We start from the raw sequence: 144,179 nt of genomic DNA on the forward strand, positions 1-144,179 counted from the left end.
CTTTTAATGCAGTGTGGTAAGATGTATTGCGAGTGCAACACCATGATGATCTATCCTAAGGATAGGTTATCATTATCAATTCCTGAATTACCCCTTTATCATGGTACCCACCACTTGGCAACAAATTATTTATAGTTTACAAATATTGTATGGCCTAGCACCCTGCAACAATGTCCTCCTAGATGAGCCGCCTCTGTGGTCCACACAGCTTGGAAGAGATGGCGCACATGTGGTCCACATAGCCTGGAGGAGATGGAGCCTGCTCTCTCACTCCTCACTTACTATATTTCAAACTTCAAATGACTCTAAATAGCTCTGTCCCTCCATGGGAAGGAAGTCGGACCAGCCCTCTCCAACCAAGAGGGGAGGAATGAGATGGCAAGTTTCATTCCTGTTGCCAAACACCACCAACCATGTTCCATCTGCTGGTGTACAAAGTGTATTGCATGAAAGGTGACTTAACATGACTATTACAAAACATTACTTCACAAAACAACGGTAGTACCACCAGGTCTGGGGTAATACTCTAAAATTAGACGCTTTTTGCACATTTTTGGTCAACATAGTGACCCATCTACTAGCATCAAGATGGCTTCCGAAGATGGGAAGGAGTACTCACATGAGAGCACTCAGGCACTAAGATGTGGCTCAAGTGACATATATTACACGTGTAGAAGAAAATCTTTTATCCTCCCTTCTCCCAATTTTCCAGTTGGATGGCCTTCTGTAGGATTCTCAGGCGTTCTGTAACATGCATGCACCGCATAATGACTGGTGTGGATGGGTATTTATCCTTCCATGCAGAGTTTAGCACTTGGCACTTGATGTATTGACTGTAGATTAATTTATGTCTCTGAATATTGCCTTATATCTACTGCGAGGGCTAATTATTACCCGGTATGTGCTCTTACCAACATCAGTTTTTAATACTGGTTTAAGAATTTTTTAACCATTTGATAATAAAGGTATTTATTAACTTCTATCCGGTCTAGCCTGTTTGTGTAATTGTTTGGGAGAAAGTCTGAATGTGGATATTTACTCCCGATATGTGTTTGAGCGTACCCTTTTATAGCAAATATTATAGTTTCCGTAAAATATCGAAGTGATGCTCTTAAATAATAAGTACAATAGACAGGTGGGAGGTTGCGCTTATTTTCTTTTTTTGGACATCTCAGGGAAACCCATCACATTTCTGTTTAACACAGCAACAGGTGTATTATTCCACTAAATATTTCTACCAGAGTATTCACCAAAGACAAACAGGCCACAGCATTGTAAAGGTTAACAGAAAACAGTTTTATTAAAATAGGTACAATGCATCCTTTACAGAAGTGCGACATTTCGGCACTATAAACTACCTTTACCAATCAACAGCCCACCATGTGGTTAGGAATAGAGTTACAAAATTTGACAAATTAGGGTACGACCACACAGTCTGTTCGTGATTCGTTCGGGTCACAGCCAGCTGCGATCAAGCATCGTGCGGCTAATTAGGCCATAGGTGCCTTATGTTTAATTAATAAAGACAGCACTGTATAGGCCGTCTGAATCCTTAATAGCCGTGCAGCACCTTCAATACCATGCAGCCATTAATAATTCAGACCGCCTATACAGTACAGTCCTAATTAGTTAAATAGCAGGCAGCTGCGGCCTAATTGGCCGCCTGGTCCTTAGCCGCAGCTGACCATGACCAGACTGGATTACGACCGTACCGTGTGGTCGCACCCTCACTGTCACAATAAAATGGGGAAAAAAAGCTCCTGAAAGTGTCACTTGTGGATTATATGTCCATATAAATGTAGTTGGTGCACCGCTCTGCTCACTTAAAGCGGTTATGCCAGGATAAATATTCTACATTTTTGATAAACACCTGCATCTGAATATTTTTATAATTCCATGTAATTAAACGTAGTATAACCACTGAGCTATTCAATAAAATGTATCTGTATCGCGCCACCTGATGTTTGTACTTTTCTTTATTTCCTGTCAACCTCACTGTGGTGGTCACACTCAGTTTAAATCTTCAATTTTCACCAATCATATCCTATCTTAGAAAATGTAGTAGTTACAGGGAGAGCTGCAACGGAAAGGAAACATGCCCTGAGCTGCTAACCTGAAATAAATCTAGTAGAACAATGGATGCAATGAATGTGGAGATCTCTGGATCCATGTGAGGTACGCATAAATATGGTAAGTAGACACCAAATTTCATCGTAAAATTCTTCCCTATGCCTTAAAGTTTTTGGGCAAGAAGACAGAAAACAATTTTACAATCAAATACCTCCTCTGGAATATCAAACTCTTTAAACATTTGAAACTCTTCAATTTTGCACCCGCTCTCCACCACTGCTTCCCTGACAACGTGTTCATCAATTGACAAAAGTGGAAGCTTTGCCTCTCCTACCCAGTAATATGAAGCTCCTAAGTAATCACTAAGAATCAGATGTCCTCCTGGTTTCAGCAGAGATACAACGTTCTTAAGAACAATTTTAAAGTCTGTAAAAGTTTTGCAAGCACTTGAAAGGCAACTGGAAACCATTACACAGTCTGTTAAAGGCAGGGAACTGGGATGTAGTGGGTTGTTCATGGTGACATCAGACTTCATTAGAGAGACCATTCTTCTTATCTTCTCTTCCTTCCCACTAGGGATTGATCTAGGAAGAAAAGTAGGAGTACATTTAAGCAGTGGGAAGATAAAATTTGTTGAATCAGCTTAAAATGGTTGTCTGACCCCCTTCCCATCCCCCAAAGCAATTTTAATTTAGGTATTAAACATGGTTAGCATAAAGAGAAAAAGGCACTCCCCATGTGGACTGAAAGTGTGACGTCCTGCCAGTCGTCATGTGCAACGCTGCAGATATTCACTGGCCTAAGTGGCTGTTCTGCTTGGTGATACATCACCGCTGAGGCCAGTGAATGGCTGCAATGGTGCACATGGCAATAGATGGGATGTCACATTTTCTGTCCGATAATTGGGTGAGTGCCTGTTTTTCTTTATGCTAAACACTTTCAAGGCCAGAATTAAAATTGCTTAGGGGTTTCAACCAACACCCTTAGGCCTCATGCACACGATCGTATGTATTTTGTGGTCCGCAAAAAAATACGGATGACGACCGTGTGAAGTCCGTAGAACGGAACAGTTGGCCCCTTATAGAACAGTGCTATCCTTGTCTGTAATGCGGAACGGAAATATGGACATACGGAAATGGAATGCACACGGAGTAACTTCAGGTTTTTTTTTGCGGACCCATTGAAATAAATAGTTCTGTATACATACAGTCTGCAAAGAAAGAAATAGAATGGATAAGGAAAGAAAATACGTTTGTGTGCATGAGGCCTTAAAGGAAATATGTCACAAAAATGTTATCTGCCAGTTAAAACCACGTAGCAACACACATCTTTTTCCCTAATTTTATGATTGCACATTTTTTGTTCTGTTTCTGAACATGATTATGGCGACTGCCTTCAGGGCCGGCATTCGTGATCTGTAACCTGTGAAACCACACAGGACACATCACCCTTCATTTCTAAAGAGGCGCTAGACAGTCCTATCTTCTGAGCACCCTGTCACCGGATCGATTTACCCAGTTTCTGGGCGACCCGCGTTCAATTGTATCTGTGTCCACAGGAGGCAGATACAAATAAGCATCCACTTCAGCGCTGGCAGGACGGGTGAACCATTGGTTCCCTGCCCTGCCATTCAGCGATTTGCTGTTGCGCGATGTTCTGCCGATGCTAGCATGGCCTGAAAAGGCCTGAACTGTATTGCTGATTAATGTGTGTGGTTGGCTTAAAGGTAAGTATAAGGTTGCACAGAGCAGGGGGAAACTGTACTTGCGGGCACAGTATAAAGAGTCACAGAGGAAGGGGGCACAGAACTTTGCATAGTACAATAAGGCAAAGAAAAAGGGGGCACAAAGCATAGGGCCACAGTACATAGAGACACAGCATTGGAGCAAAAAACATGGAGGTGCAGAGCAAGGGGGTACAGTAAGTGGCACAGAGCACATGTAGTGCCCTGGAGTCGGGGTACTGTGAAGTCTGGACATATCTGGACATTTGCCCCTGTTTCCCCTATGCAAAGTTATAAACTTCTTACGGTATTTCACTTGAAAGGGTTAACTTGCACTGTTTAATACTGTTTAACTGTATTTTATATGTATGCTGTGATATATTTCCTGTTCATAGATGAGACAATCGAAGTTGACAAAGTGGAATTCGATCCGAATTTCAGGAAAAATTTGATTCGTCCCGAAGTTGAATTTCCTCACGCTTTGTGGTAATGAATCACTTTTTTTCTAAAATGGCTGCTGCACGTGTTAGGACATGGAGCAAAGAACTCTGGGAACGAGGGATCACCCACAATGTCATGCATGCAGCCAATCAGCAGCCAGCCCTGTGATGTCACATCCCTATAAATAGCCTCAGCCATCTAGGATTCTGCTATTTTCCAGTGCACTTAGTGCAGGGAGAGACGTGAAAGGCACTAGGGACAGTGTTGGGAAACAATTTATTAACCAAAAAACTATTGAGCAGTTCAGGGAAAGATTATTCATAGTGTAGGGAAAGGATATGGAGGCATCATCCAAACTATAGGGAGAGAGCAGGGACTAATAGGGGAGTGTAAAGCCTAGGTAATAGGAGCGATTCTATTACACCTTGCTGCGCTAATTGAGGTTACTAAAAGTGATCTATTACTACAGATTTTAGATCAGTAATTTTTACATCAGTAATTCAAGTAATACTTAATACTGTTAGGCCTCATGCACACGACCGTTGTTGTGTTCCGTTCCGCAAAATGGGGTTTCGTTGTTCCGTGATCCGTTTTTGTTTCCGTGTGTCTTCCTTTATTTTTGGAGGATTGCCAGACATGAAGCAAAGTAAAAAAAAGTCTAAGTCAAGTTTGCCATGCAAATGATAGGAAAAAAACGGACACGGATGACAATATTGTGTTCCTCCACATTTTTTCACGGTCCCATTGACTTAAATGGTTCCAAAAACCATTTTCCGTGAAAAAAATAGGACAGGTTATATTTTTTTGATGGACTGGAACCACATATCACGGACGCAGATGACAAACGGTGCATTAGCCGAGTTTTCAACGGACCTATTGAAAGTCAATGGGTCCACAGAAAAACTTGAAAAATGGAACAACGGACACGGAATGAAACAGTCGTGTGCATGAGGCCTTATTGTGGTGAAACTGCAGTCTAATATAGTTTTGGGGTGTATTTAGCTGATGTAAAATTACATCAATTCCTCCTTGATTCTGGGGTGAAAGTGCGGTCTGGCATACTGCATGGGTGAAGAAAGCATGCTCCTCGAGCTTTAAAAAAAAAAAAAAAAAAAAAAGGATACTGCAGGTGATCCACACCATAAAGGCCGAGAACAGAGAGAACAGATAACCCAAAAAGGGTTAGCTGCAGAGGCCACTGTTCGCTGAAGCAGAACACTTCTCTACACACTTTTAGGGTGGTCAAAATCTTTTACACTTAAATTGATGCGTCGATCAGGAGTTGTTGTGAAATAGCAGCCAGATACTACACACTTTAGGGTGAGTTCACAGTTCAGTTACTTGGTCAGTTATTTTCATCATTTTTTTGTGAGCCAAAACCAGTAGTGAAGCCTACTCAGATATAAGGTGTAAGGGCTCATGCACACGGCCGTTGTGTGCCCATGGCAGTATTGTGGCCCGCATACAGCGGGTCCGCAATACACGGGCACCGGCCCGTGTGCACTCCGCATCACGGATGCGGACACATTCACTTGAATGGGTCCGCAATCACAGAGATGCGGAACGGAAGCACGTTTCGGAGCCCCACGGAAGCACTACAGAGTGCTTCCATGATTTTTCTGGCCGTGCCTCTGCACCGCAACAAAATAGACCGTTCTATTTTTTTTTGCGGTGCGGACAGATCACGGACCCATTCAAGTTGAATGGGTCTGGATCCGTCCCGTCAGCCGCACAGATGTTGCCCGTGCATTAGGGACTGCAAATTGCGGTCCCCAATGCACAGAACGGCCACACAATGGCCGTGTGCATGAGCCCTAATGGAAATATCTGCACCTGTTCTGTGTTTTTGGACTACACACATTTAGGGTGGTCAAATTCTTTTACACTTAATTTGATGCGTCAATCAGGAGTTGGTGCAAAATTGCGGCCTGACACGATTGCTCTTGTACCCTTGCAGTTGATGTTATGTAGTGTTATGTGCGTGTCACGCGCAATGTAGAGGGGATAACACCAGAATACACACAGAAGGGAATAGACCAGAGTCTAGGCCTCAAACCTAAGGAAGAGGGATAGTGACCTCTTAGCAATCCCTAGACCTCTCCCTGACTCCTGCCAGTATGAGTAAACCCAGAAGGTGGAAATACTCATATACCGGAACCTTAGCCCTGGAATCCCTAGAAACGGTGGCAGGGAATGAGACTACTGGTTCCTTCCCAGATGAAGGAACCAGTGTCTCCCTGAGGAATAGAAAACAACACACAAGCAAACAACAAAAGACAAAACTAAATGCACTTATCTTTAAAAAAGAATGGAGGAGCAGGAGATCCAAAGGAACAACACTCCAGCTCAACCAACACCAAGCAGGAAATATCAACCGCATGGTAAGTGTGAGTCAGGACTAAATAGAGCCTCATGACCACAAGCTGTTGCTCAAAATATGGTCCCAAGGGGACTCAGGATGTATAAGGATGTGTCCCAATTTAATGATCCTGTTTTTGTGGAGCAATGGCAATCCATTTATCTTGAGTACTCTTCTAAATTGATGCAACTTTGTGTTGGCACGTATGGAAAAAGAATATGATAATGTGTTGATGGAATTAAACAAAGTTAAAAGTGATTTGAAAATGAGACGCACAGAAAATCAATACAAAACATCTAATACCTATACAAGCTGCCATCAAAGAGCAGAAAAAAAGATAATTTTTTACGAGATAAAGATGATTTTGACAACTACCATGTTTTTAAAAAAAATGATAATTTTTTACGAGATAAAGATGATTTTGACAACAACCATGTTTTTGATTGGAAACCTGTTAGAAGACGCTACAATGGGAGGGGCTGACGCAGGAGGAAAAAGCGATCACAAGATTACTGGACATCTGAGTCTGACTCGAGTACATCGGAAGAATTTAACAGCGCTAGAACAAAATGTATGATGTGCGCACAGAGAATCAGGACACAGTGAGACAGTACCCCCCTTTAGCAGAGGAACTAGAAGGGGGAGAACAAGACGCAGGATCCCGCAAGAGCGGATACAAGAGGAAGCAGGTGGCGTGGAGGCGATGCTAGATGTGGGTGAGATACTCTATCCCCCATTGGGACATAATGTGGTGAACTTGACTGATATTACTTTGAACAGTGACTGCCTTTCACTACTATCAAAGGGCTTGAATTATAGATTGGTATCTGAATTTGATGTGGTGAATTTTGAAGTACAAACCGGATTCCCAAAAAGTTGGGACACTAAACAAATTGTGAATAAAATCTGAATGCAATGATGTGGAGATGGAAAATGTCAATATTTTATTTGTAATAGAACGTAGATGACAGATCAAACGTTTAATCCGAGTAAATGTATCATTTTAAAGGAAAAATACGTTGATTTAAATTTTCACGGTGTCAACAAATCCCCAAAAAGTTGGGACAAGTAGCAATAAGAGGCTGGAAAAAGTAAATTTGAGCATAACGAAGAGCTGGAAGACCAATTAACACTAATTAGGTCAATTGGTAACATAATTGGGTATAAAAAGAGCTTCTCAGAGTGGCAGTGTCTCTCAGAAGCCAAGATGGGTAGAGGATCACCAATTCCCACAATGTTGCGCAGAAAGATGTTACCCAGCGAAAAATTGCAAAGACTTTGCATCTATCATCATCAACTGTGCATAACATCATCCGAAGATTCAGAGAATCTGGAACAATCTCTGTGTGTAAGGGTCAAGGCCGTAAAACCATACTGGATGCCCGTGATCTCCGGGCCCTTAAACGACACTGCACCACAAACAGGAATGCTACTGTAAAGGAAATCACAGAATGGGCTCTGAAATACATCCAGAAACCATTGTCAGTGAACACAATCCACGTGCCATCCGCCGTTGCCAGCTGAAACTCTACAGTGCAAAGAAGAAGCCATTTCTAAGCAAGATCCACAAGCTCAGGCGTTTTCACTGGGCCAGGGATCATTTAAAATGGAGTGTGGCAAAATGGAAGACTGTTCTGTGGTCAGACGAGTCACAATTCGAAGTTCTTTTTGGAAATCTGGGAACCATGTCATCCGGACCAAAGAGGACAAGGACAACCCAAGTTGTTATCAACGCTCAGTTCAGAAGCCTGCATCTCTGATGGTATGGGGTTGCATGAGTGCGTGTGGCATGGGCAGCTTGCATGTCTGGAAAGGCACCATCAATGCAGAAAAATATATTCAGGTTCTAGAACAACATATGCTCCCATCCAGACGTCATCTCTTTCAGGGAAGACCCTGCATTTTTCAACAAGATAATGCCAGACGACATTCTGCATCAATCACAACATCATGGCTGCGTAGGAGAAGGATCCGGGTACTGAAATGGCCAGTCTGCAGTCCAGATCTTTCACCTATAGAGAACATTTGGCGCATCATAAAGAGTAAGGTGCAACAAAGAAGGCCCAAGACGATTGAACAGTTAGAGGCCTGTATTAGACCAGAATGGGAGAGCATTCCTATTTCTAAACTTGAGAAACTGGTCTCCTCGGTCCCCAGACGTCTGTTGAGTGTTGTAAGAAGAAGGGGAGATGCCACACATTGTGAAAATGGCCTTGTCCCAACTTTTTTGGGATTTGTTGACACCATGAAATTCTGATTTAACATATTTTTCCCTTTAAAATGGTACATTTTCTCAGTTTAAACTTTTGTTCCGTGATTTATGTTCTATTCTGAATAAAATATTAGAAGTTGACACCTCCACATCATTGCATTCAGTTTTTATTCACGATTTGTATAGTGTCCCAACTTTTTTGGAATCCGGTTTGTAGATGTGTTTAAAGCCATAAGGAAACTGAACCTGTTTAGACACTTCCAGGTAAACAAGTTTAACACGGTAGATCATGCACAAGTAGCACCACCCCTATATGTAGGACCCTTGGGTTTTCATTTAGGGGATGGGGTGGAGAAACAAGATAGACAGGTGGTTCTCACATTATTGTATTTACACAGCAGTGAGGATTTTAAGACACCGGAAAGTATAGAGGAATCTAAGCCCTTCACACAAGGGATCAAATCCACATTCAATCCCCCCTTGTCGGCTGGAGGCATTTTGGAATTTCAAAAGCCGGTTCTTAAAGAAACCAAAGCTCTGATATATCCACAAATAAAATAAAATCTCAGTGATGGTGAGAAAAGAGCATTAGAATGGCTTGCAAATTGCAAGGAAATAATTGTCAAACCAGCCGACAAGGGGGGCAATGTGGTTGTTATGTATAAAACCCAATATATGAGAGAAGCCGATAGGCAACTTAGGGATGTTAATATCTATACTCCCCTTGGCGCAGACCCCACCATCAAAATTGTATCAACATCAAATTAGAACACTGTTGTGGAAATATGTAGACAGTTTTTTTTTTAACCAAACGTGTTGCGGAGAGACTCTACCCCCAGTTCCCCACCAAACCAGTATGGTATATAGTACCCAAGATCCACAAGTCGGTGATGCATCCACCCAGACGCCCCATAGTGTTGGAGAACGGCTCTTTAACCGAACCTCTTTCCCAATATTTGGATTGGATGTTGCGCCCGGTGTTAAAAGGAGTTCCCTCTTATTTGGAGGACACCACTGACTTTTTGGAGGCCTTGGGGGACATTACATGGCAGGACGGCTTTTATTTAGCTGCAGTGGATGTTGATAGTCTGTATACTAGAATTCCACAGGAGCTGGGGTAGAGTCTATCCGCAACATTCTACACAAAGTGAGAAGCAGTAAACAACATAAAGAATTTGTGACAGAATCCCTGTCATTTATTCTGACTCATAATGTGTTTACCTTTAATCAGGAATGGTTTAAACAATTATCAGGAACAGCTATGGGGACACCTGTCTCATGTACTTTTGCGGATTTATATTTAGCGATGTTTGAAGAAAGATATATTTACACTGTTCAGAATCCATTTGTATGGTACATCAGAGTCTTTTTAAGGTACATAGATGATATATTTATTGTCTGGACGGGGGAGAAGGAAATGTTCTTCGCATTCGTGGATTATTTAAATAACATTAATGACATGAATATGCGGTTCACCAGCACTTTAAGTGAAGATGAGCTGGACTTTCTTGATGTGAAAGTTAGAGTGAGAGATGGGCAACTATGTCCCACTATCCATAGGAAATCAACATCCACGAATGCATTGTTGCATTACATGAGTTACCATCCGCCACACATTAAAACTGCTATCCCATATGGTCAATTTATGCGCCTGGCTAGAATTATTAAAGTGTGTTGACTTGAAAAAGCGTTTTCTCCAAAGAGGTTACCATGAGCACATTGTGGATAAGGCATATATTAAAATTATACAAAAAAGACAGGTATTAGGGAAAAACATATGCATAAAAAAGAAAAAGAGGAGACAATACAACAAGGGTGAAGCGGGTAGAGCCGTGTTCACATTCGACTATACCCCAATGGCTCCCACAATCAAAAAAGTAATTTTAAATATTTGCCAGATGTTACAAAGGGATGCGACTTTGTCAGCCAAAGTGGAGAGTCATCCTATTATTAGTTTTCGCAGGAGTAGGACTATAGGGGATGCTATCGTTAGGAACAATCTTCCCCGTCCAGTGGACAACTGGCTGGGCAGGAGTGCCCCTAAAGGGAATTACGCATGTGGACACTGCTCTATGTGCGATCATGTGTATAAACAGAGATATTTGCAGATAGGAAGTGTGGGGCATGTTGTCAAACAATTCATACACTGCAAAACACAATACGTGGTATATGTGATTTTTTGCCCATGTGGAAGATACTATATCGGAAAAACGCATAGATGCCTATACATACGCTTCAGGGAACATAAAAAAATCAATAATGAATAAAAATGGGGCAACTAGGCTAATTGAGCACATACATGCTGAACATGGAGGGAGGAGTGAGACTTTAAGGTGTGCAGGGATAGAGAAAGTCCAGACCCCAATAAGTGGGGGCGATAGGAAACGCATCCTCCTCCAGCGAGAAGCCACATGGATAATTAGAAGACAAGCTATGGGACCTTTAGGGTTAAATGATAAAAGTGTTTTAAAAGTTTGTATATGTTTTTATATATTCATGCACACGCATAGCAGTGACGTATATGGGAAGGAGGTATTTAATCCCCCTCCCCTTCACGTCACAGGAGGCTTGACAAAGCGCGGATCAGCGCGAAACAGCTGTTACTGATTCACACACCTGTGCATTGTTCTATGTCCACCACCTTTTTGTTACTATGAAACTAGGAAATAAACTGCAATTCAAGATTGATGGTGACTATAAGGACTATCATAAGGACTATATAACCAGCAGAGCACCACCTTGGTAACACTGAGTCAGTGCGATACGATATGTGATTATTGAGACACCTGTAGCAGTGCCGGCTGCGATCTTTCTTATTTTTCTCATGACCACAAGCTGCACCTGACGAGAGGTGTGGTCATTACTAAACAACAACACTACAAGGTGAGAACAGAGAGACTGTCAGATAACCTCAATTGCCGCCAGTCTCTCAGATCTTCTCACCTCTGTCATAGGTGGGACCGTGACAGTCCGACAGACAGGTGAGGAGGTAAGATATGCTGTTTCCTCTGGTAGGTGAACAAGTAGCAATGATGAGAGTCGCATGGGAGCTGGTGTTGCGAGCGGTCAGACATGTGGCCATGAGACCGGTGAGGGTGACATCAATGATGTGCAGACAGTAGTGGATGATAATGATGTATCCGATCACACGTGGTAGCCGGGTGAAGAGGGGGCTTCATCATCATCAGGAGAAGAGGGTGACAGCTTGCGCGTGAGGCAGCATATGAGTCAAAAGGGTGGCAGCAGTGTGACATCTGTAGCCAAAAGTGCCCGGGGTAGACCACTTACTACACAGTAGCCTACCTGTCTGGAAAGAAGTAGCAGTGCATGGGTTCATGGAGGCAGCGGTAGCAGGCACGCAGCACGGAGTGGTGGGGGGTAAATGCCGCACTCAGCGGTGGGAATTTTTCATCAAGCCGTCGGAGAATGTCAGCATGGCCCACTCTGTGACTGGGCCACTGTGTTGACTCCTCCTGCTGTTGCCACCCTCACCACTCTGTGACTGGGCCACTGTGTTGACTCCTCTTGCTGTTGCCACCCTCACCACTCTGTGACTGGGCTACTGTGATGATTCCTTATGCTGTTGCCACCCTCACCACTCTGTGACTGGGCCACTGTGTTGACTCCTCATGCTGTTGTCACCTCCCCACTCTCTAACTGGGCCACTGTGTTGACTCCTCATGCTGTTGCTATTGATTCTATGGGAGAGTTTTCTGGGCATACTCTGTGACCTGTGCAGAGCTCATTGTACAAGGAAAGAATAGATAAGCTTTCACAATCGCCTACTGTGAATGGTGGATCCTGTCTTATCTATACACAGAGGTGACATATTTACAGACAGGATTAAAATTACAGATAAGCAGGTAACTGCAGTAAAGTGATCTGTACAGACCAAGAAGTGGCGCCTATTATTAGACCTAATGGCCAGTGCGAAAACTGTAGGAGTTTATGATTAATTGCTTCATGATTGCCATCTGTGTATGTACATGCTAACTGCCTATGCCCCGTGCAGTTAACACGTACAGTTGTGTTCAAAATAATAGCAGTCAGACATCACTAACCTGATCAATCACTGTTTTTGGTAGAAATTATATTTCTACATGGCAAACAATTTACTAACAGGTGCAGTAGAGTAATAGAAACCCAACAGTCATGACATGCATGCTGCTGATTCTGTGTAATTAATTCACTAATTGAAAGTGGCATGTTCAAAATAATAGCAGTGTGGAGTTCAATTGGTGAGGTCATTCATTTTTTGAAAAACTTAAGGAAGGAAGTAAGCAAATGGAATACTTATTTAAGGAAGGAAGGCAGCAAATGTTGTACATGCTGGTTACAGTGCATTTCTCTCTGAAATTCTGAGGAAAGTGGGTCATTCCAGACATTGTTCAGAAGAACAGCGTACCTTGATTAAAAAGTTGATTGGAGAGGGGGAAACATATAAAGAAGTGCAGAAAATGATAAGCTGCTCAGCTAAAATGATCGCAAATGCTTTAAAATGTCAACCAAAACCTGAAAGACGTCGAAGAAAGCGAAAAACTACCATTCGAATGGATAGAAGAATAGCCAAAATGGCAAGGATTCCGCCAACAATCAGCTCCAGGAAGATCAAAGAAGGTCTAAAGTTACCTGTGAGTACTGTTACAATTAGAAGACACCTATGTGAAGCCAAGGTACCTGCAAAGTCTCACTGTTGAAAAAAAACATGTGCTAAAAAAATAGGTTACAATTTGCCAAAAGACCACATTGACTGGCCTTAAGCTAAATGGCGCAACATTTTGTGGACTGATCAAAGTAAGAATGTTCTTTTTGGGTCTACTGGCCGGAGACAGTTTGTCAGATGACCCCCAAACACTGAATTCAAGCCACAGTACACTGTGAAGACAGTGAAGCATGGTGGCGCAAGCATCATGATATGGGGATGTTTCTCATACTATGGTGTTGGGCCTATTTATCGCATACCAGGGATCATGGATCAGTTTGAATACATCAGAATACTTGAAGAGGTCATGCTGCCTTATGCTTAGGAGGAAATGCCCATGAAATGGCTGTTCCAACAGGACAACGACCCCAAACACACCAGTAAATGTGCATCATCTTGGTTCCAGACCAACAAGATTGACGTTATGGAGCGGCCAGCCCAATCCCCGGATCTTAATCCAATAGAAAACTTGTGGGGTGACATCAAAAATGCAGTTTCTGAGGCAAAACCAGTAAATAGAGAAGAACTGTGGAATGTAGTCCAATCATCCTGGGCCGGAATACCTGTTCACAGGGGCCAGAAGTTGGTTGACTCCATGAAACACAGAGGTACAGCAGTTCTCAGAAACAGCGGTTATACAACTAAATATTAGTGATTCGAAGGAAAGCAAAATCTTCAAACATTTTTCAGTTTATATAGTGAATGTTTAGTTTGTAAAGAAGAATACAAACACTGCTATTTTTTTGAACAGTCTAATTTTCACTTTGATATATTTTTCTTCATGTTTTGATTTGCAATAGAATGTGTAGTGTTCCCAATGCATTTGTGTGTATGGAAATAAAAGCTATTAGAAGGATTTTGAGCTTTATTCACTTTTTTAAACCCACTGCTATTATTTTGAACACAACTGTATATATACGCGCCAGCCGGTCTTTAAATCTAGCACTGTAAAGCAATTGGATTAAAAATCCTGCAATCTAGCAGGAGCAGGTCGGGTCCCCAGCTGTCAGCAGGGATCCTGAGGATTAGATAGAAGGAGCAGTTTATTACCACTTCTGCCCTCTACTGTTCTGGGTGCATAACACTCAATTAGCGCTATTCAGGGAATACAGGAAGTGGCCGAACCACTTCCTCTATTGGAGCCGTAGGTCGTGTGACTGCTGGGAGTCACAGAGCAGAGTAGCAGGGTCTTGGCAGACCCTGATCAGCTCTAATAGTGTGCTATGCTGTGGATGCCCCAGTTACAGTGAAAATAGTGCAAAAAAAAAAAAAAAGTGTCACTGTCCCCCAGAGGGGTTTTTATGATCTCTTGGTGGACAATCATTAGTACTGGAGGACTGGGAAGCAGTGAATGCAGAGCTCCCCAGGCTCTGTACTCACTGCTTTCTGGTCCTCTGTGTTGGCTCTGCTGTGACTGTGCACAGCGTGAGAACATAAGCGCTGACCTCACGCTGTGCGCGTTGGGTCACAGCAGAGCGCACGGCAGGAAGAGAAGAGAGCTGGATTCTGCGAGCGGAGGCATCGGCAGATGCAGCCTAGGAGAAGGAACGCCCATGGAGAAACAGGGCAGACTCCTCCCAGTATAACCAAGTCAGCGAAAATACCGGGAGACATAGCGGGAGAACGGAGCGGCACCCCGGAATAATAGTAAGTGCAGTGAGATCCCGGGGCACCACTCTACACAGCCTGATAATTATCTTACAATGTTTGGACCGATGAAAGGTCCTCTTTAAACTCCCTAATTGTATAACCACACGTGGGCACCTTGCTTTTGACACTAGCCACATAGTACCCTGTATGTAGCCATATTATCACTACAACCTTTGTCAGTACCAGGATTCATTTTCCAATATTGCATTTAAGGGACTAGTGAATTAATTGCCTGTACTTGGGTGCCGCCCCTATTTAAGGCTACTTTCACACTAGCGTTCGATCGGATCCGTTCTGAACGGATCCGATCATAATAATGCAGACGGAGGCTCCGTTCAGAACGGATCCGTCTGCATTATTTTAGCATATAACAGCTAAGTGTGAAAATAGCCTCGGACGGATCCGTCCAGACTTTCAATGTAAAGTCAATGGGGGACGGATCCGCCTGAAGATTGAGCCATATTGTGGCATCTTCAAACGGATCCGTCCCCATTGACTTACATTGTAAGTCTGGACGGATCCGCACGGATCCGCACGCCTCCGCACGGCCAGGCGGACACCCGAACGCTGCAAGCAGCGTTCAGCTGTCCGCCTGTCCGTGCGGAGGCGAGCGGAGCGGAGGCTGAACGCCGCCAGACTGATGCAGTCTGAGCGGATCCGCTCCATTCAGACTGCATCAGGGCTGGACGGCTGCGTTCGGGTCCGCCCGTGAGCCCCTTCAAACGGAGCTCACGAGCGGACCGACGAACGCTAGTGTGAAAGTAGCCTAACAAGATTTATTATTGTGTAAAGATAAAAATGTGATTTAAACAATATGCGGCACATTTATTAACTCTTATGCAGCACTTTTTGGCATATTCAAGTCCCAGATTTTGTTGCACAACATTGTAGCGACTTTTCCCTACTCAGCATGCTGCGGTATTATCTCCATCCTGAAAAGTAAAAAAGACTGAACTGAAGACATCCTGATGCATCCTGAATGGATTACTCTCCATTCAGAATGCATGGGGATATAACTGATCAGTTCTTTTCCGGTATTGAGCCCTTTTGACTGAACTCAATGCTGGAAAAGAAAAACGCTAGTGTGAAAGTGCCCTCAAAGGGGTTGTCTGGGTTCAGCTCTGAACCAGGACTACTTCTTTAAGACTGGCATGTAAAATGCTGGTCTTAAAGAGGACCTTTCGCCACTCCTGACATGCATGTTTTAATAGCTACATGCATTCCCCATGTAAAACCGATTCTGGAGCATCTATTCTTATGACTCTGTGTTGTGCAGGGGCGTTGCGCTAGTTTCACACTATTCTTATAAAAAAACTGATGTGTAAAGATACTTAAAGGTCATATGCAAGTGAAAACCGAAGAAACAATTTTTTTTTTTTTAGAGAATGACCCCTTAAAAACGTACTATTTATTAAATCCTTTTGTAAAAAACCTGAAAACGCAGGCTAACTATACAACGACTCACAGGGTAAGTGAACAATAAGTGTATTTACCAGATAGCTAGTGGGCCGCCAGTGATTATAAAGGTCCAAATGAGGGGGGGCAAGGACAAATAACAGAGGGGCACAGAAATGACCCTAGTGTAGCCCGGGCTGAGGACTTAGCAGAGCTACACTAGGGTAATTTCTGTGCCCCTCTTATTTTTCCTTGCCCCCTCCTTTTGATCTTTGACTGGCGGCCCACTAGCTATTCGGTAAATAAACTGATTAGTTTCACACTAGCGGCAAGGAACTTCGGCAGGCTGTTCCGGTGGGTGAACAGCCTGTAGGATCTGTGCTGCCGCTAGTGCACGCGTGTCCCTGGACTACCGTGGCAAGGAACTTCGGCAGGCTGTTTCGGCAGGTGAACAGCCTGTCGGATCTGTGCTTCTCTAGTGCACGTGTGTCCCCGGACTACCGTTCCGACATGTCATACTTTTACTACGGCCGCCTCTCGGCATGCGTTGCCGTCGGAACTCTGCTCTGCCCCATTATAGTCAATAGAGTCGGAGCACTAGTCCGGGGGCACGTGTGCACTAGCGGCAGCACGGATCCGGCAGGCTGTTCACCCGCTAGAGTTCCTTGCCGCTAGTGTGAAACTAGCCTTAAAACATTCGGGACCTAGGCCCCTGATGTTTTGTCCCAGGCCCCGATTGTACTGCCTGCCAGATAGATCCAACTCTATTGCCATCCTCAGGAGGGCAATAAAATTGAATCTAATGCCCTGCAAGAGCTGAAGGACCTGTGGTGACATCACAGTCCATGTGATCAGTTCTAAATGCAGTAGCTGAAAAGGAGCTAGGATGATGTCACTGTCATGTGGCCAGTGCAGGAGAGGACGGCTCAGCAGTGAAGAGAAGTCCTGAGAAGAAGCTGTGGTGAGGTCTGCTACATAAGGAGAGATAAGTCAAGGGGTAGATTACTCAGTGTGAGAGGCAAGGCAATGTTGGGAGTTGTAGTTATTTAACTGGGACTGTATGTTAGGGCAGAAGGCAGGGAAGTTATTTACATGGGACAGTGGGGTGGAGTGATGTTTACATGGGAATGAAAGTTGAGGGGGTGATGTTATTTACATGGGAATGCATGTTGGAGGTGGCTGGGGCAGGGTGATGTTATGTACATGGGACTATATGTTGAAGGTGGCTGTGGTAGGGAGTGATATTATTTACATAGGACTGAATGTTGAGGGGTACTGTTATTTACATGGGACTGCATGTTGAAGGTGTCTGTGGAGAGGGAGTGATGTTATTTACATGGGAGTGAATATTGAGGGGGGGGGGTGCTCTTTACGTGGGACGTTATGTTGAAGGCAGCTGGGGAGGGGTGTGATGTTATTTAAATGGGACTGTATTTTGTAGGGGCTGAGGAACTATAATTTCTGAGGACAGTAAACAGAGGAATATAACTACAGGGGGCATTATAAATACTGGGGGCGCTTCAGGGTGAGCATTATAACAGTAAGGGGAATTATAAATACTGGGGGCGCTTCAGGGCGAGCATTATAACAGTAGGGGGCAATATAAATACTGGTGGCACTTCAGGGAGAGCATTGTAACAGTAGGGGGCAATATAAGTACTGGGGGCACTTCAGCGTGAGCATTATAAAAGTAGGAGGCAATATAAATACTGGGGACACTTCAGGGTGAGCATTATAAATTCTGTGGGCAATGTGGGAGCATTTTAAATCCAGGGGACATTATAGGCATTTTTATTACTACTGGGGGCTTTATAGGAGGGACTTCTAGATCTGCATTATTTCTACTAAGAGCACTGTGGTGGTCTTATTACTACTGAGGGGTCTGTAGAAAGCTTTATTACCACTGGAGGAACAATAGGGGGCCTTATTTCTACTGGGGGCTCTGTAAGGGTATTATTAATACTGGAGGGCTCTTCTACTAATGGGGGCACTTGTGAGGAGCATTATCACGATTGGGGGCACTGTAGAAGGCAGTATTACTATAAAAGGCATTCTAGAAGGGAATTACTAATGGTGGGCACTCATTTTTCTTCAAAATAGTATTTTGGGGGTACAGAAAAGTGAGGAAGCTAAGATGTCTGTGTGTCACACTCTGCAGAGACGAGGCACGGCTGAGAGAAGTTGTCTGGACCGAATGTAGAAGATGATGATGACAGATAAGATCTACACCGGATGAGACATCACCTAGGAGGCACTGGATGTGTCAGGTATGTGCTGCTGTATAGCAAGTGCAGTAAAATGTCTTCAATGCTAGTGTTTCCGGGGGAAGGGGTGTTGGGGGGGGGGGGGGGCGGGAGGAATTGGGCCATATACATTGGGGCTTATGTCCCGGATCTTTTGATTTGAGACCCTAGCAACGCCCCTGGTGTTGTGCTATTCCTTTATTATTTCTACTAGAAGTTATGAGTGAATTGGTAGCAGTCTGCAGTAAGGGTACAGAGGGGAGGTAACCAGTTGGGGGGGTGTACCTACACAGTCTAAAAATGGCAGTACTGATTAGATAAAGTAAATCTGTGCAGGTACACGCCCCCAACTTGTTACCTCCCCTCTGTACCTTACTGCAGACTGCTAGCAATGTATTCATTCATAACTTCTAGTAGAAATAATAAAGGAATGGCACAACATAGAGACATAAGAATAGATGTTCCAGAATTGTTAGTATGTGGGGAATGCATGAGGCTATTAAAATAGGAATGTCAGAAATGGTGGAAGGTCCTCTTTAGGAATTGTCCCTCTAGGTTTTTTTTTATGACAGATGACCAAAAATGTCAAAACGTATTAAAGACAACTGGTTAAAAGGTTAGAAATATCTTCCCTCAGTCAGTGTCAATCAAACTTAGGCAAGGTACAGAGGAATGCAGTAAAGTCACATAACGCTGCATCCCCCAATGGTCTGAGCCTGACCAACAGAGTTAACACCTTCTTGACACCACCTACTAGTGCATTACTACTAAAAGTATGAAGTAGTGTAGGTAAATTCAGTGGGGTAGATTTATCAAAAGTGATGTAAAGGAAAACTGGCTTAGCTGCCCATAACAACCAATCAGATTCCACCTATCATTTTTCAGAGCTCCTCTGGTTGCTATGGACAACTAAGCCAGTTCTACTTTACACCAGTTTGATAACTCTTCCCCACTGTGTTAAGGGTTAGGAGTCCTACAGCTCAACTCACTCCTGCTTCAACACAACTGTGAAGCATAAAAATGCCTGGCTTGTATCAGTGTGAATTCAGGCTTAATGGGTTTTTCTCATCTCAATATTTGTGGCATATTGCTAGGATATACCACAAATTTCAGATAGGACCAGGTACCACCTCTGAGACCCACACCTATCTCCATAACCCCCAAAGTAAATAAGAGCACACTGCACACGCCAGGGGTGAACTGGCAACCTAAAGTGGCCCTGGAAAAAAACAAAAAGTGGCCCCGATATTGTAGGTGGGTCCAAAGTGGCAGAAGGTAAGGTAAGACAAGTAGATGGGGCTAATAGAAGTTTGCAAGGTCAGCAATACCACAGTGCCACACAGAATACCATACCACAGAACTAAATACCACAATGCAGCACAAAATACCTCCCTAGAAACTTGTCCCTCTGTGGTGACCATCAATAGCTGCCACGTTTTGTCCACCTTCCCTAATTGTCTCTAATTAAGATATGGAGCCCTGCTTAGGAGGTGAGATACAGCCACAGCACCAAACCAGCCTTACCTTTAACAGGCTGCTTGGGCTTCCTCTAACACTGACCCCTATGGTGCCCCCAGTAGTATGTACCCACCCAGTGGCAGTGAGGAGGGCTTTGGTGGCCCTATAAGCATAGGACCACCAGGAAAATTCCCTATAAGGTCTATGGCCAGTCCACCTCTGGCGCATGCCCTTACAAAAAAGTGCCCTTGGCTATTTTCAGAAGTTCATAGCAGTAAATGAAGCACAAGCTGCGTAAGCATGGTCACCTCTCTCTTAACTGCTATGGTACTGCTGGAAATAGCCGAGACAGTTATTGTCTATTTTTGGAAATCCCATAGCTTTGATTGGAGGGTGGCCACGCATACACTGCTGCTTTCCCTTCAGTTTATGGGCCCTTTTGTGGTGATAGGTGCCGACCCCACCTGTGAGACTCGCTCCCATCTGATATTTGTGGCGTATCCTAGCAATGTGCTACAATCATGAGTAAAGTGCTGAGGAATGCAGCATAGCCACATAGAGCTGCAGCCCTCGACAGTATAAACCTAACCAACAGGTTTCACACTTTCTATGCACAACCTCCCAGTATATAGCTATTAACAGCGTTAGGAGCAGGACTGAGTGGTGCACAGGGACGGCTTAAATATATCATAGGCCCAGGGCTGTTTACCTGTCTTGGGCCCCCTTCCTCCATTTTCCCAGACCATCCCCCTTTCGTGTTCCTTCTCTTTTTTTTTCTTTTTTTCTGGTAAATATTAAAGACAACTATACCACATATACAGTATAACATTCCCAGCCTTTCATAGTGTATAGTGTACAACACCCCACAGTATATAGTACCTCGATCGCAGACATTAGCCTCAGGCCTCTGCTGTTTGAAACTGTAGAAACCCATCTGCTATGGGGCATTCTGCACGCCATATTTAAATATATTTTACTATATTTACGGTGCTGATCTTCGGATCATAAATCATCTATGATCTGAAGCTTGCTTCGCTCATCCCTACTGGTAGTGTAGGGGTTAAATAAAAGGATAGGGTGGGTTCACATCACGTGTTTGCCAACCGTTTAACGCAGGGGTGCACAACCTTTTTTGGTCTTGGGGCCGCGTTGTCACATCGCTCTATTTCAAGGGGCCGCAAATAAAATAAAAAATGTCGTCGGCGCTCATTTGCGTTGGCCTTTTACACAAACCACTGCAAAGTGACTGTGGAAGAATGATCACTATCACAGTCATTCCTCCTTCATTTAGTTATATTGATTATTGGTAGTCCATTCCTGATTACACAGGGAGATGTGCTGCAGATAATCATCGTTCATCCTGATAAAATATGCAAATCAGCCGACAAACGCGCAATTCCTTGTCGACTGATCAGCTGCACGATTATACTGGACAGATATGAGCGTAATTGTCCCGAATATCGTGCTGCAGTATAGCCCCTGAAACCAAAGAGTTATTCTTACCTGCTCCCCCCAACTGCCCCGCTGCCTCCATCTTCTGGTCCCCGCGATGTTTACACCTGGCAGTGCATGGACATGGTCATACACTACTCCAGCTAATGACTGGCTTCAGCAGTAATGTGGCCACAAGCAGCATGTCACCACTGAAGCCAATCATTGACTGGAGTTGTGTATGTGACCATGGCCATGCACTGCCAGGTGTAAACAGCATGGGAACCAGAAAATGGAGGCAGCGGGGGCAGCGCAGAGGACTGGAGCGCCACGGAGCAGGTAATTATGAATCTTCTATTTCAGGGGCCATGCTGCAGGAAATTGTTTAAAAAAATCGCAAAGTGGCAAAATTTCCTCCCACCCTGCCTCCTATTCATAAAACAGTGCTTCCCTCCACTGCAGACGACAGAGCTCATTGGTTATTACCACCTCCTGCCCCCAGTTACAGGTGCCCTGCAATAACCAGTAAGCACTTTCCTTCACTGCAGAGGACGGGGCTGACTAGTTATTACCGACTCCTGCCCCAGTTATAGGTACCCTGCAGTAACCAGTAAGCGCTTTTCTTCACTGCAGAGGACGGGGCTCACTAGTTATTACCGACTCCTGCCCCAGTTATAGGTGCCCTGCAGTAACCAGTAAGCGCTTTCCTTCACTGCAGAGGACGGGGCTCACTGGTTATTACTGCGTCCTGCCCCCAGTTATAGGGGCCCTGCAATAACCAGTACGCACTTTCCTTCACTGCAGAGGATGGCGCTCACTGGTTATTACCACTTCCTCTCCACAGTTATAGGGGCCCTGCAATAACCAGTAAGCACTTTCCTTCAGGGGCGGACTGAGAACTTAAAGTAGCTCTGGAAAAATACTAAAAGTGGCCCTTTTTGTAGTTGCGTCCAAACTTATGGAAGGCAGGGCCATATTGTGGCACATTATACCACCCCAACAAAGCCAATAACCACAGTCCATCACAAAATACTGCCAGCAGCACAAAACACATCCCCAAAAAACTTCCACTGGCTGTCCCCCTGGGCATCGGCCCACCGGGAAATTGCCCTGAGAGGTCTATGGCCAATCCACCCCTGCTCATTAGTTATTACCTCCTCCTGCCCCCAGTTATAGGTGCCCTGCAATAACCAGTAAGCACTTTCCTTCACTGCAGAGGACAGGGCTCACTGGTTATTACCGCCTCCTGCCCCCAGTTAAAGGAGCCCTGCAATAACCAGTTAGCACTTTCCTTCACTGCAGAGGACGGCATTCACTAGTTATTACCGCCTCTTGCCCCAGTTATAGGTGCACTGCAATAACCAGTAAGCACTTTCCTTCATTGCAGAGGACGGCGCTTACTGGTTATTATCCCCTCCTGCCCCCAGTTATAGGGGCCTTGCAATAACTAGTAAGCACTTTCCTTCACTGCAGAGGACGGGGCTCACTGGTTATTACCGCCTCCTGCCCCCAGTTAAAGGAACCCTGTAATAACCAGTAAGCACTTTCCTTCACTGCAGAGGACGGCATTCACTAGTTATTACCGCCTCTTGCCCCCAGTTATAGGTGCACTGCAATAACCAGTAAGCACTTTCCTTCATTGCAGAGGACGGCGCTCATTGGTTATTACCGCCTCCTGCCCCCAGTTACAGGTGCCCTGCAATAACCAGTAAGCACTTTCCTTCACTGCAGAGGACGGGGCTGACTAGTTATTACCGACTCCTGCCCCAGTTATAGGTACCCTGCAGTAACCAGTAAGCGCTTTTCTTCACTGCAGAGGACGGGGCTCACTGGTTATTACCGCCTCCTGCCCCCAGTTATAGGTGCCCTGCAATAACCAGTAAGCACTTTCCTTCATTGCAGAGGACGGGGCGGACTAGTTATTACCGACTCCTGCCCCAGTTATAGGTGCCCTGCAGTAACCATTAAGCTCTTTCCTTCACTGCAGAGGACGGGGCTCACTGGTTATTACTGCGTCCTGCCCCCAGTTATAGGGGCCCTGCAATAACCAGTACGCACTTTCCTTCACTGCAGAGGATGGCGCTCACTGGTTATTACCACTTCCTCTCCACAGTTATAGGGGCCCTGCAATAACCAGTAAGCACTTTCCTTCAGGGGCGGACTGAGAACTTAAAGTAGCTCTGGAAAAAATACTAAAAGTGGCCCTTTTTGTAGTTGCGTCCAAACTTATGGAAGGCAGGGCCATATTGTGACACATTATACCACCCCAACAAAGCCAAAAACCACAGTCCATCACAAAATACTGCCAGCAGCACAAAACACATCCCCAAAAAACTTCCACTGGCTGTCCCCCTGGGCATCGGCCCACCGGGAAATTGCCCTGAGAGGTCTATGGCCAATCCACCCCTGCTCATTAGTTATTACCTCCTCCTGCCCCCAGTTATAGGTGCCCTGCAATAACCAGTAAGCACTTTCCTTCACTGCAGAGGACGGCATTCACTAGTTATTACCGCCTCTTGCCCCAGTTATAGGTGCACTGCAATAACCAGTAAGCACTTTCCTTCATTGCAGAGGACGGCGCTTACTGGTTATTATCCCCTCTTGCCCCCAGTTATAGGGGCCTTGCAATAACTAGTAAGCACTTTCCTTCACTGCAGAGGACGGGGCTCACTGGTTATTACCGCCTCCTGCCCCCAGTTAAAGGAACCCTGTAATAACCAGTAAGCACTTTCCTTCACTGCAGAGGACGGCATTCACTAGTTATTACCGCCTCTTGCCCCCAGTTATAGGTGCACTGCAATAACCAGTAAGCACTTTCCTTCATTGCAGAGGACGGCGCTCACTGGTTATTACCGCCTCCTGCCCCCAGTTATAGGGGCCCTGCAATAACCAGTAAGCACTTTCCTTCACTGCAGAGGACAGAGTTCACTGGTTATTACTGCCTCCTGTGCCCAGTTATAGGGGCCCTGCAATAACCAGTAAGCGCTTTCCTTCACTGCAGAGGACGGGGCTTACTGGTTATTACAGCCTCCTGCCCCCAGTTGTAGGGGCCCTGCAATAACCAGTAAGCACTTTCCTTCACTGCAGAGGACGGGGCTCACTGGTTATTACCGCCTCCTGCCCCCAGTTATAGGGGCCCTGCAATAACCAGTATGTGCTTTCCCTTACTATTGGGGAAAACACTCATTGGTTAACGCTTTAATGACTAGGCCTGAAAAGGCTCAATGACCACTTTTTTATGATTTAGCTCCTGTGGTGTTTCAAACGGTTGTAACCATCTTATTTGTTGGACTACCAAAATCATTTTTGCAACAATTTTTTACGTGACACATAGGGCTTCATAATTTAATTTTGAGTAGGGGGAAACTATTTGGGGGAAACTATACAAAATTTATATTTTTTCAAACTATAGCTCCTTATTCTTTAAATATGCAAACTGACACTAAAATAAATTATTATAACTAGTTCCCTATGTTGTGTAGGCCGTTTTGTTTTATATACTATGTATAGTTTCACGTGAATTGGGTGGTAACAGTCACGGTTTTGGTAGTTGTGGGTGTTTTTTCTTTTATGTACTTTATTTTTTTTAACTGAATTTTTAATATATTTTTGCTACATAATATGTCCCACGAAGAGGTCATAAAAAGACCTTTGGGGGACAACACTTTTTTTTTTTTTGCACTTTTTCCTTTTATTTGCATTCTATTAATATTTTTTTTTATAATTGGTTTATTACATATTGTTTTTAAATATATTTTTGCAACATAATATGTCCCACAAGAGGTCATAAAAAGACTGTTGGAGGACAATGAACACTATTATTTTGCATGTTTTCCTTTATTTGTATTTTATTTTAATTTTTTTCCATTATTTGTTGCTTGTTTTTTTTACATTTTTCTATTATTTTTTTTTATATATTTTTTCCACATAATATGTCCCCTATGGGGTTATAAAAAGACTGTTGGCAGACAGTGAACACTCTTTTATTTAGCACTTTTTCCTTTTGTATTTTTTTTTATTTTTTTCTATTTTCAAATTATTTTTTTTGCTACATAATATTCTCTTTTCTTTTCTTTGTATTTTATATGTTTATTTAGTTTTTAAAAAATTCTTCTTCATTTTTCAACTAATTTTTTTAAATATATTTTGGGAGACAATAAGTGACTTTTTTTGTACTATTTCCACTGTAACTGGAGAGTTACAGGGAAACCAGCCTGCTGGGAGTGCTTTGTACAGGGCAGAGCTGATCAGGGTCTACTGACCGTGCAGATCTGCACTCCTCTGCCCCCGAGACACCCAGAGATCATGTGATCGCCAGGTCCACACTGCATAACACTAATAGAAAGAGAAGGCAGAAGTGCTGATAAAGTGCTTCTGTCTTCTCCTCAGCTTCCCCACTCTCACTAACAGCTGGGGACCATATCCGCTCCTGCTACAGTGTGGCACTCTGAGTAGAAACACAGCTGATCGCAGGATCAGCTGTGTTTCTGACCAGCAGGACGGGGTCCACAAATCATAGCTCTGGGGGCCGCGGGTTGTGCACCCCTGGTTTAACATATACGTTAGGGAAAGAAAGGATTACAAAAGTCTAGCACACCACACTTCTATCCAGCAGAGTCTGGTAAAAAAAATAATTATATGTAACGTATACATTTTTTTTTTTTTACAATGAACTCTTTTACGTTTTATTTACTTTTAGATACTGTAGGTTTAAAGCAGAGGAGAGCATATAGGGTTAATCACTGGTCAGTGTGACCCCTGTGATAGATCTTCTGCAGGTCCTGTAGTAGATCTCTGTCTCACAGCTTAAGGCCTCTTTCACACTACAGTTTTTTGCGTTCCGTATACGGTCCGTTTTTTGCGTTCCGTATACGGTCCGTATACGGAACCATTCATTTCAATGGTTCCGCAAAAAAACGGAATGTGTTCCGTATGCATTCCGTTTCCGTATTTCCGTTTTTCCGTTCCGTTGAAAAGATAGAACATGTCCTATATTTGGCCGAGAATCACAGTCCGTGGCTCCATTCAAGTCAATGGGGCCGCAAAAAAAACGGAACACATACGGAAATGCATCCGTATGTCTTCCGTATCCGTTCCGTTTTTTGCGGAACCATCAATTGAAAATGTTATGCCCAGCCCAATTTTTAATATGAAATTACTGTATACTGTATTTGCCATACGGAAAAACGGAACGGAACAACGGAACGGAAACGGAACCACAACGGAAGCAAAAAACGGAACAACGGATCCGTGAAAAACGGAACGCAAAACACTGAATGCAACATACTGTAGTGTGAAAGAGGCCTAAGTCCCTTTGTTATTTACAGGGAGCAGAGCTGAGGATTTTCCACCATATCCCATCCATGAGGAAGGTTAGCTGTTCTGACACTGTATCCATCAGCACATACCTCAGGTCCCATATCAAAGAATATATATGCACTAGAGTAGCAGAGCCTATGCACCTATCTGACCTGACCCCAACAGCTGTACATTCTGATTTCCTGCTGTGGCAAACAGACAGTTCTCCTGTCATCAACTCTAACCTCACCCTGAGCTCCATCACTCAGTCACAGAGTCACAACATGAGCTCTAGAACATGTACGTGATGCTGACCACACTTGATGGTGTTTGACAGCAAAGCCACTGGCATTGTAACATGTCTATGCCAGCAGCACAAAAGCCAGAGATTCTTAACAGGGATGCTTCTTCCTTCTCCCATCAGTCTAGGTACAGATTAGCATACGTTGGGGCATAGAGACTCCCCTCATCTGGTGGAAGATCAAATATAAAAGTGTTGTGTTCCAGAATGAAACTGATAAGCTGTACCACAAACGCATTGTGCTAAGAGAAGTGTTTACCTCTCTCCAGCAGTAAGTAACCTACTGTATGTCTTTGCAGCCCTGGGTTTTGAGCTGTACAATACTTCCATATCCATACTAGTTAGCCAGGCCCCTGGGTTACAATATGCATATCTAGCCTGTTCAAAGACTCCTTTGTGTCTCTAACATAGGATGGCAGTCCCACAACTAAAAGCCAAATAATGCAATCCACAAAAACGCTGATGTTCTGCGATTGACTACCAAAGCTGGACACCTTTTATAGGGTTAAAATTACCCTTGTGTACTTTAGGAAGGCTGTAAAAAGATGCCATCACTGAGTGTAACGGTATAAGAAGGAAAGTTATTTCTTAATAATTAAGTTTGTAGAAAAGAATGGTACTTAGTTGTCCCAAAGACATAGCAGTCAGATCAGATTCCAGCATCTTGTAACAAGAACTGCATCCCAGAATAATTTGGCACATACCAACATATTGCATTATTTCACCCACCTAATTTGAAGTATCGATGACAATAGATGTTCTAATTTCCCCCCTCATGAGATATTGCTGAGTCGGTAGTCTGTTCTCCAAAGTCAGCTTTTTGGCCACTTCCTTCAGAAATGTGTCAAGGGGGATACTATAATCCAGGCATGTCCAAACTGCGGCCCTCCAGCTGTTGCAAAACTACAACTCCCAGCATGCCCTAATAGCTGTAAGCTATCTAGGCATGCTGGGAGTTGTAGTTTTGCAACAGCTGGAGGGACGCAGTTTGGACATGCCTGCTATAATCCATGGGTGGAGATTGTTAGAGGGTAACTTAAGGTCAGTAAATGGATCCTCCCCCAAACCTCTGGCCCCTCTTCTAACAGGTATGTGAGTACTATGACACCTGGGAGGTCCTGAAAACTTAAGTGGGAAAACTTTTTCCACTTAATCTTATGAACAAAAAGATTAAGACCTTTAACCTAAGTGAACAAGTCAAATTTGAATGTGCGAACAAAAGAGGGGTCCCTTTTCTGTAAGCTCATTTCTGCTAATTGCAGTATAAATTGTGAAATGTTAATGCAGTGGCCGGGTTTGGGATGGCCCCAACGCTACGCTAGGTCCCCCGGACACCGTTGAGGTGTCACCATATGTTGCTACTCTCCGGAAAGGATGGTAAGGCGTGGTGCACCCCAATGGGAAATAAGTCTAGAGAGTCAGGGTCTGCAGTAAACCAGTGTGCTTCTTTATTGGAGGAATTCAGGTACAAAACAATACAGGTGAGGCATAGGCCTGGCTTCTCAGGTCTCCTCCCTGGCAGAAGAGGGGTTTGATGCTGAGGAAAGGCCTGAGCTAGCTGTTCCTCTCTCTCCCAGAAGGCTGGTACCCTGGTCCAGGGCTGGTGATCCAGGGTCTGTGGCAGCATATCACTGGCAGTGTCTTCTTCTGGTAACTCAGTAGTCTGGCAGAGTCTCCTCCCTGGCAGAAGAAGGGTTTGATGCTGAGGAAAGGCCTGAGCTAACTGTCCCTCTCTCTCTCTCTCAGAAGGCTGACATCCTGGTCAAGGGCCCACTGTCTGTAGCTCAGTAGTCCGAGTGGCTCCTTGGTCACAGGGCTAGTGACCCATGGTCTGTGGATCAGCATCCCCATCTCAGCATCTTCTTCTGGTCACTCATGCAGGCTGGCATAAGTCTCCCCCTCCAAGCACTGATCCCTAACTGCAGCACAGTAGGGTCTCTGACTGCTCTCCTTATAAACAATTTCTAGTTAGACTGGAACCTTTTATTGGGAGGGGTGGAGTGGAGAAACTCAGCACAAACAGATACTTTGTAAAACGTTCTGTCTGGTATAGACTTACATTAGAGCTTCAATTATACTCAAAGGCAATGACAGAGAAGTTTTTTCCAGAGAAAAGCAAGTTTCCAGACATAACCACAGAGCTAAAACCAGAAATTTAAAAGGTCAGTCTGTCTGCTTTTGGTGGTAAACAAGTCTGGGTTTTTACCTCCAAAACAGGGTGGTAAACAAGTCTGGTTTTTCCCTCCAAAAAATGGTCTTCTTTAACCCTATAAGGACCCTGCCATTTTTCACCTTAAGGGCCATTTTTAGCAAATCTGACATATGTCACTTTATGTGGTAATAACTTTAAAACTCTTTTACTTATCTAGGCAATTCTGAGATTGTTTTCTTGTCACATATTGTACTTCATGGCAGAGTCAAAATATTTCATTTTTATTTATAAAAAATACCAAATTTACAGAAAATTAGGAAAAATTAGCAAATTTCAATTTCTCTACTTTTATAATAGCAATACCTATTTTTTTTTTATTATTTTACATTCCCCATATGTATAATTTATGTTTGGATCATTTTGAAAATGACATTTAATTTTTTTTGGAAGTTTTTAAGCAAATCTTAAAATTTTTAAGAAAATTTCCAAAACCCAATTTTTTCAGGACCTGTTCAGTTACGAAGTCACTTTCTGGGGCTTACATATTCGAAACCACTCATTAATCACCCCATTTTAGAAACTACACCCCTCAAGGTATTCCAAACTGATTTAAAGGAAAATCCATTTTTTCCAGTAACAAAGCAAGGGTTAACAGCCAAACAAAACGCAATATTTATTGCCCTGATTCTGTAGTTTACAGAAACACCCCATATATGGTCATAAACTTTTGTACGTGCACATGGCAGGGCGCAAAAGGAAAGGAACGCCATATGGTTTTTGGAAGGCAGATTTCACTGGAATAATTTTAAGTTGCCTGATGCACCGATAGTGTAGAAACTCCAAAAAAGTGACCCCATTTTGGAAACTATGGGATAAGGTGGCAGTTTTGTTGGTACTATTTTGGTGTACATATGATTTTTGGTTGCTCTACATTACACTTTTTGTGAGGCAAGGTAACCAAAAATAGCTGTTTTGGCACCATTTTTATTTTCTGTTATTTGCAATGTTCATCTGACAGGTTATATCATGTGGTATTTTTATAGAGCAGGTTGTTATGGACGCGACAATACCAAAGCATTTTACATAATTTTTGAAAAAAAAAAAATTTTGTGTCTACATATTCTGAAAGCCATATATTTTTTTTTGGGGCGACTGTCTTATGTAAGGGCTCATTTTTAGGTTAGATTATGTGATATTTTTTATAGAGCATGTCCTTATGGACATGGCAATACCTACTATGTATACTTTTTATTTATTTATTTGAGTTTTAGTGTCTCCATAGTCTGAAAGCCATAGTTTTTTATATTTTTTGGGCAATTGTCTTAGGTAGTGTATAATTTTTGCAGGATGAGATGACAGTTTCATTGGCATTTTTTTGGCATGCATATGACTTTTTTAACGCTTGCTATTATACTTTTGTGATGTAAGGTGACAAAAAGTAATTTTTTTTACACAGTTTTTATTTGATCTTTTTTACGGTGTTCACCTGAATGGTTAGGTCATGTAGTATTTTATAGAGCAGGTTGTTACGGACACCGCGATACCTAATATGTCTACTTTTTTTTATTTATTTTTACATTTAACAATAAAAGCATTTTTAAAACAAACAATAAATCATGTTTTAGTGTCTCCATAGTCTGAGAGCCATAGTTTTAGATTTTTTTTTGGCGATTGTCTTATGTAAGGGCTCATTTTTTGCAGATGAGATGATGGTTAGATTTGTACTATTTTACGGGGCATACGCCTTTTTCGCTTGGTGTTGCACTTTTAATGATGTAAGGTGACAAAAACAATAGCTTTTTTAGCACAGTTTTTTTTTTTTCTGGAGGGGTTAGTTCATGTGATATTTTTATAGAGCCGTTCGATATGGACGCGGCGATGCCTAATATGTCTACAATTTTTTTTACTTTATTTTGGGAAAAGGGATCTTTTTTTTATTGAAACTTTTTTTAACTTCTTTTTTTGTAACTTCTTTTTTCACTTAACTTTTTGTCCCACTCCGGGACTTCAACTTTTGGTGGTCTGATACCCTTTACAATGCATTACAATACTTCAGTATTGTAATGCATTGGCTGTAAGTGTATCACACACTGTAATACACTTACAGCTTCCTTCCTGTGAGATCCAGGGGGCTGGATCTCGAAGGCTGTCAGGGAAGGCAGCTACGATCCCTAAGGAAGGCATTGGGCTGCCTTCCCTGCATCGGGACCCCGTCACAGCAGCGCAGGGACCTGATGGCAGCTCCCTCCCTCCCCAAACATTGCATGTGCCGTGGTCAGCGCTGACTGCGGCCATGCAAGGGCTAATGCGCCGACATCTGTGTTTTTATTGATGCCGGTGCATACGGCAGGGGTTCGGCAATCTGTGACTGCCGGACCCCTGCTGCTGATCGGGCAGGCGCAGCTCCTGCACCCGCCCGATCACCATGAAGTACATGTACATCACTGGTCTTTAAGTCCCGGCCAGATATGACATACATGTACGTCATGGGTCCTTATGGGGTAAACCCTGTGGCTGCTGTGGAAAATTACCACCTTCTCAATCAAAGTCCTAACAGTCTCTCAGTATTCATTAACCCTTTCCACAGAGCCATGTAAATACAGTGACAATGAACAGGATATAGATCACTACATATATATATATATAAAATGCAATAACACAGTGATAGACTGAATTTTGAATGTGCGGACAAAAGTGGGGTCCTTTTCTGTAAGCTAAATTATGCAAGTTGCAGTATAAATTGTGACATGTTAATAACCTGCATTGCGTTCTTGGAGTGGGACAATAACCAGGGCTAAACCTAAGGTAGGGGTTCTGGAGGTTCCCCGTGTTTCACCCTTTAATCCACTATACAGGTATCTAACCTTTACTGCAGGAAACTTCCAAGCTGCTTCCTCCTGCAATAGTCCTTGTGTAGTTGGCAGCTGAGCCATGGAGGTCAGAGACACCAGTGCAGAGCACCAAGGGCTCAGGCAATACTCATAGTCAGGAAAGAAACTGAGGTCAGGGAAGACAGAGTCTGTGTGTATCCATGAGTCAAGTCTGAGTTCTGGGCATGCAGGAGTGAGTCAAAATGGAGAACAGGCTAAGATCAGGGCAGGCAACAGAGTATTAGAAGTATTAGGCTACATAGCACACCTTCAATGGTCAACTAGCAACTTCAAGCAGAGGCACCCTCCCACTGGGGAAAATGCCTTTAGTACCCAGGGACTGCCAGCTGTAGATTGGTGAAAGAATTGGATGTGTGTGCATTAGCTCTTTAAGAGGCCAGGAGGTAGCTCCCTAGGGAACAGGCCTGGGGGCCTTCACAACAAGCTGCAGGCCATGGCCCTGCAGCATTTACTGAAAATACCAGCTGGGAAGCACCAGAGAGCGGACCTAGTGTGCCAGACGGGAGGTGAAGCTGGCTGGGTGAGTAGCACGGTGCTCATGCCCTCAGGGAGAAGTGGGTCAGGGGACACCAGCGCAACACTCAGATTCGACCACTTAGTTCCACCAGTAGAAACAACAGGCATGGAACAATTATTATGTAATCCTTTAACTATTAGCTGTTCTTGGCTAGTAGCCTACTCTCCTTCTCAAATAGCAGTGTCATCAGGTGGAGAGATGACTCAAACTCAGACATGCTACTGGGAGTCCTAGATTTCTCAAACCCTTGATGTATGTTTCAAGCATTTGTACCTCTCACCATGAATTAATGTGAACTTTGTACACCATTACTACCTTTTTAAATGATGCAATAATGCCGATGCTTTTAGACTGAGGTGGCAGTTCGTTTTCAGAGAACACCTCCCTAGAGAGGAATAACTTTAACAGAACAATTAATTTCTGGCACAGATCAGGTCCCCAGCTGTCAGTTACAGCAGGGAACCCGAGGAGAAGACAGACCCTGAGGAGAAGCTCATCAGCTTGATTCAATAGTGGCTTACCTTCATTAATTGACACCGCCCTATTTCTTGTAGATGCTGTTTTCTAATCATTTAGAACCCCTTTACCCCCCTCACCCCAACAGTCACATTAAAATTGGAAAAAGCTTCTTTAAAATGTCACTTCTTTAAAATGTTTTATTGTAGATTCTAAAATTATCTGAATAATTCAGAAAATATAGTTGGTGCACAACTTTACTTTAGTGACATAACTTATTTTAGCATTAAAGGACCAGTAACATTTTCCCCCTCTGTGTTCCAGTGGTCATAATGTTTTAATTTTTACTCCGATTTACAGTAGCTATTTGAGATCTTGAATTTTACGGGATGAGTTTTTTTTTTGTTTTTTTTATTAAGAACCATTTTGGGGTACATATAGTGTATTAAATAACTTCTTTTATTTTAGGGGGAGATAAAAATAGAAATTTTAGCATAATTTTGTGTGATTTATTTTACAGTGTTCACTGTGTGGTATAAATATATTAGATTTGGGCAGTGGCTGCTCTGTGCAAACTAACCAGTTTGACCTTTGGCTAGCCCTAATAGCATTGTCCTGACGTTTCCCTGGCATTCACCTTTTAATCCCTATACAGGGATCTGGCCTTTGCTGCAAGAAACCAATCAAGCTGCTACCTCCTGGAATAGTGCTGGTGTAGTTCACAGATGACCCATTTGGCTGTACTCATTGGCTTTTTGAGGGAGAGAGCGAGTGTGCACTCTAGAGAACAGGCCAGGAAGGATGCCGGAGGCCGGGAACGTCACAGGCAGAAGAGCAGGACACAGCAGGGAAGCAAAGCCAAGGTAGCGCAGGGGGCCTTGCTCACAGGGAAGAGCAGGGCAGTGGCAGGCATGGGCTTCAAGCGTGATAGTACCTCACCCCTTATGCCCCCTCTATTGTGGACAGGATAGTGCCAGGAATTTCTTCTGGAGAATTTGAGCATTGATGTTCTCTACAGGCTCCCAAGCCCTCTCATCTGGACCAAAACCATTCCAATCCACAAGATAAAAGGTCTTGCCCCTAACCGTCGTCATGTCCAATATACTGTATTGCTGACCTCAAATTCATTTCAGAACTAAAAGGAACAGAAATTAAAGGCTTGGTTTAGCGGTTTAGTACCAAGGGTTTGGGAATGCAGAGAGAAGGTGGAAGACAGAGCTTATAAAAGATAGAATTAACTTGCGAAATAACTTTGAAGGGCTGCAAAAACCGAGGAGTGAATTGGAAAGATGATACTTTCAAACAAATGTTTCTCGAGGACAGCCAGACCCCGTCACCAGAAGAAAACTGTGGAGGAATTTTTAATCTCTTGTCTTAATCTACCTATCTTCATGTATATAGAGGCCTGAGAAAGAGAAGCCTTGTCAAATCTGAAAAAAATTCCCGGGCATGGCACCTGCATGAATTCATTAGATACAGGAACACAAAGATGTTGGCCATCAACAATAAAGAAAGGAGACTTGTGAGTAGATTGGCTGGAATGGTTATAGTAGCAGAATTCAGCCCATGAGAGCAGACATCCAGTCATCTTGCTTGACAGATAGAAAGAACTAAATAGATTCTGAAACACTAACTGCTCATTAGACTGTGGATGATTCGTAGACGTGAAATCCAAAACTACTAACCTACAGAGTTACCTCCAGAACTTAGAAGTTAACTGTACTCCACTATCTAAAGCAATATGTTTAGGAAGACTGTACAAAACTAAAGATATGTTTGATGAACAAGTTACATACATAGTTACATATGGTTGAAAAAATACAAAGTCAATCAAGTTTAACCAAGGGATAGGTGGGTACACGAATCCCAGAAGAAAGTGAGACTCAGATTTCTACACGTTTTTATAAGCATTAATGTCATTTACTTTTAAGAATTCATCTAAACCCTTTTTAAAATTGTCCAATGTTCCTGCTGTAAACACATCCTGAGGAAGTCTATTCTACAGTAAAGAAGCTTTGACGCTTCTGGGAGGCTGAACTTTTTCTTCTCCAGTCGGAGGCAGTGCTCCCTTGTCTTTTGAGGGAGTTTTACACAGAACAGTTTTTCACCGTATTTTTTGTATGGTCCATTTATATATTTGTATAGGTTAAACATGTCCCCCCTTAAACGTCTCTTAAGACTTAATACATTTTATTTTTTTAATCTTTCTTCATAACTAAGATCCTCCATGTCCGTTATCAGTTTAGTCGCTCTCCTCTGTACTTTTTCCAACTGCAGAGCGTCCTTTCTTTGGATTGGTGCCCAGAACTGAACTGCATATTCCAGATGAGGCCACACCAGCGCATTGTAAAGTGGTAGTATTAAGTCTGCCCCGTGAGTCCATGCCTCGTTTAATGCATGACGATATCCTGGTAGCCTTAGAAGCAGCTGATTGACGTTATATGCAGTTATTTAATCTATGATCTACAAGGACAACCAAATCCTTCTCTATAAGTGACTATCCCAGTGTTACATCCCCTAGGACATATGAAGCACAGAGATTATTACTACCAAGATGCATAACTTTACATTTATCCACATTGAACCTCATTTGCCAAGTCGATGCCCAATCACTCAGAATGTTTAAGTCAGATTGTATTTTATGGACGTCTTCCATAGACTGCACAGTACTACATAGCTTAGTGTCATCTGCAAAAATAAAAATGGTGCTCTTAATCCCATCCTCAATATCATTAATAAATAAATTAAATAATAGAGGACCCAGCACTGAACCTTGGGGTACACCACTTATAACCTGACACCATTCTGAATATGAATAGTTGAACACAGCTCTCTCCATACAGTCCTACAGCCAGTTTTCAATTCAATTACAAACTATACTTTCCAAGCCTGTAGACCTTACTTTACCTATTATACGTCTATGAGGGATGGTATCAAAAACCTTTGCAAAATCAAGAAACACTAAATCCACAGCTGCTCCTCTGTCCCGGCTACTACTCACCACCTCATAAAAACAAATCAGGTTAATCTGACAACCTCTCTACTTGGTAAACCCAAGTGAGCTAGTTGTAGGTAAGAAGGTTATCCAGGCAAGGGAATAAAGTGTGCCATTTTAGAAAAATGGTCTACCACTATTCAGATTACTGTACCGTTGTGGCCAAAAGTTTTGAGAATGACTGCTTTTGAATGCTTTTAGATCTTTGTTTCAGTTGTTTCTGTGATGTAGTGAAATATAATTACATGCACTTCATACGTTTCAAAGGCTTTTATCGACAATTACATGACATTTATGCAAAGAGTCAGTATTTGCAGTGTTGGCCCTTCTTTTTCAGGACCTCTACAATTCGACTGGGCATGCTGTCAATCAAGTTCTGGCCCAATTTCTGACTGATAGCAACCCATTCTTTCATAATCACTTCTTGTCAGTTTGTCAGAATTAGTGGGTTTTTGTTTGTCCACCCGCCTCTTGAGGATTGACCACAAGTTCTCAATGGGATTTAGATCTCAGGCCATGGACCCAAAATGGCAACGTTTTGATCCCTGAGCCACTTAGTTATCACTTTTGCCTAATGGCACGGTGCTCCATCGTGCTGGAAAATGCATTGTTCTTCACCAAACTGTTGTTGGATTGTTGAAAGAAGTTGCTGTTGGAGGGTATTTTGGTACCATTCTTTATTCATGGCTGTGTTTTTGGGCAAAATTGGATGAGAAGCAACCCCACAAATGAATGGTCTCAGGATGCTTTACTGTTGGCATGACACAGGACTGATGGTAGCGCTCACCTTTTCTTCTCCCGACAAGCCTTTTTCCTGATGCCTCAAACAATCGGAAAGAGGCTTCATCGGAGAATATGACTTTGCCCCAGTCCTCAGCAGTCCATTCACCATATTTTCTGCATTAGATCAATCTGTCCCTGATGTTTTTTTTGGAGAAAAGTGGCTTCTTTGCTGCCCTTCTTGACACCAGGCCATCTTCCAAAAGTCTTCACCTCACTGTGCGTGCAGATGCGCTCACACCTGCCTGCTGCCATTCCTGAGCAGGCTCTGCACTGGTGGCACTCCGATCCCGCAGCTGAATCCTCTTTAGGAGACGATCCTGGCGCTTGCTGGACTTTCTTGGACGCCCTGAATCCTTCTTAATAAGAATTGAACCTCTTTCCTTGAAGTTCTTGATGATCCTAAAAAATTTTGATTGAGGTGCAATCTTAGTAGCCACAATATCCTTGCCTGTGAAGCCATTTTTATGCAACGCTATGATGGCTGCACGCGTTTCTTTGCAGGTCACCATGGTTAACAATGGAAGAACAATGATTTCAAGCATCACCCTCCTTTTAACAGGTCAAGTCTGCCATTTTAACCCAATTTGACACAGAAACACAGCAAACCTGTGGAAGAAGTTGCTCTGGTCAGTTGAGACCAAAGTTGAACTTTTTGGCCTAAATGCAAAACGCTATGTGTGGCGGAACACTAACATGGCACCCTAAACACACAATTTGCACCGTGAAACATGGTTGTTTCATGCTTTGGGGATGCTTTTGTTCAGCAGGGAAAGGGAAGCTAGTTAGAGTTGATGGGAAGATGGATGGAGCTAAATACAGGGCAATCCTGAAGAAAAACCTGTTAGTGGCTGCAAAAGACTTAAGACTGGGATGGAGATTCACTTTCCAGCAGGAAAATGATCCTAGACATACAGCCAGAGCTACAATGGAATGGTTTAGATTGAAGAATATTCATGTGTTAGAATGGCCCATTCCAGTTCAGATCTAAATCCCATTGAAGATCTGTGGCAAAATTAGAAAATTGCTGTTCACAGATGCTCTCCATCCAATCTGACTAAGATTGAGCTGTTTTGCAAAGAAGAATGAGCAAAAATTGCAGTCAGATGTTTGCCTGCCAAATGGAACATAAATTCCCCCAGGATGGATGTCTTTAATCTGAACTGGAGCAATGGAAATACAAGCTGGACCTATTATGTATTGAGGAGGTCCATCCAGCTCAATAGAGTCAAAAGACCTGGTTAGGGTATCGCCTAAATTTTATCTGGAGGACAGTAGTGTAACTGAAAATTAAAGCAGGCAAAGGATTTTGTGATCCTGGTCTTGTTTTAAAGTTTAGATTGACAGCTTTCAAACAAGACCATGGGAATGGTGAAGCCCTGAGCTCTCACCACTGTTCTTACCTACTTGCAAGATCCATTCGAAAGTGACGGCCCAAAAATTGATGACTGATGAATTGGTGCCTTCCTGACCAAGTGCTGGGCAAATGCAAATGAATAAAATAATAAACATAGTGACAGACAGACAAAACCAAGACTGGATCAGAGTCCAAAAAGCAAAGTCAAATCAGGCCAGAGTCCAAACCAGAGAGAGATGTCAGAACCAAGACAAAATACAAACAGTCAAATGTCAAATAGGGTCAGTGCCAAGAGATCAAGTCAGGAAATATCCAGCAGCCAGGAGCAAGGTCCGGGACAATCTGAAAGTCAGAGAACCAGATAGCCAAACAGCAGTACAATACAAGCTAGGGAGGCTACAAAAAACAGCAGATGCCTGTTTAAATCTTCCTCTGGCAGAGAGCATGTAATGTCGGAGCCATGCCTGATTGGTCGACACCTCTGTTCCCTGAATGCCGAGCAGCTTCCATGTCAGTGGGCTTGCTAACAGAAGGATGGTTCTTAACAGTACAGAACGACACCAGCAGTGCTGCCTTGGGGTGACGGGACCTGATATGAGAGCACCCCTAGGTGAGTTCATGACACCATGCTCATATCTCTGGCTGCTATACAGCCTGAGATATGAAGGGTTAAAGCAGCCATCACCCTCACCCTGCAGCCTCAGAAGGAAGAGCCTGATCTCTTCCTTCTCTCAAAGCATGAGAAGAGCTCTAACATATTGCTCTAACATATTGCATGTAATATGTAGTGATACTTCTTACAAATTGCAGACCATCTGACAGCTTAACCCCTTAAGGACTCAGCCCTATTTCACATTAAGGACTTGGCCATTTTTGTGCAAATCTGACCAGTGTCACTTTAAGTGCTGATAACTTTAAAACGCTTTCACTTACCCAGGCTGTTCTGAGATTGTTTTTTCGTCACATATTGTACTTCATGACACTGCTAAAATTGGGTCAAAAAAGTAAAAAAATTTTTGCATAAAAAAATACCATATTTACCAAAAATTTAGAAAAATTTGCTAATTTCAAAGTTTCAGTTTCTCTACTTCTGTAATACATAGTAACATCCTCAAAAATTGTGATGACTTTACATTCCCCATATGTCTACTTCATGTTTGTAGCATTTTGGGAATGATATTTAATTTTTTGGGGATGTTACAAGGCTTAGAAGTTTAGAAGCAAATCTTGAAATTTTTCTGAAATTTACAAAAACCCAATTTTTAGCTCTGAAGTCACTTTGCGAGGCTTACATAAAAGAAACCGCCCAAAAATGACCCCATTCTATAAACTACACCCCTCAAGGTATTCAAAACTGATTTTACAAACTTTGTTAACCCTTTAGGTGTTGCACAAGAGTTATTGGCAAATGGGGATGAAATTTGAGAATTTCATTTATTTGCCTAATTTTCCATTTTAACCCATTTTTTCCACTAACAAAGCAAGGGTTAACAGCCAAACAAGACTGTATCTTTATTGCCCTGACTCTGCCGTTTACAGAAACACCCCATATGTGGCCGTAAACTGCTGTACGGCCACACAGCAGGGCGTAGAGTGAAAGGTGCGCCGTATGGTTTTTGGAAGCCAGATTTTGCTGGACTGGTTTTTTGACGCCATGTCCCATTTGAAGCCCCCCTGATGCACCCCTAGAGTAGAAACTCCATAAACGTGACCCCATCTAAGAAACTACACCCCTCAAGGTATTCAAAACTGATTTTACAAACTTTGTTAACCCTTTAGGTGTTGCACAAGATTTAATGGAAAATAGAGAAACAATTTCAAAATTTAACTTTTTTGGAAGATTTTCCATTTTAATATTTTTTTTTCCAATTACAAAGCAAGGGTTAACAGCCAAACAAAACTTATTATTTATGGGGCTGATTCTGTAGTTTACAGAAACACCCCATATGTGTTTGTAAACCACTGTACGGGCACACGGCAGGGCGCAGAAGGAAAGGAATGCCATACAGTTTTTGTAAGGCAGATTTTGCTGGACTGTTTTTTTTGACACCATGTCCCATTTGAAGCCCCCCTGATGCACCCCTAGAGTATAAACTCCAAAAAAGTGACCCCATTTTAGAAACTACAGGATAGGGTGGCAGTTTTGTTGGTACTAGTTTAGGGTACATATGATTTTTGGTTGCTCTATATTACACTTTTTTGTGTGGCAAGGTAACAAGAAATAGATTTTTTGGCACGTTTTTTTTTGTTATTTACAACATTCATCTGACAGGTTAGATCATGTGGTAATTTTATAGAGCAGGTTGTCACGGACGCGGCGATACCTAATATGTATACAATTTTTTTATTTATGTAAGTTTTACACAATGATTTCATTTTTAAAACAAAAAAAATGTTTTAGTGTCTCCATAGTCTAAGAGCCATAGTTTTTTCAGTTTTTGGGCGATTATTTTAAGTAGGGTCTCATTTTTTGCAGGATGAGATGACTGTTTGATTGGCACTATTTTGGGGTGCACATGACTTTTTGATCGCTTGCTATTACACTTTATTTTGACGTAAGATGACAAAATGGCTTTTTTTACACCGTTTACACCAACGAATTTTCAAGGGGAGGCGGGCGGGGGATCGCGATCCCGCCTGCCACACCGCCCGCCTCCCGCACCGCCCCCACCGCCCACAACTCCCCCCTGCACCACCCGCCGGCAAAAAATCATGCAGGGGTGCAGGGGGGGGGGTGTAAAATATATATTTGAGGGACACTAAAGTTTCTGATCCCCGCGGATCAGAAACTGCAAAAAGCGCAGCAAACCGCAGGTCTGAATTGACCTGCGGTTTGCAGCGATCGCCGATAGGGGGGGGTCACATGATTTCAGCCGGCACCCCGTTCCATTAACCCCCGCGGCGCCGGAATCTGCATTTAAAGTTAGGACGTACCGGTACGCCCTGAGTCCTTAAGGACTCGGGAAATAGGGCGTACCGGTACGCCCTGCGTCCTTAAGGGGTTAAACTATCTGGTGGGTCTTCTTGTAATCTGAACTTCTTCACTGATTCTGCAGCTGCAAGAGTCGGGAGCCAGTTGTCAGTGACAGCTGGACTCCCTATAGAAAAGGCAGAGATGTTTCTTACCATTCCAGCCTTCCAAATTACCATATATATGGTCAAATATGGCACAGCAGCCCTAAGTATCACAGAAATAAATGAAAACTTTTTCTGAATAATGGAAATAAGTAATTGCTTTCAAACCCCATGCACTAAAAAACACTAAACCTGTGCCTGGTCTTGAATGGGCTGGTGTCAAACTGGTTAGAAACAAAGGTTTACATTATATCACAACTATTAAAAGGGTTGTATTAAATTACAATGTTTTCCCTAAACATGTTGTCCATGGGCTTTGTTTGATGTTGCACATTAGCTTCAGTTTCTTAAATGGACCAAAGCAACACAATTTGACACTGCCAAAATAGTCCTCTGGAAGAAAACAGCCTAGGAAACTGACTCTTGACTTGATACAGCTCTTGCTGTTGTTGGCTTCTAGGAAACCACTAACATTTTTTAAGGAGCCTCAGGGTCATGATGGCAGTCCATGCCCACTGTTGTCCCGCTGCTCCTGGCGAGTAAGGTTGTGGGTCACAAATCAGCCTCTTGTCTCTCTTCCAGAAGTCAGAAATGTGCGCCGCCACTCCCTTAAATGGGAGAGCCTGAGATAGCCATGTATTGTACTCGGCCATCTCCTGTGCTCCCATAGAAATGAATGGAGTGGCAGCATGCACTTCTGACCATCCATTACAGGTGGGCTCTGCAGGGTATGGTGCCTCCATTCTTATGATTGGTGTCATAACCGAAATAACCCTTTAAGATCATCTTTTGTTTGAAACACTAAGTTGTTCTTTTGGGTCTCTGTACCAAGGATTTAAATATTTTCTGATAAAGCTGACAGTTTTTAATTGTGGAATTTTATTTTTCTGAGATTTTTTTCTATACTTCCAATTGACCTTCTCCAGGGATTCATGTATTACATTTTCAACCCTGGGTACTCTACGTTGATCTATTGTTGATGTATTGTTGTTTCTATGTGAAAGACGACATTTAAAAAATTTAATTTGGCAACTTCGCTAAAGTTAGCCAAGAAATTAGATTTCTTATGAATTAATTTGGCAAAAATTTCTAAAAATCAGGTATACTCTGGCCACTCTGCCTTAGGGTATGGCCACACTAACCGGCCGTGCTGCAGGCAGGTTGCAAGTGTGAAGTGGGTGGGTTGCAGCTGTGTTGCGGTGAAGAACCATGAGGCCAATTAACCCACATCTGCCTTTCATTTAATAATGAGCACTGCACTGTATAGTGCCTCGTCACTGTTAATGGCCACGCTGCACCTTTAAAGGGAACCTGTCACCAGGATTTTGTGTGTAGAGCTGAGGACATGGGTTGCTAGATGGCCGCTAGCACATCCTCAATACCCAGTCCCCATAGCTCTGTGTGCTTTTATTGTGTAAAAAAAACGATTTGATACATATGCAAATTAACCTGAGATGAGTCCTGCATGTGAGATGAGTCAGGGACAGGACTCATCTCAGGTTAATTTGCATATGTATCAAATCGTTTTTTTTACACAATAAAAGCACACAGAGCTATATGGACTGGATATTGTGGATGTGCTAGTGGCCATCTAGCAAACCATGTCCTCAGCTCTATACACAAAATCCCGGTGACAGGTTCCCTTTAAACAGGGGCTTTTTCTGGTATGGGGTTTGGCTGGTTAGGAGGAGGCACAATATGCATATTATTGCTGTTCTGCCTGCAATCTCCTGCAGGTTATTTGACAGTAAACACAGAATATTAATCAGCTCTGGCATACCCACTTCTCCAACCCCAGCGCTCTCCTGCCCTACAGCTGGGAACCCTTCTTCTGCCATCTGCTTTTCCACATCATTAAATAGCGATGAGAATATATCAGGAACATCCAGTTCCTCCTCTTTCTGCATCTTGCTGACTTTTCTAGGACATGGAGACTTTGAAGGATAATTTGGAAGTAAAGCCAGCAAAAGATGAGGATGGTCATCATTAAGACCTGGCCCGAAGGCTTCCATCTTATTGGTATTGAATTACATTACGATGTAGGAATAAATACATAAAAATGATACAGAATAAATTTCCCTGCACTCTCCCTGCAGTCTCATACTCCAATATTCATCTATTAATTATTTTCAGCAACACTGTCCCTAGCGCATGAGTGCTTGCAACATCTCTCCCTCTGCTCAGATCACAGGACAATAACGGAGACCGCGTGGGATGAGAGTTTTATAGGGCTGTGACATCACAGGGGATGGCTATCTGCGGATTGGCTGGCTGCAAGGAATTATGGGTGATCTTGTCTTCCTGGCTTCTTACTTTCACTTTGTAACACATTTTAGGAAAAAATGATTCTAAAAATTTCCAAAATTTTGGACCAAATTCCACTTTGAATGCTTTGCTTCTCTTAACACTAATTATAATGATCCACTGATTATACTGTAAATGCATTCCAAAGGAGCCCTCAACATATTCCTGGTCTAATCTACTTTTGATTTAGATACACATATCTCTAAAACTTTCACCATATCAATCTAACACACAATGGGGAAGATGTTAGTACATAAACATAACTTCTCTTTGGCTAATTTACTATCGAGCATTACTTACCCATTGTTTTCGAGGTCACACACAAATTTTGAGTAGGGAGACCAATCGAAAGCATCATTTTCACTATTTAGCCATTTCTTAATTTCATCTAGGTTGCCTTGGAAATAATCAGTCAGATAGATCTTTTCAAAAACTTCACATGCAGACAGTGCAAAAAGTATGCAGGGACCAGCACCAATCTCGATGAGGCTATGACCTTTCACATGACCTGATAAAAAAATAACATCATGTTTTAATCGTTATTATTGTCACAGTTTCAATTAAAAACAATAGTAAAGTAATGCAGATGGCTGTTACGATTTCTGTCCGCAAATCATCGCCGAAGGCACTGTGATAAATCTGATGTAGGTCTAGACAGTCTAAGTTTACTCCGTCTATAGGGGCGACCAAACACATTTAATAGTTTGATCATTTGGTCAACAGCTACCTCTCCCGACTCCCTCCTAAATTCCCCGTAAGAAAATATGTTCAGCCGAACATGTATGTGTATTTATTGGGGAGAGGGGAGAAAGCAGCTACCAGACATTTCTGACAGCAGCTTATCTCCCAAGAGAAAAAAATTGATTGGGCTTAATTATTAATTTCACCAAATTTTTCTCTCTCCCGACATTATGTGCTCCCCATACACATTAAACTGTCAGCTGAACATGCTGTTCTTGGTTTGTTCAACCGACAAAACTCTTATGTGTATGGTGTCCTTAGAACTAGTAAATATACCTCGATGCCTTGCAGTATGAACAAATTTGATCTAAGGATGTGCGAACCTGTCGACATTTGGTTCAGTCCAAGTTTGCCGAATTTTTCAAAAACTTCGGTTTGAACACAAATTGATTCGGGCAGAACCAAAGTGAATACTATTGCCCTGAAAATTGGTATATAACACCCTCTAGTCTCCTAGGACTTAATTTTTATATGCATTTTTGCTTTTTCCCTCTCCTTCCCTAAGCTCTTGAACACAATGACAGCAATAATACAGTAAGTCATGTCTGAGTGCCACATATAAAGCTATTGTTAATGCATGTTTGGCGGCATTAACCAACAGCGTGTTTAAAAGTACACCACGCCATGACATGTGTTATACTTTTTCACATTTCAAAGCTTCCAAAAATTCTCACTTATCGGAGGCAGATAGTGTTTAAACACACAGCGCTATGGGATAAAAACATTTAAACAATAAGTGGCGTTGACAGGGTCAGAACGCCTGCCCATACAACACACAAGTTACATAGCTATTTCTCAGCTGCAGGGAGTGTGTTTATCGATGTATGACAGGCAGGTGACAAGTGTCACTCTTAAAATCAGTTCACACTTCACTTATTTAGTCAGTTACGGGTCGAAAACAGACCAAATAACGGAAGTGTAGGTCAATGTTAGCGTCAAGTATAAAGGACTTAACTGTGCAGTGGCCCAAGATTCTACTATAGAGTCAAAGTGCGGTCTCCTTTTACACGTCTGCTGATTCCACATACAGTGGAGAAAATAAGTATTAGATACACTGAAATAAGTATTTAATCACCTACAAACCAGCAAGAATTCTGGTTTTCACAGACCTGTTAGTTTTTCTTTAAGAAGCCCTCCTACTCTGCACTCAATCACACTCCAACCTCTCGACCATGGCCAAGACCAGAGACCAGAGAGCTGTGATGAGGCTGAAAACAGCTAGAGGAGTCAACACAGTGGCCCTACCATAAAGTGGTGAGGGTGGCAACAGCATGAGGAGTCAACATAGTAGCCCAATCACAGAGTGGGAAGGTTGGGGGGCCACAGCAATGGCAGTAACAGCACAAGACGGCGGATGACAGTAAGAGAAGATGGCAGCAGAGGCAGCATGTGTGTGGCATCAGGTGGGTGGCAGCATCAGAATTGTGTCTGAAGTAGGTGGCCAGACAAAATTGGCCCTTTTTCACAATGCTGTCATCCAGAACCAGTTCTAAATGTAAGGCAGCTTCCGAGCGGTCTTACATTGAGACCATCTTCTATGCCTATAACAGTTGTAGAAAATGGTGAATGAGACGGGTCTGCTCACCCGTCCCATTCCCCGCCCATGTCTCGTCCATAATTTTAGAACTGGTATGAGAGGGGCGAATTTGCAGATAGCCACGCAACAGTTAGTGTCTTTGTCTGAGCCTCAAATATGTCTAATTTAGGCTTAGTAAATGACCCCCTCTGTGTTTGAACCCGTTTCTGCTTTTGGCTTACAAAATCAAGCGCAAATCCTGATGCAAAATACTGACCGTGTGACAGAGGCCTTATGTATGCTCCAAAGACAGGATCCGTTGTCTTTTTCATTTTCTGACATATTAGAAGAAGGGTAAAATAAACGGCGATGTCAACAAGGCCAAACAAGGACACTAGTGGCCCCATCAGAGTGGTGAGGGTAGCAACAGTGAGAGGAGTCAACATAGTGGCCCTGCCATGAAGTGGTGAGAGGGGCAACACCGAGAGGAGTCATCACAGTGGCCCAGTTACAGAGTGGTGAGGGTGGCAACAGCATGGGGGGCCAACATAGTGGCCTGGTTACAGAGAGGGGAGGTGGGGGGCCACAGCAATGGCAGTAACAGCACAAGATGCTGGGTGGCAGTAGAAGATGGCAGCAGATGCAACGGATGTGTGGCATCAGAAGGGTGACAGCATCAGAATATTGACTGAAGCAGGTGGCCAGAAGTAACGGGCCATTTTTCACAATGTTAAATAGCAGTAGTATCAGGGCACAATTTCATCCCAATTGGATTAACCGAATTGCTTATGTGAAAAACAATGTGAACACCCCAAAATCAGTAGTATCAGAACGATATTTCACCCCAATTACAGAATAAAGGATTAATGGAATTACTTATATACAAAATAATGTGGACACCCAAAAATCGATGAACTGTTCAAAATGAATATTTTGTAAAGAAAGTCTTTCCTAATCACTGTCCCTAGCACCTGTCACATCTCTCCCTGCACTAAGTACACAGTAAAATGGAGGAGACCAGGCAGGAAGAGGCTTTATATTGGGCTGTGACATCACAGGGGATGGCTATCTGATGATTGGCTTGGCCACACAGCATTATGGGTGATCTCTCATTCCTGGGCTTCTTACTTTTACTTTGTAACATGTGCAGCAGCCATTTTAGAAAAAATTTGATTCATTACCACAAATTGCCAGGAAATTCGGATTCATGACGAAATCAAACTTTTCCTGAAATTCGGATCGAATTCCACTTTTTCAACTTCGATTCTCTCAACCACATGTGGTAGTAATGTAATGTACGCTTAGTACATGTGGCAGTAACAGTGTCTGATGGGGTGACTGGGGCCCACCGTACAGATGCATTAAAATATTACCTGCTCACCCAGCAGCAAGATGCTAGCAGATGAGTGAATATGGGGGTCCCTGCAGCAAAGTTGAGAAGGAAGGTCCTCGGGAGAAGAGGACACTGGTAACTTTCCTCTATACCTAGAAGTCATCTCAGCTCTGATCATGTCTATAATAATAAACTGTGGAGTTTCTTAAACCCTTTCATGACCAAGGGTCATTGATGCTCCAGTGTCCAGGTCAAAATTTACAAATCTGACACTTTATGTGGAAATAGCTTTGGAACACTTTTATTTATCCAAGTCATTCTGAGATTGTTTTCTCGTGATACATTGTACTTCATGACTAAATTCATAAATTTGAGTCAATATATTTCACCTTTATTTATGAAAAAATCCCAAATTTACCCCAAAATGTTCAAAATTAGCAATTTTCAAAATTTCAATTTCTCTGCTTTTAAAACAGAAAGTGATACCTCATAAAATATGTATTACTTAACATTCCCCATATGTATACTTTATGGTGGCATCATTTTGGAAATGTAATTTTATTTTTTTAGGACATTAGAAGGTTTAGACGTTTAGAAGCAATTCTTAAAATGTTTAAGAAATTTCCAAAACCCACTTTTTAAGTACCAGTAAGTCACTTTGTGGGTCTTACATAGTGGAAACCCCCATAAATGACCCCATTGTAGAAAGTACACCCCTCAAGTTACTCAAAACTGATTTTACTAACTTTGTCAACCCTTTAGGTGTTCGACAGGAATTAAAGGAAAATGGAGATAATTTCAAAATTTCACTTTTTTGGCACATTTTCCATTTTATAAAAAAAATGTCTTTAACACATTGAGGGTTAACAGCCAAACAAAACTGTTTACAGAAACACCCCACATGTGGTCATGAACTGATGTAAGGGCACACGGCAGGGCGCAGAAGGAAAGGAGCGCGGTATGGTTTTTGGAAGGCAGATTTTGCTGGACTGGTTTTTAGATGCCATGTCCTATTTGAAGCCCTCGTGATGTACCCTTACAGTAGAAACTCCCAAAATGTGACCCTATTTTGGAAACTGTGGGATAAGTTGTCAGTTTTATTGGTACTATTTTGGGGTACATATGATTTTTAATTGCTCTTTATTATGTTTTTTGTGAGGCAAGGTAACCAAAAAAATGTCTGTTTTGGCACCGTTTTGTTATTTTACATTTTTTAAAGATTCCTCTGACAGGGTAGATCATGTGCTATTTTAATAGAGCAGGCTGTTATGGAAGCGATGATATCAAATATGTCTACTTTCTTTGTTTGTTTCAGTTTTACATAATAAAGCATTTTTGAAAAATAAATTATGTTTTTGTGTGTCCATTTTCTGAACACCATATATATATATTTTTTCTGCCGATCGTCTTGTGCAGGGTCTCGTTTCTTGCAGAAAGAGTAGAGGATTTTATTGGCACCATTTTTGGGTACATAGGATTCTTTGATCATTCACAGTGCAGGGATAGCGTGCACAGTGATGTCACAGTGCAGGGATAGCGTGCACAGTGATGTCACAGTGCAGGGAAAGCGTGCACAGTGATGTCACAGTGCAGGGATAGCGTGCACAGTGATGTCACAGTGCGGAATAGCGTGCACAGTGAAGTCACAGTGCAGGGATAGCGTGCACAGTGAAGTCACAGTGCAGGAATAGCGTGCACAGTGATGTCACAGTGCGGGGATAGCGTGCACAGTGATGTCACAGTGCAGGGATAGCGTGCACAGTGATGTCACAGTGCAGGGATAGCGTGCACAGTGATGTCACAGTGCAGGGAAAGCGTGCACAGTGATGTCACAGTGCAGGGATAGCGTGCACAGTGATGTCACAGTGCGGAATAGCGTGCACAGTGAAGTCACAGTGCAGGGATAGCGTGCACAGTGAAGTCACAGTGCAGGAATAGCGTGCACAGTGATGTCACAGTGCGGGGATAGCGTGCACAGTGAAGTCACAGTGCGGGGATAGCGTGCACAGTGAAGTCACAGTGCAGGGATAGCGTGCACAATGATGTCACAGTGCGGGGATAGCGTGCACAGTGATGTCACAGTGAGGGGACAGCGTGCACAGTGATGTCACAGTGCGGGTATAGCGTGCACAGTGATGTCACAGTGAGGGGACAGCGTGCACAGTGATGTCACAGTGCGGGGATAGCGTGCACAGTGATGTCACAGTGCGGGGATAGCGTGCACAGTGATGTCACAGTGCAGGGATAGCGTGCACAGTGATGTCACAGTGCAGGGATAGCATGCACAGTGATGTCACAGTGCAGGGATAGCGTGCACAGTGATGTCACAGTGCAGGAATAGCGTGCACAGTGAAGTCACAGTGCAGGGATAGCGTGCACAGTGATGTCACAGTGCAGGGATAGCGTGCACAGTGATGTCACAGTGCGGGGATAGCGTGCACAGTGCTGTCACAGTGCAGGGATAGCGTGCACAGTGATGTCACAATGAGGGGACAGCGTGCACAGTGATGTCACAGTGCAGGGATAGCGTGCACAGTGATGTCACAGTGCAGGAATAGAGTGCACAGTGAAGTCACAGTGCAGGGATAGCATGCACAGTGCTGTCACAGTGCAGGGATAGCGTGCACAGTGATGTCACAGTGCAGGGATAGCGTGCACAGTCATGTCACAGTGCAGGGATAGCGTGCACAGTGATGTCACAGTGTGGGTATAGTGTGCACATTGATGTCACAGTGCGCGGTGTGATGTCAGGGTGCAGGGATATACTCGCATCAGAGATGGGCCAGAACTGTTGACACTTCCCTTCCCCCACAGGCTTCAGTAGGTTGACATATAAGGTCAGCAGCAACCTGACACAGCAGCAATCAGGCAGCAGAGGAGACCCATGAGGGAAACAAACAGAGAATAATATAACAGTTATAAGGACTAAAAGGAAACAAAACCCAAACCGCCCTGAACCAGCCACTAGCGATAGGGGGCACTATTACACCCTTTGCTGCCAGTCATCAGCCCCTCTGAACAACGCCAGTGAGCACTACTACCCCTATTATCCTCTTGCCATACCGGTACAGGTGACACAGCTCTAACTAGAAGTCCATCATAGGGGTTCTCCGTTCCGGGACACACACGGCGAGCACTAATCACCCAGTGCCCCTCTATACATGGAGTCACTTACCAGCCTTCCGCCGATAACCAGTAGTGTTGATCGGGAATATTGGCACTTTGAGAATTTGCGAATATCTAGAATATAGTGCTACATCTTTGTAATCACGAATATTCTAGATTTTCTTCATCAGTACCCATGGTCCCTCACTGCTTCTTGCTTGTGGGCCAATGAGAAAGCTGCAATATCTTTGACTTTAGGAAGAGTGTTGATCGCAAAGTTTTGGATTGCAAATTATTATCACAAATTTTCCGATTGCCGATTTTCATAATCAAGAAAATAATGACTGGAGATCACGAATTCTCAAATATATGACAAATATTCGCACAAATATTCTTGAAATATCCTGAATTTGAATATTGCCCCTGCCGCTAATCATTGATAACCAGCAGCTCTGATCTGTAATGCCACAAGCGCCCCACGCGCTCAGGTGCAATATGACCTGACGATGTGTCAGGATCAAGTACAGACCGTTGCGGGCGACCACGGAGCAGTGAGTAATAGCAAGCTTATCACTCCCGCTCCGTGGTCACATGACACAAACGAATTCTCAATGCAAAAAATTTGCATCTAGGATTTTTTTTGTCTAATTACTCGATTCAATAGAGTAATCGTTTCAGCTCTAGCCTGGTTTAATGCTCGGGTTCTCCCATTGACTTCTATTGTGCTCGGGTGCTCTGTAGAGCACCAGAGCATCCCAAAGAGTTCTACTCGAGCACCCGAGCACTTAGGTGCTCGAACAACACTAGTAATAATGTAATGCACACTTAGTACATGTGGGAGTAATGTAATGTACGCTTAGTACATGTGGTAGTAATGATATGTACACTTAGTACACATATTAGTAATTATATGTACACTTAATACATGTAGTAGTAATGTAATGTACACTTAGTACATGTGGTATTAATGATATGTACACTCAGTACATGTAGTAGTAATGTAATGTATGTTTAGTACATGTGGTAGTAATATAATGCACACTTAGTATATGTGGGATTAATGTACTGTACACTTAGTACATATGGTAGTAATGCAATGTATGCTTAGTACATGTGGTAGTAATATAATGCACACTCAGTACATGTGGTAGTAATGTAAAGTATACTTAGCACATGTATTAGTATTGATATGTACACTTATTACATGTAGTAGTAATGCACACTTAGTACATATGGTAGTAATATAATGCATACTAGGGATTGACCGATATTGAATTTTTAGAGCAGATACTGATAATCTGTGAATTTTCAGGCCGATAATTTAGACCGATATTCTGCGCATTTCCATTTTTATAAAAACAAAAAATTGCTACACAGATCTGCTGAAAATGAACATGTTTATTGTTAACGTGTAGCTTTTTTTTTGTAAATTTTTCTTTTTAATTTATACTTAATTTTGGTGTTTGTGTTTTTTTTTACTAACTTTTAGCCCCCTTAGGGGCTAGAACCCTTGTCCTATTCACAATGATAGAGCTCTATCAGGGTGAATAGGACTTCACACTCTACCTGCTGCTCTGTGCTCACAGCAGCACGGAGCAGACTATGGCAGCCAAGGCTTCAGTAGCGTCCTGGCTGCCATGGTAACTGATCGGAGCCCCTGATTACACTGCAGGGTCTCCGGCCAGAAGCTGCCACTGCACCACCAATGACGAGGGGGGAGGGGACCCTGTGACCACTGCCACTAATGATTAATACTGGGGAGCTTGGGTGGGGGACGCACTGCGACCACCAATGAAGATACCTCGCCCATTAATTCATATACAGGAGGCGGGTTCTGGCTGCAGAATCATATAGCCGCACCCGACCACTGAGTGGTAGCTGCGACCCACGGCAGTTAACCCTCAGGTGCGGCACCTGAGGGGTTAACTACCGCAGATCGCAGCTACCGCTCATAGAGGTCGGGAGCCGGGAATGTGATTCTGCAGCCAGCACCCACCTCCTGTTGAATGAATGAGTGAGTCAACATCACTGGTGGCGCAGTGGCCACAGCCCCTCCCCTCCTCTCATTGGTGGCAGCGGCACAGGAGGGGAGGGAGACACTGCTTCCTTCTCCCCTGTGCTGCTGAGGGAACACGGATTGCGCTGACAGCAGCGCGATCTGTGTTTCCCATTCGTTATCTGCCGATACCTATCACTTTCAAAATCCTGAATATCGGCTGATAATATCGGTAAAACCGATAATCGGTCGATCCCGAATGCATACTTAGAACATGTGGCAGTAATGATATGTAAACTTAGTACAGTATATGTGGTAGTAATGTAATGTACACTTATTACATATGGTAGTAACGATATGTAAATTTAGTACAGTATATGTGGTAGTAATGTAATGTACACTTAGTACAAGTGGTAGTAATGTAATGTACACTTATTACATATGGTAGTAATGATATGTAAATTTAGTACAGTATATGTGGTAGTAATGTAATGTACACTTAGTACAAGTGGTAGTAATGATATGTACACTTAGTACAAGTGGTAGTAATGATATGTACACTTAGTACAAGTGGTAGTAATGATATGTACACTTAGTACATGTGGTAGTAATGTAATGTACACTTATTACATATGGTAGTAATGATATGTAAATTTAGTACAGTATATGTGGTAGTAATGATATGTACACTTGGTACATGTAGTAGTAATGTAATGTACACTTAGTACATGTGGTAGTAACGATATGTAAATTTAGTACAGTATATGTGGTAGTAATGTAATGTACACTTAGTACAAGTGGTAGTAATGTAATGTACACTTATTACATATGGTAGTAATGATATGTAAATTTAGTACAGTATATGTGGTAGTAATGTAATGTACACTTAGTACAAGTGGTAGTAATGATATGTACACTTAGTACAAGTGGTAGTAATGATATGTACACTTAGTACAAGTGGTAGTAATGATATGTACACTTAGTACATGTGGTAGTAATGTAATGTACACTTATTACATATGGTAGTAATGATATGTAAATTTAGTACAGTATATGTGGTAGTAATGATATGTACACTTGGTACATGTAGTAGTAATGTAATGTACACTTAGTACATGTGGTAGTAATGTAATGTACACATAGTACATGTGGTAGTAATGTAATGTACACTTAGTACATGTGGTAGTAATGTAATGTACACTTATTACATATGGTAGTAATGATATGTACACTTAGTACATGTGGTAGTAATGTAATGTACACTTACATTTATTAATTTAATAGTTGTTTGACTTTTAGGATGCATAAACACGACAGTATTTTTAGTCCGTAAACGTTCCGTATTTTTTCGGATAGGGTGCAGACCCATTCATTTCAATGGGTCCCCCAAAAAATGCAGACAGTACACTGTGTACTGTCCACATCCGTAAGTCCGTTTCATAGACCTGCAAAAATGATAGAACATGTCCTATTGTGCGTTTTGCAGGCAAGAATAGGCATTGTTACAATGCATTCACGCAAAAAAACGCAAAAAAATAAATAAAAATAGGATGCAACAAGGATGTCACCCTGACATCACCAGTATTGATTGAGGACCGCAAAATACATACAGTCATGTAGGCTTGGGCTACACGGCGAGATGTTTTGTGTGACAAAAAGGGGACAACTACACTGCGACATATGTCACGCAAAACTTTTTGTTATGACCGTTAATGGTGTTGCACTGCGACATGCTGCGACTGCAATGTGACACTCACACAAAAATACATTCCAGTTGGCATTGGCGAGACACATGTTGGCGTGCAGTTCTAGCATAACTCCACTACACTATGGAATTTTCTATCATTTTTTTTTTCCAATCTTAGTTTTAGGCATTTGGAAGTCCAGCAATTGGATTTGTCAGCTCTAAACCACAATGATGACAAAAACTGTTTTCATAGAGATCTATCCTCACATGTCGACCACCTCAGTTACTAAATATACTGGGTGGTAGCTGTGGAAATCTATCAGAAAATTCAATTCAGTGGGAAGCTAGCTCTGCATGCGTTATCATCTCTGTCAACGAACCCAGTTCTGATATTTATGTCATGATGCAAACTTCTAAAGTTCAATTCTCATTAACACTATGACTTCTTACGGTTATTATAACATACCTGAAGAAAATACATTACTATGAAACGTCAGCAAAAACTTTAAGTCTTTATAGATTTCCAGGGTTTCGGGGTCCATGCAATAGAACCTGTCTAAATATTTCCTTGCATCAAAGTTGTCATAAGGGCGGTTGTATGAAGTAGACACAAACTCCATTCTTTATTACAAACCTGTTGATGAAAGGTGAGAAGATCCATCAACACATGTTATGATTGTTCCCTATAACGTCTAGTCTTAACATCTACTACTGCACAATCACCATGACAGATCCGGTACCAGTTTTAAAGTTGCATCTTCTTAACAAATATGGTGTTGGAATAGTGATGACAGCCTTACCTTTCTAAGATCCTTGTCTTGATCTAAGCAATTTGTGAACTACCACAGCATAGCTGAATGAGCTATACTTGTAGACCTACCTGTAATACGAGATCACTCCTCTGTTAGGGTGTGGCCACACGTTCAGGTTTTCAGAGGCATTTTTGGAAGCCAAAACCAGGAGTGACTTAGAAAAAGAGAAGCCATATCTGTCCTTTATGCGTTCTATCCATTTAGGAACCACTCCTGATTTTGGCCTTCAAAACTGCATGCAGAAGGATGGATTTCGATACAGTGAAAATCCTCCACGTATCCCACGGCAGAAACCTCTGCTGTTGCTGCAGTGGGTTTCATTTGGAATTGTTTGGTCCCACTTTTATTGAATGGAGCTAAACCACGAGCAGTCTCCCACTGCAGATTCTCAAGTTATCTACGCAGTAACCAGGTCAAGAATGGACATGTACATTCTTGGTGCAGTCTGGAAAACTGAACTGTAAAAATCAACTGCAGGGCGGCCTCCCACTGAAAACAACGAGAGGCAATTTCAGCACAGATTCAGCATGGTTTTCGATACCGAATCCATGCTGAACCTGGGGAGATTCCTAGGTACTGGTTGTATGGAACTTACCTGCCCTGGACCCAGCGGCACACTCCTCAGCTTCAGCTCGGCCGCACTGGGAGAAACGTCCTCAGTGACGCGTCAATAGTTACAGGGAGCGATACTCGGTTTCTCCCCGCCGTGTGCGTGCGCTGGGGGAGATGGGCAGTGGTCTGAATAACAGCCCTTCTTCCCTATTGTTGTGTTCTGTTTAGTTGAATGACCTATGGAGTGCCGGGTCACCAGACCACCAGGTTCTGGTCCAAGGACCTGACACTCTATTTAAACCCCCTATATGCTTTGAGCCAGTGCCAGCTATAGTCTTGTTTGGCTCACTAGCTAGGTTCTTTGTTCCCTGTTCCTGCATTTGTATACTGACTCCTCAGTTCTTCTGACCCGAGCTTGTTTTCTGACCACTCTCTGTCTCACTTGTTTGGTACTGTGCAGCTCGTCTGGTTCTGATCTTGGCTTGTCTTCTGTCTACTCTCTGTCTTTTGTTTGGTACTGCATAGCCAGTCTGGTTCTTGTCACAGTGCTGTTCACTGTGACAGTTGTGTCCATGTAGGCTGGCTGCATGCCCTCTCGCGTACTGGCTGCAGGCTTTATTTCAAAACTAAACACTCATCAATAGCTAATAGCTATGCCAGTTCTGTGTAAGGCCCCAATTATTCCCCTTTTCCTTAGGATAAAAAAATAACCTTTATCACTTTTCCTTAAAATAAACATAGAATTAAACGAATCTCTCTCATCATGTGGCGTATTTTATATTTTTCTGTGTTACATTCTCAAACAAAGCCTCTGGTGATATTAAAAAAACAAAAAAACTATCAGTGTTATTTTTTTTGATTTTTTTCAATATATTGGTGGTATTGGTAGCTGGGTACAGATTTTGTAATAATGACGGTGGTTGTGTTGACTCACAAACACCTCCGCTATAATATCAGATTGCAATGGTTGCTGTGTACGGAGAATGATTGCTTATCTTTAGTAACACTCTTGTTACCAATGTAGCAAATTGTTTCAATGACTGTTTGCTAGGTATCAATTAGCTGCCTCAGTAACAGTTCCCATTGCATTGTCATATCCTGCTTTAATCCTGCTCTATCCCTTCCCAGCTATCGTTTATCTCGTTGATCAAGATTTTTCACTATCTGTGCTGGGGGGCGTCTCACAAGCTCCAAACCCCTGAAGACGTCACATTCTGTGGTGAAACAGGTCGGGCTAGCTTTGTTGTTCTAAATGCAAAAATCTTCAGTCCCCCAGCACAGATAGTGAAAAATCTTGATCAAAGAGATAGAGGAGAGCTGGGAAGGGATTTATTAGAATTATAATAGTCTCATTAGAGCAGGATATGACAATGCAATGGAAACTGTTACTGAGGCAGCTAATTGATACCTAGCAAACAGTCATTGAAACTATTTGCTACATTGGTAACAGGAGTGTTACTAAAGAAAGGCGAGTTCCATCTGCCCTGGTTTGTGGCGTCACCTGGTAATGCATTGTTGCTGCCTTGTCCGATAATGTTGTTTTACCTGTTCTATGATGTCATTGTTGCTGCCTTGTCTGATGTGTAGCCTAGCAGTGCTCTACTGCATCTGATGTATTCTGTCCCATGTCCTGTCTGGCAGTACCTACTGCTTCTGATCCTTGCCTGTTCTTGTCTGCCTGTAGTTCCTTTCTGCTTCTGTTCCTGTCCCATGTTTGTCCTGCCTTTGTGATAGGGTCCCTGGCTTCCCTGGAAGGGAAATCTCTAGTCTGTGTGTATCTCTAGTCTGTGTGCAGCTCTGCTTGAGACCGCCATGCTTCCATCCCACTTGGGGTCCAGGCATCTGCTTCTGTGCTGGTTCCCGCTTCGTCTTGTTGTCTGTTCCATGTTCTGTGTTTGCTTGGGTTCCAGTTCTGTCGTCTGTTCCACTGGTGCTTGACCCCTACCTGCAAGCAACCACAATGGTGCAAGTACACCAGAACCTCCCTGGAGGTGCGACCAGTGAGCCCTTGGCCCAGTTCATCCCCACCACAAGGGGCTCTGTGAAGAACAGGGTTCACTGGCTCTCTGGGTTTTGACACTGATCTGCCGGTGCACTTGGTTATGTTACTACCACTATTGCCTAACCTGGTTACTGTCATGTGCTTTTAATACACTTGTAATAAAGTTCTCTGTGGGTCCTTGGTCTGTTTTGCCTGTGCCCTGTTTGCTTGACGTCCCGGAGGTCTGGCTTGGGCCTCCGGCACGTGACAGTTCTGACCCATTACCATACGACTCAGCTTTTGCGTTTGCTTGTCTGTTGGTGTTTGTCCGTCTCTGCACATATTTAGAGTAGGGACTAGAGATGAACGAATCAAAGCTGAAGAAGTGGAATTCAATCTGCATTTCAGGAAAAATGTAATTCTTCCCAAAGTTGAATTTCCTCGTGTTTTGTGGTAATGAATCACATTTTTCCTAAAATGGCTGCTGCACATGTTAGAACGAGGAGGTCAGAAGCACGGGAACGAGGGATCCCCCACAATGCCATGCATGCATCCATCCAGCCAGCCCCTGTGATGTCTCAGCTTGCTCAGTATTTTCCATTTTACAGTGCTCACACTGGCCTACAGCCGTCCCTACAGCGCGTCCACACCGTACCACGGGGGTCCTCCATTCCACCCTCTGACTCTCTCCTGTGACTTATGTGACCAAGGTCTGAACTGACCGAAACGTCAAGATTTGAAGTGACAAAAATAGGCATTCTTCCATATTTACCTATGTATTCATTTTAGGATATGTCCTTTTAATTGCATGTTAACCCCATGTGTGCAGTGGTATTTCTCTTACTATTGACTACTTGGATTATATCCACTCCACTGAAGCACATCACAGATTGGACAAGCGAGTGCAGCCCATCCAATTTATCATTACAGTGAACTTAGTGCCGGAAGAAACGTTACCAGCACTAGGGACAGTGTTTAGGAAAGACTTTATTCATAAAAAGTAAAGCTGGCAGTATTATCAAGCAGTCGTGTCTTGATCAGCAACCCAGCAGTTCTTAACCACCTCAGCCCCCCTAGCGTAAACACCCTTAATGACCAGACCACTTTTTACACTTCTGCACTACACTACTTTCACGGTTTATTGCTCGGTCATGCAACTTACCACCCAAATGAATTTTACCTCCTTTTCTTCTGACTAATAGAGCTTTCATTTGGTGGTATTTCATTGCTGCTGACATTTTAACTTTTTTGTTATCAATCAAAATTTACCAAAATTTTTCCAAAAATTTTGCAAATTCACTTTCAGTTGTACATTTAAAAAAAAAAAAAAAACGACATCCATGTATAAATTTTTCGCTAAATTTATTGTCCTACGTGTCTTTGATAAAAAAAATGTTTGGGTAAAAGTTATAGCGTTTACAAACTATGGTACAAAAATGTGAATTTCCGCTTTTTGAAGCAGCTCTGACTTTCTGAACACCTGTCATGTTTCCTGAGGTTCTACAATGCCCAGACAGTAGAAAAACCACACAAATGACCCTATTTCGGAAAGTAGACACCCTAAGGTATTCGCCTATGGGCATAGTGAGTTCATAGAACTTTTTATTTTTTGTCACAAGATAGCGGAAAATGATTTTTTTTTTTTTCCTTACAAAGTCTCATATTCCACTAACTTGTGACAAAAAATAAAAACTTCCATGAACTCACTATGCCCATCATGAAATACCTTGGGGTGTCTTCTTTCCAAAATAGGGTCACTTGTGGGGTAGTTATACTTCCCTGGCATTTTAGGCATTTTAGACATGCTATGCTCTGATGTAAGCCAGAAGCCCAACAGGCCACGGATGGCAATTGATACGTAAGCCTGAAACGTAACAGGCAACGACATGTTATTAATGGACTTGACTGTGATGCAAACAGGTAATGAACATTGTGACATGAACCAAGAAGTAAACCTGTGACGTGACTGGTGACAACCTGATGACTATGAAGAGAGCCTGAAGCGGGCAACAAATGGAATGAAAGTTCCCACACCTATGGGGGCCAACCGTGACTGGCCGAGACATTGCAGCGTTGAACTGAGAGATCGAACGAGTGTGTGGTAAGAAAAATGAAGCAGTTACCGAAACGTCCGCGGATGTAGCAGAGTGGAAAAGGCGATGGTCGGCTCAGACGGGACGATTTGAGAGAACCTTGGCTGACGATATGTAGCTAGAGTAGCACAGCACCCGGGGTCTGCAAGACAATCAGTACCGTGAGGGGGAGCACGTAAAGTCCAGGCCGCGCCATTGTATCCCACCCGTGACCTAGGGGCCCTGCAAGCTTATTGACCTGGCCGTTACGCTAATGGTGACCCGTAACTATCAATTAAAAGGCCTGATGGGTGGCCAGTGCCAGCGGGATGTGATGTTTGAGGAATGATCGTGCTTCAGACACCCGGCTGGACTAGCAAGGGGTGGCTGAAGGACACGGGCGGAAATGGTGTTGGTGCAGTTTAAATTGGAAGTGATAGTATGCATCATGCAAGTAAAGTGTGGAAAAATCAGGATCCTGATAATCCAGGATATTTGGTCATGGATGGCATGGTGTGCTGCTTTAATTGATTGCCGCCTTATTTGAATTTGTTTGTTTATTTTAACCCTCTGTTGGGCGCCGGAAGTGGGAACAGCGCTGCAGCCTCGCTGGGAGTGGTAGGTGTGTGGAGGGTGAACCTCGCAGTGGTAGGGGAACACAGGGGGCTGAGATGGCGAAACTTACCCTGACGGCAGGAGGAAGCAGACGAAGCATCGGGGGGTCCCGACGGGGCTCACTTACCTGGCGAGCTGTGCGGTAGCAGGGATCGTGACGTTAGTGGCAGGAAAGCAGCACCGGAAACGCATGCAAGTGTGGTGAGGGCGTGCCTCTGTTTTATGCGAGCCTGCGCCCCTCCCACAAATGCAGGCTGACATGTCAGCCTTAATCTACATATACATATATATATATATACAGCCAGGTCCATAAATATTGGGACATCAACACAATTCTAACATTTTTGGCTCTATACACCACCACAATGGATTTGAAATGAAACAAACAAGATGTGCTTTAACTGCAGACTGTCATCTTTAATTTGAGGGTATTTACATCCAAATCAGGTGAGCGGTGCAGGAATTAAAACAGTTTGCATATGTGCCTCCCACTTGTTAAGGGACCAAAAGCAATGGGACAGAATAATAATCATTACAGTTGAGTGGACACCTGGATGTTCAGGTTCGACGGGTTCGGTCGAACTTCGCAAAAAAGTTCGAGTTCGGGACACAAATTTGACTCCGAACTCGAACCAGAACCTCATTGAAGTCAATGTGGACCCGAACTTTGGAGCACTAAAATGGCTATAAAAAAGTCATGGAAAGGGCTAAAGGACTGCAAATGGCAGCAAAATGTGGTCAAGAGCATGGCAAGTGCTCTGCAAACAAATGTGGATAGGGATAGGACTTAAAATAACATAAAATACACAAAAATAAAAATTTATAATCTTGATCTAGGAGGACGAGGTCCATATGGAGTAGGAGGTTTAGGAGGCGGTGGATGTGGAGGTGTAGGTGGAAGTGGCGGTGGAAGAGAGGGAGGTAGCCAACTCTGGCTTTTGGTTTAAGTTATTATTATTATTTTTTTAGGGTACACCCCAAAACATTAGGAAATATAACCTGTGATAACCCCTGTCAGGATCTTGCCCGATTCCTCAGGTCGCAGTACCTGATCAGACCAGGATCAGGTATCAGTCAATCGGGACAGGTACTGACACTAGACACACTATCGAATTTGATCACTCTGCTGCCTACAATCTACCAGATTGCATGGGAGATCAAATTGTTGCCGGTTCCCTCTAACAACTACTAAACTTCAGAGATTCGCATTTTAAAGCAAACAGGTAGCTGAAAATTAGGAACTCTAATTGCCTTAAAAAATATTGCCCGTGCTAGGTTAAATAATTGGCTTTAATAAAAATTTAAAGATGTAAAAAACAGAAGCATACCAATATACACAGAACAGTTATTAAAATAAAAGGATGAAAGAAAACTGATGCCTACTTTACTCACACAGAGACTTGCAGCTATCAGGTCCTGAGGCAAGACAGAAAGACACGGATCCTCATTCAATCATATTGGCCTCAAAATGGGGAACACTGTACAATCTGCTCTGTCCAATTTACAAGAATTGGTCCAGGCAGTCTGTAAACCCACCTTTAGGGATTGATATATTGGGATGGCTGTGACTTTTATGACCGGTCAGTCATGCTGAAATCTGGTCTAAAATGGATTTCGGTCCACGTAACCCCAATCAGAAGAACTGATTTCCTGAGCCAGGATTTAACATAAGTGGTTGGATTTTAGTATGTGTGGCACCGTCACCTCTTGACCGTTAAAATGGCGTACCTCAATAATCTCTATTGGAGTTGTATTTTTGAGTTATGACCGGAGTAAGATTTTTGGATTTTCCCACTGACAGCGAGGCATGGAGAGCAGCTTGCCCCCACCCTCCGGAAGCATGCCCCTATCATAAAGTAATAAACCCCTCTGAAGCTGTCCACTGTATAGGCATGTTTATATAAAGTGTCGTGGAGGCCAGTGATCGTTGTCACCTCTGGGTCAGGGACTAAGAAGTTTATGGCGGTGGTCTGGTTTTGGATGTGGGGGAAGATGGAGAGGGAGAAAAGGGACAGTTATTTGTTTGAATAAGGGGGAGCTCCGAGTCAGAGAAGGGACAGTTATTTGTTTGGATAAAGGGGAACTCCGAGTTCCCAGAACACAGGCCAAGCACTCATGCTCAGTGTGCCACAAGCCCCTCCAGTCATGTTAAACAAACGTTCAGACAATACACTGGCTGTAGGGCAGGTCAGCACCTCTAAGGCGTAAAGGGCAAGCTCAGGCCATGTGCCCAATTAGGAGACCCAGAAGTTGAGGCTTGTGTACACATACTGCTCCACCATGTCGCACATCCCCGTGATGTCCACGATTCAATTGGATATCTGCTCTATCAACTTTCGATGTTCTTTTATGCGACTACCATGGTGATCACGGGTAACGGGGAATCAGGGTTCCAGGCCGGAGAGGGAGCCTGAGAAAGGGATACCATATCCAAGGGAGGTCAATGGAGGAAATGTGATTGAGCGGAAATGTGGGTAAAGTTATCAAAGCGGAAGGATCGACTGAAAGGAGGGGGCGCACGGCAATTACTCACTCCTGACTCGGAGAGGTAGTGAGGATAAACAACCATACAGGACTCTTAAGATGCCCTGCTATTGGAATGAATAATAAAAAATTATAGGGAATGTCACTGAGGTATTTCGGATTTGGAAACGTTAGACAGGAGAGGCCCTGCTGCCGCTTTGTTGGTTCTAGATAACTTCTGCATGATCGCACGTCAGTGTGACGTTCACGATCCAATTGGATATCTTCTCTATCAACTTTCGATGTTCTTTTCTGCACCTACCATGTTGATCACGGTTAGTGGCGAATCATGGTTTCACGCCAGAGAGGGAGCGTGAGAAAGGGATACGACATCCAATGGAGGTCAATGGCTACAATGTGATCGAGCTGAAATGTGGGACAAATTAGTAAAGCGGAAGGATCGAATGAAAGGGCCAATTAAAGACGAATTTTAGAAATTTAAGTCCCTGTCACCTATGCAGAGCAGGGATTTTTCATCGGCAAAAATGGGTTAATGTCACTGTCACGGACGGTGTACAGGAAACAAGACAATGCAACATGCATATATGACTCACTGGATCCAAAGCTAAGGAACCAAAAGGGAGACCCCTGCACAAGACCTGGCACTTTCCCTGGCTGCTCAGCCTATGCAAAAATCCCAAAGGTGGATGGTTGCATATCCACGTACCTCGACTATATAACACCTGAACACCCTACAATAGTGAGGGGACACGACCACCGGCTCCCTACACCAGACACGGAGGGAGTCAGGGTCACCTGGGATCCAGCAAACAGAAAATAACAGATAAATGTACAGCACTTAACTTAGTAGCAGACTGGGAAATAGGATCAGCATGCACACACACTCCACGAAGAAGTATAAGCCGCCCAGTAATGCATTATGGGGAGGAATTTAAAGGGAAGCAATCAGTCCAGCTACATGACAGCTGAGAGAGGCTAACGAGATGATGAACTGAACACCACAACAAAGAAAACTCAAGGAGGAGGTTCTGAAAGGCTTCTGTCAGAGCTTCTCAGCTGTCTGGTTGTGACAGTACCCCTCCCTCTACGATTGGACTCCGGACACTCAAAGCCCACCTTCTCAGGAAAGCCCTGATGAGACGAGAGGCCTTAATGTCTGTCACTGGGACCCACATCCTCTCCTCAGGACCATAACCCTCCCAATGAACAAGGTACTGAAGAGAACCGCGGACAAGACGAGAATCCACAATCCTAGAGACCTGAAATTCAAGATTCCCATCAACCATAATCGGAGGAGGAGGCAAAGGCGAGGGTACAATGGGTTGAACATAAGGTTTCAATAAGGACTTATGAAAAACATTATGGATCTTCCAAGTCTGAGGAAGATCAAGACGGTAGGCAACAGGATTTTGAAAGGCCCAATAAACCTAGGACCCAACTTCCAGGAGGGAACCTTCAATTTGATATTCTTGATAGACAACCACACCAGATCACCAACATTCAGGTCCGGACCAAGCACACGTCTCTTATCTGCCACACGCTTATATCTCTCACTCATGCTCTTTAGATTATCCTGAATCTTTTGCCAAATAGATGACAAAGACGAGGAGAATCTGTCCTCATCAGGTAAACCAGAAGACCCCTCTCCCGAGAAAGTCCCAAACTGTTGATGAAACCCATATGCACCAAAAAATTGTGACTTATCAGAGGACTCCTGACGACGGTTATTTAAAGCAAACTCAGCAAGGGACAAAAAAGAACACCAATCCTCTTGATTCTCCGCCACAAAACAGCACAGATATGTCTCCAGATTCTGATTGACGCGCTCTGTCTGGCCATTCGACTGCGGGTGGAAAGCAGAAGAGAATGACAACCGAACCCCCAAGCGAGAACAGAAAGCCTTCCAGAATCTGGAAACAAACTGCGTGCCCCTATCAGAGACTATGTCTGAAGGAATACCGTGCAATTTGACAATGTGATCAATAAATGCCTGCGCCAGCGTCTTAGCATTGGGCAAACCAGGAAAAGGGATGAAATGCATCATTTTGCTAAAACGGTCCACCACCACCAGAATCACAGTCTTCTTCGAGGAACGAGGCAGGTCCGTTAGGAAGTCCATGGACAGATGTGTCCAAGGACGGGAAGGAATGGGTAAGGGAAGGAGAGGACCTGATGGCCGTGAATGAGGGACTTTGGCACGAGCGCAAGTCTCGCAGGCTGCCACAAAACCTTTAACCGACTTACGAAGCGCAGGCCACCAGAATCTCCGAGCGATGAGATCCAGTGTGGCTCTTGCCCCCGGGTGCCCAGCAAGGACCGTATCGTGGTGTTCCTTAAAAATCTTGTGTCTTAAAGCGAGAGGCACAAACAACCTCCCAGGAGGACAAAGATCAGGAGCCTCTGACTGGGCTGCCTGCACCTCTGCCTCCAATTCAGAAAAAAGAGCAGAGACCACCACACCTTCAGCCAAAATGGGACCCGGGTCTTCAAAATTCCCGCCTCCCGGAAAACAATGTGACAGGGCATCTGCCTTCACATTCTTAACTCCAGGGCGGAACGTGACAACAAAATTAAACCTAGAAAAGAACAAAGACCATCTGGCCTGTCTCGGGTTCAGACGCTTGGCTGACTCCAAGTAGGCCAGATTTTTATGGTCAGTAAATACGGTAATAGGGTGTCTGGCTCCCTCTAGCCAATGGCGCCATTCCTCAAAAGCCAACTTGATGGCCAACAATTCCCTATCTCCCACATCGTAATTTCTCTCTGCGGAGGAGAGTTTTTTCGAGAAAAAGGCACACGGTCGCCATTTGGCAGGAGAGGAACCCTGAGACAAGATCACCCCCACACCCACCTCAGAAGCATCAACCTCAACTATAAAGGGTAAATAAATATCAGGTTGCACCAAGATGGGAGCGGACGCAAAACTCTCCTTGATATTAGAAAAAGCCTTACGTGCCTCTACTGACCAAGAAGAAAAATCTACCCCCTTTCTGGTCATATCAGTGAGTGGTTTAACAATAGAGGAATAATTCCAAATAAAATTCCTGTAATAATTGGCAAAGCCCAAAAAACGCATCAGCGCCTTCTGATTCTCAGGAAGCTCCCACTCAAGCACAGCGCGGACCTTCTCGGGGTCCATGCGAAAACCAGAAGCGGAGAGAAGAAACCCCAGAAATTGAATTTCTGGAACCGCAAACACACATTTTTCCAGTTTCGCATATAATTTATTCTCCCGCAGGATGAGCAAGACCTGATGTAAATGTTCCTTATGAGTCTTGAAATCAGGAGAAAAAATCAAAATGTCATCCATATACACTAATACAAATTTTCCCATCAAATGATAAAAAATGCTGTTCACGAAATGCTGAAAAACGGCTGGGGCATTAATCAAACCAAAAGGCATAACCAAATTCTCAAAATGGCCCTCAGGGGTATTGATGGCCGTCTTCCATTCGTCTCCTTCTCTGACCCTGACCAGGTGGTATGCCCCTCTTAGATCTAATTTGGAAAATACTTTAGCCCCAACAACCTGCTTAAACAGGTCCGGGATCAGAGGAAGCGGATAAGGGTCACGAATAGTGATACTGTTCAGCTCCCTGAAATCCAGACATGGTCTTAAAGAACCATCTTTTTTCTTAACAAAGAAAAAACCAGCGGCAACAGGTGACTTCGAGGGTCGTATGTGTCCTTTTCTCAGACTCTCAGAGATATAAGCACGCATAGCGATCCTCTCAGGTTGGGAAAGATTATATAAATGAGATTTAGGCAGCTTGGCGCCTGGGATGAGATTAATAGGGCAATCGTACTCCCTGTGCGGGGGCAAATCTTGAACTCCACTCTCAGAGAAGACATCCGAAAATTCAGAGAGAAAAGATGGTACAGTCTTAGTAGCAACCTCAGAAACAGATGTCGTGAGGCAATTCTCTCTGCAAAAGTCACTCAAACCATTTATTTGCCTTGCTTGCCAATCAATGGTGGGGTTATGTTTAGTGAGCCAGGGTAGCCCCAACACTAGAGGAGTTGGCAAACCGCTAAGGACGAAACATGACACATCCTCAACATGAGCATCACTCACAATTAAACGGATATTGTGAACTATGCCCTTTAATGATTTCTGAGAAAGTGGAGCGGAATCAATAGAAAAAACAGGAATATCCTTTCCCAAAGTGCGCACCTGGAAACCATGAGTTATTGCAAATTGATTATCAATGAGATTGACAGCTGCTCCACTATCCACAAAAATCTCACAAAAAATGCTCTTGCTCTCTAGCGCCACCCTAGCAGGCAGGACAAAATGACAACTACAAGCAAACGGAAAACCTTAAATTTCCGCCTCAACCCTGCCAATAGTAACAGACGGAACATTTTTAAAAGATTTTTTCCTCTTTGTTTCTTTATTACTCCCAGAGAACTGCCTGAATCTCCTAGAGGGACAAACATTTGCCAAATGATTTATACCTCCACAACAAAAACAAACCCTCCCATGCGAGCTGAATCTTCTATTGTCAGAAGCAATCAACCCCAGCTGCATGGGCTCCTGCTCAGAAGGGGCTGACAGCGACCGAGACCCCTACGCACAGAATTAGACAGCTGCTCTGTCCTGGGACTGAGTAAGACAGGAAGGAGATATCTCTCCTCTCTCTCTAAGACGCCTGTCAATGGCCTCTCATGAAAGGCAAATGCATCTTTCAATCCCTCTGAAAGACCATGGCAAAATTGACTTCGGAGTGCAGCATCATTCCAACCAGTATCAGCTGCCCATATCCGAAATTCTGAGCAGTATATCTCTGCGGATTGTTTACCCTGGCATAATAGACGTAGTCTAGACTCAGCCAGAGCAGCACGATCCGGATCATCATATATCTGACCCAGGGCTAAAAAGAATTCATCCACTGAACGGAGAGGCTGTGCCCCCTCCGGCAGCGAAAAGGCCCAAGACTGAGCGTTACCCCTGAGCAGCGATATAATGATCCCCACCCTCCGTTCCTCATCACCAGAGGAATGGGGAAGAAGGCGAAAATGGAGTTTGCAAGCCTCTCTAAAACGCACAAAATTCTCACTACCCCCGGAGAACGTATCCAGGAGCGAGATCTTAGGCTCAGAACAAACTCCATGAACGCAAGCTGAACCGGTCACTTGAAGCTGAGAAAAAGTCTTACGGAGATCAGCTACCTCCAATGAAAGACCCTGGAAGCGTTCAGCCAAAAGTGAAACCGGATCCATGCTTGAGACGGTTTTGGCGGCTTATAATGTCACGGACGGTGTACAGGAAACAAGACAATGCAACATGCATATATGACTCACTGGATCCAAAGCTAAGGAACCAAAAGGGAGACCCCTGCACAAGACCTGGCACTTTCCCTGGCTGCTCAGCCTATGCGAAAATCCCAAAGGTGGATGGTTGCATATCCACGTACCTCGACTATATAACACCTGAACACCCTACAATAGTGAGGGGACACGACCACCGGCTCCCTACACCAGACACGGAGGGAGTCAGGGTCACCTGGGATCCAGCAAACAGAAAATAACAGATAAATGTACAGCACTTAACTTAGTAGCAGACTGGGAAATAGGATCAGCATGCACACACACTCCACGAAGAAGTATAAGCCGCCCAGTAATGCATTATGGGGAGGAATTTAAAGGGAAGCAATCAGTCCAGCTACATGACAGCTGAGAGAGGCTAACGAGATGATGAACTGAACACCACAACAAAGAAAACTCAATGGGGAGGTTCTGAAAGGCTTCTGTCAGAGCTTCTCAGCTGTCTGGTTGTGACAGTCACCCACCAATTGAACAGACGATTTTACAAAAATGTAGGTCGCTGTCCACCAATGCAGAGCAGGGGTTTATTCACGGCAAAATTGATAAAATGTCACCCAAGAATGTAACAGATGATTTAGTGAAATGTATTTCCTTGTCCACTAGAGCAGGGGTATATCACAGCCAAATATTGGTGAATGTCACCCAACTACGTAACAGAAAAATTTGTGAAATTTATTAACCTGTCTACTAGGTAGAGCAGGGGTATATCACAGCCAAAAATTTGGGATATGTAACCCAACAATGTATCAGACAAATTAGTGAAATGACTTAAAATAAAATACATAAAAATAAACAAAAAATAATCTTGATGTATGAGGTTGAGGTCCATATGGAGTAGGAGGTTGAGGAGGCAGTGGACGTAGCGGTGTAGGTGGAAGTGGCGGTAGAGGAGGACGAGGTAGCCAGCACTGGTTTTTGGTTTTAATTTTATTTATTTTTTGGCTGGGCAAGGCTGGTATACATGTATATTCTGCACATGGTATGGACAAGTGCTGTGGGATCCATGCCTGGTTCATTTAAGCTTGTCCACATTGGTTGTGGACAGGCAGCTGCGCTTGTCTGTGATAACGCCCCCTGCCGTACGTTGTCCTTGTAACGGGGATCCAGCAGCGTGGCCACCCAGTAATCAGCACAAGCTAGAATGTGGCCAACTCGGAGGTCGTTGCGGAGACACTGCAGCATTTAATCGCTCATGTGTGCCAGGTTGCCCAGAGGCAACGAAAATATGTCCTCTGTGGGAGGTGTATCGTCTGTGTCCTCTGTATCCCCCCAGCCACGCACCAGTGATGGCTACGAGCTGATTTGGGTGCCACCCTGCTGTGAACACTGTTCCTCCTCCATCTCCTCCACCTTGTCAACCTCCAGAACTGTGCAATGGCTGGACAATTGTGTACCTGGCATTTGTGGGTGCAGAAACCCACCCTCGGAGCAACTTGTGAATGACTGGCCTGAAACCCTATAAAATGATCCCTCTTGCTCCTCCTCCTCCTCCTGTGCCACATCCTCTTCCATCATCGCCCGAGGAATTTTTCAAGGAGGCATAGAAGTGGAATAATAACGCTGAGAACTGCGTCATCGGCACTGGCCATGTTGGTGGAGTACTCAAAACAGTGCAACAAGGCACACAGGTCTCGCATGGAGGCCCACTCATTGGTGGTAAAGAGCTGCTGGTCCGCAGAGCGACTCACCCGTGCATGCTGCAGCTGAAACTCCACTATCGCCTGCTGCTGCTCGCACAGTCTGGCCAGCATGTGCAAGGTGGAGTTCCACCTTGTGGGCACATCGCATATGAGGCGGTGAGCGGGAAGGCCGAAGTTACGTTGCAGAGCTGACAGGCAAGCGGCAGCAAGGTGAGAACGCAGAAAGCGCGCACAGACGGCCCGCACTTTCTGCAGCAGCTCTGACATAGGGTAATTTTTAAGGAATCTCTGCACCACCAAATTCAGCACATGCGCCAGGCAAGAGATGTGCGTCAAACCGGCTAGTCCCAAAGCTGCTAAAAGATTTCGCACATTATCGCACACCACCAGGCCGGGCTTGAGGCTCACTGGCACTAACCACTCATCGGTCTGTTGTTTCATGCCTGTCGACAGCTCCTGCGTGGTGTGGGGTTTGTCCCCCAAACAGATACGTTTAAAAACTGCCTGCTGTCGTTTACTCCTGACTGTGCTGAAGTTGGTGGTGAAGGTGTTTTACGCTGACCGGATGAGAAGGCAGTAGAGGATGAGTAAGCGGAGTAGGAGGAGGAAGAAACAGGAGGCAAGAGAAGTGCCCTGCAATCCTTGGTGGTGGAAGGACATGCGCCAAACTGCTATCTGCCTCAGGCCGCCACTGCATTTAACCATTGCGCTGTTAGGGAGATATAACGTCCCTGACCGTATCCGTAGTTATGTGGACCTTGCCATAGAAGGTGTTGCGCAGTGCACACCTGACTTTGTCCCCCACTTGGTTGTGTAGTGAAGGGATGGCTCGCCTTGAAAAGTAGTGGCGGCTGGGCACTACGTACTGTGGGACAGCCACTGCCATAAGACTTTTAAAACTCTCTGTCTCCACCAGATGGAATGACAGCATTTCAAAGGCAAGTCATTTTGAAATGCTGGCATTCAGGGCCAGGGATCGCGGGTGGGTAGGGGGGTACTTCCTCTTTTGCTCCAGTGTTTGGGACATAGAGAATTGAGATTGTGGAGAAGCTTGGTGACCCAGGTAGTGGCGTTGCTGGCCTCTGTTTGCGGGGTGGCAGGTGCCACTGTCACCTCAGAGGTGGATGAACAGGCCGAGACTGCATCAGAAGAGGAAGCAGGAGGAGCCAGAGACCTTTCTTTGTTTTTGAGGTGTCTACTCGACTGCAGCTCGTGCTTTGCACTTAGATGCCTGGTCATGCAGGTCGTGCTCAGGTTTAGAACGTTTATGCCTCGCTTCAGGCTCTGATTGCACAGTGTGCAAACCACTCGTGTCGTGTCGCCAGCACATTGTCTGAAGAACTGCCACGCCAAGGAACTCCTTGGCGCTGACTTCGGTGTGCTCGGTCCCTTGCTGCAGTGGGCAGTAACAGTCGTACTGTCTAGGGGACGGCCGCCCCGCTTTTGCACCCTGCTCACTCTTCTGCTGTGCTGGTGGCTCTGTGTGACCACTGCCTTTTCCTCCGAACTACACAGGTCACTCACACGACCTTGATTTCATATGGGGTCGAGGACCTCATCGTCCTCTACATCATCTTCCACCCAGTCTTCACCCCTGCCCTCCTTGTCGGTCTGCACACTGCAGAAAGGCACAGCAGTTGGAATCTGTGTTTCGTCATCATCCGAGACGTGCTGCGGTGGTCCTCCCATGTACTCATTCTGAAATATAAGTGGTTGGGCATCGGTGCACTTAATCTCTTCCACTTCTGGGGCAGGGCTATGTGGGTGGCCCTGGGAAACCCTGCTAGCAGAGTCATCAAAAAGCAGAAGAGACTGCTCCATGACTTAGGGCTCAGACTGCTTGGCTGATTTGCAAGGGGGTGAGGTGAAGGACTGATGGACATGGGCTACAGGTGCCAACTCTGATCTTTCAGCAGGAGACTGGGTGGGAGACAATGTGAAGGAACTGAAGGCACTGTCAGCCACCAAATCTACTATCGCCTGTACTTGTTCTGGCCTCACCATTCGTAGAGCCGCATTCGGCCCTACCAAATAACGCTGAGGTTCTGTCGCCTACTCGCACCTGAGGAAGGCGTTTTACTTGTGCGTGTAGCTGGCACAGATCGACCACTTCCTCTCCCTGCAACAGGAGCTCCACCAGTGCACTGCTCCCACAAAACAAAATCGCTGTAGATCCCTGAGCTAACAAGCACTTCTGATAAAATATTCTTTCCTATTCTCTCCCTCACAGCAGCATCCTATTCCTACACTAATAAGAGCAGAGTGACGTGCAGCTTATATAGAGGCTCGGTCCCATACTGCACTGGCCAAATACAGCCATGCCATTAGCAGGCATGACTGTGATGGTTTCACTTTTTAATACTTGGTTGCAAATCCTTTGCAGTCAATTACAGCCTGAAGTCTGGAACGCATAGACATCACTAGATGCTGGGTTTCATCCCTGGTGATGCTCTGCCAGGCCTCTACTGCAACTCTCTTCAGTTCCTGCTTGTTCTTGGGGCAATTTCCCTTCAGTTTTGTCTTCAGCAAGTGAAATGCATGCTCAATCGGATTCAGGTCAGGTCATTGACTTAGCCATTGTATAACATTCCACTTCTTTCCCTCAAAAAACTCTTTGGTTGCTTTTGGAAGTATGCTTTGGGTCATTGTCCATCAGCACAGTGAAGCGTCATCCAATGAGTTCTGAAGCATTTGGCTGAATATGAGCAGATGATATTGCCCGCAACACTTCAGAATTCATCCTGCTGTCAGCAGTCACATCATCAATAAATACAAGAGAACCAGTTCCATTGGCAGTCATACATGCCCACGCCATGACACTACCACCACCATGCTTCACTGATGAGGTGGTATGCTTAGGATCATGAGCAGTTCCTTTCCTTCTCCATAGTCTTCTCTTCCCATCACTCTGGTACAAGTTGATCTTAGTTTCATCTGTCCATAGGATGTTGTTCCAAAACTGTGAAGGCTTTTATAGATGTCGTTTGACAAACTCTAATCTGGCCTTCCTGTTTTTCAGGCTCACCAATGGTTTACATCTTCGGTGAACCCTTTATATTCACTCTGGTAAAGTCTTTTCTTGATTATTGACTTTGACACACATACACCTACCTCCTGGAGAGTGTTCTTGATCTGGCCAACTGTTGTGAAGGGTGTTTTCGTCACCAGGGAAATAATTATTCGGTCATCCACCACAGTTGTTTTCCGTGGTCTTCCGGGTCTTTTGGTGTTGCTGAGCTCACCGGTGCGTTCCTTCTTATTAAGAATGTTCAAACAGTTGTTTTGGCCACGTCTAATGTTTTTGCTATCTCTCTGATGGGTTTGCTTAGTTTTTTCAGCCTAATGATGGCTTGCTTCATTGATAGTGACAGCTCTTTGGATCTCATCTTGAGAGTTGACAGCAACAGATTGCAAATAGCACACTTGAAATGAACTCTGGACCTTTTATCTGCTCATTGTAATTGGGATAATGAGGGGATAACACACACCTGGCCATGGAACAGCTGAGAAGCCAATTGTCCCATTACTTTTGGTCCCTTAACAAGTGGGAGGCACAGATGCAAACTGTTGTAATTCCTACATCGTTCACCTGATTTGGATGTAAATACCCTCAAATTAAAGCTGACAGTCTGCAGTTCAAGCACATTCTTTTCGTTTCATTTGAAATCTATTGTGCTGGTGTATAGAGCCAAAAATGTTAGAATGGTGTCGATGTCCCAATATTTATGGACCGGACTGTATATATATATAAATGAATAGCGATGGACGAACATCAGCCGAGACGGTTCACGAACGCGATTAAATGTTTGCAAACCGCGAGTTCGCGGCGGGCCCCATTCACTTTAATGGCAGGCGAACCTGAAAAAACTTCAGCTTATATTTGCAGCCACCAAATACTTATTAGAAGTGCACAAATAGTCCCACAACATGGGCAGTGACATACTAGAGGGGGATCATTGACAAAAATTCCCACAAAAAATATGTATTTCAATCAGGGGACATTTTTATGCGTCTTAAAAGGAAATTCTCTGAAATGTGCCCTGTTGGGCATTCACCTGACATAAAAAAAAATTCTGATTATGTGGCTCGAGGTACATTATGCGGTCACTGAATAACAATTTTACCGTAGCCCACTTTTTTTTTTTGGGGGGGGGGGGGGGGGGGGGGGCAACTAGTATATCACACCAGTAGAAATTATTTGTTCCAATAGTGTTTGGCACTCTGTGTAGCTGCGGTATCGCAGCAGAACCGCACACAACTGCTGCACAATACAATTGCACTATAATATACTTTCTACTGTATGTTAGAAAGTATATTATAAGTATATTACACCACCCCATATTACACAAATCTCGTGCCCATGCGGTGCCCTGCGTCTGTCTGTAAATATTGTCTTGAAATGAAAATATGTTGTGAGTTAAGATAAATTCTATGCCCGTGGGAACAAAGTCTCTTTTCTCTGTGGTCATATCTGGGTCTTTTTTGAGAAGGAAGCTACACATTCGATCCCTAGATTGTGCTGGATATGTGAACGTCTAATGTCAGCCATTGGTATGTGTATTTCCACTCGAAATCCTTCAAATTAATTAGGGTAGTGGAAGTCTGAGGTAGGAGTAAAGGTTCAGGACATGTTTCTCTTACCTTATGCCGGCTGTTATGGTTCTTTGTGCATGGCCATTTGTAGAATCTGTGGGCAAAAGGTGAAGTGTGGCCAGGGTGCCAATGTTGGCACCACAGCTCTGCGTCAACACATGCAGTATCACCATAAAGTGGCCTAGGAAAACCGTGGTGCTAATGTAGTGGTACAGCCTGATGCAGCAACCGCTGCATCACCCAGCGGCCCCAGGGCTGTGTGCATGAACCACAATGTACGTGATACTGTTACTTATTAGTGACCCCTTAGTGACCACTAATATGCATTTTTACTGACGTAAACAAAGTTTTTTTTAGCTAAACAGCTTGCTTTAATCAATCATTACATGTATTTAAAATGGTGCATCAAAAACTGTCCTGCAAAAAAAAAGACCTCATACAAGTACATTGATCAAAAAACCAAAAAGTTATAGCTCTTGGAATGCAATTTTTTTAAAAAATGTGCGTGGTCACTAAGGGGTTAATAATTTATTATATTACCAATTCAGACAACTTTGTGAGAGAAGGATAAAAAAATGAAAAGTTGATGAAGTAATTGATCAACTAAGATGGATAAAAATGTAATTAAGAAAAATAGGAAATATAGGAAAATTATAAAAATGTAAAAAAATGTATATATAAAATTTATATAAAAAAAATGTAAAAAAAATACTGTATATAATGTAAACTTGAAGTCGCAGTATATGTGCATATAAAATATTCACTGTAAATCCCATTAATGTCCAGTAGGGGGAGCAGTTACATCAAAGTTCTAAATAGTCCAAGTTCGTTCACACTGTTTCATGAATAGGCATCCCAGTGATAAGCGATATAGTATCGCAAGAGATCAGCAACTGTATATGTCAGAGAGCTTCCCTTTAGCTTTGACAATCTTCCTTTTTACTTATTAGTGACAGTATGTGCCTTCATCTGATAGAGAGAGAACGTCACAATACATCTAATGTTTTCCGGTAAGTTAGGGTAATATATTTGATGCTCACAAAAGCCTGCGGTATAATAATATTTAAAACTGTAGCGCTATCCTGTGTGCGGTGAACACAGTTAAGGATGTCCACTGTATTAGCGATGTACCGCTCCAGAGATAAAACGCATATTAGGGTGTTCGGAGCCCCAAAATGCCTGAAGTCCAGTGTCAAGTACCCACAGTCAGTGATGGTCTGGGGTGCCATGTCAGCTGCTGGTGTTGGTCCACTGTGTTTTATCAAGGGCAGGGTCAATGCAGCTAGCTATCAGGAGATTTTGGAGCACTTCATGCTTCCATCTGCTGAAAAGCTTTATGGAGATGAAGATTTCATTTTTCAGCACGACCTGGCACCTGCTCACAGTGCCAAAACCACTGGTAAATGGTTTACTGACCATGGTATTACTGTGCTCAATTGGCCTGCCAACTCTCCTGACCTGAACCCCATAGAGAATCTGTGGGATATTGGGAAGAGAAAGTTGAGAGACGCAAGACCCAACACTCTGGATGAGCTTAAGGCCGCTATCGAAGCATCCTGGGCCTCCATAACACCTCAGCAGTGCCACAGGCTGATTGCCTCCATGCCACGCCGCATTGAAGCAGTCATTTCTGCAAAAGGATTCCCCACCAAGTAATGAGTGCATAACTGAACATAATTATTTGAAGGTTGACTTTTTTTTCTATTAAAAACACTTTTCTTTTATTGGTCGGATGAAATATGCTAATTTTTTTAGATAGGAATTTGGGGTTTTCATGAGCTGTATGCCAAAATCATCAATATTAAAACAATAAAAGGCTTGAACTGCTTCAGTTGGTGTGTAATGAATCTAAAATATATGAAAGTCTAATGTTTATCAGTACATTACAGAAAATAATGAACTTTATCACAATATGCTAATTTTTTTAGAAGGACCTGTACAGTTGCTGATTTCTTGCGATACTATATCGCTTATCACTGGGATGCCTATTCATGAAACAGTGTGAACGAACTTGGACTATTTAAAACTTTGATGTAACTGCTCCCCCTACTGGACATTAATGGGATTTACAGTGAATATTTTATATGCACATATACTGTGACTTCAAGTTTACATTATATACAGTATTTTTTTTTCCATTTTTTATATACATTTTATATACTTTTTTTATTTTTCTAATTTTCTTATTTTTCTTAATTAAATTTGTATCCATCTTAGTTGATCAATTACTAAATCATCTTTTCATTTTTTATCCTTCTCTCACAAAGTTGTCTGAATTGGTAATATAATAAAGTCGCTGGATAGAGCACCTAGCCATAGTTTTTTCAGTTTGGTGTAGCCACTGACCCAGTTTTATCTAATTGGGAAGAGCATTGTGTTGATGGGCAGGGCCCGTGCAAGGATTTTTGCCGCCCTAGGCAAAGATCCATTTTGCCGCCCCCTCATGTCACTCACTCACTGACAGACACACACACACACACACACTGACAGACAGACACGCACTCAGACACTCACTGAATGACGTACACAGAAACTCACTGACAGACAGACACACACCTACCCACTGAAACACACACAGAAACTCACTGACAGGCACTCACTCACTGGCAGACAAAGACACACATATACTCACTGACAAACATAGTCCTCCAGCATGCAGTTTAGTATGCCGGGGCCGGAATGACGTCATATCATCACAGAGGGCGCATGAGGGAGGAGTGGGGAGCTGCTAGAACAGCCTCCCTTGCCGCCCGCCTCCTCTCCTCCGGTAATTTACTGGCAGAACAGGCACCTGCCATCAGGGTAAGCAGATGCCTGCTCTGCCATATTTAAGAAGGACCTCCACCTCCTGGCCCCTCTGTAACGGCGCTGGGGACGGCTTTAGAGCCGCTCGCCCAGGGCTGCACCCCCAGTTAGGGGGAGCCCATCAGGGCACCCCCAGCAGGCCGGCACCCTAGGCGAATGCCTAGTTCGCCTATATGGTTGCACCGGTCCTGGTGATGGGTCAAGGAGGGCTAAGCCATGCACCCTACATGGCGCACGTCTTTAATCGGGTTGTAAAGCAATGTCTGAAGTCTTCCACCCATCTGCAAGACATCCTTAAAAATGGCCAGGAAATTGTGCATGCACTTCAGCCACTCTTACACTGCAAATCACACCTGTCTCGAGCTGCAAAGGCAGAATGGCGTTCCCCAACATTGGCTGATATATTTTCCACCAGTTGGAACTCCACCCTGACACATGTTGGACCGACTGTATGAGCAGAGAAAGTCCATGAACGATTTCTTGATGATGCAAGCGGACAGGAGTACTCCCCTGTGTAATTTGACGTTAGCCAGTGGTAGCTTATGCACGACATCTGCCGTTTGCTCAGGCCCTCTGTGGAGGCCACTTTATTTGTCAGTCGCCAGGACTACGGGATGAATAACGTCATTCCACTGCTTCATGTCCTGGAACAGATGCTGCTAAATGTAGCTGGCCAGCGGACAGGATACGTGGCGCCTACATCCCATGGGCACCTGAGCTCTGTGGGGGCTGAACTGGAGGAGGACATTCACGCACAATCAATATATACAGCAATGGATGTATATTCTGCACAAGTGACAGGAGAGGAGAAGCAGGAGGAGCTAAAGGGGCGATGAGGAGGACCAGGCAGATGACCCTGAGACACAGTATGCAGTAAAGCTGGAGGCAGAGAGTCCCTCAGAGTCCCTGGCGCAAATGGCCCGATGCATGCTCGGTTGATTGAGTAGTGACAGCCAAATTGTCACAATTCGGCAGAGGGATGACTATTGGCTCTCCACCATGTTATACTCTCACTACCGGTCCAAAATTGGGGCTTTTTTTTTTAGAGAGGGAGGATAAGAGGGAGAGGGAGGATAAACTGAACTACTATTGAGACATCCTATGTAGTCAGCTGTCCTCTGCCTATGTGCGCGATCGCCCATGCTTACGGAGGTCTGACTGGGCTCACGTTCCACTGCCATGGCTGCTGAAGTGGGGTGGCGGGGCAAGAGCAGTAACCGCTCTATCAGCAACTTAAAGGGAACCTGTCACCTGGATTTTGTGTATAGAGCTGAGGACATGGGTTGCTAGATGGCCGCTAGGACATCCGCAATATGCAGTCCCCATAGCTCTGTGTGCTTTTATTGTGTAAAAAAAACCTATTTTATACATATGCAAATGAACCTGAGATGAGTCCTGTACGTGAGATGAGTCAGGGACAGGACTCATCTCAGGTTAATTTGCATATGTATCAAATCGGTTTTTTTTTGACACAATAAAAGCACACAGAGCTATGGGGACTGGATATTGCGGATGTGCTAGCGGCCATCTAGCAACCCATGTCCTCAGCTCTATACACAAAATCCCGGTGACAGGTTCCCTTTAAGTCTAGAGTCTCTGATTAGCAGTTTTCTTCACCCGCCTACCGAAGAAACCACCCACCAGCAGCAGCAGCAAGATATGGAGCAGAACCTGAACCAGCAGGTGGTGGCATACTTGGACTGCACCCTGCCACCCCACATTGAAGATCCCCTGGACTATGGGCAGCCAAACTTGATTTCTGGCGGCAACTGGCCAAGTTTTCCTTGTACAAGCTTTCCTGCTCGGCCAGTAGTGTGGCATCAAAGCGAGTGGTTAGTGCGGCGGGGGACATAGTTACCCCACGGAGAACTCGTCATTCCACCCAAAATGTGGAAAGCCTGACCTTTGTAAAGATGAATCAGGCGTGGATCAGCCAGGATTTCTACACGCAGTGCCTGATGCATCTGCGTAGATCATTCTGGATGACAAACCCAAACTTTGTCAAAAGAGACATGCTTCTTCTGGCCACCTGCTTTAGCCACTATTCGGATGCTGCCACCCGTCTGATGCTACACACCTGCTGCCATGTGCTCCTCTTACCACCCACCATCTTGTGCGGTTACTGTCTTCACTCATCATACTCTTGCCACTTTACCACTCTGTAACTGGACCACTGTGTTGACTCATGCAGTTACCACCTCTCCACTCTGTGACAGGGCCACTGTGTTGACTCCTCATGCTGTTTCCACCCTCACCACTTTGACAGGGCCACTGTGTTGACTCCTCATGTTATTGCTACCCTCACCACTCTGTGACAGAGCCACTGTGTCGACACCTCATGCTGTTGCCACCAAACCACTCTGTGACTAGGCCACTATGTTGACTACTTATGCTGTTGGCACCCTCCCCACTCTATGACAGGGCCAATATTGTCCGTATTTGCCCTTGTAGTGATTACCATTTTATTTTACCCTTTTTCTAAACTGTCAGAAGGACAGAATAATGAGAAACACAACGGATCTTGTATTTGGAGCATCCATATGACCTGCATCACACAGTCCTTATTTTGTAGCAGGATGTGATCATGATTTGGAAGCCAAAAACAGGAGTGGGTGAAAAACACAGAAGACAGGCAAACTTTCCAATCATGTGTCATCTCTGTTTTAGATCCACTCCTTTTTTTTTAGACATTATCAATACTGATGGATTACTGAGCAAATGCTGACCATGTGAAGGGAGATGCTAAGAAGACAGGATCTGTTTTTTTGGGGTTGTTCTTGTGACTGTTGAGAGGAAGGGCAAAATAAACAAACAATGAAGTCAACACAAACTTACAGCTGACACCCTGTTAATTTAGTCATGTTTCAGCATGTAACGGAATAGGTTCTGTAGAAATCTATGTGGAATAAGCGCATGGCGGTGTAAAAGGAATGTGCTCCTTCACTCTATAGTAGAATCTTGGACCACTACACGGTTCTTTATACATGATGCTAACATTGACCTGTAAGGGTCCATTCACACGTCTGTTGTTTGTTTCCTGATCTGTTCCGTTTTTTGCTGAACAGATCTGGACCAGATCTGGACCCATTCATTTTCAATGGGTCCTGAAAAAAAACGGACAGCACAATGTCAGATTTTTTTTCAGGACCCATTGAAAATGAATGGGTCCAGATCTGTTCAGCAAAAAACGGAACAGATCAGGAAAGAAACCACGGACGTGTGAATGGCCCCTAAGGCTGGGTTCACACTTGAGTTATTTGGTCAGTTTTGGCCCTGTAACTGATAATAAGTGAAGTGATTCTAAAAGTGACGCCTGTCATCTGCCGTCATATTGACTCACAGTACTGTTTCACTACCACAGAGGACTCCCTAGGCATGTTTCTGTAATGCACCACTATACAGGCTCTCTGCAGCCAAAAATAGCTGTTTTTGTAATGCAATTTGTCACAAATAAATTCGGATCGAATAGAAACTTTTTGGGAAATTCGGCGAACTGGCCGAATTGAATTTTTGATAAATTTGCTCATCTCTAGTTATGACAGCAGCTTTCCCACGGTACGTGGTTCCCAGCCGCCACTACTTTTCCAGACGGGCTGTCTCAGCCCTGCATGAAGAAGTTGAGGAAAAAAATCTGTGCACTGCGCCACGACATCAGTGGCAAGGTCCACATAACCACCGATACGTGGATCAGTAAGCATGGGCAGGGACGTTATATCTCCCTAACTGCACACTGGGTAAATGTAGTGAGTGACAGCTGCAACCGAGGTAGAAAGCAGTTTGGCGCACGTCCTACCACCGCTAAGAATTGCTGGAAGTATCTTGGTGCCTCTTGTTGCCTCCTCCTACTCTGTTTGTTTCTCCTGTACCTCCTCTACAGCCTCCTCATCACGTCAGCGCAACACCAGCACCACCAATTTCAACACAGCCATGGGGAAACACCAGCAGGCTGTTCTGAAACTGATATGTTTTGGGGGAAAGACTCCACATCACGCAGGAGCTGTGGGCGGGCAAGAACAGACCGATGAGTGATTGGTGCCGCTGAGCCTCAAGCCCGACCTGGTGGTGTGCGACAATGGGCAAAATTTCGTAGCAGCTCTGGGCCTAGCTGGTTTGATGCACATCTCGTGCCTGGTGCATGTGCTGAACATGGTGGTACAGAGGTTCCTGAAAAATTACCCCGATACGTCAGAGCTGCTGCAGAGAGTGAGGGTCGTCTGTGCGCTTTTTCTGAGTTCTCACCCTGCTGCTGCTCGCCTGTCTGTGCTGCAGCGTAACTTCAGCCTGCCCGATCACCACCTCATATGAAACGTACCCACAAGGAACTCCACCTTGCACATGCTGGGGGGACTGAGCAAGCAGTACTGGAGTTTCACCTGCAGCAAGCATGGGCGAGTCACTCTGCGGAACAGCACCACTTCACCACCGATTGGGCCTACATGAGCGACATGTGTGCCGTGTTATGCTGTTCCGAGTACTCCACAAACATGGACAGTGCCGATGACGCCGTACTCAGCATTACTATACCTCTTCTACGCCTTGGACGATGATGGATGACGATATGGCACAGGAGGAAGAGGGATCATTCCCACGGTTATCAGGCCAGTCATTTACAAGTAGCTCGGAGGGTGGGTTCCTGCACCAACAGCGGCTAAGTACACAACTGTCCAGCCAGGGTACAGTTTTGGATGATGATGATGAGGATCCGTGTTCAGAGCAGGAGGGCACCAAAATCAGCTCACAGGCATCACTGGAGCATGGCTGGGGAGATACAGAGAACATAGATAGAGATGAGCGAAATTTCAAAAAAATGTATTCGTCCGATTCACGGCATTTAAAAAAAAAATCTTGGTTTAATCCGAATTTATTTGCGGTGAATCACGGTAAAAAACAGCTTTTTCCTGGCTGCAGGGAGCCTTTATAGTGGTTTAGAACACTATGCCTTGCAGTAACACGCATAGGGAGTCTGCTGTGGTAGTGAAATATTACTGTGAGTCAGTATGACATGCAGATGACAGGTGTCGCTCTTAGAATCACTGCACACTTTACTTATTTGGGCAGTCACAGGGCCAAAACTGACCAAATAACTCAAGTATGAACTCAGCCTTACAGGTCGATGTTAGCGCCAAGAAGAAGCGCACTCCTTTTACACCTTCATCAGCTGATTCCACAAAGATGTCTACAGAACCTGTTCTATTAAATGCTTATACAAGTAGAGCCCCCCCCCCCCCCCCGACAGAGTGAAGAGGGTGTCAGCAGTAATATTGTGTTGACGTCACTGATTATTTTGCCCTTCCTCTGATCCGTCAGAACAATAATCCCCCCCCCCCCCAAAAAAAAAAAAAAGGATTCTGTCTGCTGAGCATCCGCCTTCACTCGGTCAGCATTTGGTCAGTAATCCATCAGTATTGCTAATGCCGAAAAAAAAAAAAAAAGAAGTGGATCCAAAACAGAGATGACACATGAATGGAATATATGCATGTCTTTTGTGTTTTGTACCCACTCCTGCTTTTGGCCACCAAATCACAAGCCAATTCTGATGGGACCATAAAGGCCTTACAGGTGCTACACAGACAGGATCCGTTGTGTGTCTTATTTTCTCTTCCTTCTGACGAATCAGCAGAAGGGTCAAATAAATGATGATGTCAGCCAGGCCGAAAAACAAAATAGTGGCCCAGTCATGAAGTGGGGAGTGTGGGAACAGCATGAGAAGTCCACAGAATGGCCCTATGACATAGTGGTGTGATGGAAACAGCATGAGGAGACCACAGAGTGGCCCAATGACAGAGTCTGGAGGTGGAGGCAGCATTAGGAGGAGGCCACAGAGTGGCAAAATGACAGTGTGGAGGTGGAGGCAGCATCAGGAGACTACAGAGTGACCAGTGATAGAGTGGGGAGGTGGGTGGCAATAACAGTACCAGCTGAAGATTGTGGGTAAAAGAAGGAGCACTTGGCATCAGATGTGCGGCATCAGGCGGGTGGCAGCATCAGAATAGTAGCTGAGGCAGGTAGCCAGAAGAAACCGGTCTCTTTTGTCAAAGTGTTTGTGTGACACCATGGATGATCTAGTCTGATGCATCAGGCATTGGTGGGTGGAAATCCTGGCTGATCCACGCTTGATTCATCTTGACAAAGGTCAGTCTCTCCACATTTTGGGTGGACAGGCGAGTTCTACTTTGGGTAACTATGGCCCCCACTGCACTAAACACCCGCTCTGCTGCCACACTACTGGCCGAGCAGGACAGTTTTTCCAGGGCAAACTCGGCCAGTTGCGGCCACAAATCCAGTTTGGCTGCCCAGTTGTCCAGTGGATCTTCAATTACGTCTGGCAGGGTACACTCCAAGTATGCCACCACCTGCTGGTTCAGTTTCTGCTCTGTTCAGTTTGTCCTCCCTCTCAGCGGGTGTAAAAAAAGGCCCCCATTTTGGACCAGTAACGAGGGTCCAACAATGTGGAGAGCCAGAAGTCATCCCTTTGCCGAATGGTGACAATTCGGCTGTCACTACGCAAGCAAGTGAGCATGCATTGGGTTATTTGTGCAAGTGACTAGGAGGGACTCCCTGCCTCCATCTCCACTGCATACTGCCATGGTGTTTCTGGGTCCTCTGCCTCGTCTTCCTTATTGCCCTGTAGCTCCTCTGGCTGCTCCTGCTCCTCCTCTCCTATCACCTGTGTAGAAAATCTACCCGCTTCGCTACACATTGCTTGTGCCTCAGTGTCCTCTTCCTTCATTTCAGCTCCCACAGGGCTCACGTGGCCGTGAGATGTAGGCGCCACCTAGCCAGTCCCTTGACTAGACAGATTTACCAGCATCTGTTACAGGACATGAAGCAGTGGAATGACATTGTTCATCAAGTAGTCCTAGCGACTGACAAATAATGTGGCCTCCTCAAAGGGCCTGAGCAAACGGCAGGTGTCACGCATGAGCTGCCACTGGCTGACATCGAAGTTATACAGGGGAGTACTACTGTCCGCTTGCATTATCACAAAATCATTTACGGAATCTCTCTCTGTTCGTACAGTCGGTCCAACATATGCAGGGTGGAATTCCAATATCAGCCTATGTTCTGCCCCTGCAGCTCAAGGAGGGTGTGCTTTGCGGTTTACAAGTGGCTGAAGGGAATGCAAAGTTTCCTTTTAGGATGTCTTGCAGATGGGTTGAAGACTTCAGGAACCGTTTGACAACCAGATTGAACACGTTTGCCATGCAGGGCGCCCTCCTTGACGCAGCGCCAACACCATGTTCTTCCAGTTGTCAGTCACTATGGTTCCGATTTTGAGTTGTCGTGGAGAAAGCCAGGCTTCGATTTCTTGATGAAGAATACGGAGCAGTTTGTCCCCTGTGTGACTCTGTTCGCCCAGGCAAACAAGGTGCAGAATAGTGCGACACCTCTGTGCCCTGCGCATGTGGTATGTTGGAGGGGCAATGTGAATTGTCCCTGCAGTGGAGGCTGAGGACACAGTAGAGGATGAGGAGGCAGAGGTGCACATTGTTGCAGGATCCTTTGAGGAGGCGTCACCTGGCCAAGTTGCTGGTGTGGATGTGCAGAAACCACATTTACTCAGTGGGCCATAAAGGACAAGTATTGTCCCTAACCGTAGTTACAGCTCCACACATCGGCGCTGCCGTGCACTTTAGCAGACACTGACAGGCTCAAGGACTGGTCCACCTTCTGTTCTATATGTGTGTGCAGGGCTGGTACTGCCTTTTTGTCAAAGAAATGACGGCTTGGGACTCTCCACCTCGGCTCGGCACAAGCCATCAGTTCTCTGAAAGGTGTAAGGTCCACCTCTAGGAAAGGGAGGGAGTGCAGCACCAGCAAATTGGCCAGGAGTACGTTTAGCTTCTGCGCCGTCTGATGAGTGCACGCATACTGTTGTCTCTTGGCAATTGCTTCAGTGATTCTAGTTTGGCTGCAAAGTAGTCCAGCGCATCTTCAATGATGGCTGGCAGGGTGCACTCCAAGTATGCCACCACCTTCTGGTTCAGGTTCTGCTTTATGTCTAGCTGCTGGCGAGTATTTTATTTTTATATGCAGGTGAAGAAAGCTGCTCATTAGTGACTTTAGATTCAGGCTGCTGCTGATAGGGCTGGTACTGGTCCTGCCACCCCACCCCACCCCTCCCCAGCAGCCATGGCAGTGGAACGTGAGCACAGATGGCCCCCCTGGTCAGACCTGCAAGAGGATGGACGATGGCGCAGATAGGCAGTGGCCAACTGACTACATAGGATGTCTCTACAGTTGTTCAGCTTGTCCTCCCTCTCAGCGGGTGTAAAAAAGGCCCTCATTTTTCGACTGGTAGCAAGGGTCCAACAAGGTGGAGAGACATAAATCATCCCTCTGCCGAATAGTGACAATTTGGCTGTCACTACATAAGCAAGTGAGCATGCAGCGGGGCATTTGCGCAAGTGACTCGGAGGGACTACCTGCATCCATCTCCACTACATACAGTCACGGTGTGCATGGGTCATCTACCTAGTCTTCCTCATGTCCCTCTTGCTCCTCCGGCTGCTCCTGCTCCTCCTCTCCTGTCACCTGTGTATAAAAACCACCTATTTTGCTACATATTGTTATGCTCCAATGTCCTCCACCTCCTCCCGTTCAGCCCACACAGGGCTCATGTGGCCGTGAGATCTAGGCGACACATCTCCAATCCCCTTACCAGCCAGATGTACTAGCCTTTTCCAGGGTATGAAGCAGTAGAAAGACGTTGTTCATCCCGTAGTTATGGCGACTGACAAATAACGTTGCCTACTCAAAGTGCCTGAGCAAATGGCAGGTGTCACGCATGAGCTGCCACTGTCTGACATTGAAGTTACACAGGTGAGTACTCCTGTCCACTTGGATCATCAAGAAATCGTTTATGGCCTTTCTCTGTTCGTATAGTCGGTCCAACATATGAAGGGTGGAATTCCAATATCAGCCTATGTCCTAGGTGGAAACGTCGCATATCAGCCTATGTTGGGGGACCTCGTTCTGCCGCTGCAGCTCAAGGAGGGTGTACTTGGCGGTGTACGAGTGGCTGAAGGGCATGCTAATTTCCTGGCCATAATCATTTTTTTTTGCCCCTAATATATGCTTAAAAAGCTTTAGAACATATAACTGCACCGCGGAATGACCAAAAAAGCTTTAGAACGTATAACTGCACTGCTAATTGGCAAGTAATACTTTTTTTTGCCACTTATACACCCCAAAAAGGGCAGTAATTTTCTCACTTCACCACACAACGGCTAAGGGTATTTTCACACTTGCGTTTTTCTTTTCCGGCATAGAGTTCTGTCACAGGGGCTCTATACCGGAAAAGAACTGATCAGGCATATCCCCATGCATTCTGAATGGAGAGTAATCCGTTCAGTTTGCATCAGGATGTCTTCAGTTCAGTCGTTTTGACTGATCAGGCAAAAGAGAAAACCGCAGCATGCTACGGTTTTATCTCCGGCGAAAAAAACTGAAGACTTGCCTGAACGCCGGATCCAGCATTTTTTCCCATAGGGATATATTTGTGCCGGATCCGGTGTTCAGAATACCGGAATGCCGGATCCGTCGTTCCGTTATGCGCAGACTGAAAAAAAAGGTGAAAAAAATAAATGCCGGATCCGTTTTGCCGGATGACACCGGAACGACGGATCCGGCATTTCAATGCATTTTTTCGACTGATCAGGCTTTTTTAAGACTGATCAGGATCCTGATCAGTCTTACTAATGCCATCAGTTAGCATACATTTTGCCTGATCCGGCAGGCAGTTCCGGCGACGGAACTGCTTGCCGTATCTCTCTGCCGCAAGTGTAAAAGTAGCCTTATAAGCCCTTTTTTTCCCACACTTATGTACGCCAAAAAAATGCTTTAGAACATATAACTGCACTGCACAAGGGCTAATATGACATAGAAATATTCCCTAGTAATACACCCTGTTAATGGCTGTATCACACAGCACTTGCACCCCAATGAAAAGAACGGTTTGCTGGAATTACAAAGGTATCATCTATTTCAAACCTGAAAGCAGCAGTATAATGGCAATTTGGATCTTCAGTCAGTCCAGCAAGGTGTAATAGGATTCTTCCTATTACCCCGGCTGTACACTCCCCTACTGAACCCTGTTTTTGCTTCAATACTGTGGAATAATTCCTCCCTTTCTTTTTCCTACACTTCTAATGATCTTTCCCTGAACTTCTATTCAGCAAAATAAAAGTTTTAAAGTCTTTTCTACCACTGTCCCTAGCGCCTTCTGACGTCTCTTCTTGCACTAAGTACACTGGAAAATGGCTGAATCCAAGATGGCTGATTTATAGGGCTGTGACATCACAGGGCTGGCTGGCTGCTGATTGGCTGCATGCATGGCATTATGGGTGATCCCTCATTCCCAGAGATTTTTGCTCCATGTCCTTACAGGTGCAGCAGTCATTTTAGGAAAAAATTTGATTTGTTACCATGAAGCATGAGGATATTTGGATTCAGTGCGAATCAAATTTTTCCTGAAATTCTGACCGAAATCCACTTTGTCAACTTTGATTCGCTCATCTCTAAACATTTCCTTCCCTATAATCGGCTTCTTCACGCATAGTGTAACTGCACCATTACTCGACCATGGTTTTTTATTTATTGTGACAATAATCATGGCATGTTTTACACAGCTCGACAGGAGGATTATTGGGGATGAATGCAGTGTTTCACCCTCACTCAGGGCCGGTTTTAGACAGTGTGACCCTGGGCAAAATTGAAAGTGGGGCCCCAAATCCTGAAATATTGGACTTCCAGTTTGACAGAACTTTTTAGGCACGGACAGCGGTTGCAACCACAGCAGCTGAGTGTAGAATGCCACATTATCTCTCTTTAGCCTTTCCACTGTAAACTACTGATCCTGCAGCCTCTTTGGGTATGTTCACACAGAGTAAATTCTGTGCTTAAAAAAACCTAATGCAGAAATTATTTGGGGATGTGTTTTTTTTCTAATTTTATAAAACATTTTTTGATGCAGTTTTGGCGTGGATTTTTATTCCTTCCCATTTTCAATGGGAATTCTGGACATGGACCCCGTGTTATGAATGGCCAGGGCACTTCTGTTTTTCCATGGTGCAGTTTATAAAACCACAAAATGAAAAAAAAAGGGGCTGTCCCATCCGGGCCCCTGAAGTGAAGGGAGAGCACAGTGTGCATGCACAGTCATCCTCCATTGTGCTATGAGTGTTCTGATAATAGCTGATCACTGGCTCTCTTATTTTTTCAAAATTCCATGGCAGTGAATGGAGATAATGCTGCGCATGCACACTGTTATGGGGGACCTGTGGATAACACACTGTTATGGGGGCTAAATGATCGGGATAGAAACTACCACAGACTGAAAGTGACTGCTGCATTCATGACCCGATGATGATCTCTTGTCTGCAGTGGTGTCTGAATCAGTGTGTATATATACTCATAAGCACTTCCTACTTTGCACTTGCTATATATAGTTTAAATGTCAGTTCTTGTTCCTCTTGTTCCTCTGTCAATGGCATACATTTCATTGTATTGTACATTGTATTACATTGTAATGTACAGTGACAATAAAGGCATCTTATCTTATCCTGTGGATAACACACTGTTATGGGGACCTGTAGATGACACACTGTTATGGGGGATCTGTGGTCCTGTGGATGACACACTGTTATGGGGGGTCTATGGATGACACTGTTATGGGGGACCTGTGGATGACACACTGTTATGGGGGATCTGTGGATGACACACTGTTATGGGGGTCTATGGATGACACTGTTATGGGGTACCTGTGGATGACACTGTTATGGAGAATCTGTGGATGACACATTGTTATGGGGTACAAGTGGATGACACACTGTTATGGGGGATCTGTGGAGGACACTGTTAAGGGGTATCTGGCTGTGATACGGCAACATTGTTTGACATAGCTTTACAGATTCCTTTATTACCAGTCCTGGACTGCTCCCCCCAAGTACTGAAAAAAAAAAGACACTGCTAATTTGGACTAATCTATACTCCAACTGCCCGTCCCCTCCACCTAAACAATATCGTCTTCATTAGTTTAACTGGCGCCCTCTATGGCTCAGACAGCCATGTAATTGAACGCAGCACAGCCACGTCACAAGCACCACATGAGCATGCGATTTGGTTGTGCTCTGGAGTCACACAGAGCCCAAAGAAAACAAGGAGCTCACACAGAGGCACAGGGAGCTCACACAGTGGGGTGACACGAGGGGGCACAGGAAGCACACACAGCAGGCACATGGATCACACACAGAGGGGGCACAGGGAGCGCACACAGTGGGCACAGGGATCACACACAGAGGGGGCACAGGGAGCACACACAGAGGGGGCACAGGGAGCACACACAGAGGGGGCACAGGGAGCACACACACAGGGGTCACAGGGAGCACACACAGAGGGGGCACAAGGAGCACACACAGAGGGGTCACAGGGAGCACACACAGAGGGGTCACAGGGAGCACACACAGAGGGGGCACAGGGAGCACACACAGAGGGGGCACAGGGAGCACACACAGAGGGGGCACAGGGAGCACACACAGAGGGGGCACAGGGAGCACACACACAGAGGGGTCACAGGGAGCACACACAGAGGGGGCACAAGGAGCACACACAGAGGGGTCACAGGGAGCACACACAGAGGGGGCACAGGGAGCACACACAACGGGCACATTGAGAGCACACAGCGAGCTCACACAGCGGGCTCACACAGGGGGGCCACAGGAAGCACAGACAGTGGGCACAGGGATAATACACACGGAGCACACACAGTGGGCATAAGGAGCTCACACAGTGGGCACAGGGAGCTCACACAGTGGGCACAGGGAGCTCACACAGTGGGCACAGGGAGCTCACACAGTGGGCACAGGGAGCACACACAGTGGGCACAGGGAGCACACACAGTGGGCACAGGGAGCGCACAGGAGGGGGAACAGTGGAAACACAGAGCTGACAGTGGGAACTCACAGGTCAGTTACCATCAGTAGTTGAGGGCAGTGCAGGGTTGCTACAATGCGAGTGTGGCCCCGGCAGCCCTGCACCCCCTCCACAGACACATCTGCATGTTTCTTACTAGATGGACTTACCAGATGCTTTAATAGGAGGGTCTGACGTTTGGGTCTTGCAGCCTGGAATAAGTGCAGGCAAAGGGTAGGGACGGAGCTATGTTAGCTCTGCCCACACAGAGCATCCCGATGCCAGTCTGTGGTTGGGATACTTAAGTATCTAACAGCAGGGGGCCTCTTTTGGAAAGGGGGTCCTGGGCAATTGCCCTGGCCCCCCCCCCCCCCCCCCTAACGCTGGCCCTGCCCCCACTGAATGAGCAGTCCGAGAGAAACACTTCCTTCATGATAATCAGCTGCTCCTCGGCCTGTGTAAACCCACCATAATTCTTTAAACATGATTTTTTTTTCTTATCAGGTTGTAGGAAAGGTCACAGCCTTATCAAGATTGGTGTTGGTCCCTGCATATATAATATGCTGTTTGCATGTGAATTATAAAAAATAAAAAATCTATCTGACTGATTATTTCCAAACTAGATGAAATTAAGAAATGGTTGAATAGCGAGAACGATGCTTTTAATTGGCCTCCCTTTTTTAAAATTTGTGTGTGACCTTAAAAATAATGGATAAGTAATGCTTGATTGTAAACTAACAAAAGAGACCTCTGTGTACTAGCATCTTTCTCATTGTATGCTATATAAATATGGTGAAAAATGATATTGATAACCTATCCTGAAGATGTCATCAATATTGGAGTCCTGGAAATGCCCTATTAAGCTGATCATACTCATTCAATATTTGTTGGCTGAACATCTATCTATCCCGACTTCCTCCCAACTCTCCCATTAACAAACACATTCAGTTTGGCTGACTATGTATGGGTAACGGTATTTAAGAGAGGAGAAAGACACTGCCAGACATTGGTGGTGGCTTATCCCCTGGGAGAACAGGAGAAAGTTAACTAATTTCATCCTATACTTCTCTTCCGCCAACATTATTTGTTGCAAAGAGTTGGGAGCTCCCCGTGCACATTAGATTGCAGTCTGAACCTGCTGTTCTTGGTGGGTTTGTGCAACAAAATGTAGGGGGGTCTTAAAGGGATTTTCAGAGACTTTAATACTGATGACCTATCCTCTGGATATTTTTATCGCATGGTCGGAGGGTTATTTTCTCCTCATCGACACCTCTCCTTTTTTGGATCGTTTGCTCTGGTATGGACGTTACATTGATGACCTGCTGATGGTTTGGTCTGATGGTGTGGCGTCCATACCAGAGCTGGTTGTTTTTTTCAATTCTTGCTTAGATTCCATACAATTAGTTTTTCATTTTGATACCACAGAGATACAATTTTTGGATTTGTGTCTGGGGTTAATACATCCACCTACCGCAAAGAACTGGCCGGCAATACCACACTATTTGCACATTCATGTTATCCACCTCATACTATCCGAAACATCCCAAAGGGAGAACTGATTCGGGCCCGCCGAAATTGCTCTGACAATGACACTTATGATAGGGAAGTTTCCAATATAAAAAACTGATTATTATGCAGGGCATATACATCTAATAATATAGAGCGGGCAAAGAAAACCGTTTCTGATATGGACAGACACCTTTTAGTGTTTCCAAAGTCCCCTTCTGATAATAGATGTGCGATTTCTTCTACTTCAAAAAAACGAGCCACCTATTTTGTTACGCATTATAGTCAGGAATTTCCTGCGATTTGCAAAATCCTGAAAAAATATTTTCATGTCCTGAATTTTGATGGGCAGTGGTCTAAAATTATATCTGATGGCATGAGATTTGTTGCCAAGAGAGCTCCCACTCTGGGCAATTTAATTAGCCCAAGTTTTTTCTCAGAAGAAAAAAAAAAACGCACAACCGTCATGGTTTCACTTTAAGGGTAGCTTTAAGTGCGGACATAAAAAGTGTATTTGCTGCGAACATATTATTATTGACAAGGTTTTCAGGTCCACTACAAATAACAAAGTATATAACATGCATTCGTACATTAATTGTAACACTAAATATGTGGTGTACTCGATTACCTGTGAGATATGTTCTTTGCAATATGTAGGCTGCACAATAAATCCGCTGAAAAATAGGGTATGGAAACATAAATCAGACATACAGCATCATAAAAACCGCAATGTCTCAGCAGCCAGCCTACATTTTGCGGTTCTACATGCAGGGGATGTATCCAGCCTAAGAGTACAGGGTATAGAAAGAGTTTTTCTACCACCAAGAGGGGGAGATCATAGAAGAAAGCTTCTAAATAGAGAAGCCTTCTGGATCTTTCAACTTGGATCTCGCCAACCAGAGGGTTTAAATAAATGACATGACCTCATTTTACAGTATTGAATATGTCAACATGTTTGTTCTCTGTCTTTATATTAATCCGCTCCATTATCTGTGAACACATTACTCCATATGTTATTTTAATAATAGAGCCATACCATCGTTATTTTCTTTCCTTCTCCTCTTTTCTCTTCCTTTTGGCTTGTTGGTATTTTTAATTGAGGATATTGTAGGACCTCCCTCCGACACCTCCCCTCCCCAGGTGATATTCATCAATCTGTGGTCCGGCAAGTATTTATCGGAGGGAGCTCCCATTAAATTTTTGTGTTTGTCATGAAGAAGGACCCATATGCCTTAGAGGTCTGAAACGCGTCACTGTATACATCTGGTTATATGAAAATTTTTAAAACCGCTGGAATAAAGGAGTAAAACTTTTCACCCGAGCTGAACTATGTTTCTTGCTGGACTACATATATTTCCGCATCCAGGTGCGGTGTCCGTGCCCAAAGGGTGTCTTTCAACAGGTGAGAGCTGCCTTACACTTGTTTTATCCTCTGGATATGTCCTCAGTATCTGATCATTGGGATTGTGACACCCGGGACCCCCGCCGATCATCTGTTTGAGAAGGCAGTGGCGCTCGCAGACTGTGTGACGACACGTTTATTGGTCACACAGAATAGTTGCAGATCAGCCCCATTGAAGACAAGGGTGCTGAGCTGCCATACCAAGCACAGTTGCTGTAGAATGTATGGTGCTGTGCTTGGTGAGCATGGAGAACGCCTATCCAGAGTTGAGACAGGACTTAGAGAGGACCTTTCACCTGTAAAAACAATGTGAACTAAGTATGCTGACATGTAGAACGGCGCCTGAGGGTCTCACTGCACTTACTATTATCCCCGGGCGCTGCTCCGTTCTCCCGTTATGTGACGTCCTCCGGTATGTTCCCTCTGTAAGTTATAGTAGACGGAATCTGCCCTTGTCCTGTGGGCGTCTCCTTCTCCTAGGCTGCAGCGCTGGCCAATCGCAGCGCACAGCTCACAGCCTGGGAGAAAAAAAACGCTGCAGCCTAGGAGAAGGAGACGCCCACAGGACAAGGGCAGACACCGCCTACTATAACTTACAGAGCGAAGATAGCGGAGGGCATAACGGGAGAACGGACCGGCGCCCGGGGATAATAGTAAATGCAGTGAGATCCCCGGGCGCCGCTCTACATGTCAGCATACTTAGTTCACATTGTTTTTACAGGTGAAAGGTCCTCTTTAAGAGCTTGATCCTTCTCTTACTTCCCTACACAAAACTATGGGATTTTTCTGCAGCCACTGGGACTAGGAAGAGCACAGGGCAAATATTTTTACAAATTTCATTAAGAGAGAATGGCGCAACTAGCAAATGTCTAAATTAATGCTTGCATCCACCCGCAAAAAAAAAAGAAAAAAAAGGAGCTGTGAAGTCATGACCACTAGGGGTCTCAATTCCATCTAAATTGCTAAGAGGAAGTGTGTGTGTGTGTGTTGTGGGGGGGGATTGAAGTCAGAACTAGCTGAGATCATGAGCCTGATAAAAAAAAATATATATACTGCAAAACTGCTTCTAAACGACTTCTGAACATCATATGAGCCCCTTGTGTGTCTGTAAGCGCAACGTATCTCTCCTTATCTGTTCTGTGAACTCTGGAACTAGAAACAGTAAGGGAAAATATGTCACAATAGTACAGTGATGATAGAAGGGAGACGCTTTCTGCTTTTGAGTGAAATGCATCTAGCGGTGCATCTGAAACAGGGAATAATAAGGCTGAAAAAACTTTAGGGAATCCCAAACATGTTTGTTATGAATATACAAAGAACCACAGCCATTATGAAAACTTTTTTTTTGAAAACTTCGGTACGCTTTAAGTTCAATAGTAACTGTGTATTTCTACGCAGTGAGCTCCCCCTAACTGTGGCAGGCAGCGGGTTTTATCATTTATTAATTGAACAATAATTTAGAGCTGTATGCGAGATTTATCAAGTTATGCCAGTTTATTCAAAATGCACTAAAATGATGGTGCTGGTCACAATGGGCACTCAATTGATAAAGCTTCTGTTCCACAGTACAGTCGAAATCTCACAGGGAGGGGGCCTTTACTAAGTTTTGCCATCGGGCCCTATGATATACATATGATATTGATGGTTTGGTTTATTGGTGCCACTGATTATTTTTGTTAAGTTTTACACAGTAATTCGGAGTGGCGTAGCGGCAAGACGTGAGCACCTGGGCGTGCCGCGATATCTCCCACCTTCCCCCTCTTGTCTGGCTCATGTGTGTGGGCTCCCTTGCACCCGCTGCTCCCCGGCGCCCTCTTCTACCGCGGTCCCGGCTGGTGAGAGTCGGAGATGTTGGGGACTGTTCCCAGCCTGCCTTTGTGTGGGGAGTCCCATCTGCGTTGATGGATGTCCAGATGGCGCAGATGGTGTTGGTAACATGACGTACTCCTGAACCAGCGGTGGGGTTTGTGGCTGTCGAGTTCTCCTGCGCTATGTGGCCCCTATTGAGGCCCCTACTGGCCTGCCTGGAAAACGGAGCCTTCGTGGAGTGCCCACACGCTATGCTGAAGGTGGCTGGGTGCGTGTTGGGTGCCTTGTGGAAATACACATAGGCAATCCTCATGGACCAATGTGGACTTTTGTAAGTCTTTAGCTGACACTCTAGGATTCTTCTTCACCTCATTGAGCAGTCAGCGCTGTGCTCTTGCAGTCATCTTTACAGTACAGCCACTCCTAGGGAGAGTAGCAGCAGTGCTGAACTTTCTCCATTTATAGACAATTTGTCTTACTGTGGACTGATGAACAGCAAGGCTTTTGGAGATACTTTTATAACCCTTTCCAGCTTTATGCAAGTCAACAATTCTTAATCGTAGGTCTTCTGAGAGCTCTTTTGTGCGAGGCATCATTTGCAATTAGGCAATGCTTCTTGTGAAAAGCAAACTCAGAACTGGTGTGTGTTTGTTTTTTGTTTTTATAGGGCAGGGCAGCTGTAACCAACACGTCCAATCTCATCTCATTAATTGTACTCCAGTTGGCTGACACCTCACTCCAATTAGCTCTTGGAGATGTCAATAGTCTAGGGGTTCACATACTTTTTCCACCTGCACTGTGAATGTTTACATGGTGTGTTCAATAAAAACATGGTAATATTTAATTATTTGTGTGTTATTAGTTTAAGCAGACTGTGATTGTCTATTGTTGTGGCTTAGATGAAGATCAGATCATATTTTAAGACCAATTTGTGCAGAAATCCATATCATTCCAAAGGGTTCACATACTTTTTCTTGCAACTGTATATATTTGTTGGATTGTTATGTTATATAACTTGTAGGTACCCCGCAAGTTTTCCCTTTTTTTTTTTTTCTTCTTTTGCCTTTCCCTTCTGGATCCTTGCTGTCGGTTTATGTTTGTTTATACAATGCCAGCAAAGGTCCAGAATAGGAAGTCTTTGGGTGCAAGCGGACGTAGTCCAATTTAAAAAATGGATACATTTTAGAAGTCTCCACAATATAAGACTAGGACAAATCAGAAGGGTAATAGGGAGAATAAAGTTGACCCAACAGACTCACAAAATATAGAGGAAATTAATGATATAGCAATGGGTATTAGAAAGGTTCGGTGTAGAGCGAATGTCTGGGGTTTTAGTGGAGAGAGCCCACTGGACACCAAATAAGCAATTACCAGTAGGGAGCCCTCCAAGAGCAATTCTGGCTAAAATGACAAATGTCCGGGACAGGGATAATATCATGAAAAATAAGAGTTTTTCCTTCCTTAGAGTATAATGGAAGGCAAATAGAAATATATCCTGATTATTCAAAGGCGACACAGGCAAAACAACGTGAATTTAGAGAGGTTAAGGAAAGAATGGCGACAGCCAAGATTAAATATTCTTTGTTCTACCCTACCAAATTGAGAGTGATATATTAGGACCAAGCTCTTTTTTTTTTTTACTCAACCAGAGGAGGTGCGGGGGTGGTTGGATGGTAAGGAGATAGGTAAGTAATATCATATTTAATTTGAGCTGGGGAGGAGTGAGGAGGTGGGGGGGGGGGGCGAAGTGTAAGAGGTTGGTGAACCGTTTGGTTTGTCTGACCAGGTGGGGCTGGAGGGAGGGGGGGAGGGGCGGTGTTGGGATGGGGTGGGGTGGGGTGGGGTCTCGGTGGTCGCTTTCCCTCTTTCCCCACTCCCCTCCCCGCCCCTGCGGTGGGTTCTGAAGGTTGTATTGCTGTGTAGGAAAGCATATGAATAGAATCTTAACATGGAATATACGTGGAATGGCCGAGAGGACTAAGCAGGTGGTCATATTTGATGTAGTTGCGAGACATCTTCCTGCAATAGTATGAGAACATTAACTATATGAAAAGGAAATGGGCAAAATATGACTACCATGCTTGCTTCTCGGCGTATTCCTGGGGTGTTAGTGTTTATGTCCATGGATCTATCGATTACTCCGCAATTGCCCATAGAATTGATAAAGAAGGTAGATTTATCTTCCTGCACTGTTATTTAGATGGCAATGCCTGTATATTGGCATTTGTATATGTCCCTCCTCCCTTTTCCATGTGTATTATGTCCCACTTAGCGGATTTTATAGGATTTAGAGCATGCTGGCCAGTTTTGGTAACCGGTGACTTTAATGATGTCATGGACTTGGAGGAAGACAGATACTCTAAGGATCATCCCTATAAAGTAGGTAAGGACAAATCAACACCATTAAGAAGGGTCTCCCGGGAAATGGCATTGACATATCTGGCGATACCTACAGTACAGACCAAAAGTTTGGACACACCTTCTCATTCAAAGAGTTTTCTTTATTTTCATGACTATGAAAATTGTAGATTCACACTGAAGGCATCAAAACTATGAATTAACACATGTGGAATTAAATGCATAACAAAAAAGTGTGAAACAACTGAAAATATGTCATATTCTAGGTTCTTCAAAGTAGACACATTTTGCTTTGATTACTGCTTTGCACACTCTTGGCATTCTCTTGATGAGCTTCAAGAGGTAGTCACCTGAAATGGTTTTCACTTCATAGGTGTGCCCTGTCAGGTTTAATAAGTGGGATTTCTTGCCTTATAAATGGGGTTGGGACCATCATTTGCGTTGTGGAGAAGTCATGTGGCTACACAGCTGATAGTCCTACTGAATAGACTGTTAGAATTTGTATTATGGCAAGAAAAAAGCAGCTAAGTAAAGAAAAACGAGTGGCCATCATTACTTTAAGAAATTAAGGTCAGTCAGTCTGAAAAATTGGGAAAACTTTGAAAGTGTCCCCAAGTGCAGTCACAAAACCATCTAGCGCTACAAAGAAACTGGCTCACATGCGGACCGCCCCAGGAAAGGAAGACCAAAAGTCTCCTCTGCTGCGGAGGATAAGTTCATCCGAGTCACCAGCCTCAGAAATCGCAGGTTAACAGCTGCTCAGATTAGAGACCAGGTCAATGCCACACAGAGTTCTAGCAGCAGACACATCTCTAGAACAACTGCTAAGAGGAGACTGTGTGAATCAAGCCTTCATGGTAGAATATCTGCTAGGAAACCACTGCTAAGGACAGGCAACAAGCAGAAGAGACTTGTTTGGGCTAAAGAACACAAGGAATGGACATTAGACCAGTGGAAATCTGTGCTTTGGTCTGATGAGTCCAAATTTGAGATCTTTGGTTCCAACCACCGTGTCTTTGTGCGACGCAGAAAAGGTGAACGGATGGACTCTACATGCCTGGTTCCCACCGTGATATATAAGTTAAATCCACGGCACTCCAAAAGTTTTTTTCAAAATAAAGTTTCACATTTTAATTTTCAGTATACAGAATATCGTTCATGTACATCCAGTGCAATTCATAGTGCAATTCATTTATGAATAATAAGTATGTGCCATATCAGAAATTTCCCGGACGTTTCGGTCTGTACGACCTTCTTCAGCGGGCTCTGTAGGCAGGGTCAGGAGGCTGGCGCTGGACATCCAGCGCCAGCCTCCTGACCCTGCCTACAGAGCCCGCTGAAGAAGGTCGTACAGACCGAAACGTCCGGGAAATTTCTGATATGGCACATACTTATTATTCATAAATGAATTGCACTATGAATTGCACTGGATGTACATGAACGATATTCTGTATACTGAAAATTAAAATGTGAAACTTTATTTTGAAAAAAACTTTTGGAGTGCCGTGGATTTAACTTATATTGTCTAAACCACTCTCACAGGCACCCACACTGGATCAAAAGGTGTGCGGAGTACAAAATTATTTAATTAATGGTTCCCACCGTGAAGCATGGAGGAGGAGGTGTGATGGTGTGGGGGTGCTTTGCTGGTGACACTGTTGGGGATTTATTCAAAATTGAAGGCATACTGAACCAGCATGGCTACCACAGCATCTTGCAGCGCCATGCTATTCCATCCGGTTTGCGTTTAGTTGGACCATCATTTATTTTTCAACAGGCCAATGACCCCAAACATACCTCCAGGCTGTGTAAGGGCTATTTGACCATGAAGGAGAGTGATGGGGTGCTGCGCCAGATGACCTGGCCTCCACAGTCACCGGACCTGAACCCAATCGAGATGGTTTGGGGTGAGCTGGACCGCAGAGTGAAGGCAAAAGGGCCAACAAGTGCTAAGCATCTCTGGGAACTCCTTCAAGACTGTTGGAAGACCATTTCAGGTGACTACCTCTTGAAGCTCATCAAGAGAATGCCAAGAGTGTGCAAAGCAGTAATCAAAGCAAAAGGTGGCTACTTTGAAGAACCTAGAATATGACCTATTTTCAGTTGTTTCACACTTTTTTGTTATGTATATAATTCCACATGTGTTAATTCATAGTTTTGATGCCTTCAGTGTGAAATTACCATTTTCATAGTCATGAAAATAAAGAAAACTCTTTGAATGAGAAGGTGTGTCCAAACTTTTGGTCTGTACTGTATATGGGGAAAAAAATGCATTTTCTTGTTTTAGCCGGGCTAATACTGTCATGTCTAGAATAGACTTAGCTTTAGCTAATCCTGATCCTTTAGATTGTGTTACAAAAATGAAGTATGAAATACACACAATATCTGATCATTCCCCTATTCTTATAGGGAATGTTAAAAGGAAAACAAGGAGTTTCAGTTTCAGATTAAACCCTCATTGGATTAAGTAAATCAAAGATCAGGAAAGTATAATAAAGGCGATCCGGGAGTTTTGGCTATTGAATGTTCTGTCTGCACCCATGCATACAGTATGGGACTCCTTTAAAGCGTTCTTGCGCGGGGTATACATAGCCAAAATTAACAGGAAAAAGAGAGTATGCTGCTGTAAGGGGGGAATATTAATCACCAACATTTATGCAAATATCGATAATTAATATTCCTAAATAGGAGGAGCCACCTGGTGATGACTCCGCCTATTTATGCCTTTATATAAAAATAACACAATATCTTCGCTATGCCTTACACTGATCGCTACACTAGCTGCATGCGCCTTACTAACTCGCTACCGCTAACAAGTACACGCTACACAAAGGGTACAAATATAACGGTATTTATTTAACACACTAAGCACGCAATACACTAACAATACACAGCACTACACATATACAATACTCAAACTACGCTACACGTTCCCAATTCCACCCATAAACTAACTAGACAAATCACACATACAGGTATAACAACCCACCCGCCTAGCTCTATACTGTCCCTACGGGGTTACAAGACAATACACACATCAATGGCTCTGCAGGGGTTAATACTCGCAGGCCATGAAATATTGTTTGCAGAGCACCTGCATGCTCAACAGAGGCAGGCAGGACAGGGGAACAGGGCACGGACATCAGGGGGTGTAAAGTGTCCGGGGGGGGGGGGGGCCAGGGCAGAGATAATGCCTGGCAGGGAAAGGGTTAATCAGGGGTGAGCATGTACACAGGGAGCCAGGGGAATATGGATCCCAGGGGTGTGATACAGGGAAAGGGTTAATCAGGGGTGAGCATGTACACAGGGAGCCAGGGGAATATGGATCCCAGGGGTGTGATACAGGGAAAGGGTAAATCAGGGGTGGGTTAGGATAGTGGAATAGGGGGGGGTTAACCAGGGGTCAGGGAGTGGGGGGGTTCGTTTGGGTTACCTGGGGTTGGGGTAACCAGGGGATGCAGATACAGGGGTCAGGGGAAAGGGGAGCGATACTTAAGGTTTGCTCGTCTGTCCAGGGGACTTCAGCCGTAGGGGGAGGCGGCAGGGCTCTTCTTCCTGAGCGCCAGTTGCGCTCCTTAGACAGGGGTCCGCTCCTTTGCTGAGCGCAGGAGGCGCTCTTCTTGGCGATTTAGGTGTGGGGGGGTCCGGTCCTCTTCATCCGGAGGTGGAGGGGGCGGCAGGGGTCCGGCCAGGCTGAGCGCAGCCCTTTAGCGCAGGACGCGCTCTCCTTCCGAAGGGTGGTGGCGGCAGGGGTCCGGTCCTTCTCCTAAGCGCAAGATGCGCTCTCGTTACAGGTGGGGGCCCTCTCCTGAGCGCAGGATGCGCTCCTCTTCTCTCGTGGGGGCCCAGACCTTGACTAAACTACTGGAGTGCCGGGCCGCCGGATATTTAAACCCGGCCGCCCGCACTCCCGCGCTGCGCCGCCCACCAGGGGGCGCGCGCGCGCCCCCATCAGCCACGTGGGCCGGCGCAGTGATATGACGTCACTGCGCCGGCCCGCACATCGGGGACGCGCTGCAGACAGGCGGGAGATGCCTTTGATCTCCCGCCTGCTGCCCTTAGCATTCCGGACAGTGCGATTGTAATCGCACTGTCGGAATGCGCATAACAGGAGGAGGGGAAGCTTCTCCCCTTCTTCTATCATGCGTAATTATCTCCAGCGGCGCTGGAGATAATTACAACAAAGGGCTCAGATTCTGTTGAATCTGAGCTCTTTGTATCCATCAGGATGACCGGACCCTTGTCCAGTCATTCTGATGCAATTAGCCAGATTGCATCGGTCTGAATGCTTGGGGCACATTCAAACCAATGCACCTGGTTTCAGGTGTAGGAGGGGGGATACGTATAATATACATGAGTATGGATGATTGGGGCACATCCATACACATGTATATACATTATTAGGGACATAAGGGGGCACATATATTATAAGGGGGCACAGATATCACAAGCCCCTACATATAAGGGGGCACAAGCCCCTATAGGGCACAGATATACTATAAGGGGGCACAAGCCCCTACATATCATAAGGGGGCACAAGCCCCTACATACATTATCAGGGGGCACGGCTCCCAGGGGACACATATTTCCCACAGGGGCCAACATGAGCCCCTGGGGATCACCATGGGCAGACGTGCGCAGATGCTGGGCACATCTGCGCACATCGTCCCATGATACTATGTCTAGTGTATGCACATATATACCATACATGCCCGCACGTGTTTGCGGGCATGCATGGATATATATGCATACGTCTCAACCGTTCCTAAACAGCTGCAAAAGAACTTGCTCTTGAATTACTTAACAATAATATCACTGTACAATCATATCTCGAGGAAGCTAGATTAGAATATAAAAATTATTTATACGAAAAAGCACAACATAAGGTTTTCTTTACAGGAGCTAAATACTTTTCGCAAGCAGGGAAATCAGGAAACCTCTGTCACTTCTGATCCAAAACCAAAAAAATAAAAAAAAAACAGAATAAAAAATATTTAAAAAAAGAAGTATTACAATATCTTATATACTAACAATAAAAACCAAAAGTTTTTGGAGAACATCAACCTCCCTAAATTAAAAGAGCAGGAGTGCAAGATACTAAACCGACCTATAGAATTAAAAGGAAGTATTCGGGGCCCTTGGGACTATTCAGGGAAACTCCTCCCCAGGGACTGATAGGCTCCTGTTTCAAATGTATCGCCAATATGGGGATGTACTCCTGCCAATGCTATTGCAGGTCTTAAATAATACCTATCAGACAGGTCAGTTACCCGTATCTCTATCCGAGGCAGTAATTACGCTTATTCTAAAATAGGGTATGGATGAGAGAGAGAGAGAGAGAGAGAGAGAGAGAGAGAGATCGGTGCTTATCACTCGATCTCCCTCTTAAATACAGACTATAAAATCTGCGCAAAAATATTTGCTAACAGACCAAAGGGGGTAATTGATAGGTTAATTCAGCCAGACCAGACCGGATTTATACCCAAGAGATTGGTACAATCTAGCATACACAGAGCCTTCTTAAACATCCAGGTCGATCGGGGTGGGGGGGGGGGGGGCGGGTCCCTCTTGATCCTGTCATTAGATGCTGAGAAGGTGTTTAAAAGGGTGGAGTGGGAATATCTCTGGAAAGTAATGTATAGGATGAATATGGGTAAATATTTTATTAAATGGATCCAGATCTTATATAATCACCCCAAAGCCAGAATCAACATCAATGGGGTATAGACGGAACAAGTGGAGCTGCATAGAGGAGCAAGACAGGGATGTCCTCTTTCACCCTTACTGTTTGCCTTATTCATAGAACCATTAGCTGCTAAAATTAGGTTGGATGATGGGATTTCTGGCTTTGGTATGAATGGGACCTCTGATAAGATAAGTATGTAAGCAGATGACATTCTTGTCTTATTGGAGAACCCAACATCGCAGCTGCCTTTTCTTATGGAGCTAATAAATAAGTACAGTGATATCTCGGAATATAAAGTCAACTGGGCAAAATCAGTATTGTTACCATTGGACCAGAAAAATCCACTTAACCCCCTAGGAATCTATGGACTATTTGGGTATAAAGCTAAGTGCAAGTATATTAGATTTTGCGAGATTGAATGTTACTCCTCTGATGTCCAGATGTAAAAGTAAAATTGGTGTTTGGCAGAAGCTATCTATGGCACAAGCGGACAGAACTGCATTAATAAAAATGATTTTGCTTCCCCAGATTCTGTATATTTTGGCGTCATGTCCAGTCTGGATAGAGGAATATTTCTTCAACCATTTGGAACGACTGCTGAATGACTTAATCTGGGGAAGAAAAAGGGTAAATCGTAAGCAAAAATATGTCTGGTTAGCGGAAGAGGACAGAGGGTTATCGGTTCCTTTTTTTCCAGGGATATTACTTGGCTGCTCAAGTTCAGTGGATAAAGTCAGGGGGAAACAATATAAAATAATTTTGGGAATGGGGCTTTAATGGCCAAAATATTGTATATTTAGTTTATTGGAGACAGGATTTATTAAAGGTAAAAAATGCCCAACCTGTCGAATGGTGGATTTGTCTTGGGGAAAGAGAAATTCCCAATTTTTTTTTTAGAACACTTAAAATTTTTCACCTTTGTGGGGTAACAGCAACATTGCAGAATTCCATATTCCAAATCAATCACAGATTTTAAATATTGGGTAAATCACGGCATCATTTATACTTCACAATTAGTTAAAAACGGGACTAATAAGAACACTAAAATAATTATGCCCCAGAATTAGTATAGACTAAATGAGTCAATATCGGTATTATTAATTAAAACACGCTTTTGAAGCTACAGTACACAAAATAGGGATTCTTTTATCACAATAAATCACAAATTTACTGATTTCTGTAATAAACACAAGACAACAAGGGTGACCATTTCTCAGGTGTACAGGATAATAAGGAAGGGATTGGGGAGAACACTAAAGTTTAACAGTGAAGAAAAATGGGCAAAGGATATAGGATTTAACACAATTGAATGGGGCAATAGATATAGAAATATAAAAAAAGACAACAATATCCAGTAATTTTAGGATTATTTATTTTAACATTATATTTGACTCCAATATTATTAAGTAAGAGCTACAAAGAACGCAAACCAAAATGCTGGAGGTGTCAAGAGCCCGCTGATTTTATCCATATGATATGGTCCTGTCCGAGTATGCAATCGTACTGGCGAGGGGTCTATAGCTCCCTAAGTGCAGAATCCCTATTATCCCTCCCATATAAGCCGGAAGTGGCTGTCCTAGGATGTTCTACATCATCAATTAGGGAAAACGGGAAAAAAAAAAGGATCTGGACAAGAGATTTAATGGTGGCAAAAGTCACTAAAGTCACTAGCATTAGGGAATGGAAAAACCTTCTGGCAAGGACCGAGAGATATGAGGAATACGCTGCAGGCTCTGTATGATTGCCTTTGCCGTTGGGTGAGTGGGGGGAGAGATTGGTCACCCCAATGGCAATGACCACCGAAATAACCACCTTGGGGGGGGGGGGAAATAGGGGTGATAAGTTTGGATTGACAGTGGGAGAACGAGTCTAATGTAATATGGAAGAGAGTGGGAAGATTTGCGAATGTCTTAATATGACTATAAACTATGTATTGGATTCTTATTCCATTAACTGTATAATGTGATATAGAATGTATTATGTCTGCCATGTCGGCAGAACCTGTACTGATGCATTTAGACTCGGCACTGTCAAATTCTCTTTTTGTCATTTTGTGTTATAAAATTGAATAAACAAATTTAAATAAAATAAAAAAATGTACACAGTAAATGCATTTTTGAACAGAATTCAATCTTGTGTTTCCATTTTCTGACTACCCCATTTTTTTTTATTTTTTGGTCGATTGTCTTAGGTAGGGTCTCATTGTTTGCGGGATGAGATGACGGTTTGATTGGTACCATTTTAGGGTACATACACCTTTTTGATCGCTTGGTATTACACTTTTTGTAAGAGAAGATGACCCAAAAATGGCTGCTTTGGCACTGTTTTATTCTTTTAGTTTTTTTCTGCATTCACCTGACAGGGTGGATCATGTGATATTTTTATAGAGCTGGTCGATATGGATGAGGCAATACCTAATACTTGTCTTTTTTTTCCTATTTTTTCCTATTTTTTTTTATTACTTAATTATGGGAAAAGAACGCTTTTTTTTTTACTTGAAACTTATTTTTTTTATTATGCAAAACTTTATTTTATTTTTTTTCCCCCCACTTTTGGGGGTCTGATCCCCTGTACAATGAATTACAATACATCTGTATTGTAATGCATTGGCTGTAAGTGTATTACCAGTGTAATACACTCACAGCCTTCTTGCCTGTGAGATCCAGGGGACTGGATCCACACAGGCTAAAGCTTATTGCACACGAACGTGTGCGCTCTGTGGCCTTATTGCGGACCGCATTTGCGGCTCTGCAATACACGGGCACCGTTCCGTGTGCATTCCGCATCACGGATGCGGACCCATTCACTTCAATGGGTCGGCAAATCCGGAGATGCGGAATGGTGTGGAATGGAAGCACGGAACGAAACCCTACGGAAGCACTACGGAGTGCTTTCGTGGGGTTTCGTCCCGTACTTCCATTCCGCAAAAAGATAGAACATGTCCTACGTTTTTGCGGAATGGCCAGATCGCAGACCCATTAATATACTCCATATGCATTCCATTTCCGTATTTCCGTTCAAAGATAGAACATGTCCTATTATTGTCACCATAACGGACAAGGATAGTAATGTTCTATTAGGGGCCAGATGTTCTGTTCCGCAAAAAACTGAATGCACACGGATGTCATCCGTATTTTTTGCGGACCGCAAAACAATGAAAAAGCCATACGGTCGTGTGCAATAGGCCTAACAAGGGAAGGCAGCCACAATTCCTAAGGAAGGCATCGGGCTGCCGTCCCAGCCATCAGGTCCCCGTCACAGCAGCACGGGGACACGGTGGGGACAATGGAGGGAGCTCCCTCCCTCCACCCTCCCCACATGACGCGATCAGCGCTGACTGCGGCATAGTGAGGGTTAATGCGCCGGCATCTGTGTTTTCACTGATGCCGGCGTATACAGCAGGGGTCCGGCTAACGGGAACAGCCGTTCCCCTGCAGCTCCTGATCAGACGAACGCAGCTCCGGTAGCTGGTTGGGAAGTCACTTCCCGCAGCACCGTACTATTACGGCGCTGGTAGGAAAGGGGTTAAATATTTATTTCATATTTTTTCTGGTGATGGGATTCTATTTTCATGCTATTTTGATTTTTGTATTTTTCGTTTGTTTTCTTACCTGGCTAAATGTAAATAAGGCTATTTTCACATACCTGTATATTGCTATTTTTTTTTATAGCTCCAATAAAGTGCAACAAAAATACCTGTTTACAATTTGTCCCATTCTGTTAAAAGGGGTTGCTCCATGAAAAATATTCTAGTTTTCAAACCAACAACTGGATCTGAATATTTTGGAATTGCGTGTAATTAAAAATTTAGCATAACCACTGGGTTATTCAATAAAATTTATCTGTATAGCGCCACCTGTTTGTTTTTTTCTTATTTCTTTGTCCTGCTCACTGAGAAGGCCGCACATGCTCATTTTTAATCCTTCAACTGCCTCCTTAGCTGTGATAGGTAGAGCACAGACACGCCCCCTAAGCTGTGATAGGTAGAGCACAGACACGCCCCCTGAGCTGCAGCAGAAAAGACACTCCCCTTGAGCTTTCAGCTTGATATAAATCTAGCAGAGCAGTGATTGGGGAGATCTCTGGATCCATGTGAGGTGCAGGGCTGGTTTTAGCTTTGTTAGAAAGAGCTTGTCAAGTGCCATATGATGTCCGATTTTTTACATTAATCATGGGATAACCGCTATAAGGTCACTGATTTCCCCTGAAGCTATGGCCTACATATTAGCCTCAGGCACAGAAGTAAAACCCAACAGCTGCTGCAGCTATCGAGCACCCAGCGACAACGTGATCACTGGGACAGTAGCAAGAAGCATCATGGCCGTTTCCTGATCTTTATACACGGTGCACATTGAGCACCATACAGTATATACAGCAATTGGGAAAACAGAACTGCCTTTCCTATGGAGAGTCCAGCTGACAACTCCTACAGCTGTGTGGTCTTCATGCGGCTGCAGAATCTGCAAGGTTGTTCAGGTTACACGCGGACAGATATTTTAGGCTGTGGTTATAGGTACGATTACAATGTATAATTTTTCTATTTTTATCTACGGGAATTGTATGTATTACAAGTAGTGTTGAGCAAACCCGAACCGCAAAGTTCGGGTCCGTAACAAACTTAGTGATTTCGGGTACACGGACCCGAACCCAAACTTTTCCGCAAAAGTTCGGGTTCGAGTTCGGTGTTCGTGCAGTTAATAAAGCTTGTTAAAAGGCTGCAGTGCAGCTAATCAACAAGCTTTTAAGCTGTGGGCACTTAGAAGCCATCACAGCCATGCCTACTAATGGCATGGCTGCGATTGGCCGCTGCATCATGTGACCCAGGCTCTATAAAATATGGATCACGTGTAGCATTAGCACCGAGTATTCCAGGGGCAGGAAGCAGGGGAGTGAGGGACAGTGTTAGGAATCTCACCTGGCTATTTATTCTGTGGGTGACCTATAGTGATTTTTTTGTGGGTGCAATACACCAGCTTTCCACTTCTGACACTAAAATATAATAGTTCACCAAAAATATATATACACACATATAATATAAATTCAATCTTTATTATTTAAAAATAAAAATTCTATATATATTCTAGCAAAAGTACATACAGTGGTAGCAGTGCAGGACAGTGCTGCGACAAGTATAAGTCCACCATCCCCCAACAACTATAACTCCTATGGTTAGTTTTGCACAGTCAGAAAGCAGAATATAAACCACAATCTTAGTACAGATATTGTGTAATAAAACACATATAAAAATAGATAGCTCGTATATCTCATACATACGCGGTATAATAATCTCATATCCTGACCTCATGTCACATACCATACCCATTTACTGCCATTAAATATTAACTTAGCGTGGAGTCTCCGAAAGGCACACTCCAAATACATGCAGAAATCACACAATGTTTTGGGGACATTTGGTGATCCTCACTACTTTTCAAAGTGGTTTAAGGGCTAAAAGTGAGCTTAGACTGGATAATGGCTCATTTACCCTCTAATATTTACATGACCCTTGGACCCTTTCTAGTTGATGAAGGCCAGGAAGGGCCGAAACACATCCTACTTGTCTTATTTCTGAAGAATGAAAATCTTTGAAGAATCTGAAACACGCTGCTGGGAGTCTCTCCATATTCTGCATCTGAACAGACGCCATGTTCGCACGAACTCCTAACGTGGCCCCACCTGCACCCACGGTCCCACTGAGGCCCCCCATAACCCTCCACACTGGCAACGGGGATACTTCCAACTCCCCCTGTCCCCGAACTCGCTACTAACTGTGATAAATCATCATCTCATCTGGCTGCCTGGGTGCTGTGACCCCATCAGTCGCAGAGCCTGACTCCCGCTGCACGGTCCTCTGCGCTGACCCTGAAGATCCAGGAAAAGAGAATTCCAGAAGCTGTCCCCGGCTGGGATCAAGCCAGGGACGTTGATTCCGGCATCCACATTCAGGATTTCAGAGGAGGGGAAGTCATCTTCTTGCTGCTGTGCTGGAGTTAGGGGCCTGCTTCTCCCTGACACATGGCTTGCAGCAGCCCCGTTCGGGATGCCATGTTGACCATGCTGAGGGGCCGCCTTGCTGCCCAGTCCCAGAGGTAGGCCCACCGTGCCTGCTGCAGACCCTACGCTGCTCCCCGCTGCCACCTGAGGAGACCTACCGCGGCCACCATGTGAGCTCGGCCTACTAGTAGAATTCCTTCCACGCCTGTGCATGCGGGAGGGGTCCCAAGAAGGGCTCCTGATCCGCTGCTGAGCCCGGGGAGAATTGCCCTGGGCTGAGGCGCACGGGAGGGCCCGCGCAGCCGGAGTGACAGCCGATGCCTCAGCCACCCCCGCAACATCTCCTGCACCCACCCGGTGCCCCAGACTGCTGCCGCTGACCTCAGCTCCCCGATGACTGCCACAAGCTGCTCCATTAGGACTGGGTAAGCTGAAGTTTTACCTAAAATGGCACCTCTTCTTCACCCTGCCTGCTTATTTAACCCCCTAATTCCCACCCCCCTAGAATTGATCTAACCAATCCCTAACCCCCGGGGTCTCCCTGAACCAACCCCCCCGTCATGTTAGCCTACCGTAAAGGCTCTGCCCCACCCTCCGGCCTCTTCTTTATATCTCTCAGAATCCATGCAGGGATCACATAAGGAATCAAAGTTAGACAGTTATAGTATTACATCAATAACAACCAACAGAATAAACACAATGCGCAAACATTAGGCAATTTAACTTGTGACAGCATGGCTACCTGATCAGAGTATAGATGCGAACATCGATCTAAGGTAAATCACGGATTGCAGAAATTGGCCCATTTTTATGTTAATTTTGCCCATGAGTATGCCATTAACCCTTGCTACCCCGGGCCAATTTTCACCTTTCTGTCCAGGCCATTTTTTGCAAATCTGACATGTCTCACTATATGTGGTAATAACTTTGGAAAGCTTTTACTTATCCAAGCCATTCTGCCCCATCAGCCCCTCAATGCCATGTCCCCCAGTGCTATCAGCCCCTCCATGCCCCCCCTGTAATACTTACCTTTCCTGGCAGGGTGGGCGGCTGGCCAATATGGAGTCCACCGGAGAAGGACTGCAGAGTCTTCTTTTTCCCAACACTCACTGGGACCTGACGTCACACAGCATCAGGCAGTGCACGCTGACGATGTGTGCACGCCAGGCCCAGGACAGTGCAGCACGGTGCCGACGGGAGGCCACGGAGCGGTGGGTGATAGCGGCTTCACTTCACTCATGCTCTGTGGTAACATGATCAAAACGAATCCTTGATGAAGGAAAACTGCATCAAGGATTTTTTTGTGTCGATTACATCGAGCAATCATTGCAGCCCTAGCTGCAGCCTTTCAACAAGCTTTATTCAGCATCCGAACCCGAACATGGAGTGTTCAGGTCTGGGTTCAGGTGTCCGGGACATTGGAAATGTCACTACTAGGAGCTGGCACTTTACTGTAGTCTCTGCTCAGTCTGTAGTGGTGACACAGATGTGACAGAGGAGCAGACTTCTGCTTCCCGCTGGAATACAGCAGAGAAGAACAGCATCAGAGTGGCAGTATAGCTCTTATATTGCAATGTTTGCAGCAACCTTGGAGAGCTACTGCTCATTCCCTTGGGAGGTTGTGCTTTTTAGTGGTTCTGGCAACCCCCCACCATACACATTTCAACTTGAATACACCAGAAATTTTAATTACATTGGAATAATGCCACAGACTTCTTCCAGTTGTGATAGTGATTGCAATACTCTTCAAAGGACTCCGCCTTTTCTTATGCAGAGTTTTGATGCCTTTTGGACAGAATACCTTAACAGGGTATGGATAGAGGTCAACCGGGCAATGGTGAGGTTCACAGGTATGGCAGGAGTGAGGCATAGTAGCAGGTGTGAGGGATTTCTGGAGGTAGGACAGGGGATCCCCTCGGGATTGAGATAGACCAACAAAAAGCCTCATTCACATGTCCGTTTTTTGGTCAGTGACTGTGAGCCAAAACCAGGATTGGAGCCTCCACAGACATAAGGTATAGGAGAAAGCTCTGCCCTTGTTCTGTGTTTAGAGCCGCACCTGGTTTTTCTCACAGTCACTGATGGAAATCACTGACCGAACACTGACTATGTGAATGAGGAGTAACGTGGTTGAACTAATATGTGAAACACACGAATTGAAAAACAAAATGGCTGAATTGCCTTTTTTTGGTCATGTTGCCTTCATACATACCCTAGTATGGTATCATTAAAAACCACAGAGTGCCCCACAATAAAGAGCCCCTACACAGCTATTACCAATATCTGAATATGGCAACGCATCAAAGTTTTAAAACATAATTAAAAAAGATACAAAGATTTGGTATTGCTGTAATCATACTGACCTGCAAAAGGAAGTTACAATTAATGTTGAGCGAAGGAAGCATTCTAAGTGAAATTTGGTCCAAATTTTAGGAAAAATTTAATTCTAAACAAAGCAGAATTTTCTTGTGCTTTATTGTAAGGAATTATTTTCCCTAAAATAGAGAGTGGAGTGGTCATCACTGATGATGTCACCACGTGATCATGCTGGGAGCGCACAGTGACGTCATCACACTCTGCACAGGTCCTTCGGCAGGTCTTTTTGAATCAAGAGAGGATCGACTGCCTCTGCACGAGCAGGAGGATGAGGTGAGTGATTTATTTATTTTTAAACCCCAAAGGTGCGTTTCTGTCCAAGCAGTCGTTAAAAACAGTCCCATTGATTGATTGTTTTAACATAGCGATTTGTGACAAATTACATTTCTTGTCAAACTTCGATGAACCAGCTGAATCAAATTTTTCAAAACTTCACTCATTTCTAGTTACAATGTATGAGGAGACAGGGGTGATATAAAAGGTAAAAAGTGCTTATTTTGTACAATGGTCCAGCCATCTTAACACAATAGGGAAGTAGATATAAGGCTGCATGAGCCGCCACCAGCCGATATCTGTGAGGCTACCTGCACACGTTGTGGAATACATGTGGATTTCCATACGGAAAAACTGCGGTGTATTACAGTACTAGTAAAGTGTATGAGATTACACACATCTCATGTACTGTACACTTTGCAGATTTTTTCCGTGCAGAAACTGACCTGAGTTTCGGATTTCCAAATCTGCAGCATGTCAATTATGTTTGTAGTTTTAGCTGTGGACTTCAGCCTTTTCAATGGAAGGATGAGATCTAAACCGCATCTAATCCTCACCAAAGTCCATAAATAGAAAGTGCGGATTTTGGTGTGGATAGGCTGCAGAAACGCAAATGAATCCGCACTGAAATTCAGGGGGATCTTATGTGCGTTGACCTGTACCTGTGTGCAGGAGGACTAATGCTTCTGAGTGCATAGAGTGTGGTGGATAGTGTATGATGATGGATCAAGTTCAGAAGAATGATCATGATAAAGGGGGAGGTGGTGAAGGGAGAAGAGTTAGATTAGAGCAGGCATCCTCAAACTGCGGCCCTCCAGCTGTTGCAAAACTACAACTCCCAGCATGCTTAAACAGCCTACAGGTATCAGCCTAGAGCAGGGCATTGTGGGAGTTGTAGTTTTACAACAGCTGGAGGGCCGCAGTTTGAGGATGCCTGGATTAGAGCATGTGAGAGGTCCACCTAAAAAGATGTGTTTTTAGGGAGAGACTCAAACTATGTGTGTTGTGAATTTGCCTAATTGTTTGGGATAGGGCACTCCAGAGAACTGGTGCAGCTTGGGAGAAGTCTTCAAGAAGGGTTTGAGAGGTTGAGATTATTTTAAATGTTAGTGGTAAGTCATTTGCAAATAGTAAAGCATGGGTAGGGTGGTAGAGAGAAATGAGAGAGAGGGGGTGCAGCCGGTGGAGAACTTTGTGGGTGAGAACGAGCAGTTTAAATTGAATCCAATACTGTACGGCAAACCAGTGCAATGACTGGCACAGGGTGGAGTGATCGGAGTTGCGGATAGACAGATAGATCAGCCTGATGGATTGGAGAGGGGGGGGGGCCAATTAGTAATGAGTTGTGGTAATCGAGATGAGAATGGATCAGGGTCACAATGAGAGTTTGGGCGGATTCTGGAGATGTTTTTGAGGTGCAGGTGACATAAACAGGTGAAAGATTAAATATAGGGGGTGAAAGAAAGTGTCAAACAGAACACTGAGATGGCGGGCAGGCAGAGGTCGCGCTACATTTTTTCTGGAGTAAAAATACTCTGACCATTTTTGAGGAGTATTATTAGCCGAGGAGGAGTAGTAATTTGCGGTAATTCATATATATAGTGCACAGGCCTAAATAATGTTAAGATCATGCTATTTCTGCAAGGAAACCATTACCAGTCTCCTCTATAATGTCTTCCATGCAGAAATAGCAAATTTTGACCTTTTTAAAATTTATCTCTCAGAAGATTAAATCCCTACCTTTCTTGAAGCACCAAATCTGTCACGCAGAGATCGGAGCGGTAGACTGCGCAAAACTCAATGCAATATGAATTGAACAGGGACGTCTGGTGGTTGTGGCAGGGAGCAGTGGGTGGTCTGGGACGAATGCACGGGAGTCAGTGTGCAATCCGCATTTTCTTGCGGACCCATTGATTTAAGTGGGTCCGCCAGAACAGGAGATGCTCTATCTTTTGCAGCATGGAGATGTGAATAGCACACGGATGTCCATATTTTGTGGATCTGCGATTTGCAGACCTCAAAATGGATACAGTGGTGTAACTGAGACCTAATGGAGGCAAAATGGCTGTCCCTATATCTGGGACAATATATTGGCTATTTGCCAGCCCTTCTTGGTTTTCCTGGAGTCGCCCTCTTAGATCCCAGCAGGACATATATAACATTGCACCAATCACTTCCAATCTTCCACTGGTCACATTCTCTTCATGTTCTGGACGGTCGGGCTGCGGGTCACTTTCTCCATGTGCTCACAGCGTCCTGTCCAGTGCAGAACGTGCGCCCAAACTCATAGCCCACCCCAACACATCACCATCAGTCCCCCCCCACCCCCCGCACTCCAATCTCTATGTCAACATGCACTGCGCCCGACTGGCCTAGCACAGACCCGATCATTTCATTCATCCGACCAGGGCAAGCATGCTCAGGCATATAGTGCCCTGGGGCGAGTCTGTTGGTATCTGATTACTATGGAGTTTGGGCGCAGGCCGCACATTCTTCACTGGACAGGGAGCTGTGAGCACATGGAGGAAGTGACCCACAGCCCAAGACCGCTTACCCCCGCCAGGCGCCACCCGGTGAGAATCTCGCGCCGCTGCAGGACCTCAGAGCGGTGTGCAGAATAGTCCGGCTGCCTGCTGAAACCGACCAATAACAAAAGCTCCTTGCTGTAAGGAGCTTTGTTATTGGTCATTTCACAGCGCTGATGAAAGGCAGGGAAAGTCTAAGGCGTATTGGTACGCCTTAGACTTTTTTTAAGGAGTAAAGTCGCCTGAAGACGCGTCTATGACGCTTGTACAGGCGTTATTGCGACCTCTGCGGGCAGGCGTGCAGACTAGGCATTATGGTCATGCCACGCACTGAGATGGAGTTATCAGGTTTAGGCAGATTAGTAGATGGAGAAAACAGTTTTCAGATATAGAGAGGACATGAAGTTAGAGACCGCAGACAGACAGTTACTGGTGTTCTATAATGCTGCAGAGGCGTAAAAAAGTATATAGTTAGAGGTCATCCAAATAGAGGTGCTACTGAAAACCAAATCTGCTAACAGATCGGGATAGTGTGGAGAGAAAAAGAGACCGAACCCTGAGGAACCCCAACAGCACCGAAAAGGAGGGGAAGTGGAGACAGCAAATGACACACTGAAAGAGCTGCTAGAGAGAAAAGGAGACAGAGAATGGTGTCCTTATTCTTTTGTTTTTAACCCCTGAAAGGCCTTATTGTGACTGTCAGATGCCGCGATCAGCATTGAAAGCGGCATCTGACGGGTTCAATGACGGGGGGACGGCACAATCGCCATTCTCCGTTAATTGCGCCCGTTACATACAATGGAATGTGATTCGTGGCAAAGTTATTTGGAACAAACAAAATTTCTTTGTGAACTTTGTCAAAGAAGCCAAATTGAATTTTTTAGAACTTTACTCATCCCTATTCAAAAGATCCAGTAGTAGGGGGCTGGAATCCTGCAATTACGGTACAAAGACTGCTTTTCCTTTTCCTAAAACAGACATACAAAAAAAAAAAATAATAATGTGCTAAGTACCGTAAATACCTTTGCTGCTAAATAATAATGGCCATATTTATGGGTCAGCAAGAGCTGACTGCCTAAAGTATTTGTCACTATTTTTATGCAGTGTAAAGAATTATTATTTTTTTTAAAGCACCCTGGATCGATTACGTGCAGAAAGTCATCCCTGAGGTTGTCACTGATCGTCTGTTTTACAACATTGTGCAAATAAATTTTGAAATTTGTGTAAAGAGACTGGATTTGGTTCCAGAAACAGATCAAGGGCAGATGTGCAACGCAATAAAAGGCTTTATAACGTTGTTTTCCTGGCAGTAGCTAAGCATATGACCGTCTATACTTACTGTGATACACAGAAATAAATGATTATCTCCTTGTTTTTGTTGGAGGCCCAAATAACAGGTGACACAGGGGTATTCACAATGAACAAACTCAAAACGATAAATCTCCAGCTGGGGCAAACATAGAAAACACTGGGCCCCATGGCAAGAATCTGAATTGGGCCCCTTTGTGAGCGACCCACAGCACCCCTTAGGGCTGTTTCACACGAGCGGATGCCGTGCGTGGCATCCGCTCCGTGAAAGAGTGCCAAGACCCGATGCAGACTGCAGAGGCACGGAGCATTAACATGACTGATAATACTCCGTGCCTCTCTGTGATCTCTTTACTACGAAATCACGGTGACAACCTTAGGGTAGGTGCATATCTACTGCAGAGGTTCCAGCAGAAGCCTCCGTTGCAGATTCTGGCAAAAACAAAGGGCAAAACACCACTGCATGCCGGATCTCGACTGACCCCATGATTGTGAATGGGATCTGGCAGGTGCCAGCAGTGTTTGGCATATGCTGGATTTGGGGATTCTGATATTCTGCTGGAACAGAATACCAAAATCTGATCACAAGTGAATACCTAGCCAGACCCGATAAATTGTGCCCGCTGCTGCTACTTCTTATATAGTGTGTTACCCTTCCCCCATGGACTGTGCCCGCTGCTGCTACTTCTTATATAATGTGTTACCCTTCCCCCATGGACTGTGCCCGCTGCTGCTACTTCTTATATAGTGTGTTACCCTTCCCCCATGGACTGTGCCCGCTGCTGCTACTTCTTATATAGTGTGTTACCCTTCCCCCATGGACTGTGCCCGCTGCTGCTACTTCTTATATAGTGTGTTACCCTTCCCCCATGGACTGTGCCCGCTGCTGCTACTTCTTATATAGTGTGTTACTCTTCCTCCATGGACTGTGCCCGCTGCTGCTACTTCTTATATAGTGTGTTACCCTTCCCCTATGGACTGTGCCTAATGCTGCTACTTCTTATATAGTGTGTTACCCTCCCCCCATGGACTGTGCCCGCTGCTGCTACTTCTTATATAGTGTGTTACCCTTCCTCCATGGACTGTGCCTAATGTTGCTACTTCTTATATATTGTGTTACACTTCCCCCATGGACTGTGCCTGCTGCTGCTTCACCTCCTCCCCAATGCTTACTGTTTGTGCTGTTGGCAGGGCGCAGTCAGGGCCAGGGGCGGTTCAGATCAGGTCCGGACTGGTCAGTCAGGTCACAGTGCGATGTCTGCTGGCGGAGGAACAGGACAGGGACATTTTACAAAGTGCAGATACAAAAAACTAAAGTATTTAATCCAGTCACAACTGATGTTTCTCTGACTGCTGCAGAACCTCCTAATACGCACCTGAGCTGCTGCAGAACCTCCTAATACACACCTGAGCTGCTGCAGAACCTCCTAACACACATCTCAGCTGCTGCAGAACCTCCTAACACACACCTCAGCTGCTGCAGAACCTCCTAACACACCTCAGCTGCTGCAGAACCTCCTAACACACACCTCAGCTGCTGCAGAACCTCCTAACACACCTCAGCTGCTGCAGAACCTCCTAACACACACCTCAGCTGCTGCAGAACCTCCTAATACAAACTGAGCTGCTGCAGAACCTTCTAACTCACACCTCAGCTGCTGCAGAACATCATAACCTGATGCTAGAGAACATATAAGGCTTTGATCACATCTGTGTTGGGGCCTCATTCAGAGATCAGGTCATAAATGCTGGACACAATTTTATATCCTGGCAGATGGAACCCGTCAGAGCTCATAATATTTAGTGGGATCTGTCATGAAGTGCCAGATCCAGAATTGCGGTGATTTTCGTTGTTCTGATCCTATGACGGCAGAACAGTGAACGTCACCAGCACAGATGTGAGCAACGCCTAATTCACACCTCAGCTGCTGCAGAACATTATAACAGTGACAAAGGGAACTACAAGTCTCATCATCACCAGATTTTTATTATTGGAAATTAGGGGGCAACACAGAGAGAGGTTGTCCAGGCTATTATTATTGGATACAAGTGGATATTACACACAAAGAGTATTAGGCGGGGTTCACATCACCGTTTAGGCTACTTTCACACTGGCGTTTTTGGGTCCGTCTGCGAGATCCGTTTCAGGGCTTTCACAAGCGGTCCAAAACGGATCAGTTCAGCCCCAGTGCATTCTGAATCGATAAGGATCTGCTCAGAATGCATCAGTTTGGCTGCGTCTCCGTTGCGTTTTTTTAGACGGTCACTAAAACACAGCTTGCAGCGTTTTGGTGACCGTCTGACTATGCGGATCCGTCTAGACTTACAATGTAAGTCAATGGGGAAGGATCAGTTTTGACTTAGACTTTTTTTCTAATGAATAATGCAAACAGATCCGTTATTAATGGATACAAGCGTTTGCATTATTGGTGCGGATCCGTCTGTGCAGATACAAGACGAATCCGCACAAAACGAGGAAAGTAGCCTTAGTTTTCTGTACGTCTGATCCGTCAGAAGAACCGAAAAATTAAGAAAAAAACTGATTCTGTATTTTAAGCATCAGTTCTGCATATTTGGCATCTGTTTCAGCCATTTATGCCTGAGATCCATTAAAAAAGAAGTCCTGCACGCAAAACGGGAAAACTAAACGGTGATGTGAACCCAGCCTAAGAAGAGAGAACTACAAATCCCAGCATGTCCAGATTATTATAGGGCATCATCCAGTGGTACTAGGTAAGAGCTTTAAAAGGAAATAACTATATCCCCCAGTATGGCCAGACTTATTATGGGGCATCAGTATACATTGCAGAGAGCGGGGTATAAGAGGAGAGAACTACAACTCCCAGCATTACCAAACTGTACTAGGGCATACATTGAAATTACATGGAGAGGGATATAATAAGACAGAATTACAGCTCTCAACATTACAAGACTGTACTAGGGCATACATTGAAATTACATGGAGAGGGATATAATAAGACAGAACTACAACTCTCAACATTACAAAACTGTACTAGGGCATACATTGAAATTACATGGAGAGGGATATAATAAGACAGAACTACAACTCTCAACATTACAAGACTGTACTAGGGCATACATTGAAATTACATGGAGAGGGATATAATAAGACAGAATTACAACTCTCAACATTACAAGACTGTACTAGGGCATACATTGAAATTACATGGAGAGGGATATAGTATGACAGAACTACAACTCCCAGCTTTTCTAGGATGTTATGTAGGTTATCCCTGGACACTACCAACCTCTACTCCAGGCACCACACAGAAGCTCCGCCCCCTCACAGCGACATCCCATAGGGCTTTCACCAGTCCTCTGCACTGGTCACATGATGATGACATCACCACAGGTCATTCAGACTTCTGCTGCTCTGCTATTCCTTGGCTTCCTGCACTGGTCACATGGTTGATGACATCACCAAAGGTCCTTCTCCGCTTCTTACATTCTCTTTTCACACAGGTAGCTATGCAACTGTAATTAGTGGGCGGGGCCTATTCTCCACTGCGGCCCCCTTCCCTCAGGGGCCCCATAGCAGCTGTGTGGTCTGCCTCTATTGGAGGTACGCCACTGATCTCCAGCACGCCAATAAAAACTTCACTTCTTTATTAGAAAATCCTTAAAAACATCTTGTGCAATGATTAAAAACATACCTAGGCATTTTGGAGATAGTGTGACTTTTCCTTCTTGTCCTTCATGGACTGGTTCCGTGATTAAAGGGGTTTTCTCATCTCAGACAATGGGGGCTTATCGCTAGGATATGCCCCCATTGTCTTATCACCGCTGGTACCCGCACCTATATCGAGAACGGAGCCCCAAAAGTGAAGGAGAGCGCACTGCTCATGCGCAGCCGCCCTCCATTCATTTCTATGGGGCCGCTCCTTAAGAAACATTTTAGTCACAAGAAAATTACTCTACTTTGTTTTTCTGGTAGAAATGTTTATTTTATTACCGTTTATGTAGTTTATAGCCTGCAGTTAAGACACGCTTAGAAGTCATAGCTTTTTAGTAGCAAATCAAAGGCTCACATTCATAAAAGAGGAACCATAAACTAAAACCAAATCCTGTGCCAGGATATTTAAAGAGAACCTGTCACCGGGATTTTGTGTATAGAGCTGAGGACATGGGCTGCTAGATGGCCTCTAGCACATCCTCAATACCCAGTCTTCATAGCTCTGTGTGCTTTTATTGTGTAAAAAAAACAACTATTTGATAAATATGCAAATTAGGGTCCATTCACACGTCGTAAGTGTTTTGCGGATCCGCAAAACATGGACACCTGCAACGTGCGATCCGCAATTTGCGGACCGCACATCACAGACACTATAATAGAAAATGCCTTTTCTGCTCCGCAATTGCAGACAAGAATAGGACATGTTTTTTTTTTTTTTTTTCAGGAACGAAATTGCGGATCCCCAAAAAAACGGATGCGGATCCAGGAAATGTGGATTTGCATCCGTTCCAGCCCCATTGAAAGTGAATGGGTCCGTGCGAATGGACCCTTAGCCTGTACGTCAGAAGAGTCAGGGACAGAACTCATCTCAGGGTAATTTGCATATGTATCAAATCTTTTTTTTTACACAATAAAAGCACACAGAGCTATGGGGACTGGGTATTGCAGATGTGCTAGCGGCGATCTAGCAATCCATGTACTCAGCTCTATACACAAAATCCCGGTGACAGGTTCCCTTTAATAGCAGTTTAAATTATCTTTGGCTATATCTGTGACCATCATGGTACTTAAACTTAAACATAATGTGGCTTCTCAAACTTGCATGTATTGAAATTTAAAGGTGTAGAAGAGAAAGGATAATGTACTTTTGGACAATAGAATTACAACATCCCACGGATTAAACCTACAAGCTGATGTACAATGTACAGTGTAAAATATTGAATATTGATTTCAATAAACTGTTTTACTTAGGGCTCTTTCACACTTGCGTTGTCCGGATCCGGCATAGAGTTCCGTCGTCGGGGCTCTATGCCGGAAGAATCCTGATCAGTTTTATCCTAATGCATTCTGAATGGAGTGAAATCCGTTCAGGATGCATCAGGATGTCTTCAGTTCCGGAACGGAGCGTTTTTTGGCTGGAGAAAATACCGCAGCATGCTGCGCTTTTTGCTCCGGCCAAAAATCCTGAAGACTTGCCGCAAGGCCGGATCCGGAATTAATGCCCATTGAAAGGCATTGATCTGGATCCGGCCTTAAGCTAAACGTCGTTTCGGCGCATTGCCGGATCCGACGTTTAGCTTTTTTAGAGTGGTTACCATGGCTGCCGGGACGCTAAAGTCCTGGCAGCCATGGTAAAGTGTAGCGGGGAGCGGGGGAGCAGCATACTTACCGTCCGTGCGGCTCCCGGGGCGCTCCAGAGTGACGTCAGGGCGTCCCACGCGCATGGATGACGTGACCGCACGGCACGTCATCCATGCGCATGGGGCGCTCTGACGTCACTCTGGAGCGCCCCGGGAGCCGCACGGATGGTAAGTATACCGCTCCCCCGCTCCTACTATGGCAACCAGGACTTTAATAGCGTCCTGGCTGCCATAGTAACACTGAAAGCATTTTGAAGACGGATCCGTTTTCAAATGCTTTCAGTACACTTGCGTTTTTCCGGATCCGGCGTGTAATTCCGGCAAGTGGAGTACACAACGGATCCGGACAACGCAAGTGTGAAAGAGGCCTTACTTAATATTGCTGTTAATGTTATGATGTGGAATTTTCCAATCACATCCGATCCTGATTAAAAAATAAAATAAAATCTTCTACATTGTTTCAAGAAAGGGTGCTTTGCAAGAGCTGAGATGAGAGCTGTTCTATTTGAGCTCAGAATAAAGTTAGAGATTTGGAAATCACCTGATGGATTCCCCTCCCCCATGAAATTGTGTTGCATTGAATAATGTCAATAGCAAATCAAGCAAAGACCTGTAATCTGTAAAAGTAAAGAAGAAAATAAGAAAATGGTCACCCAGCTCACCACACCAACATTGACGGCCATTGAGGGTTCCAAGAACTTCATGCGGTGCTTAGAAGGGCTGTTCTGGACACGGGGAAAAACTTGAAGGTAAAATCCAGCACAACATCCTCAAAAGAAGTAATAGTCTTTATTGATCACATTAAATGTCCGTAAGGTGCAAGTTTAACAGCTACACGTCCGGTGACGAACGCAGGTTTCCTTTCATCATGGCTATCGTCCGAAACTCGCACCTTATGGACTTTTAATGCAATCATTAAAGACTTTTCCTTTTTAGGAGGATGTTGTGCTGGATTTTCTTTCAAATCATTATAACAGAGAAATGAGGAATTGCATGATGCCCATGTAAGCTTTGTAACACCCGGGTGTGCGGGGTCCCCCCAGAGAGAGGATCGAGACTGGACTCTATTTTGTGACTCGCACTCTTATCTCCAAATAACAGCGTTTTAGGTGTGATCGGGGAGCCAGGTTCTCAAAGTATTCCTATAGTAGCCTCAATGTCAGTCTCATAGCAATGAATAGAAAAGACTTCTGTCTTCTGCCAGTTGGAGATGCGGCTCTCTCAAGATGGTGGCGGTTAACGCAGACTTCAGTAGGCTTGTATGCACTGTTACAGTAAGTAGCGGCACATGCATTAATGTATTACATGAAGAATCTGAACCCGGATTTGAGCGCTACAATCATTAACATATCCGGGGTCAGAATGCCTTACAACACACACAAGTGTTGATTGTCAGAAGAAAAAGTGGCTCATTGTGAACGGCCTAGTAAAAATTCTTCCTTTTAATTGGGAGCAGCAGCAGTGCAGTGTGGATGTGGTCCGTTTGGGCATCACCACGTTCCCTGCGGAGCTAAAATCTTTCTCCAAGATGACACTGGAGGCTGTACAAAAAAAGAAGAAAGAGAACGGGCTTTGCTAGTTTGGGCTACTGTTCCAGTCGGCCTGCCCACAAATCCATGGAGTCAGGAAACAGGGTATGTGCCAGAGTGGCCATAGTATAGGTAGGCCTGAACCTAGATGTTGAGACGGGAGCTATTAACTTGCTGCCTGGCCTCAGCCTGGCACATATAAAATACTGATCTATCATGTTGAGGAGATTGAAATGGCTGCTGCGGCTTCTGCGGCTTCTGCTGCTTGTGGAACCGGCATTGGGGTGACTGTGTGAGGGGCGGAGAGGGGCCTCCCTTTTAGACATGCTGGCGGCAGGCGTCTGCTCGCAGTAAGATGTGGTAAACTGCGTACACGGTGTTTTCTGGTAATCACGTAATTTGTCCAACCTTTCTGCGGGAGGAAAACATTCACCCATTCTGGGTCCCCACAGCTACACGGAGGACAGCAAGATGCGCTAGCTGTTCTTCTTCCTCCTCCCTCGTTACCACCTGTTGCATGAGCGTCAGCATCTCTTTAAAAATAAATATGAGGGGAATGAGGGACAACTCCAGCAGGAACAACATGAGCTGCCACTGCCCGGTTAGCTCTTGCTGCTACTACCCACTTTCTTGCTCTGGTCTTTGTTGGGAACCCATAGCCACGTATGTAACGGTAAGACTCCATTCACACGTCCGCAAAATTGGTCCGCATCCCTTCCGCAATTTTGCGGAACGGGTGCAGACCCATTCATTCTCTATGGGGCCGGAATGGATGCGGACAGCACACAGCTGCGGACAAGAACAGGCATTTCTATAGGGGTGCCGGGCAGGTGTGTTGTGGATCCGCAATTTGTGGGTCCGCAACACACCATGGACGTGTGAATGGAGCCTAAACCATTTACAGCCACTTAAGACGTAATACAAAATGTAATATAGGACATTACTACTGCATTCTCTCAGACTTCTGAGGCTACCATGATGCAAAAGTCCAGTTATGTGTTAGGAAAGAAAGTAAAATCAATTATATTTTGTTGATCTTGGATAGTTCAGTGTCAGAGAAGGACAGTGGGACGTGCAACATGTCTGACTCTGTAAATATGTATAAAACTAGGCAAATAGATTTTGAAATATATCACTAGACCTCGTCCAAATTTTCACCACTCAGATGCTGGAAAACTGAGGTTGACATAAAATGTAGAACACTGTCCTGAGTTAAGGTGGGGCTGGGAATAAAAAAAAATAATCTGCTTGCCCAGAAGTCAAGAGTTAAAGAGTAACTAAACATTTATAATAATTTTTAATATATTGTCCATAATCCCCTAAAAAAAAAAAAAATTCTAATATACTTTATTAATTTTCTATTTTTTACTATACTTTTACACCCCTATAGCGCACCATTCAGTGTGAGCTTAAAGGGATTCTGTCACCTCTCATAACACAAATTCAGATTTTAAACCAGTCACGCTCAAAACGCCTTCCTCCTGAATCCCTAACCGCCCACAGCGTCACATCCCTCTCCTCCCCCTTCCTGACGGCCGAGCGAAGTCTTGCGCAGACGCAGTACCCACTGAGGGCTGCGCCAGTGCGATTTGCTGGAGACTGAGGGAAGAGCGAGCATCTGACGTCACGATGAAGCTCCTGCCCTCAGTCTCCAGCAAATCGCACTGGCGCAGCCCTCAGTGGGTACTGCGTCTGCGCGAGACTTCGCTCGGCCGTCAGGGAGGGGGAGGAGAGGGGTGAGACGCTGTGGGTGGTTAGGGATTCAGGAGGAAGGCGTTTTGGGCACTCCAGTGGGGCGTTACTGGGCACACAAAGTGGAACATAACACCCCTCTGGGCACCTTGAGGATTAATTAGCATAATTATAAAAGTCATTTTTCAGCAAAACTACTGGACGGATTACAGTATAGAACAGCAAAGCCAATTCAAGGAGCATGTCTGTGGAGCATGACTGGTTTAAAACCTGAATTTGTGTTATGAGAGGTGACAGAATCCCTCAGTTCTCGGTACATCGCTGACAGCTCAGCAGTGTACGGAGTACAGAGTACTCATTTCATGAATGACAGCAGCGCTGTGAGTACATTGCTGCTTCTGCCCGTGCTCCCTGAACAATTACTAACTCTTGGCATAATACATGGGTACCCTGTACCCATGTACTATGCCAGAATGAGCTGAGCGGAGCGGGCTTCTGCTTGTGCCTGCTTCACTAAGCTCAGAGAACTGTCATGCAATTGTCTTAGCTTAGCAGAGCAGGCAGATGCAGGAGCCGCTCCGCTCAGCTAATCCTGGCATAGTACATGGGTACAGTGTAACCATGTACTGTATTATGCCAAGAGAGTAAGGCCTCTTGCACACAAGCGTATAGCTTTTTCAGTATTTTGCGGTAGGCAAAAAACGGATCAGCATAAAATACGGATGACGTCCGCGTGCATTCCGTTTTTTGGCGGAACGGAACAGCTGGCCCCTGTTAGAACAGTACTATCCTTGTCCGTTAGGCTACTTTCACACTGGCGTTTTGGTTTCCGTTTGTGAGATCTGTTCAGGGATCTCACAAACGTCCAAAACGGATCAGTTTTGCATTCTGAGTGGATAAGGATCCGTTTAGAATGCATTAGTTTGGCTCAGTTTGGCTCCGTTCCGCCTCCCTTCTGCTTTGGAGGTGGACACCAAAACGCAGCGTTTTGGTGACCGCCTGACGAAACTGAGCCAAACGGATCCAACCTGACACACAATGTAAGTCGATGGAGGACGGATCCGTTTTCACTGACACAATATGGCACAATATAAAACGGATCAGTCCCTCATTATCTTTCAATGGTGTTCAAGATGGATCTGTTTTGGCTATGTTAAAGATAATACAAACGGATCGGTGAGTACAGGCATGAGCGCACATTGCTGCTCCTGCCCGTGCTCCCTGGACAATTACTAACTCTTGGCATAATACAGTACATGGTTACACTGTACCCATGCACTATGCCAGGATTAGCTGAGCGGAGCAGGCTCCTGCTTCTGCCTTCTCCACTAAGCTAAGAAAATTGCATGACCTGGGACCCATAATGAGAAACTCCCATGTGGGAGGAGAAGAAGGTGCTGCTCCTTGAGGAGGAAGAGGGGTCAGGTTGGAGGAGCAAGACGATGATGACGATGACAGTGACACTGGCCACAACCCCCAATCGTCTCAGTGGGGGGCCGGGGTTGAAAAGAACTGGCTGATTAGGCACACTAACCATGTGGACCCATTCGGATTCAGTGGGTCCGCAAAAGATGCAGACAGCACTCCATGTGATTTCCACATCCGTTGCTCTGTTCCATGGCCCCTCCCCAAAAATATAACATGTCCTATTCTTGTCCGCGCTTTGCGGACAAGAATAGGCAGTTATATTAAAGGCTGTCCGTGCCGTTCCGCACATTGCGTGTTTTGCGGATCAGCGATTTGCTGACCGCAAAACACACCACGGTCGTGTGCATGTAGCCTAAGTAGTGTAGCTGTAAACCATTCTGACTCATAGCCACCAGGGAACCCTTCCGTAGCCCTGACATTTTTGGGCTTCACAGATAATGCTGTGCTCTGCTCTGTGTATTGGTGTAGTAATCACATATATGCTGCTGTTAATCATTTCCACAACCCCCCCAAAAAAAATTGATTGGAAACATGTGAAGAGAGAACTAAATGGAAACAGGTTTGGGCATAAATTCGTTACCACTCACAGATAATGTTGTGTGCTGCCCTGTGTAGTGGTGTAGCAATCACGTATATGCTCATTTAAATATATATAACAACCCCCAAAACAATTTGGCACCGTGCGGAGGTAGTAATGAAGGGAAATGGATTTTGGCCTAAATTTGTTATCAATCACAGACAATTTTGGGCACTACCTTGTATTGGTGTAGTGATACCCTAATGCTAGTTTCATAAAATTGAACCCCACCCCCCACAAAAATTACAACCTTGTCATTACATTCAATAACCCCCCCCCCCACCCACCCCAAAAAAAAGTTTTTAACTATGTAATCACCTATATGCTGGTTTCATTTAATTGTACGACCCAATACCCCCCAAAAAATTATAAACTGTGTGGAGACAGAAATAAACTGGGATGGATGATTGGGGCCAGGCACTTAATATTACGTTATCATTCACATATAATGTGGTGCACTACCCTGTGTATTGGTGTAATGATCACCTATATGCTGGTTTCATTAAATTGAACAACCCCACAAAAAATAAAATTCCAACTGTGTGGAGATAGAATAAACAGAATTGGATGATTAAGGGCCAGGTCTGACATTTAATATCACATTATCACTCACAGATAATTTGGTGTGCTATTCTGTGTATTGGTGTACCGATACCCTATATGCCGGTTTCATTATATTGAATAGAGATAAGAGAATTTCTCAAAAATTAGATTTGGCCCGTTTGGATTGATCTGAATTTATTTGTGGCGAATCGCGTAAAAAGTGGCTATTTCCTGGCTGCAGAGAGCCTGTATAGTGGTGTAGAACACTGTGCCTTGCAGTAACACGTATAGGGAGTCTGCTGTGGTAGTGAAACAATACTGTGAGTCAGTATGACATGCAGAAGACAGGTGTCGCTCTTAGAATCACTGCACACTTCACTTATTTGGGCAGTTACGGGGTCAAAACTGACCAAATAACTCAAGTATGAACTCTTACAGGTCAATGTTAGCGCCAAGAAGACGCGCACTCCTTTTACACTGTCGGCAGCTGACTCCACATAGATGTCTACAGAACTTGTTCTATTAAATGCTTATACAAGTAGAGCCCCCCCGACAGAGAGGAGAGGGTGTCAGCAGTAAGTTTGTGTTGACGTCACTGATTATTTTGTCCTTCCTCTGATCCATCAAAACAATAAACCCCAAAAAATGGATCCTGTCTGTTGAGCATCCGCCTTCACTCGGTCAGCATTTGGTCAGTAATCCATCAGTATTGCTAATGCCAAAAAAACCAGGAGTGGATCTAAAACAGAGATGACACGTGAATGGAATATTTGCAAGTCCTCTGTGTTTTGTAACCACTCCTGCTTTTGGCTACCAAATCCTAAGCAAATTCTGATGCAAAATAGGGACCATGTCATGCAGGCCTTACAGCTGTTACATAGAGAGGATCCATTGTGCTTCTTATTTTTCCTTCCTTCTGACAGATCAGAAGGGTCAAATAAATGATGTCAGCCAGGCCGATAGCAAAAAAGTGGCCCAGTCATGAAGTGGGAAGGGTGGGAACAGCATTAGAAGTCCACAGAGTGGCCCTATGACATAGTGGTGAGGTGGAAGCAGCATCAGGAGACCACAGAGTGGCCCAATGAAAGAGTCTGGAGGTGGCAGCAGCAGCATCAGGAGGAGGCCACAGAGTGGCACAATGACAGTGTGGAGGTGGCGGCAGCAGCAGGAAAAGGCTACATGGCAGCAGGAAGAGGCCACATGGTGGCACAATGACAGTTTGCAGTAACAGCATCAGGAGGCCACAGAGTGGCAAGGTGACATAGTGATGAGGTATCAGCAGCATCAGGAGACCACCGAGTGGCAAGGTGACAGTGGGGAGGTGGCAGCAGCATCAGGAGACCACAGAGTGACCCGGTGACAGAGTGGGGAGGTGCATGGCAATACCAGTACCAGCTAAAGATGGTGGGTGAAAGAAGGAGCGCTTGGCATCAGATGTGTGGTATCAGGTGGGTGGCAGCATCAGAATAGTAGCTGAGGGAGGCAGCCAGAAGAGACCGGTCTCTTTTGTCAAAGTATTGGTGTGGCACCATAGATGATGTAGTCGGATGCATCAGGCATTGGTAGGTGAAAATCCTGGCTGATCAACACCTGATTCATATTGACAAAGGTCAGTTTCTCTACATTTTGGGTGGACAGGCAAGTTCTTCTTGGGGTAACAATGGCCCCCGCCGCACTAAACACCCACTCTGATGCCACACTACTGGCCGGGCAGAACAGCTTTTTCAGGGCAAACTCTGCCATTTCCAGCCACAAATCCAGTTTGGCTGCCCAGTAGTCCAGTGGTTGCAGGGTGCTGTCTAAGTATGCCACCACCTGCTGGTTCAGGTCCTGTTCCAGGTCTAGCTGCTGCTGGTGAGTAGTTTCTTCACTAGGCGGGTGAAGAAAGCTGCTCATTGCTGTAGATGATGCTGGAACTGCTCCTACCCCCCACTCTGCCACATCAGCCATGGCAGAGGAACGGGAGCGCAGAGGGCCCTCCCTGCAAGAGAATAGACCAATAGAGAATAGACCAACTGACTACATAGGATGTCTCTGTAGTAGTTCAGTTTGTCCTCCCTCTCAGTAGGTGTAAAAAATGCCCCCATTTTGGACCAGTAGCGAGGGTCCAAAAAGGTGGAGAGCCAGAAATTATCCCTCTGCTGAATGGTGACAATTTGGCTGTCACTACGCAAGCAAATGAGCATGCATCAGTACGCACACGAGAGAGAGCACCTATCCACAAAATACTCCCCCTCCCAACAGCAACCCAACAAACCCATGCTCTCCACGTGAACCGGAAGCAGCCGAAAAGCCGCCTCAACATCAACTTTTGCCAACAACGCCCCCCGCCCACACTGTCTTACCCACTTAACAGCCGCATCAAATGATGTATAAACTACCGAACAAAGTTCGGGATCTATACCATCATTGACCGACGCCCCTTTCAGGTAAGACAAATGATGAATGAGCCGAAACTTGTTCGGCTCTTTCTTTGGCACCACCCCCAGCGGAGACACTTTAAGGTCCGGAAGCGGTGGCGCCCTGAATGGGCCTGCCATCCGCCCCAATTCTACCTCCTTCTTTAATTTTTCAGTCACCACCTCCGCATGATCAAGCGCGAACCTAAGATTTTTATGAACCATAGGCCCCGCCATTACCACCGAAGGAATGCGAAAACCAAACCTAAAACCATTCCCCAACAACCTTGCCACCGCCCGGTCCGGGTACCTATCTAGAAACTCCTGCATCTCTTCCACCCGCACCGGTGTCCGCCCCTTTTCCAACGCCATCACCCCCCCTCTGTCTTCCCCCCTTAAAGCAACGGCTAGCTCCATGGGATCCCCCACACACTGTACATTCGTGCTTGAATTTGCACTTAGCACCGAATCGGCAGCTTCCCTCATTAAAGAGGAAACACAACCCTTTTGCCGACGCTGCGCCAATGCTCCCGGAGACGACCCCCCGGGCTCACCCCAAAAGGACTGCCCTGCCCTAGGCGGTGCCGTCACCTTCAACCATAACCCGATGTCCTTGTGGTCCCACCGTATATCCGACCTAACCGCCTTACGCTGCCGAAACTGTTTGTCGTAGCAGAGCCATCCCACACCGCCATACACCCGATACGCCTCCCCTATAGCATCCTGGTAACAGAACAACGCTGAACAACATTCCGGGGACCAATCAACCTATGCCGCCGCTTCTCCTCCTCCTCCTTTTTTCCCTCGTCCTTCTTACCCCTATCCAAATTAAACCGTTCCAAGGGGAGCAGGGATAATATTTCCACATACTCCCCTTTCCAGATCTTCTCTTTTACCTCCTGCTTCAAATGGGCCCCCAAAGGGCCCTCAAAGCACACATACACTTCCTCCCCCCCAACCTGAGTCTCCACCGACACTGACCCTCCGCACGACCCGGCTACCGGTCCTGGCAACACCCCCCACGCCGGCAATGGCAACACACCTACCGATCCCAAACTAGACAACCAACCCGCCAATCCCCCCAACAACTGCCCCAACCCTTTTCCTAACTCACCCATGGCCACCCCCCCCCCCCCCCAGCACTTCCCACCGGGAAGCCCTGCACTAACAAGGGACCCCAAGTAGTCTCACCAGGCACCACGGGCGCTGTGACTCCCGCTGCCGCTGATCAACTCCCGCTGCACAGACTCTCCTTCGGCGCTGCTCCTGGACGTCGACGGTACCTCCTCCCGGACGACTTGCATGGCCCTCTGGATGATGCTGGCAGGCCTCTGGCACGATGACACGGCTCCACCTCTGCACGGAACTTCACTGGGCCTGCACAGCTCTTCTCCCTCACTCTGTGCAGCCCGAAGCACCTGGATCTCATCACACAGCTGAGTAGACCGCCCACTAGGACCTGGACTGGGCCGATCCACCGTTCCTGGTCCTGCGTCCCTAAGACTATCTGCGGAGAGCGGGGGAAGGGGAGTCCCACTCTGCTCTGGGCCCCGCCGCAGACCCTCTCTGCCGCGGAGGGTCCCTTGAGGGGCTCCCTACTCGGCGCCGGACCCTGGGGGTTCTTTCAGGGCTAAGGCGCGCCGGTGGGATACCCCGCCGCGGCCGGACAGCCCGTACAGTGGGGGTACGGGCTATCCGGCCATAACACACGCACCAACCTGCTCCTGCAACCAGCCAGGCCCCCGCACCTCCGCCTCCCTGCGCAGCCGCTCCAACATCTCCTCCACAGACCAAGCCCGTGCCGCCATAATCCTGCTCGTTTACTTCCTCCTGGCCGAATGCCACTGACCCCCGCCTCTACCTCCGCTCTGACCCTTAGCCACCCCCCCCGTTCGCATGGCGACAAACGCCCTTTTCTAAATCACTGCCTCCGTACCTTAACCCCTACCTCACCTGTCCCCTCACACCCAAAACCCTCTTCATGAGCGGCCTCCCCTTACCGCTCCGCTTCTTGTCCGGCCTAACTTTTGTGTAAGTGACTCGGAGGGACTCCCTGCCTCCATCTCCATTGCATAATGCCGCGGTGTGTCTGGGTCCTCTGCCTCATCTTCCTCATCAACCTGTAGTTCCTCTGGCTGCTCCTGCTCCTTCTCTCCTGTCACCTGTGTAGAAAAAACACCCATTTCACTACACATTGTTTGTGCTCCTATCTCCTCCTCCTCCAGTTCAGCCGCCACAGGGCTCATGTGGCCGTGAGATCTGGGCGCCACGTCTCCAGTCCCCTGACAAGCCAAATTTACCAGCATCTGTTCCAGAACATGAAGCAGTGGAATGATGTTGTTCATCCCGTAGTCCTGGCGACTGATAAATAATGTGGCCTCCTCAAAGGGCCTGAGCAAAAGGCAGGTGTCATGAGCTACCACTGGCTGACTTCGAAGTTACACAATGGAGCACTCCTGTCCGCTTGGATCATCAAGAAATCATTGATGGCCTTTCTTTGTTCATCGTTCTAACATATGGAGGGTGGAATTCCAACGGGTGGAAACGTCGCATATCAGCCTATGTTGGGGATGCCGTTCTGCCGCTGCAGCTTAAGGTGTGCTTTGTAGTGTATGAGTGGCTGAAGTGCATGCAAAGTTTCCTGGACATTTTTAGGATGTCTTGCAGATGGATGGAGGACTTCAGGAACCGCTTGACAACCAGATTGAACATGTGTGCCATGCAGGGCGCATGGCTCAGCCCTCCTTGACGCAGCACCGACGCCATGTTCTTCCCGTTGTCGGTCACCATGGTTCTGATTTTGAGTTGTCGTGGAGAAAGCCAGGATTCGATTTCTTGATGAGGGGTATGGAGCAGTTCCTCCCCTGTGTGACTCCGTTACCCAGACAAACGAGGTGCAGAACTGCGTGACACCATCGTGCCCTGTACATGTGGTATGCTGGAGGGGCACTGTGAATTGTCCATGCAGTAGAGGCTGAGAACACTGTAGAGGCAGAGGCGGACATTGTTGCAGGACCAACGGCGTGAGAACGTTGAGGCAGAAGTGGGTTCAACTGGCCAAGTTGCTGGTGTGGCTGTGCAAGAACCAAATTCACCCAGTGGGCTGTAAAAGACATGTATTGTCCCTGACCGTAGTTACAGCTCCACACGTCAGAGCTGCCGTGTACTTTGGCAGACACCAACAGGCTCAAGAACTGGCTGGTACTGCCTTTTTAACAAAGAAATTACGGCTTGGGACTCGCCACCTCAGCTCGGCACAAGCCATCAGTTCTCTGAAAGGTGCAGAATCCACCACTTGGAAAGGGAGGGATTGCAGCACCAGCAACTTGGTCAGGAGCACATTCAGCTTCTGCGCCATTGGATGAGTGCACACATACTACTGTCTCTTGTCAATCGCTTCGGTGATCGTTTGCTCACAGAATGACTGACGAGGAGGAGCAGGCGCATCAGGACCAGCAGATGATGGGAAGGACAGACTACTCCCTTTAGCTGAGGTGGTGGAGCCTTGACTGCCTGAAATCGGGTGCGTGCCACTAGGTGATGCAGCGGTTGCTGCAGCAGGCTGGACCACCACGTCGGAGCCCCAGTTCTCCCAGGCCACTTTATGGTGATGCTGCATATGTTGACACATGGCCGTGGTGTCAACATAGGCATCCTGGCCACGCTTCACCTACTGCACACAGATTTTACAAATGGCCATGTTCACCTCCTCTGGCAGCTTAACAAAAAACTGCGACACCGCCGAGTAGATTATTTTACCCCCAACACTCCGCACTGACTGACTGCTACTGCTGCTTCCGTGAACCCCTGCACCGCTACTTTTCAGGCAGGTAGGCTCCCGCGAAGCAGGTGTTCTACCATGGGCATGTTTGGCTCCCGGCCTCCCACTGCTGCCACGCTGCTTACCGTCGATCATGCTAGTGACTTGCTGGCTCCGCCGCTGCCTCACGGTCAAGCTGCCACCCTCTTCTCCCGATGATGATGAAGCCCATAATTCACCCGACTCCCAAGTGCGATCAGCTACATCATTGAGTACTGTCTGCACGTCACTGATGTCCTCCTCAACGGTCTCTAGGTCAGGAGCCTGACCGCTCACAACACCAGCTCCCATGCCATTCTCCTCATCACTACTTGCCCACTTACTGGAGGAAGCGGCGGATGTCTCCTCCACATCTTGGCTGGCCAGTAGCTGCTGACTGCCCTCTAGTAGCTTGTCCTGGCTTTATAGTGGAGCTGAGCCCACAGCATATAATACTTCTCTGGCTGAGGGAACAGAAAAGGACAGAGGCAGGTTGAGGAGAGATGAAGGCACAGGCCATGCCAACTAAGGGTTGTGTCTGACGAACCCACCGAATCTTGGCTGGGGGTGTCTGATGTCACTTGGGACGAAGTAGATGACTGAGTCAACCATTCAAGAACCGCTGGGTTGCTGGTCAAGACAAGACCGCTAGATGACACTGGGAGCTCAGGCGTCTCACTGCGACTCCTGCTTACTCTGCTGTGACCTGTGCCTGCGCCAGAAACATTTAGGCCTCTGCCACTCCCCTGTGCAGGGCCTGGCACTTCTTTGTCTGACATACTGTTAGATAGAGATGGCCAGTTCGCAGTGTTCGCCAGAACATATAACTGCACTGCTGAATGCCAAATAATATATATTTTTTGTGCCACTAATACACACAAAAAAAGAGCTTTAGAACATAAAACTGCACCGCTGAATGGCAAGTAGGCCCTTACTTTATTCCACTTATACACTCCACAAAAGGCTTTAGAACATATAACTGCACAGCTGAACGGCAAATAATATATATATTTTTGCCACTAATACACAGCAAAAAGGGCTTTAGAACATATAACTGCACCACTGAATGGCAAGTAGGCCCTTACTTTATTCCACTTATACACGCCACAAAAGACTTTAGAACATATAACTGCACTGCTGAACGGAAAATATATATTTTTTGCCACTAATACACTCCAAAAAGGGCTGTAATTTTCTCACTTCACCACACAACGGCAAATAAGCCCTTTTTTTCCACTAATAGAAGCCAAAAAATGCAAATCATTTTTTGTGCCACTAATACACGCCTAAAAGGGCTTTAGAACATATAACTGCACCGCTGAACGGCAAATAGGCTCTTAGTTTTTTCCACTTATACACGCCACAAAAAGCTGAACAGCGAATAATATATATTTTTTGCCACTAATACATGCAAAAAAGTGGTTTAGAACATCATTATATAACTACACCGCTGAACGGCAAATATATATATTTTTGCCACTAATACACGCCAAAAAGGGCTGTCATTTTCTCACTTCACCACACAACGGCTAATAATCCCTTTTTTTCCACTATTAAAAGCCAAAAAATGCTTTAGAACATATAACTGCACCGCACAAGGGCAAATAAGACGCAGAAATATTTCCTTGTAATAAATCCTGTAATGGCTGTATCAAACAGCACTTTCACCCTAATAACAAGAACGGTTTGCTGGAATTACAGAGCTGTATAATGGCAATTTGGATACACAGTCAGTGCAGCAAGGTGTAATAGGATTGTTCCTATTACCCAGGCTGTAAACTTCCCTACTGAACCCTGTTCTGCTTCAATATTGTAGAATGATTCCTCCCTATCCTTTCCCTGAACTTCTGTACAGCAAAATAAAAGTTTTAAAGTCTTTTCTACCACTGTCCCTAGCGCCTGCTGACATCTCTCCCTGCACTAAGTACACTGGAAAATGGCTGAATCCAAGATGGCTGAGGCTATTTATAGGGCTGTGACATCACAGGGCTGGCTGGCTACTGATTGGCTGCATGCATGGCACTGTGGGTGATCCCTCATTCCCAGAGTTCCTTGCTCCATGTCCAAATAAGTGCAGCAGCCAATTTAAGAAAAAATGTGATTCTTGACCAAGAAGCGTGAGGAAATTCAGATTCGGTGAGTTTTAAATTTTTCCTGAACTTCAGATCGAATTCCACTTCGTCAAATTCGATTCGCTCAGCTCTAATATTGAACAACCCCCCAAAAAATAAAATTCCAACCATGTGGATATAAAATTAACGGAAATGGATGATTAAGTGCCAGGGCAAAAATAAAAAAATAGAAATAAATAAATAAATAAATAAACCTGTACTCACCTTCAGTGGCACACCCATAGCAATGATTCTCTGGTTTCCCACCAGTCTTCGTGCGTGATAACATCACATGTGACTGCCGCAATCTGTTTTCTTATCAAATCAGGTATGAGTACATAGCAACAGCAACAAAGTTATGTATGTAACAGTAAACCTTTTACAGCCACCTAAGACATAATACAAAATGTACTGTAATATAGGACATTACTACTGCATTCTCTCAGACATCTGAGGCTACCTTTATGTCAAAGTCCAGTTATGTGTTAGGAAAGAAGGTAAAATCAATTATATTTTGCTGATCTTGGATAGTTCAGTGTCAGAGAAGGACAGTGGGACGTGCAACATGTCTGACTCTGTAAATATGTATAAAACTTGGCAAATAGATTTTGAAATATATCACTAGACCTCCTCCAAATTTTCACAACTCAGATGCTGGAAAACTGAGGTTGACATAAAATGTAGATCACTGTCCTGAGTTAAGGTGGGGCTGGGAATAAAAAAAAGAAAATTCTGCTTGCCCAGAAGTTTCACACTGGCGAGAATTCCGCGTGGGTGCAATGCGTGAGGTGAACGCATTGCACCCGCACTGAATCCGGATCTATTCACTTCAATGAGGCCGTGTACAATGAGGTACCGCCCCCCCGAGCGCTCTGCATAATGCTTGCGGCTGATGGTGACGTCACTGGGCTCCCTGCAAAGCGGATTTGTTCTGCAGAAGGGACCCGGTACGTCATCACATGTGAGAAAAGACTCACTTCCGGCTGAGAATTTGTGCAATGAATACGGGGCATCAGAAAAATATAGGAAAGGTAGGAGATATTTATGTCCTTGTTAAACAATTAAATCAAAGTCCGGAAAACCTTTTTAACATTGCCAAGATGGATCCATCATGAACTCCATTGAAAGTCAATGGAGGATGAATCCTTTTTTCTATTGTAGCAGACAAAACGGATCCGTCCCCATTGACTTGCATTGGGGGTCATGCCGGATCCGTCTTACTCCGCATCCAAGGACGGAAAGCAAAATACATGCTGCGGTTTGCCCTCCGTTCTGGGAATGCAACTAAACAGAACAGAATACATTTTGGAGCATTCCCTTCTGTTCAGTTTTGTCCGCATCGACAATGAATGGGGACAAAACGGAAGCGTTTTTTCCGGTATTGAGCCCCTATGATGGATCTCAATACCAGAAAACTAAAACGCTAATGTGAAAGTAGCCTTAGTAATCTACTTCTTTTTCTTAAATCTTCATTTTGTCTTATCTTGGATGACATTTTGGGTCTTTGGTACCAATTACTCAACTTACAACACACAATGGTCGTCCCGGAACCAATTAATATTGTAACTTGAGGGACCACTGTATTGTAAAACAAAATCACAGAAATATAGTGGCAAATATGGGGGAGCTGCTCAAACCCCAAACACTGTGGCGTGTTTCTCATTGGGGGAGCAGGCCCACCGCATGTGGACTGCAGCAAACGACCATCCCCAACGCAGGCCCCATTGAAGTGAATGAGGCTGCGTGAAAATCCCAAGCATCCGCAAGCAAGTGCGGATGCGGTGCGATTTTCACGCATGGTTGCTAGGAGACGATCAGGATGGGGACCCGATCTTTATTTTCCCTTATATCATGGTTATAAGGAATAATAATAGCATTCTTAATTCAGAATGCTTAGTAAAATGTCCATTGAGGGGTTAAAAATAATAAACAAATTTAACTCACCCCATCCACATGATCGCGTAGTGCAGGGGTGTCAAACTCAAATTCATCGGGGGCCGCATCAGCAGTTTGGTCACCCTCAAAGGGTCGGTTGTATCTGTAGGACTATGTGTCCACTCTTTATTATCATAAATTATTGTCACTGCATTCAATTATTACTGGCCGCCTGCAGGAAGTGATAATAAAAGGTGAAGGCTGGCGGCCAGCGGCGGCTACGCGGGCCACATGACGAAGTCTGGCGGGCCGGATTCGGCCCGCGGGCCTTGTGTTTGACACCCGTGGCGTAGTGGATCCCTAAACAACACACCAGGAGGGGAAGGAAGACAAGAAGGAAACACACAGAAACTGGGAAGACCTTTATGACCACAAGGGTGGCCCTCAATGGACAGATGGTAAAGCCAGAAGCAGTGATCCACCAGCACACACCAATCCTGGAGGAACACTGAGCTACAGGCTTCCAGCAGAAGCTATATAGCCCAAACGACCACACCCAATCAGGGGGTTAACCATTACAGCACGAGACAGGGTAAGGCTACAACTTAAAGGGGAAGTGCACACACCAGCCACCACATTGCCACCGGCAACAGCATGCGTGGCAACCATGTCACGGCGCACACAGCCAAAGCCGAGACACTGCCACCACATGCCATAACAGCAACACATTGCCACAGGCAACCGGCAAACACAGCAAAGGCCGTGACAGGTGATGGACCATGTGATGGAAATAGAAACATAGAATGTGTCGGCCCATCTAGTCTGCCCAATATACTGAATACTATGAATAGCCCCTGGCCCTATCTTATATGAAGGATGGCCTTATGCCTATCCCATGCATGCCTAAACTCCTTCACTGTATTTGCAGCTACCACTTCTGCAGGAAGGCTATTTCATGCATCCACTACTCTCTCAGTATATACTTCCTGATATTACTTTTACACCTTTGCCCCTCTAATTTAAAACGATGTCCTCTTGTAGCAGTTTTTCTTCTTTTAAATATTCTCTCCTCTTTTACCTTGTTGATTCCCTTTATGTATTTTAAAGTTTCTATCATATCCCCTCTGTCTCGTCTTTCTTCCAAGCTATGCATGTTAAGGTCCTTTAATCTTTCCTGGTAAGTTTTGTCCTGCAATCCATGTACCAGTTTAGTAGCTCTTCTCTGAACTCTCTCCAAAGTATCAATATCCTTCTGGAGATATGGTCTTCAGTACTGTGCACAATACTCCAAATGAGGTCTCACTAGGGCTCTGTAGAGCGGCATGAGCACCTCCCTCTTTCTACTGGTAATGCCTCTCCTTATACACCCAAACATCCTGCTAGCATTTCCTGCTGCTCTATGACATTGTCTGCCTACCTTTAAGTCTTCTGAAATAATGATCCCTAAATCCCTTTCCTCAGATACTGAGGTTAGGACTGTATCACTGATTTTATATTCGGCTCTTGGGTTTTTACGCCCCAGGTGCATTATCTTGCACGTATCAACATTAAATGGAGTCTTTCACCTAAAATGACCATTATACACCACAAACATGATGATATCCATTACATTCCCCATATTATAATCTTACCTTTCATATTGCTGTCCGTCGCCTATTCGCTCTTAAAAACACTTTTATTCCATATGCTAATCAGGTTCTGAAGGTGCCCAGGGGCGGCGTTTATGCGACCGGTGCCCAGGCTCCACGGCGCTGTTCAAATCAAACCCCTCCCCTTTCACCCCTCTGGCCCGCCCTCGGTTCTTCAGATACCATCCTCCAGTCAATGACAAATCCGGCGCCGGCGCCTGCGCACTCCATTACTCACTAGGGCAGAGGCAGCAGAGCGTTTAATGCGCATGCGCCGGCCCGTACATCCCGATCTAGCCGGCGGAAGTAAACTGCCAAAATATCGGATTTGTCATTGACTGGAGGATGGTATCTGAAGAACCGAGGGCGGGCCAGAGGGGTGAAAGGGGAGGGGTTTGATTTGAACAGCGCCGTGGAGCCTGGGCACCGGCCGCATAAACGCCGCCCCTGGGCACCTTCAGAACCTGATTAGCATATGGAATAAAAGTGTTTTTAAGAGCGAATAGGCGACGGACAGCAATATGAAAGGTAAGATTATAATATGGGGAATGTAATGGATATCATCATGTTTGTGGTGTATAATGGTCATTTTAGGTGAAAGACTCCCTTTAAATTTTAGTTGCCAGATTTTTGACCATTCCTCTAGTTTTCCTAAATCCTTTTCCATTTGGTGTATCCCTCCAGGAACATCAACCCTGTTACAAATCTTTGTGTCATCAGCAGAAAGACACACCTTACCATCGAGGCCTTCTGCAATTTTGCTGATAAAGATATTAAACAATATGGGTCCCAGAACAGATCCCAGAGGTACCCCACTGGTAACAAAACCTTGGTCTGAATATACTCCATTGACTACAACCCTCGGTTGTCTGTCCCTCAGCCACTGCCTAATCCATTCAACAATATGGGAGTCCAAGCACAAAGACGGCGATTTATTGATTTGATGCCTTCTGTGTGGGACAGTATCGAAAGCCTTACTGAAGTCTAGATAAGCGATGTCTACTGCACCTCCGCCAATCAAAAAAATCTATAAGATTAGTTTGACCTGCTCTTCCTGGGGCTTGCTCTACTAAGTGGGCTTCTTATTAAGTGGAGTTAAAAAAACAAGGAGTTCTAGAAAAGGAGTTTGGAAACTAAGGTTGGATATAATTTCCTTGTGTGTTGTTGGCTTAATTTTACGTAGCCCTTCAACTACAGCAGACAGGGTCTAAATCTAAATCATATATACTGTTTTACTTTTTTACTGTTGTAATCCCCATTTAGTATGAGTTGCACAATTTACAACGCAGTCCAGTGCACATCTTGCATGATGTATGCAGTCCTGGAACAGAAGTTTGAGGGTGCATATCTTTGTTCTAGATGTGAGCAAATAACCCGTTTGGAATCGCAAATCGAGTCTCTAAACGGGCAAGTTGCAACACTGAGAGGCATTGATAATTTGCAAAAGAGTTTGCTTCTCACCGAGCAAGCACTCTTTGGGGTAGATGAGGGGGAGGGTGACAGAGAGGAGGCTGAGGAAAGTGAGGTAGCTAGCTGGGTAACAGTTAGAAAGCGGGGTAGAGGGAAGAGTGCCAGGGAGGCTAGCCCTGATCTGACACACCCCAACAAGTTTGCACGTTTGGCAGATGAGGGGGATGTCAGTCCGGGGACGGCACTGCTGCAGTCGGACACTTCCTCTGCCAGTCAGGGGAATGTCAGCTCCAGTAAGCAGGGAACCAGGAGAGCAGGGCAGGCCAGACAGGTGCTGGTAGTGGGCGACTCCATTATTAGGGGAACAGATAGGGAAATCTGTCACAAAGACCGTGATCGCCGAACAGTGTGCTGTCTTCCTGGCGCTAGAGTTCAACACATCGCGGATCGGGTTGACAGATTACTGGGAGGGGCTGGAGAAGATCCAGCGGTCATGGTCCATATCGGAACCAATGACAAAGTTAGAGGTAGGTGGAGAGTCCTTAAAAATGATTTCAGGGATTTAGGTCAAAAGCTGAGGGCAAGGACCTCAAAGGTAGTATTTTCCGAAATACTGCCTGCACCACGAGCCACACAAGAAAGGCAACGGGAGATTAGGGAGATTAACAAGTGGCTCAAGAACTGGTGTAGGAAGGAGGGGTTTGGGTTCCTGGAGAACTGGGCCGATTTTTCTATCGGCTACAGGCTCTATCGTAGGGACGGGCTGCACCTCAATGGGGAAGGGGCAGCTGTGCTGGGGAGAAAGATGGCTAGAAGGTTGGAGGAGTGTTTAAACTAGGGACTGGGGGGGAGGGTAATTACGTTATAGGACGGGAAGATAGCGCAGATAGAGACCGGGGGCAAGGTAATGGGACTGGGGGAGGAATGGAAGGAGGGACTAGAACAGTTCAGAAGGAAAGGTGTAGGGTAAAAAATATACATAAACCTCTCAAATGTATGTATACTAATGCCAGAAGCCTGACTAATAAAACTGGTGAACTGGAATTAGTGATGTGTGAGGAGGACTATGACATAGTGGGAATAACTGAGACATGGCTGGATGATAGCTATGACTGGGCGGTTAATGTACAGGGTTACAGTCTGTTTAGAAAGGATCGTCAAAACCGGAGAGGGGGAGGGGTCTGCCTTTATGTAAAGTCCGGTCTAAAGCCCACACTCCGCGAAGATATAAGTGAGGGACATGAACATGTGGAGTCAGTGTGGGTAGAGATACATGGAGCTAAAAACAACAATAAATTACTAATAGGAGTTTACTATAAACCACCTAATATACCAGAGTCCACAGAAAATCTATTACTAAACGAGATAGACGAGGCGGCAAATCATAATGAGGTGGTTATTATGGGGGACTTCAACTACCCAGATATAGACTGGGAAACTGAAACTTGTATATCTCATAAAGGAAACAGGTTCTTGGCAATAACCAAAGACAATTACCTCTCCCAACTGGTTCAGGACCCGACTAGAGGGACGGCCATACTGGACTTAGTATTAACCAATAGGCCGGACAGAACAACAGACGTGCAGGTTGGGGGACACCTGGGAAATAGTGACCACAAAGTAATAACCTTTCAATTATCATTCAAAAGAGCGTTTCTACAGGGAGGAACAAAAATACCAAACTTCAAAAAAGCTAAATTTAGCCAACTAAGAGAGGCCATAGGCCAAACTAACTGGGACAAAGTCCTCAAAAATAAAAATACAGCCACAAAATGGGATATCTTTAAAAACATCCTAAAATCTCATTGTGAGAGGTACATACCGTATGGTAATAAAAGGTTAAGGAACAAAAAGAAACCAATGTGGATAAATAGAACTGTAGAGAAAGCAATAAATGACAAAAAGAAAGCATATCATTCACTGAAACAGGAGGGGAGCACGGAAGCACTGAAAAACTATAAGGAAAAAAATAGAACATGTAAAAAACAAATAAAAGCGTCCAAACTAGAGACCGAGAGATTAATTGCCAAAGAGAGTAAAACTAACCCTAAAATGTTCTTCAATTATATAAATGTTAAAAAGTATAAATCTGAAGGTGTCGGCCCTTTAAAGAGTAATGAGGGGGAAGTCGCAGAGAGCGATGAGGAGAAAGCAAAGCTGTTAAATATTTTTTTCTCCAATGTATTCACTGAGGAAAATAAATTGTCAGATGACATGCAGAATGCAAAAATAAATTCCCCATTAAAAGTGCCCTGTCTGACCCAGGAAGAAGTACATCAGCGACTTAAAAAGATTAAAATAGACAAATCGCCAGGACCGGATGACATACACCCCGTATCCTAAAGGAATTAAGTAATGTCATAGCCAGACCCTTATTTCTGATATTTGCAGACTCTATACTGACAGGGAATGTCCCACAGGATTGGCGCATGGCATATGTGGTGCCAATATTCAAAAAGGGGCCAAAAACAGAGCCTGGAAACTATAGGCCGGTAAGTTTAACATCTGTTGTGGGTAAACTGTTTGAAGGTTTTCTGAGAGATGCTATATTAGAGCATCTCAACAGAAATAAGCAAATAACGCCATATCAGCATGGCTTCGTGAGGGATCGGTCATGTCAGACTAATTTAATCAGTTTCTATGAGGAGGTAAGTTCTAGACTTGACAGCGGCGAATCAATGGATGTCGTATATCTGGACTTCTCCAAAGCATTTGACACTGTACCACATAAAAGGTTAGTATATAAAATGAGAATGCTCGGACTGGGAGAAAACGTCTGTATGTGGGTAAGTAACTGGCTCAGTGATAGAAAACAGAGGGTGGTTATTAACGGTACACACTCAGATTGGGTCACTGTCACTAGTGGGGTACCTCAGGGGTCAGTATTGGGCCCTATTCTCTTCAATATATTTATTAATGATCTTGTAGAAGGCTTGCATAGTAAAGTATCAATTTTCGCAGATGACACTAAACTGTGTAAAGTAATTTACACTGATGAGGACAGTATACTACTACAGAGGGATCTGGATAGATTGGAGGCTTGGGCAGATAAGTGGCAGATGGGGTTTAACACTGATAAATGTAAAGTTATGCACATGGGAAGGAAAAATGCAAGTCACCCGTACATACTAAATGGTAAAACACTCGGTAACACTGACATGGAAAAAGATCTAGGAATTTTAATAAACAGCAAACTAAGCTGCAAAAACCAGTGTCAGGCAGCTGCTGCCAAGGCCAACAAGATAATGGGTTGCATCAAAAGGGGCATAGATTCCCGTGATAAGAACATAGTCCTACCACTTTACAAATCGCTAGTCAGACCACACATGGAGTACTGTGTACAGTTCTGGGCTCCTGTAAACAAGGCAGACATATCAGAGCTGGAGAAAGTCCAGAGGAGGGCATCTAAAGTAATAACTGGAATGGGGCAACTACAGTACCCTGAAAGATTATCAAAATTAGGGTTATTCACTTTAGAAAAAAAGACAACTGAGGGGAGATCTAATTAATATGTATAAATATATGAGGGGTCAGTACAGAGATTTATCCCATCAGCTATTTATCCCCAGGACTGTGACTGTGACGAGGGGGCATCCTCTGCGTCTGGAGGAAAGAAGGTTTGTACACAAACATAGAATTCTTTACGGTAAGAGCAGTGAGAATATGGAACTCTCTGCCTGAGGAGGTGGTGATGGTGAGTACAATAAAGGAATTCAAGAGGGCCCTGGACGTATTTCTGGAGCTTAATAATATTACAGGCTATAGCTACTAGAGAGGGGTCGTTGATCCAGGGAGTTATTCTGATGGCCTGATTGGAGTCGGGAAGGAAGTTTATAGTCCCCTATAGTGGAGAAAATTGGCTTCTACCTCACAGGGTTTTTTTTTTTTTGCCTTCCTCTGGATCAACTTGCGGGATAACAGGCCGAACTGGATGGACAAATGTCTTTTTTCGGCCTTATGTACTATGTTACTATGTTACTATGATCTCCCTGAAGTAAACCCATGCTGTTTTTCATCTTTCAATCAATGGGATTTTAGATGTTCCACAATCCTCTCCTTAAGTTCGGTTTCCACTAATTTCCCTACTATTGATGTCAGGCTTACTGGCTTATAGTTGCCCAATTCCTCCCTACTACCTTTCATGTGAATGGGCACAACATTTGCTAATTTCCAATATTTTGGGACGACTCCTGTTACCAGGGATTGGTTAAATAATTCTGTTAATGGTTTTGCTATGTGATGAGCGCAGTGACGTCATCAAAGGTCTTTTAGTCAGGTCCTGAAGAAAGTAGAAAGAAGAGGAGATCCGCAACACGATCAAGTGGATGGGGTGAGTTAAATTTGTTTATTTTTAACCCCTCAATGGACATTTTACTAAGCATTCTGTATTAAGAATGCTATTATTTTCCCTTATAACCATGTTATAAGGGAAAATAATAAAATCTACACAACACCGATCCCAAACCGGAACTTCTGCGAAGAAGTCCAGGTTCAGGTCTGGGTACGAAACATGCCGATTTTTCTCACGGGCGTGCAAAACGCATAAAAAAGCTTTGCACTTGCGCGGAAAAATCACGCATTTTCCCACAACGCACCTTGTCTGGCCCTCACACGGGAACCCCGTGTGAAAGAGGC

At 44.8% G+C, this 144,179-nt stretch overlaps 1 protein-coding gene across 4 annotated transcripts; it reads right to left on the minus strand.

Annotated features, from left to right (window-relative positions):
* Positions 1-1,330: 1,330 nt before the first annotated feature.
* LOC122926933 (nicotinamide N-methyltransferase-like) lies at positions 1,331-118,518 on the minus strand. Of its 4 annotated transcripts, none has more exons than XM_044278455.1 (6): positions 118,489-118,516; positions 116,393-116,477; positions 81,595-81,828; positions 54,655-54,822; positions 44,111-44,318; positions 1,331-2,654 (listed from the first exon to the last, which is right to left on the minus strand). In XM_044278455.1, exons 4-6 carry the CDS (start codon positions 54,806-54,808, stop codon positions 2,234-2,236), a joined length of 783 nt encoding a protein of 260 aa, XP_044134390.1. In that variant the 5' UTR covers positions 54,809-54,822; positions 81,595-81,828; positions 116,393-116,477; positions 118,489-118,516; the 3' UTR covers positions 1,331-2,233. The 4 variants fall into 4 exon arrangements, with proteins under 4 accessions (XP_044134390.1, XP_044134388.1, XP_044134391.1 ...); XM_044278453.1 differs by having other exon boundaries at positions 116,393-116,480; positions 118,489-118,511; XM_044278456.1 differs by lacking the exon at positions 81,595-81,828 and having other exon boundaries at positions 116,393-116,480; positions 118,489-118,518.
* Between the last annotated feature and the right edge of the window lie 25,661 nt (positions 118,519-144,179).

Source organism: Bufo gargarizans, chromosome 2, assembly GCF_014858855.1.
Source record: "Bufo gargarizans isolate SCDJY-AF-19 chromosome 2, ASM1485885v1, whole genome shotgun sequence".
NCBI lineage: Eukaryota > Metazoa > Chordata > Amphibia > Anura > Bufonidae > Bufo > Bufo gargarizans.

Bases quoted from the DNA above. Each gene is read 5' to 3' on its own strand.
- LOC122926933 (XM_044278456.1), bottom strand. From the start codon at position 54,808: ATGGAGTTTGTGTCTACTTCATACAACCGCCCTTATGACAACTTTGAT. The intron at 44,319-54,654 runs GTATGTTATAAT...TTTTTTTATCAG, and splicing joins TAGTAATGTATTTTCTTCAG to GTCATGTGAAAGGTCATAGC. The intron at 2,655-44,110 runs GTAAGTAATGCT...TTTTCTTCCTAG, and splicing joins TGTGACCTCGAAAACAATGG to ATCAATCCCTAGTGGGAAGG.